The sequence below is a fragment of the Phoenix dactylifera genome, chromosome 7, assembly GCF_051530095.1.
Source record: "Phoenix dactylifera cultivar Ajwa chromosome 7, Ajwa_hap1_PhDact_Kaust_v1.1, whole genome shotgun sequence".
Taxonomy (NCBI): Eukaryota; Viridiplantae; Streptophyta; class Magnoliopsida; order Arecales; family Arecaceae; genus Phoenix; species Phoenix dactylifera.
In genome coordinates, this window is record NC_143196.1 from 26,535,845 (window position 1) to 26,680,023 (window position 144,179).

General features: G+C 42.9%; 3 protein-coding genes, 1 long non-coding RNA gene, 1 other non-coding gene and 1 pseudogene across 15 annotated transcripts; 4 read left to right on the plus strand and 2 right to left on the minus strand.

Moving 5' to 3' along the window:
- Positions 1-27,755: 27,755 nt before the first annotated feature.
- LOC149753198 (small nucleolar RNA R71) lies at positions 27,756-27,861 on the plus strand. The gene has a single exon (XR_016396073.1). It is a non-coding gene; the product is annotated as a small nucleolar RNA R71 (small nucleolar RNA).
- An 8,518-nt stretch (positions 27,862-36,379) lies between these two features.
- On the plus strand, positions 36,380-56,744 carry LOC113461179 (uncharacterized). Of its 4 annotated transcripts, none has more exons than XM_089924373.1 (2): positions 36,380-37,512; positions 56,630-56,744. In XM_089924373.1, exon 1 carries the CDS (start codon positions 36,637-36,639, stop codon positions 37,501-37,503), a length of 867 nt encoding a protein of 288 aa, XP_089780499.1. In that variant the 5' UTR covers positions 36,380-36,636; the 3' UTR covers positions 37,504-37,512; positions 56,630-56,744. The 4 variants fall into 4 exon arrangements, with proteins under 4 accessions (XP_089780499.1, XP_089780498.1, XP_089780497.1 ...); XM_089924372.1 differs by lacking the exon at positions 56,630-56,744 and adding an exon at positions 47,718-47,852; XM_089924371.1 differs by lacking the exon at positions 56,630-56,744 and adding an exon at positions 39,498-42,408.
- Positions 52,253-64,254, plus strand: LOC120111028 (uncharacterized). Its single transcript, XM_039127311.3, has 4 exons — positions 52,253-52,481; positions 52,563-52,993; positions 56,630-56,740; positions 63,784-64,254. The coding sequence occupies exons 1-4, from the start codon at positions 52,253-52,255 to the stop codon at positions 63,973-63,975; spliced, it is 963 nt and encodes a 320-aa protein (XP_038983239.2). The 3' UTR covers positions 63,976-64,254.
- A 5,778-nt stretch (positions 64,255-70,032) lies between these two features.
- On the minus strand, positions 70,033-73,698 carry LOC103696253 (F-box protein FBW2-like). 7 transcript variants are annotated; one of them, XM_008777805.6, is made up of 3 exons: positions 73,519-73,698; positions 72,062-72,406; positions 70,033-71,064 (listed from the first exon to the last, which is right to left on the minus strand). In XM_008777805.6, the coding sequence occupies exons 2-3, from the start codon at positions 72,367-72,369 to the stop codon at positions 70,401-70,403; spliced, it is 972 nt and encodes a 323-aa protein (XP_008776027.3). In that variant the 5' UTR covers positions 72,370-72,406; positions 73,519-73,698; the 3' UTR covers positions 70,033-70,400. The 7 variants fall into 7 exon arrangements, with proteins under 7 accessions (XP_008776027.3, XP_026656617.3, XP_008776024.3 ...); XM_026800816.4 differs by lacking the exon at positions 73,519-73,698 and adding an exon at positions 73,236-73,488; XM_008777802.6 differs by lacking the exon at positions 73,519-73,698 and adding an exon at positions 73,232-73,488.
- Positions 73,699-79,285: 5,587 nt separating this feature from the next.
- Positions 79,286-91,604, minus strand: LOC103696255 (uncharacterized; annotated as a pseudogene). Its single transcript, XR_015988432.2, has 2 exons — positions 90,784-91,604; positions 79,286-80,545 (listed from the first exon to the last, which is right to left on the minus strand). The product of XR_015988432.2 is annotated as an uncharacterized LOC103696255 (transcript).
- A 749-nt stretch (positions 91,605-92,353) lies between these two features.
- LOC149753199 (uncharacterized) lies at positions 92,354-109,356 on the plus strand. The gene is made up of 3 exons (XR_016395981.1): positions 92,354-94,799; positions 99,538-102,017; positions 106,756-109,356. It is a non-coding gene; the product is annotated as an uncharacterized LOC149753199 (long non-coding RNA).
- Positions 109,357-144,179: the final 34,823 nt, after the last annotated feature.

Below are 144,179 nucleotides of genomic sequence, written 5' to 3' on the forward strand. Positions count from 1 at the left end.
TGTCCTTGAACCATCTTGCTTAATGAAACTGTCTCTTTAGTTCAAGTGACTTGTGCTTGCTTATATTTAGGCAATCTTTTGAGTAGAGTGATTCAATATTCAATTATTGTCATGTCTTATGTTGAGTCGTGTAGTTAAGAAATATGTTATATGAATGTTTTGTATCTTGAAGAAACTAATAATTTTTCTTCAAAAAAAAAAAGACTTTGCTAATAATGCAGGATCTATGAGCAAGAAATGAGAAATTTCAACTTGAAGGATACCTCCATGTAAGGTACAACAAACATTCACATGCAAACAAGAGAGGGGACCTTCTTCAGCCAAAAGTTTACACATAAGAAATCTAGTAGGTATTTGACTTGAAGAATGCAGAATGAATCGGTAATTTTTTAGATACCTCTCTCATAAATTAGCTGAGAAAAATCAATAATTTAAATCTTATTGTGGCATAATTAAAGTCTTTAATTATTAATTTCTTGATATCATGTCTATATATGTATTGATTGACTTATGCTTTTAGAAATTGTTTCATGGTTTGCGCAAACTAAAATATATTTTTGCCTATGTCATAATCATGAAATACATAAGTTTATGCTTAAAATTTTGATTTAAAATAACTTGTGAGAAGCTATGAATCCTTGAGCATAATGAAAATGTTATTTGCATGATATACATCTATATGATACATTAGATTATTTCTTTATTATGCTCTTTCATGTAAATTACTTGAGAATAACAAAAAGAGAGAGAGATAAAGAAAGGAAAATAAACATTATTCAAGGAAAGTAAAAGCTAAGTAAAAGCAAAAACTCCAATCTTAAGGAAAAGCAAAACAAGCATAATATATTCGGCACATTTGTGAGACTTGTGTGAGCATTCTTTTGAAAGGGATAAAATCCGTAATTAATTACATTTAAACAGGAAAAGTTTGAAGTAAATTTTTTTTTAAAAAAAAATGAACGGTTTAACCTTTCTATATTGCTCATCATAGGAATGGTGCCGATGGGGAGGCTAGTGGTAGTACCCGGCACTATTTGATCCAACTATTCAGTGTAGGGCATATTAGGGACGGCACAAGAGGGAGACTAGTGGTAGTACCTCGTGCCCCTTCCAACCCTACCGGATAGAAAGCAAATAAAGTATAGAGCATAAGAAAGTAAAAACAAAAATAAAATCAAAATATTCATTGATTGGTTAAGGAAAGAAATTCAAAAAAAAAAGAGAAAATAGATGAAAGTACATAAGAAGAATCAAATGAAGCTTCAATCACTTGAAAACACACCTTAAGAATAAAATCAATGTAGAATTATATTTAAATAGAAAAATATTATTTGAAAAGAATTGATTTTAATCCATGACATGCTTGTTATGATTAGCATGTTTTGAATTATGTGCTTACAATATTCAGATAATAAAGATCTTCCTTAAATATAAGTTGTAATGCTCCATGCTTGGATAACTTGATTGAAATATGTTTTATCAACAACAAATTGATATTCATAACTTGAAATATGTTTTGACTTTGCACACAAGTCTTTGCTTCACCTTTGCCTCAAAATAACTTGTGTTCCAAAGCTTAATGAAAATTGTTTTCACTTGCATTTGAATTCATCTTGTGTTCTTCTGATCAAAAATTTTCTTCACTAAATCAGTTCCAATGCTTGAATATTTGAAATACTACATAAAGTTTTTTAAAGTAATATTGAAAAGAAATTTCAGATTTTATCATTCACGGTCATCTTTGAAATCTGAAAGTTAAATAGATTTACAAAAAGGAGAAGAGAAGGATAATTCTATTTAGGCAAAATGAATTGATCTTGATCTATCTTTCTACTTGCCTCACTTTGGTACATAATGTCCTAATACTTGTTAAAATGTTCTCCAATTTGTACCAAAACTCAATATTAAAAATAAAGATTCTGAATGTGCTCTGATGTGCTTGAAATATATATTTCAATCTTAATGACTTAAGATGAGCTACAATGTAGAAGATATATATATCTCAAATTATAAATTTTGAAAGCCTTCTTAAAAATTCTTATGAAATTCAGAATATGACCTAGTATAAAAGTTTAAACTCCATATAAAATGCCTATATCTTTGTATTTTTGTATTTTTCATGCTTCAAAGATTGCATCATGCTGGAGAATAATTTACTATGATTCTTAGATAAAAACTACAGCTTAAGAAAAATAAAATTAATTTTGATACCTTGGTTGTTTGCTCCGATACGCATCTAAAACATATCATTTTTTATCTTATAAGTATACTGAAATTGATCTAAATAATGTGTTTTTCAATGATCTTGATTGCGAACAAATGTTTCTAAACATATGATGTTATTTTGATATTAAAAAGATTTATCGTGCTTCATATATACATTGCTGAAAAACTATGACTAAGAAATTAATATTTTCATACATATTCAAAAAAAAATATAATTTGTTCTTGAAAGATTTAAAAGAGTGATTGCTATAAATTTTAAAAAATTCTGGATCACTCTACATTCTTGAAATTATAGAATTTCAGTTTTATTCATTAAAATCTGAAATTCATAAAAGAAAAGAGAGTTTGAAGGAAAATGCATCTTTTGAGGGGGAGCTTTAAATACTCAATCTCTTTATTGAAAATTATCTTTAAACTCTAAACTCTCAAATGGAGTGATTAATTAAGGAGGAGAAAGAAAATTTCAGAGGGAGAGATCATATCGAACCAAATAATGTAAATTCACAACTAAAGATGAGAGAAAGAATACTAAATGTAAAGTGGTATTAAACTTTATGCTTTATTGAATATCTTTTGAAAGTTGGATTTCCATCTATATTCATCGGTAAATCATTTGTTTCTGAAAATTAATTAAAAAGGACTCCATTTGTCTTAGTATCGAAAATTCATCTTGGAATCTACTTATGAGTTCTTATTGGGTTGCACTTTAGTGTTTCAATCCTGAACCAATTCATTTTAATTGATTTTGATGCTATGTCTTTAAAGGAGTAAAAGAAAGTCTTTAAAAGAGCTCTAAAGAACTTTCAAAGCTTTGGATTTTATATATGCTCTAAGATGTGTCATAAATTGCATGAAATTCATGTTTTGATATCTGTGCCCCAATTTTTTTTTTTGAAGTTATTAAGAATTAATGATTTAACATGATCTTATGTTTTTCGAGTATATAAGTTTTGATCTTTATCTACTCTTATATTATACTCCAAAAATTAATTAGATTGCTCTCATGTTGTTATATACTTAATATATTGGGAAAAAGATTTTAAATGAAAAAGCTTTCATATGTTATTAAAGATCTTTCAAAAAAAAAGAGAGAAAAAAAGAGGTTGGATTTTCATTCATGCTTTCTTTGAATATCATTCTTGATACTCCTTAAAATAACTTTAAAAAAAATTCCATCTACACTTAATTTTAAAACTATTTTTGAAATCTATATTTAAAGATTTCTTCTAGCTCGTATCTCAAATATCTCATTCTAAAAGCCAAACTTTTCATCCTTAATTTTGATGATATTTGTTACCCCCGAAATTATTTCATGTTTACTCTATTTGAAAGAGAGGTAAAAGAACTTTAAAAGAATGTTAAAATCATCAAATTTGTTGTGATCTCATCATAATTTTGAAACTATCTTAATTGGCTCTGATCTATACTCATTATCTGAGTATATGCTCATAATGCTTTATGTTTTGAATTGAATATAAATCAGCTTAGATTGAAATATGTTGATTATGTTAAAGCTGATTAATTCTAAAGCATTATCTTAAAATATGTTCTTGATGTGTCTCCTAGATTTTGTATTTATTTTGACTAGTGTTTACTCTCTATTATTGTTTGTATTTCTTCTCTAAAATATTGTACTTTTGGTTTGGATGAAATACGATGTTACTTCTCGAGTTATGATCTTTGTGATGTTTATTACAATGCTATCCCTTTTATTTATTCATTTATTCTTTTTGATGACAACAAAAAAGGGGAGAAAATATGAGAGATAAACTGTAAGCAAATTATATAAGAAAGATTGAATAGGGAAGAAAATATGAGAACAAAGGAGAAAATATGAGTATTAACCCTTAAACAAAGAGGCAAATATTATATACTTAAGGGGGAGACATATATAAGCTCTTTATTCATATTCATGATACACAAGTCATAATACATGAGGATTCATAATTCTTGATATATATGAAATCATGATATATAAGAAGGCATGAAACATGAGCATTTGGCACATAATCATAAGCTCTGATACATATCCATGTAATCTTACTTAAGTTCTAATACTTGATCAAAGAGATTTGTCTTGCCTCGATATATAACATGAAACTCTTGTTTTGGCACAAATTTTTAAAAATTTTGTTTTTAATGAAATACAAGAGTAAGGGAGAACAAGGCTAGAATTTGATTTGGCATCTATTTGGATAAGATTGGGGGAGCTTTTAGTTCATTGATACATTCTCTTAAATTGGGCTATTTTGAAACCTTAACACCAAAAGCATTTCTTAAATATTAAACCTTACTTCTCATATGAACATCAACTTGCCTATACTCAATATTTTGTAATCATCAAAAAGGGGAGGATTGAGGATCCTAATGTTATTTTGATATTCACAAAGCTTTTGAGGTCATATGTAGTACTAATGCTTTTAATTCAATTGATGTAGTACATAAATAGTTAAGAAAGAAAGAAACGATACATTCTTGATACGCTCTATATATGCAATTAAAACAACTCTCAAAAATTTATCTAAAAACAAATTATATTGGAAGAACTTGAGAAAAGAACAAATTTACAGTTTAATAAACCTTAGAGTCAAGTTCTCTTGATTGAAGCTCAATTCTAACATTTACATGCTTCATGAGCTTAAATATTAATGTGCCAAACATCCTAAGAAGAAAGAAATGATCTGCAATGTTGTTACTTCATGATTATATGTTTTAAGTGCAAATCTAACTTTGAAGTGCAGAATTTCAGTGCTAGAGTCGAACCTAGAAAGATTAGAGTCGACCCCAGAAAGTTTGGAACCAACCCCGGCACATTTAGCATACTTGGCACAGAAACACTGTAGCTGGGGTCGACCCGAGCACGACTGACAGCATAACGGCTAGTTGTGCAGAAGTACTTTTTGAACTTGCAACGGCTATAAACAGCTAGTTTCTTCAATCCAATGGCTAGAAAGGACTATCTGGAGGTTGGAGAAGTATTTAAGAGCCACCATTCATCGAGGAAAGGCATCTTGGTGGAATAAAAGAGTGCATTCAAGAGAAAAGCCAAGTTTAGAGAGATTCATCCTTTTGTTTCATCCCAAATCCAAAAGAAGTGTGTTGAGCAGAATTCAAGTGCCTTCAAGAGCTCAACTAATTCATGGAAGACTGAAGCAATCTCAGCAAAGAAGAGAAGAGAATCTACAAAGCGATAATTATTTTCTTATTTCTTCTTTTAGTGCATAATTGTCTATTTGCTCATTTAGGAGCTTTAAACTTTCTTTCTATTTTTTTTTGTAAGGTTGTTGGTGAGCCCGTAAAACCAACGTTGTAGGTTGTTGGTGAGCCCGTAAAACTAACGGTTAGGTTGTTGGTGAGCTCGCAAAACCAACATAGGTTATTGGTGATCACGGAAAACTAAATTGTAAAGGTTTTGGATTGTGAGCCTGAAAAACAATCCAACTGTAATCCGAGGGATTGCAGTGAATTCTCAAGGAGAGGCTTGGAGAGTGGACGTAGATGCTTGGGGTGCACTGAACCACTATACATTGTCTTGTTTGTGTTGTGCTTGTTCTTGTATTTATTCTTGCTTTATATTTGATTCTTGCTCTAGGATAAGTTCACACAAGTAACTTAAGAAAGCTTCCACCACTCTTAACAAGAAAACTTTTAAAGCACCAAAAATTTAGAAAAGCCCAATTCACCCCCTCTTGAGTTGTCACCTTGGGCAACACTTTTTCACTTTTTTCTTTTGTCAATGGCAGCTAGGGTTTTCTTGCAGATGGAGGAAGAAGGTGATGGAATGGTGGCTAATTTGGAGTGCAATTGGGTTCAATAGGGGTTGGCCAAATGAGGATGAGGCTTGACTCATATGTGAGGGGGTTGGGAATGCGTTGAGAATTACTTGGGACTCAAAGTGGGATTAGGCTAGGGGCATGATGAGTTGCTGGCGTAGATAAGGATAAGAAATTCTAATGGGACTAGGACTCTAAGGGAATGTGGGATATGGAATACAGCGTGAGAGAAAAAATACCTAAGATGGTATGAGAAAAAGGGAGGGTTCCTTCTCTTAGTTGGACTCCTAATTAAGGAAAGGATATAGCATGAGAAATAGATTGTGGCGTGAGGAATCGGAAGGGAATGCTAAAATGTGAGAGAGGGGTTGGCGTGAGAATGAAAAGGGATAACTAAAGAGGATGGGTGGAAGTATCTCACATCTACTCAAACTCTTCAACGATTAGCTTGAAGAAAAAGGAGTCTCACCTTCACCAACTTCTACCAAAGGTTTGGCATCTCACCAAGGAAAGGGGATGGAGTGTCGCGCTCCAAGGAGAAAGAGAATCACTCTCAATTATTCTAAACTCAAATCAATCGTATTCTGAATTTTATTTTTCAACCTTTCTTTTATATAGAGTAAGATGTTGAAAAAATAAGAACTCTTACAACCAAAATTTTGAGAAGTCCTTCTTTAACAAGGACTCCTACTTAACATAAACTCTTTTAAAATAAATCAAACACTCGACTAATTCAACCACAATTTAAATAAGACTTCTACTCAGCTAGACTCTTTATGGTGCATGAAAATAGAGTCCAAATCAGTTAGGACTCTTCCTAAACAGCACATGGACTCATCACACAAGACTCCAAAAAAATTAGGACTCCTTAGCTTGCTCACGCCCCATGAAAGGAAGCTTCATACATGCCTTAAGGAGTTTTTATATACACCCTTAATTCCATTCCTAATTTCAGACTTTTGAATGAGGCAACAACTAAACTACTAAACAAAACAATCAATGACTCTTTTTAACTTTAGACTAAAAATTCTGAACTCAATGTAACATTGGACACGCCCAATATTGAACCCAAACTCCTAAACTCAAGACTCCTAATCATCTAAGATTTCTCCAATACCACTAAGACTCAATTGAATTAGGCGTTGGAATACTAGAACCCAATATAATTAAGCGTTGAAAATTTTGGACCTAATGTATTCTAGTGCTAGAACTCTTGGACCTCGATGTATTTTGGGCACACCCAAGCAGGGACCCAAACTCCACGTATGTCCATGATGACTTGGGCTCAATGCTCCTACATCAAACTTGATTTTTGAAGGAGATATCCGAAAAGTTATAATATAGCACTAAGAAAATAGTATAATTGACTTTCAAATTTGACTTCAAATCAAATTAGATTTCTAAGTTATTACTAAGTGTTATTTTGTCAAATATACCTCCTCAAACTTTGTTAAGCTCCTTGTAGAAAGAGATTGCGGCAACTTTTTTTATTTTATATCTACATTAACAAGGATTTGGAGTAATTAGCACGACAATATTCTTGGGATCTAATCTTTGCCTTAATAAGTGACATTTTTTAAAATGTGGATGGATTCAATGGACTAAGCAATTCCCGGTTTCTTTTTAAAGTTCTATTTACACCAGAAGCTCCTAGATCAACTATGTACCTTATAATCTAAAATTTTTGTTTCTTAACTTCTTTTGAGTGCAGAATTTAAAAAGAAATCAAAACATGCTTCCCTTTTTTTAGCCTCTTACAACCAGGGTGCTGCCACTAAAATAAACAGAACTTAGTCCTTATAATCACTGCATTGTTTTGCAAAATACCTCACATTTGCTTTAGAATTGAAGCCATTCAAGATACAAATTTTGTCTCGAGTATCCAATTCACAAACGGTAAGCTATTGGATATCGACGGTGTTCACTTGTCTCAGCCCCATCACCATAGGTTTAGCTGTGATTTATTCATAAAACAACTCTTCAATATATTGTTACCTTTGTTGGCCTAAACATGTATTGCTCGAAAAATTCTACACCCTATTAAAATTTAGGTCAACAAATAAGTTCTAATATTCCATCATCTATTTTTCCATATGAGTAATTTTACCATGCGATAAATATTCTTTTATAAAAATATCCTTTTAAAAGCTCAAATTATGCATTCACCAAAAGAAAAAAGAAAAAGCTCAAATCATATAGGAGTTGATATTCGATAACGTTGGCATAGTGTGTAACTAATAACAATGAGACGGATATCTAAGCATTACATACATTGACAAGTAGAGCCAAACCACTTGCATGTAGAAAATGGATGTGTGCCTCCAAATACATTTAGCCAAGTTCGCATTTCAATCTAATTTGACTCACTACATATAGCTATCGGAAGGGAAAACTGGTCATAACTATTTATAATGCTTGTCTAAAAATATTACATTGGATTTAAAATTGAATCTTGCTGGGTGACCGATGCTATAAGTAGTATCATAAAATTGTAAGCCATTTTTTATTTTAAGAAATTAATTATCCGGTCTAAAGCCTAACCATGCTAATATTTAAAAATAAAGATGTTACAACAATGAGAGAAGTTGAGCAATTTGTTCAAGCCACACCCCTTGCTCCACTCTTGAATTAGAAATCAAACAAAAGAGATAAAATATATTCTATAGATTTTTTTTAGTAAGAAATGGATCATTTTTACTGTTATAAAATATGAAAAAGTAAATTGAAAACCATCGAAGATTCGGGATGGCTAAGAATGGATTTGGGGAGAAAGATGGTTGGTTGCTATGGATTCAATTGGAGAAGGGAAAGAGGGAAAGAGAGAGAGAGAGAGAGAGAGCCGCCCTCAATCAATATCAAAACTAAAAATTTATTATTTCAAAGTGCTTTTGTATAACTATAATCACTCAAGAGTGCCTATAGTACAAAATTCATATAATGGCATAGAACAACGCTCCTATTACTTAAAAAATATATATTCAAAATTCCTTATTTATATCAACTCTTATGCTATGAGGTTCATAAATTAGTGAATATATCTTATTTTTTACCTGATGAATTTAAACAAAACGTTGCTTAAAGAGACTAGAGAAGTGCTATTAAGGCAATAAAAAATTAAGCACTATAAATTGACGAGTAAAAAAAAAAAAAGAGAGAGAGACTATACCTCATTGATAGGTTTCAAGACCACCCCTCGTTTGAAATAATATTTTGCCAGACCTTTTCTTTGTTTTTTAGTGGAAAGGATGGGATAGCACCTGATCCTCAAGCTCTTTCATTGGACTCAATCTGCCAACATGAGGATCAAGGTCCGATCCCATCTTAACCATTAAAAAAAGCCAATACCATTAAGAGGTGTATGCTAGAGAAGGAGGGAGTAGGGAGAGAGGATGGATTGGGAAGAGAATTTATAAGATTCATGTGTGTAAATAGACTTGAAAGTTCACATACCAATAGCTAAGGAAATCTTCTAAAATATTCATGATATCTTTTGGTAAGCTATACATGGGATAATATCTTGGTAGAAGATTCACTAAATCTAGTGCATTGAAGTCTTAAGGATTTGATGCTCATGTGTGACCACATATACAACAAGCCTATGTGTTGAGAGGCTCACCATTCATTGGCATAGTCACAAGTTTGCCATTTGGGAGCATTTGACCAGTGTAAAGTTTAGCATTTGGAATGGATAGATAAAATAAATAATAAAATTAAAAGGTAGGGACTTTCATAAAATATTTTTTTGTTTATTTACTAAAAGTAAGCACATCAGTGGCAAACATAATAAATGATAGCACCAAACTGAAAATATTAGCAAAGATATATAGTGTCATTAATTGGTAATACATAAAAGTTTCTTAAATTAGTCATGAATAATTCACTAGTAAATCATAAAATTCATGTATAACTTGAGAATAGTTGAATGCCTCAGCATAATTTTCTTTGGTAGAATAATTCAGTGAATTATTCAATTTCAAGAATTTCCAATAATTAAAAAATATTTTAACTATTTAAAATAATAGCATACCTTGTCAATTATACTTAATGGCACTTTATGTGGTTGATGGCATTTGCCAAGTTTGCACATAGGCCTACACATATAAATAGTTGTGTACGGATGCAACATACAACAGAGTAAAATTCCAAAAATATACTAAAGAAATATCGAATATGACATATTATTGAAATAAGTTTAGTTAGCAATTGGTAGTAATATAATGCAAATTTTAGTGGGAATAGTATCTTGCACACGAAGCTGGTAGAATCAAGGAATACTAAATAATGACAGTCATACCACCAACTCAAGGTAGTGGTCACCATTGTTATATAAGAGAAGGCATCGATGGTTGCTGTTACGGGGGAACTAAGCCGCCATGCTCCACGTGACCGGCACGCGCGCCCATGAAGACTACGGCTGTCCTTTGATCCAGCAATCCGACCCCGAGTCGGACATCTTCGGCTCCACAGCCCGACCTCGAGTCGGCTGCCCTTCGATCCAGCAGTCCGGCCCCGAGTCGGACATCTTCGGCTTCGCAGCCCGACCCTGAGTCGGCTGCCCCTTAATCTAGCAATCCGACCCCAAGTCGGATATCCTCAGCAACGCAGCCCGACCCCGAGTCAGCTGCCCCCTGATCCAGCAATCCGACCCCGAGTCGGACATCTTCGGCTCCACAGCCCGACCTCGAGTCGGCTGCCCTTCGATCCAGCAGTCCGGCCTCGAGTCGGACATCTTCGGCTTCGCAGCCCGACCCTGAGTCGGCTGCCCCTTAATCTAGCAATCCGACCCCAAGTCGGATATCCTCAGCAACGCAGCCCGACCCCGAGTCAGCTGCCCCCTGATCCAGCACTCCGACCCCGAGTCGGAGATCTCTTGATAACGACAGGCTGCTTCCCAGAGGCACGCCGAGGCCTCCTGCTCCACTACTCCCTGCAACGGCTGTATCCGATGCTGTTCCACGATCTCCTGTATCAGCCGTACAAAGCGGAACTCCACTACGCCCTGTCATGGCCGTACCCAGCGCTGCTCCACGACGCCCTGTAACGGCCATGTCAGTGGCCACTCCATCGCGCCCCACGATGACAAACCCCCCTGAGAGACCCCCCAGCCAGATATATGCGGCTGGGGGGAGAAGGGGGGGTAAGCAATATCTTCCAGAGCACTCTCTTGCTTGCTATTATCATCTCTCCTCCTCCTCCAATCTCCTCTGACTTGATCGTCGGAGGGCCCCCACTATCCCAGTGGTGGTGCGAGGCTTGCTTGCAGGTTTTCCGGTGGAAGGTGGAGCACAATCAACATCGACCAAGGCAGCTCAGACGGAATCTCGTTCACACCGCTGTTCCAATCGTTCTCGGTTTGGACCACCAGCAACAGTTGGCGCTAGAGGAAGGGCCTCGGCCCTCCGCCTATCCAGCAAGGAGCCGACCCGGGCACAGGACCTCCCCGCTGGGGGGGCTGTGTTACGGGGGGTTCCCCGAATTTAGTCCCACATCGGCTAATCAGCGGGAAGGTCTGTGCCATATAATGGGGGGCTCAATCACCCTTCCCTTAGGAGGCGCCTTTTGTGGGGCAAAACCGTGAGGCGCCGTGAGGAGGGCTCCGGGTACGCTCGACCCCCAAATCGGACCCAAAGCGGACAATACCTTCTGAGGGACACTCTCTCTTCCCCTGCTCGGCTGGTGTGTGGGCTCTGCTGGTGACGGGGTGCAAATCCCGCATCAGATGGCGCTAGAAGGAGGGCGCCGAATCTTAGAGCGATCGTAATGGCACGGCGAGGTGGTCGTGGAGCTTCCAATGCCTCCGGTCGCGGGGCCTCTCGCGCCTCCGGCCGGGAGGCCGCTGCGTCTCCAACACATTCTCAGCAACACTCTACCGTTCCACCCCCGATTCATATGGTCGAAGCCGCTCAGTTCGACCAGTTAGCCCAGCAGGTCCGCACCCTCGCGGAGGCGGTGCAGAACCTGCAGGGTGTGATGTCTCGGGCGCCGCGGCGGGCCCAGGAGCCGCTGCTCCCTGAGCGCTCACCTGTCCTCCTTAACCCGCGCTCCTTCCTCTCCCATGGGGAGGAGCGCCGGCGCGAGGAAGATTCTCGAGCACGGTCCATTCTGCCGGGACCGTCCCATCGAAGCTGCGCGGGGTACAAGAGGCGGGCCCGGGCGCATTCCCAGACCCCCCAGTCCTCAAGGAACCCGCGCTCCAGTCGGTCCCCCTCTCGGTGCTTCTTGTCTCCCACCCATCGGTCGCGCTCCCTGGACCGGCGGGTGGACGATCTCCACCGACAACTCCAGGTCCTGAAGGGCCATTCTAAAGATCCCTTCGCCGACTTGGAGATCTCCTCCCAACCGGCGCTCGCCTCGAGGATCCTGCGGACCCCGAATCCGCCGGGGTTTAAAATGCCGGCGATCGAGCCCTATGACGGGGCGGCGGACCCGCGGGATCACGTCGAGAGTTTCAGGACCCTTATGCTCCTCCACGGAGCATCAGGTCCTCTCCTCTGCAAGGCTTTCCCGGCGACCCTCCGTGGCCCGGCAAGGGCGTGGTTCGCCGGCCTGGAGGCTAACTCGATCCAATCCTTTGATCAGTTTACCCGCCTCTTCATCACCCATTTCGCCGTCAGTAGCCGGCGGCGACTGGTCTCCGACTCCCTCTTTGATGTCCGGCAAAACGAGGGAGAAAGCTTGCGGGATTATCTTACCCGCTTCAACAAGGCTACGTTGGAAGTCCGGAACCTGAGCCAGGAGGTGGCTCTTTCAGCCCTGAAGCGTGGCTTCCGAAAGGGCAGACTCACCTTCTCCCTGGACAAACGCCTGCCGCGGAGCTTCCCGGAGCTGTTGTCCCGGGCGAACCAGTATGCGGACGCCGAGGAGGCGGCCGCCCACCGGAGCAAGGAGGCCGCCGAGATCCCTCCAAAGCTCGGGAAGAAAAGGCGAAAAGAGGCACGCCAGGGGAGGAGCCCGACGCCTCAACGTCGGCGCAGAAGCCCGTCGCCGGCGAGGAACCACGGCGCCCTACGCCCTCGTTCTCCGCCCCGACGTTTCAACCGGTACACTCCTCTCCTGACTCCCCGGGCCCAGATCCTCATGGAAATCAAGGGGCGAGAGGACCTCCCGGTTCCGAGACAGATGAAGAAGATCCCTGGGAGGAGGCCCTCTCGGGCGTACTGTGAGTACCACCGGGACCATGGCCACGACACCGAAGACTGCTTCCAGCTTCGGGACGAGATCGAGGCTCTCATCCGCCGAGGGCGTCTCGGTCGATACGTGAATGACCGACGTCCCCCCGCAGACTCGCGTCCGGCCGACCCGGCCCCTCCAGAGCCTCGGGAGCAGAATCGACCCGTCGCGGGCGTGATTCATACTATCACTGGGGGCTGCCCCCGGCCCGAGAGGAACGCGGGGGGCTCGACTGAAGCATCAAGGACAGCCGTCGCAAAGAGGCAGAGGGTCGGTAATGTAATCACTTTTTGTGATGAAGATGTAAAGGGGGTTCAGACCCCCCATGATGATGCCATGGTGATCTCCCTCACTATGGCGAACTATGATGTAAGGCGTGTTCTTGTGGATAGTGGAAGCTCAGCTGATATTTTGTTTTACGAGGCCTTCCAAAAGATGAGCTTGTCCCGACAAGTGTTGCACAAAACATCCACCCCCTCATAGGATTCACTGGAGACGCTATCTCGGCCGAAGGTGTCATTGAGCTGCCTGTGACTGCGGGCGTTGCACCCGCAGAAGCCACGGTGCGGCTCGGGTTCTTGGTCGTCCGTGTTCCCTCGGCCTACAACGCTATCCTCGGACGACCCGGACTGAACGCCCTTCGCGCGGTAGTCTCTACATACCATTTGCTAATGCGGTTCCCCACGGCGGCCGGGATTGGAGAGGTCCGAGGTGACCAACCGACCGCACGGCAATGTTTCCTAGCAACTCTCAAAGGGAAGAAGCCCGTGGAGGCCCTAAGCGTCGAGTCTCTTGACGCCAGAGACGAGGTGGCTTTGCGGCACGGGGAGCCGGCCGAGGGTGTGATCGAAGTTCCCCTTGAAGAGGGTCGCCCGGACCGTACGGTCCGGGTCGGTGCCAACCTCGACTCGGAAGCTCGGCTCAGGTTAGTGGAATTCCTCCGAGCCAATGCTGATGTATTTGCCTGGTCGGCGGCCGATGTACCTGGGATCGACCCGGAGGTCATTTCTCACGCCCTCAACGTCGACCCGACCCACCGACCAGTAAAGCAGAAGAAGAGACACTGTGCCCTGGATCGGATCCGAGTGGTCGACCAGGAGGTAGACAAGCTCTTGGAGGCAGGATTCATAAGGGAGGTCAGCTACCCCGAATGGCTGGCAAATGTCGTACTTGTCCGGAAGGCGAGCGGAAAGTGGAGGATGTGCGTCGACTACACCGACCTGAACAAGGCATGCCCCAAGGATAGCTTTCCGCTTCCGCGGATAGACCAACTGGTCGACGCGACTTCCGGATATCAGCTGCTGTCTTTCATGGACGCCTTCTCCGGCTACAACCAGGTAATGATGGCTCCACAGGACGAGGAGAAAACTGCCTTTATAACAGACCGGGGGCTGTACTGTTACAAGGTAATGCCCTTTGGTCTGAAGAATGCTGGCGCCACTTACCAGCGCCTCGTCAATAAAATCTTCAAGGAGCAGATTGGCCGGAACATGGAGGTGTACGTGGACGATATGCTGGTGAAGAGTCGCCATGCAGACCAGCACATTGCGGATCTGGAGGAGACTTTCGCCACCTTGCGGAAGTTTCGCGTGAAGCTGAACCCAGCGAAGTGCGCCTTTGGTGCTTCGGCCGGGAGGTTCCTCGGTTTCATTGTCAACCAGCGGGGGATCGAGGCCAACCCGGACAAAATCAAGGCCATCCAAGATATGTCCCCTCCGACCAAAGTGAAGGAGGTTCAGGAGCTCGCTGGAAGGGTCGCCGCGCTCGGACGATTTGTGGCAAAATCGGCCGAACGCTGCCAACCGTTCTTCAAGGTGTTGAAGCGCCCGAAAGACTTCCTTTGGACGGCCGAATGTCAAGTGGCATTCGACCAACTCAAGGAGTACTTGGCGTCTCCTCCCCTGCTGTCCAAGCCGCAAGAGGGGGAGATGCTCTACCTCTATCTGGCGGTCTCCCCAACCGCAGTCAGCGCAGTACTGGTTCGGGAAGAGGCAAAGCTCCAGAAGCCTGTGTACTACATCAGCCGGGTCCTACGGGATGCCGCGACGCGGTATACGAAGGCGGAAAAGATCGCCTTCGCGCTGCTCACCGCGGCCAGGAGGCTTCGCCCCTATTTCCAGGCTCATCCTGTCACCCTCTTGACCGATCAACCACTGCGGCAGATCCTCAGCAATCCTGAGAATGCGGGACGGCTGGTGAAGTGGGCAATAGAACTTGATGAGTTCGACATCCGCTACCAGCCCCGACCCGCCATCAAGGCCCAGGTGCTCGCGGACTTCCTCGCTGAGTGCACTGTGCAGGAGGCGGAACCTAGGCCGCCGGAAACACCCAGCCTCGACCTCCCAATCTGGACGCTTCACATTGATGGGTCGTCGAACCCCGAAGGTGGAGGGGCCGGGCTGGTCCTTACCAGTCCCGATGGAGTGATAGCCGAGTATGCCTTGAGGTTCGGATTTCCAGTGACCAACAACGAGGCGGAATACGAGGCCCTAGTCACAGGACTCAAACTCACCAAGGAGCTCGGCATCCGGCGTTTGAAGGTCTTCACCGACTCCCAGCTGGTGGTCGGGCAGGTCCGAGGGGAGTTCGAGGCTCGGAGCCCGACCATGCAGAGCTATGTCTGGAAGGTGCAAGCACTCATTCCCGACCTCGGCAGTGTTGACATTCAGCAGGTCCCAAGAAGCGAAAATGCCAGGGCCGACAGGCTGTCCCGCTTGGTGGGCGCAGACGCGCACAACTTATCGAGGGCGATCTACCTGGAGACCCTGGATGCCCCGAGCATCGGCGAGGCCGGAGCGGTGATGGCGATTGATCCAGAGCCATCTTGGATGGACCCGCTCGTCGCCTACCTCGCCGAAGGGATCCTCCCAGAGGACGAAGATCAAGCTCGGCGACTCGTCATGAAGTCCGCCCACTACGTACTCTATGAAGGGAGGCTGTATCGGACCTCGTTCACCGCCCCCCTCTTAAGGTGCCTCCGCCCCTCGGAAGCGGCCTACGCCCTCAGCGAGTCCACGAAGGCATCTGCGGATCGCACCTGGGGGCTAGGTCCTTGGCGCATAAGATCATGAGGCAAGGCTATTATTGGCCTACCTTGTTGGAGGACTCAAAGGATCATGTACGGAAATGCGACGCCTGCCAGCGCCACGCCAACATCCAGAGAGTCCCTTCTGTCCCCTTGACACCAATCACTGCACCCTGGCCCTTCGCCCAGTGGGGAATGGATATCCTCGGACCATTCCCCGTCGCTTCAGCTCAGCGGAAATTTTTGATTGTTGCAATCGACTACTTCACCAAGTGGGTGGAGGCAGAGCCGCTGGCCACTATCACGGAGGTGCAAGTCCGGAAGTTCGTGAAGAAGAACATCATTGTCCGATTTGGGGTACCTCGGGTCCTCATCTCGGATAATGGGCGACAGTTCGACAACAAGCATTTCCGTGACTTCTGCGAGGAGTTCGGGATCGAGCATCGGTTCACATCTGTGTCGCATTCCCAAACCAACGGCGAGGCCGAGGTCACAAATCGGACAATCCTCCAAGGAATCAAAGCGCGAATCGGTCGGACGGGGCAAGCTTGGGTCGAAGAACTCGAGAATGTCCTTTGGGCGTATCGGACCACGCATCGGACCCCTACCGGGGAGACGCCTTTCAGCCTAACCTATGGCACGGCAGCCGTTGTCCCCGTGGAGCTCGGACTCCCCTCACCTCGGGTGGCCGCGCACCGACCCGAGGCCAATTCGGAACAACTCCGAGGGAACCTGGATCTCTTGGAAGAAGCGAGGGAAATGGCGCAGGTTCGGATGGCGATGTATCAGCGGAGGGTGGCCCGATATTACAACTCCAAGGTCCGACCGAAGTTTTTCAGAATCGGAGATCTGGTGCTAAGGCGAGCTAAAGCATCTCGACCTGCGGAAGGTGGGAAACTAGCGCCAAATTGGGAAGGCCCATATAAGGTTCGCTGGGTAAACCGACCTGGCTCCTACCAGTTGGAGGCCCTAGATGGTCGAGAAATTCTAAGGAGCTGGAATTCCACTAACCTGCGGATGTATTACCAGTAGAACGACGATGCCAGAAAGACAGTTCAAAAATGTATAACACTTTGCATTTCAATAATTTCTGGTTACAACGGCGTGCTCGTGTGATTACAAGGAATTCCCAGAGGAGAATTAGGGTGTAAAGAAAGTAAAGAAGAGGTGGAGACTCCGAGGAGCTGAAGATCTGGGATCCCAAAACCTCCATCTGAAGCGGTTGCAATCCCGTCGGAAGTGGGTGCTTCCAACCGGAGGCGCCATCGGCGTCTCACGAAAGAGACGAAGAGCCGGCGCGGATGAAGAAGAAGTGGACGAAGGAGAAGTCCACACTGCCTCCAACCGAAGGCGCCATCCACGCCCCACGAAGAGGATGAGGAGCCGCCGCCGACGAAGCTCCCGCTGCCTCCAGAGGAACGCCACCTCCAAGGGATATTCCGGTCCTCCCCAGTGTTAGGGGAGAGAAGGAGTACAAGGGGGAAGAGCATATGGAGGCGCGGTCCCGGATCAGGCGTCTGGTGCAGAGCTCAATCGGGAGGCTGAACTTCAAGGAGGGGAGATGTGATCCCGGATGAAACGCCTAGAGCGGAGTTCCGCCGGGGAGACCCTCCTTGCTGATCCCAGATGAAACGGCTAGTTGGCTGAAGTCGCGAGGGGCGCGCCTCCCGTTCCTTCGGCAGGAGTCTCTCAGCCATGCGCCAGAGAGAAGGTCCACGATTCATGGCAACTTGAACAGCTCCGGCTTGGCAAACTCCATCGCACCTGCACCTGTATTTATAGCCAAACTGCAGCCCCCCGGTCGTTCCGATGCGGGTGGCTCCCATAAATGCGGACGCATTGAATCCGGAGCCGTTCTGGCTCTCGAGGCGTATCTTCCCGCGATTTCCTAAGCGTCATTCTCCTTAATCGCATTCTTTGTGCAGGACACTTCGGGTGGCACGTACCCCTGGGTCCACATATCTCCGCTCGCGCCCAGGCCGCATCCGCCTCGAAGAACGCGCGCATCGCGGCCGCTTAACTGACACTCCTCACAAGCAGCAACTGGCGATCCGATTTCCCAGGTAACGCATCAATTAGCGTTTAATGCCCTTCTGGTGTTCCCCAGGCAACGCTTGGAGAAGAGGAGAAACACGATCGCAGCTGGCCACGGAGAAACCCCGTCGGGCTGCAAGCGACAGGCGCATGGCCAACGAGCGGAATTTTCCGAGGCACGGCCCTCGGATGCCAGGCTAACCCGATGATCATCCCGGGAGCAGACTAGCCTGAAGCCCCGACCGGTCGCCTTGGCTTGCGCCAGCCTTGGCCGACCAACGAGCGGAATCTCCCGAGGCCCGGCCCTCGGATGCCAGGCTAACCCGATGATCATCCCGGGAGCAGACTAGCCTGAAGCCCCGACCGGTCGCCTTGGCTTGCGCCAGCCTTGGCCGACCAACGAGCGGAATCTCCCGAGGCCCGGCCCTCGGATGCCAGGCTAACCCGATGATCATCCCGGGAGCAGACTAGCCTGAAGCCCCGACCGGTCGCCTTGGCTTGCGCCAGCCTTGGCCGACCAACGAGCGGAATCTCCCGAGGCCCGGCCCTCGGATGCCAGGCTAACCCGATGATCATCCCGGGAGCAGACTAGCCTGAAGCCCCGACCGGTCGCCTTGGCTTGCGCCAGCCTTGGCCGACCAACGAGCGGAATCTCCCGAGGCCCGGCCCTCGGATGCCAGGCTAACCCGATGATCATCCCGGGAGCAGACTAGCCTGAAGCCCCGACCGGTCGCCTTGGCTTGCGCCAGCCTTGGCCGACTAACGAGCAGAATCTCCCGAGGCCCGGCCCTCGGATGCCAGGCTAACCCGATGATCATCCCGGGAGCAGACTAGCCTGAAGCCCCGACCGGTCGCCTTGGCTTGCGCCAGCCTTGGCCGACCAACGAGCGGAATCTCCCGAGGCCCGGCCCTCGGATGCCAGGCTAACCCGATGATCATCCCGGGAGCAGACTAGCCTGAAGCCCCGACCGGTCGCCTTGGCTTGCGCCAGCCTTGGCCGACCAACGAGCGGAATCTCCCGAGGCCCGGCCCTCGGATGCCAGGCTAACCCGATGACCATCCCGGGACCAGACTAGCCTGAAGCCCCGACCGGTCGCCTCGGCTTGCGCCAGCCTTGGCCGACCAACGAGCGGAATTTCCTGAGGCCTAACCCTCGGATGCCTGGTGATCGGTTATTTCAATTTTGAAAATAAACCACGCAATAGCACGTATCCCGTAGGATAGTGATTACGGGTGTCGGTCCACAGGGATTGGAGACAAGTTATTTTTCTTTTAAAAATAAATCAAAAAGAAGGATTTGCTAACTTGATTTAACTAAATTAATCTATGAGTACGAATTGAAATTTTATCAAAGTAAATAGATCTAGGGTTTGGAATCCACCACATAGCATTGCATCAAGGATTGTGTTCTTAGTTTTTATCTTTTGGAGAGGCATGCAATATTGGCTACAAGCCTTTTAAAATAAAAGCATAAAGAGTGTTAGGAAAATCCATCTTCTGTATAGAATGAAGTGTCTACCTAAGTATGCTAATCTAGGGTGCAGCACACCTCATCTTCCTAGGCATGGATTATCTTAGACTACTTTAGCAAACACGAATAGTAAATGGCATGCTCAAGGTTTAAACATCATAAGAGAAATATTTCATTGAAGATAAGAATTTAAACAGGCTCCAAAATAATTAAAAAAATAAGAACCACAATTGCCCTGATACATTGCTAGGGCTTCATCCAGCCCTAGACTAGACGTTTAGCCGAGCATGGCTTCCGGACGACCTCCCATCTTCAAATGAAATTGATCACCTCCCATTATTCCCAAAATATCACAACTATTCTCTTTCCCCCCTCTCTCTTCTCTCTCTTTTTTTATTTCTTTCTCTCGGCTGGTGGCTTCTTTTCTTCTTCACCGAAACAGAGTATCCTCTGTTTCTTCAAACCGAGCTCTCCTCTCTTGGACTCCACCCCCAACCGAGCTGCCCTCTCTCTTGCTGATGGCTCCCTTATATAGATCCCCAGCAAGCACGTGGATGGCTGGAATCACGGACTCGCCGGGAGGAGCGTGCGTTGCTACACCACGGAAGAGGGACGCTGATCACGGAAGGATGCCATTCACGGACGCGGTGCTGGGAGCTGAAGCGGAAGGTGGTTGATATCGAATCGCCTCTGCTCAAATTCTCCCCTGCATCAAGGAAAAGAAATCCAGAAAACTTTGAAGGAAATAAGAGCTCCCGGCTTTGGAATGAAGCGAATCTTTCCCTGTTTTTGCTGGCGATTGGCTGATTCGGTGGTGAAGGATCGACTCCCCGATTCTTGTTGTCGAGTGCTGGGGGAGAAAGAAATCGTTGATGGATTGCTTCGGACGAGAAGAAATCTTCTCTGATTCGGTAGACCGAGAGGGAGGCTGATACAGAAGGTGGGATGCTTGGCTGGAGATGCGGACGGATGGGGAGGAAACAGATCGATTTGCTTTGGTATGCTGGGAAGGAAAGAAATCATATCGGCTGGTTGATTGGGAAGAGGTCTCCCCTGTTTCAATGCTGGGAAGGAGAATGGAAAGAAAGGAATTTTCTTGCTCTGTTTTGACGTGAAATAGGCAGCTGTGAGGAGGCGGGGACGCGGGCCGATGCGGAAGGCCTGCTGGGCAGATCGCGGGATGAGATTCGGACGCTGGGAAGGAATGCAAGATCGGGTTGGATGATCTGCCGATTTTGGGAAGAAATATCCCCTGCTTCGGACGCTGGATTGGAGGGGAAAATCATTCTTTTTCCTTGCTCTGTTTTGCTGGGAAAGTAGACAGCCGTGGATTTGAAAGAGATCTCCCTGTTTCGCTTGGTTTGGAAGTGTGATGCAGAGATAGGAATTTCTGAACCGTTGGATTACTTGCGGAGCCACGGACAGTGGACAATGCTTGATCTCAATCTGGATGGGTGAAGTTGGATGCATGCATGGCAGCTGGGCATTGGGCTCAAACCCAATGTTATTGAACTGAGACGTGACGGCTGGTACGCTCGGAAGGTGGGGACATATGAATTATTTACTTCTTACCATATTTTAAATTTATTTCAAAGATTGTTCAATTTTATGGTAAAATAAGTAGTTATCCGTTTAAGAACATTGATAAGTGCTGGAAAAAGAATATTAAATTATAGATTAATCAGCACTTATCACACCCCCAAACCTATGTTTTGCTAGTCCTCGAGCAAAATGAAATTAAAGAAAAGCTCTAACTCACTTTCGCAGGCATCGCGATTGCATTTACCATATGCAACAAGGCTTTAAACCCCTAGGTTACCCTAGTGGACGAGTTATAGTCTCGTGAGGGTTTCCAGTGAAGATACCCACAAACTTCAATATCATTTATTGTTATGATTAATTTGTTGTTGTTGTTGTTTTTTTTTTTTTTTTTTCGATTGATGAAACTTCAAATTCCAAGTGCATACTAGCTAGAAAAAAAAAACTTTTTTTTTTTAAATTAAAATCTAATTTAATATACATAAATGATAAGAATTTCAAAGCACACACGGTTTTATTTACTAAGTCAGCCCAAATTCTAAATTAGTATGCAATCTAAGTTAAAGTCATTAAGTTTCCGTTTAGGGAGTTGTAAGACTTATTTATACTGGAGTGCTCGGTGAAATCTGGACCGTACACAAGCTAAGGGTTCGGATCTCCAAAATATTGTTAATACTAGTAGTTTCCAAGGATTGGTCGAAAAGACCTACTCACTGATTCAAAATCATCTTATCTGCAGGATTTCGAGAGTTGTGGATGTTTACTTTAGTACCTCACGGGCTTTATCTGTAATATTCCAGTTTACTCGAATTTTTACAACGACGGCTTTCACACTATTGTCTTTTCGGTCAATACAACATTTTTTTTTTCTTTTTTTTTCTTTTTTTTTAAAGAAAGATATATAAATTGTGCACTTTTACTCTTGTGGTGATTTCTCCGTGTAACGAGCAATCAGTCGACAACTCTCACACCAGTTGGCATAAGGTGTCGGGCATCAAGACTCCCCTACGGACTTATGCTCGGAGTCCTCATCACAAGCCCACTTGACCTTTGACAATAGGTAGCCCTTTTCGATGTTCCTGACTAAATCCATTTTTATTGATTTTTTTTTTTTTTGGATTAGATAAGTATGATTCATCAGGGGCCAAGGTTGCTACCATACTCTCAACATAATGTCGAGCCTAGACCTTAGAAGAGTCGGCCAGTGTGTAGTGAAATTCCAAAGTATTAATTAGCTTACAACTCCCTAAGAGAGACTTAATAAAAAGAACTTAAATTTGTATTACTTCCCACTAGTCATTGGGCTTTTAGATTTTATATACCGTGTGTGTTTATCATTCTCGCATAAATGTATATAAATTAGGTTTTTTTTTTTAACAAAAACTTTTTTTTTAATAACTTTTTTTTATTATTTTATAAAAAATGAAAATAAACACATTTTTTTAAAAAAATAATATTTTTATTTTTTTATTTTTTTCTTTTTAAAAAATGATTTTTTTTTAATTATTTATTTTTATTTATTTTTATTTTTTTTTGGATGAAAATCAAGATGAATACCCCCAAACCTAAACCTAACATTGTCCTCAATGTTAAGAAATAATCTAAGAGAATTGGGTTGCCTCCCAACAAGCGCTAAGTTTATTGTCTTCAGCCAGACATAGTGGGTCCTTAATTATTTTGATAAACAGGGTTCGTTAAATTAAGGGATTCGATCAATTGCCCGTCGGCAACACATTCTACATAAGGTTTTAACCTTTGACCATTGACTTTTAAAACATGTCCACCATTGAGGTGTTGGATCTCTACTGCACCATAAGGAGAAACCTTTTTCACTACGAATGGTCCATCCCACCTAGAGCGAAGTTTACCCGGGAAGAGTCGCAACTTGGAATTGAACAGCCAAACCTTTTGACCAGGTTCGAAGGACTTACGGTTAATATTTTTATCATGAAAAGCTTTAGTCCTTGCTTTATAAATTTTAGCATTTTCATAAGCCTCATTACGCAATTCTTCAAGTTCACTTAGTTGGAGTTTTCGGTGAGGACCAGCCACTGCCATGTCTAAGTTAAATTTTTTTATAGCCCAGAAAGCTCTATGTTCAAGTTCTACCGGTAAGTGACAAGCTTTACCAAAAACTAATCGGTAGGGGGACATGCCAATAGGAGTTTTGTAGGCGGTACGGTAAGCCCAGAGTGCATCATTTATCCTTTGAGACCAATCTTTCCTATCGGGACGTACCGTTTTCTCTAAGATGTGTTTTAACTCTCTATTGGACACCTCGACTTGTCCACTCGTTTGGGGATGGTATGGGGTAGCAACTTTGTGGGTGATGTTATATTTGCGAACCAAAGCCTCGAAAGATCGGTTGCAAAAATGAGATCCCCCATCACTGATAATGGCTCGGGGTGTACCAAAACGACAAAAGATGTTTTCATGTAAAAATTTAATCACAACCTTGTGGTCATTAGTTTTAGTGGCGATAGCTTCTACCCATTTTGAAACATAATCAACCCCTACCAGAATATATTCGAAACCAAAAGATGGTGGGAAAGGGCCCATGAAGTCAATACCCCAGACATCAAAGATTTCTACAATTAAAATAGGATTGAGAGGCATCATATCTCTACGAGAGATGGTACCCATCCGTTGGCACCGTTCACAAGTTTGGCAAAAGTTATGGGCATCTTTGAAAAGTGTGGGCCAATAAAATCCACTTTGTAAAACTTTTGCTGCAGTTTTTCTACCCCCAAAATGTCCCCCACAAGCTTGTGAATGGCAGAATGAAAGAATACTTTGAAATTCGCACTCGGGGACACATCGACGGATTACTTGATCGGGATAATACTTGAATAGATCGGGATCATCCCAATAATAGAACTTAACTTGTGAAAAGAATCGATCCTTGTCCTGCTTGGACCAGTGATCGGGAATTTGTCCTATGGCAAGATAGTTCACTATGTTGGCGAACCATGGTGTTTTTATTCTTTGTACCTCAAATAATTGTTCATCTGGAAAAGAATCGTGTAAGGGTGAGGTATTTTTACAAGAGGGCTCAAGAAGAATCCTAGATAAGTGGTCTGCTACGACATTTGCAGTTCCTTTCTTGTCACGAATTTCTAGGTCAAATTCTTGTAGTAAAAGAATCCATCGAATCAGACGGGGTTTGGTATCCTTCTTTGCAAGAAGGTGTCGAAGGGCAGCATGATCAGTGAATATGGTAACCTTGGATCCTAATAAGTAAGATCGAAACTTGTCTAGTGCGAATACTACCGCTAGCAATTCTTTCTCAGTGGTGGTGTAGTTTAATTGTGCATCTGAGAGTGCTTTACTAGCATAGTAAATGACATGAGGTACTTTATCTAGCCGTTGCCCTAAGACTGCCCCAATAGCATAGTCGGATGCATCACACATTAGTTCAAATGGAAGTGTCCAATTAGGGGGCCGTATGATAGGTGCAGTGGTCAATTTCGAGCGAAGATTTTCAAATGCCTCCTCGCATGTTTTATCAAAGACAAAGGGAGTGTCCTTGGCAAGAAGATTGCACAAGGGTTTGGAAATCTTACTGAAATCCTGAATAAAGCGACGGTAGAAACCAGCATGGCCAAGGAATGATCGGATTTGTTTCACAGTTTTGGGTGGAGGGAGATTGGAAATAAGATCGACTTTGGCTTTATCTACTTCAATGCCCCTCTTGGACACGACATGTCCTAAAACTATGCCTTCTTGAACCATAAAATGGCTCTTTTCCCAACTTAGTACTAGGTTGGTCTCCTTACATCTTTTCAAAACTAAGGTCAAATTGTCTAGACAATCATCAAAAGATAGGCCAAAAACTGAGAAATCATCAATGAACACTTCTAGAAAGTTTTCCACCATATCTGAAAAAATGGCCATCATGCATCGTTGAAAAGTTGCGGGTGCATTACATAGTCCAAAAGGCATCCTCCTATATGCAAATGTCCCAAATGGGCAAGTAAAGGTGGTCTTCTCTTGATCGTCCGGGTAGACAGGTACTTGGTTATATCCAGAATAACCATCTAAGAAGCAGTAGAAGCCTTGACCAGCCGACCGTTCCAAAATTTGATCTATGAAAGGTAGAGGGAAATGGTCCTTCCTAGTCATTGAATTAAGTTTTCTATAGTCAATGCACACGCGCCAACCCGTGGTTGTGCGTGTTTGTATCAATTCTCCTTCCGTATTTTCAATCACAGTGATACCTGATTTCTTGGGTACCACTTGTGTCGGACTCACCCACTTACTATCAGAAATTGGATAAATGATTCCGGCATCTAATAACTTCACCACTTCTTTCTTGACTACCTCCTTCATGTTAGGATTGAGTCTTCTTTGCATTTCTCGGGTTGGCTTTGCATCATCTTCGAGATGAATTCGATGCATGCAAACAGAGGGGTCAACCCCTTTCAAATCGGCTACAGACCATCCTATGGCATGTTTATTCTCTTCTAGCACCCTCAAAAGTTTACCCTCCTGTTCAGTAGATAAGTTGGCTGCGATGATTACAGGGAGGCTATCTTCTGGTCCTAGAAAGGCATACTTAAGATTTGTTGGAAGTGGCTTTAACTCAAGTTTAGGTGGTGAATCAATGGAAGGACAAAGTGGCGCGCTAGCAATGGGAGGAAGAGGTTCAGGTCGGCTCTTCCAAGGAAGGGAACTCACAGGAGATTGATTGTCAAGTAAGATGTTAACTTCTTCTATGGCCTTGTCTATATCAAAGTTGTCAATGTCAAAATGGGCCAGACATGCCTCTAAGGGGTCATTGGCAAAGATATAGGGAAGGGCTTCCTCTACAAGATCATCCATTTCGTCAATTAGGCAACACTCGTCTTCCCTCACATGTTGGTCAGCGGCATGAAACACATTCAATTTAATTTTCATGTTCCCAAATGATATATCCATTGCCCCAGTTCTACAGTTGATGCATGCATTGGCTGTCGCTAAAAAGGGACGACCAAGAATCACAGGGATTTATTTTTTTAGGTTGGGCACATGTTCCATGTCAAGGACGATAAAATCTACTGGAAAATAGAATTTATCTACCTTGACAAGAACATCTTCAATCATCCCCCGTGGTATCTTCACAGATCGATCAGCCAATTGTAAGGACACCGAGGTAGGTTTTAATTCACCTAACCCAAATTTCTCATAGACTGAATAGGGTAGAAGATTCACACTTGCTCCTAGATCTAAGAGTGCTCGGTCAATTGAGTTATCTCCTATGACACAGGAAATAGTAGGAGCGCCAGGATCTTTGAATTTTGGAGGGGTGTTGTATTGGAGAATGGAACTTACCTGTTCAGTAAGTAAGACCTTTTTAGGCACATGTGTCCTAGATTTTCGCTTTTGGGTGCAAAGGTCTTTGAGAAATTTGGCATAGGAGGGAACTTGTTTGATGGCATCAAGGAGTGGGAGGTTGATTTTAACTTGTTTGAAGACCTCCATCATCTCTTCTAGTGAAGTTCCCTTCTTGTTAAAGGGAGAGGGTGCATTAAGTGCTTCAGGAAATGGAGCCTTTGGAATGTGGGTTGTGGCAGATGGTGGACTAGCTGAAGAAGGTTTTGGGTTTTCATGTGAAACATTCCTCTCCTCTTCTTCATCTTCCTTATTGTTACTCTCCCCAACCTTATTATCTATTATACGTCCACTCCTTAGGGTAGTCAAAGCATTCGCTTGCTCATGATTTAGGCGAGTTTCTTGAGCCACATATTGTCCCCTTGGATTACTCATTGGTTGACTTGGAAGCTTACCTTCCTCTCGTTTATTTAATGCATTGGCTAGTTGACCCATTTGGGATTCTAGATTAGCAATTGATTGTGTGTGAGAGTGCAATAATTGTGTATTTGCCTCCAAACCTTGAAGGGCAGTCAACACCTTCTCCTCAAAGGCTGTATTTCTTTGGGTTGGAGGGGGAGGGTATTGAAATTGAGTTGAGGGACGGTAGAGATGAAAATTCTGAGGGTTTTGAAAATTTTGGGAGAAGGGTTGGGAGGTATTAGAAGCTTGCTGCCTCCAAGAAAAATTTGGATGATTCCGCCATCCCGGATTATATGTATTGGAAAATGGATCATTACCCGGTCTGGGCTGTGTTTGGGCAGCATTGATGTGTTCTTGCACGAGTTCGGGATATTGGGGTGCTGAGGGGCACTCATGAATAGGATGCGATGGGCTAGAACAGATAGCACACACTTGTGCATGGGAAGAGCTAACGACATGTCCTCCTATCATTAGTTGGTCAATCTTATGGGACAATGCATCTACCTTGCTAGACAGGTCCATAGAATGACTTATTTCACAAATGGCCCCTTTTCTTTGAAAATTCGGGGGTGCTTGACGAGAACATGAAGCATGGTGGAGGGAGTTTTCATTAAGATTTTCAAATAATTGCCATGCTTCATGCTCATTTCGAAGCATGAAAGTCCCCCCGCATGCAGCATCAATCATATGACGGTTTTGTTCAGTCAATCCATCATAGAAGCATTGCACTAGCTGCCACTTAGGTATTTGATGATGTGGGCATTTACGGATTAGGTCCCTAAATCTCTCCCAAGTTTCATGAAATTCTTCTCCCTCAGTTTGGGAGAAGCTTGTAATGGCACGTCTAAACTGGTTCGTTCTTCCTATGGGAAAGTATTTTTTAAGGAATTCTTGTTGCATTTGATCCCAAGAACGAATTGAGTTAGCTTCTAAAGAATTCAGCCATTGTTTGGCTCTATCTTTAAGGGAGAAGGGGAATAATCTAAGTTTTAATGCATCATCAGTGAAATTTTGAATCTTGACAGTGGTGCAAATCTCAAGGAATTCATCTAGGTGTTTATATGGGTCTTCATTGGTGAGCCCATAAAAAGTTGGAAGCATTTGGATCACACTAGACTTTATTTCATACTGTACTGCTGCTACTTCAGGTAATCGAATGCAAGATGGGGAAGTGTAAATAGTGGGAGTAAAGTACTCCCTCAGGAGTTTGGGTTGTTCTTCAGCCATCTTAAGAGGTGGGGATGATCCTAATGTTTTGATCTTAGCTCGAATGTTCCTAAGGGTTCGTTCTATTTCAGGGTCAAAAGGTAATAGGTTTTGTACTCTAGAACGACTACCGTGCATACACTAGTACTCGATCAATCAAGCATGCAATAAAAGAGAAAAGCATACCAATCCTAGTCTTTATCCTAAAATCACTAGACAGCTCCTAATTGGTTTGAAGAGGGCACCTAAGCCTCCAATCCGGTCTAATGAACCGAGTTGACCAGGTAAGCTCCCAGGTAAGTGGAGGGGTCACGATGCGTTCGCAAAGGTCCCACTTAAAACCCACTTGCCTCGAACAGATGAACTGTCTCCCTTATAGGGACAAAGCTTGCCTAGACATCAACTAAGCCACAGAGCGAAATTGGTGCAACCTTCGGTGATCTTCGTCCTATTGAGCTCGAATGTCCCTAGGGGCCAACGTCTAATTGATTTTAATTAACGATGACACTATGTGAGATTGAGTTCACCTAAGTTGGGCAAGAGTCCGGTGATGAAATCCGGCTCTTATCTTGTTGGGGTGATTGCCCTTACTATGTGCAAATTGATTTGTGTATGTGTATCAAGCATGCATTCACAATTTTGCTATAATTAAAATCAAACAATCACCACAAAATTTCAAACCAATAATTAATTTAAATAAGAAAAGTTTAGAGGTTACCAAAGGGAATTTCCCCAGCAATTTATTTTTTTTTTTTTTTTTTGCAAACCTCTACAGCATTTCTTTTCCGGCAGTTCTCCTTTTGATCATCCCAGATTTTTTTCCTCGATTCCTGATCAAATAATATATAAAAAAATAAATAAAAATTAGTAAGGGAGAAAAAGAAGATAAGAAAAGTAACAATAATAGAAAAAAAAAAATTTAAGAAATTTTTTTTTTAATTTTTAAATAATTTTTTTTTTAATAAGAAAAATAACTATGCTAGCAATCCCCGGCAACGGCGCCAAAAATTGATCGGTTATTTCAATTTTGAAAATAAACCACGCAATAGCACGTATCCCGTAGGATAGTGATTACGGGTGTCGGTCCACAGGGATTGGAGACAAGTTATTTTTCTTTTAAAAATAAATCAAAAAGAAGGATTTGCTAACTTGATTTAACTAAATTAATCTATGAGTACGAATTGAAATTTTATCAAAGTAAATAGATCTAGGGTTTGGAATCCACCACATAGCATTGCATCAAGGATTGTGTTCTTAGTTTTTATCTTTTGGAGAGGCATGCAATATTGGCTACAAGCCTTTTAAAATAAAAGCATAAAGAGTGTTAGGAAAATCCATCTTCGGTATAGAATGAAGTGTCTACCTAAGTATGCTAATCTAGGGTGCAGCACACCTCATCTTCCTAGGCATGGATTATCTTAGACTACTTTAGCAAACACGAATAGTAAATGGCATGCTCAAGGTTTAAACATCATAAGAGAAATATTTCATTGAAGATAAGAATTTAAACAGGCTCCAAAATAATTAAAAAAATAAGAACCACAATTGCCCTGATACATTGCTAGGGCTTCATCCAGCCCTAGACTAGACGTTTAGCCGAGCATGGCTTCCGGACGACCTCCCATCTTCAAATGAAATTGATCACCTCCCATTATTCCCAAAATATCACAACTATTCTCTTTCCCCCCTCTCTCTTCTCTCTTTTTTTTTATTTCTTTCTCTCGGCTGGTGGCTTCTTTTCTTCTTCACCGAAACAGAGTATCCTCTGTTTCTTCAAACCGAGCTCTCCTCTCTTGGACTCCACCCCCAACCGAGCTGCCCTCTCTCTTGCTGATGGCTCCCTTATATAGATCCCCAGCAAGCACGTGGATGGCTGGAATCACGGACTCGCCGGGAGGAGCGTGCGTTGCTACACCACGGAAGAGGGACGCTGATCACGGAAGGATGCCATTCACGGACGCGGTGCTGGGAGCTGAAGCGGAAGGTGGTTGATATCGAATCGCCTCTGCTCAAATTCTCCCCTGCATCAAGGAAAAGAAATCCAGAAAACTTTGAAGGAAATAAGAGCTCCCGGCTTTGGAATGAAGCGAATCTTTCCCTGTTTTTGCTGGCGATTGGCTGATTCGGTGGTGAAGGATCGACTCCCCGATTCTTGTTGTCGAGTGCTGGGGGAGAAAGAAATCGTTGATGGATTGCTTCGGATGAGAAGAAATCTTCTCTGATTCGGTAGACCGAGAGGGAGGCTGATACAGAAGGTGGGATGCTTGGCTGGAGATGCGGACGGATGGGGAGGAAACAGATCGATTTGCTTTGGTATGCTGGGAAGGAAAGAAATCATATCGGCTAGTTGATTGGAAAGAGGTCTCCCCTGTTTCAATGCTGGGAAGGAGAATGGAAAGAAAGGAATTTTCTTGCTCTGTTTTGCTGGGAAAGTAGACAGCCGTGGATTTGAAAGAGATCTCCCTGTTTCGCTTGGTTTGGAAGTGTGATGCAGAGATAGGAATTTCTGAACCGTTGGATTACTTGCGGAGCCACGGACAGTGGACAATGCTTGATCTCAATCTGGATGGGTGAAGTTGGATGCATGCATGGCAGCTGGGCATTGGGCTCAAACCCAATGTTATTGAACTGAGACGTGACGGCTGGTACGCTCGGAAGGTGGGGACATATGAATTATTTACTTCTTACCATATTTTAAATTTATTTCAAAGATTGTTCAATTTTATGGTAAAATAAGTAGTTATCCGTTTAAGAACATTGATAAGTGCTGGAAAAAGAATATTAAATTATAGATTAATCAGCACTTATCACCTGGCTTAGCGCCGGAAGAATTTCCTGAGGCCTAACCCTCGGATGCCTGGCTTAGTGCCGGAAGAATTTCCTGAGGCCTAACCCTCGGATGCCTGGCTTAGTGCCGGAAGAATTTCCTGAGGCCTAACCCTCGGATGCCTGGCCTAGTGCCGGAAGAATTTCCTGAGGCCTAACCCTCGGATGCCTGGCCTAGTGCCGGAAGAATTTCCTGAGGCCTAACCCTCGGATGCCTGGCCTAGTGCCGGAAGAATTTCCTGAGGCCTAACCCTCGGATGCCTGGCTTAGTGCCGGAAGAATTTCCTGAGGCCTAACCCTCGGATGCCTGGCTTAGCGCCGGAAGAATTTCCTGAGGCCTAACCCTCGGATGCCTGGCTTAGTGCCGGAAGAATTTCCTGAGGCCTAACCCTCGGATGCCTGGCTTAGCGCCGGAAGAATTTCCTGAGGCCTAACCCTCGGATGCCTGGCCTAGTGCCGGAAGAATTTCCTGAGGCCTAACCCTCGGATGCTTGGCTTAGCGCCGGAAGAATTTCCTGAGGCCTAACCCTCGGATGCCTGGCTTAGGGCCGGAAGAACTTCGAGAGTCAGGAGTCGGCAAGACGCTGCCAAGAGTTAAAAAGAAAGAAAAAAAAGAGGAGGACGAAAGCGAGATGAAGAAACATTCGACTTGTATTAATTTTCATTGTTTCAGGGCCAGGGCCCATACAATTTGGCAAAACGCCGACATACAAAAAAAAGAGGACAACGAAAGGTACAAGAGGTCAGCTTGGAGGAACCCCCGGGTCGGGAGCGTCAGGCTCGTCCGCAGGGGGTAGGGAGGCGGTAGGAGAATCAGCAGGCGATGGCGCCGGAGAGGAGTCGAGAAGGGAAATTCCACTCAGGTCAACTTCGGGGTACTTAGCCGACACCCTTGCCAGGCCCTCCTCGAAGCCTAAGATGAAGGATTCGGACCCCGCGTCCGACGCGTCACGGACGAACTCGTCAGATTGACGATAGGCCCGTACCGCCTCCGACATATCACGGGTGAACTCGGCGGACTGACGATAAGCCTGTACCGCCTGGCGCCCGATCTCCGCTCTCTTCTCGGCCAGCGCCGCCTCTGCTCGCTCCGTAATCTGAGCCTTAGCCTCCAAGACCTTCGCCACAATCCGGTCTTCAGCCTCGGAGGAGACCCTCAGCAGATTAGCCTGAGCCTCCTTATGCTTCGCCTCGGCAGCAGTGCGAGCGGCCTCAGCTTCCTCCAGGCGCGAACGGAGCTCTTGGTCATTCGCGCGGGACCTCTCCAAGGCTGACTCCAATTCGCCCAGTTTGGCTTCAAGAGACCGGGTTCGGTTGCGGGCGCTGTCGGCAGACCGCTGAGCCTTCTCCCACCTCTCTCGATAGTCCGCGACCTTCCGGGACTGCTTTTCAGCTCGTTCCTCCGCCTTCTTAACCCTGCTTTCGAGGCCCGAGGCGACTTTGAGTTCCTCCCGAGCTTCCAACAGTTGCTTCTCGAGGGCGGCGAAGCCGAGTGCCCGCTCTTCGGCCTCCCGGAGCCTCGCCTCGAGGTCCCCGGTCGTCCTGCCCGCCACAGCCTGGCCTCCCTCTTCCACTGCTTTCAGTCGGTCCTCGGCCTTCGCCAGAAGCCCCGCCTGTTCCTTGTAGCACTCCTCTAGACGGATCATGTACTGGGCGAGCTAAGAGATAGGAAAAGTGAGGGCGTCAGGCGGAGAACAACAGAGCTAATAAATGGTGAAAAGCGGCCAGAAGAACACTCACCGACATGAGACAGACACAGCTGGCAGCCCCGACGTCAGAGACCCCCAACTCCCGGACCCGCCGACGGTCCTTCTCCAGCAGCACTGTTTCGATGAGATTTCGGGCGCCATCGGTAGTGAAGGCCGACCCCGATTTCTCCCCGGAGCCGGATGGTGGTTCTGCAGCCTTACCCTTATCCATCGCCTGGGGAAGAGTCCTGCTGACTGTGGTCGGGGCGGGGGTCACTCCAGGAATTGATAGGGCCCCGCTCGGCCGAGGCCTCGGCGCGTCCCTCCTCGAATCATCAGGAGCCGGCTGAGTCGAAGGCCGGGCCGGGGACCGATCACGTCCGACCCGTCCGTCTTGAGCGGGCTCGGATGATACCTCCGGAATAGCGGCAGTCTCACCACCGGAGGGCTGATACAGCGTCAGCTGCCGGTCCGTGCCCACGGCGTCTCCCTGATCGGTGGGCCCGGACTCGTCGGTCGGCGTCGGAGGCACCTCCTTGCGGGACTTCTTCGCCAGCGGGGCCCCGCTCGGAGGAGCTCGTTTCCTCCTCCGGACCGCTTCCAGTAGGGACGACCTACCAACAGCCGGTCCCTTGTCCGACCGCATGACGTCGTCAATCTCTGCAACAAGAACGAGATGGTCGAGGGCTGAGAAACCGAAGGAAAGAACGAGACGAAAGAGGAGAAAAGAGTCAAAAAAGAAATGGTGGCGGGCTCACGGTCGGTGGGGACCGAGCTCAGACCGACATTCACCAAGGTATCCTCGGAAATAAGGCGGGCCACCGGGGGGAGCTGGCCCTCGGCAACCAACCCCTTCAAGGCGGCCAAGCCATCGGATTCCTCCCTCGACAGTCTCGATAGGCCGATCGGGGACTTCATCGGCGTCTCCCAGGTCGCCCTGATTTCCCAAGAGGGATCTACATCGATGAAGAAGAAACGCTCCTTCCAGCCGTGAATGGAGGAAGGAGCCTCTTTGACGAGGCCGCACCCTCGCCGCGCCGCAAAGCACCACCACCCTTTGTCCTGGGGGTGGCCACTCAGGCTGTAGAACTCCCAAAAAACATTCAGAGTGGCGGGAATCTCGTGCATGCGGAAGAGAACCTGGAAGACCGTCAGGGCACGCCACGAGTTCGGCACCAGCTGCGTCGGCGCAACTCTTAAACCTCGGAGTACCTGCACGACTAAGTCCGAAGGGGGAAAGCGGAACCCGGCCTGGAGAATGCCCTCATTGATGGCGATCTTCCCTGGAGGAGGATGGGACATCCTCTCCTCAGGCCCCGGGAGCGTAACGTTGCAGGCCTCGGGAAGGTGGTACCGAGCCACGAGTTTGTCTAAGTCTTCAGCGACCAGCTCCGACTTAATGTGGTCTGCCCTCACTTCGCCCATTCCTAATGGCCAATAAACCTACGGTCAGGACGGGGACAAGAAGGGGGGAAAGACCGGGACAACTGGGGTACACTAGTACAAAAGGAGAAAGTATGGAGAGCCCTAAGTAGAAAAATGGGATAACTCACCGGAAGAGAAGGAAGAACGGCCCCGAGAGCGTCAGAGGAGAAGCAAGCGAACAGTCCGACGGCAACAACGGCAGCGCAAAGGGGAAACTCGAAAATGTCTGTAAAGAGGAAGACGGACGGGGGAGGGCCCCCGGTTAAATAGGCGGAAAGGCGGGTGATGCCTCGATGACGCCAGAGGACGCCTGGCCGCCGAAGGGTCGCTCGCGCCCCAAAGGAGAGTCGACACCATTAAGGAAGGATATCCGCCGAAATCCTCAGACTGCCAGATCAGCAACAACCGCCATACGCCATAAAGAAGGCGGGGAGCTCGAAGCACGCGCGCCTCTCCGAGGGATGGCGGCAATCTCGAAGCATCACTCCCTTCACCCGTTCCCCTTCTGGTTCCAGGCTCGGAAGTGGGGGGCTACTGTTACGGGGGAACTAAGCCGCCATGCTCCACGTGACCGGCACGCGCGCCCATGAAGACTACGGCTGTCCTTTGATCCAGCAATCCGACCCCGAGTCGGACATCTTCGGCCCCACAGCCCGACCTCGAGTCGGCTGCCCTTCGATCCAGCAGTCCGGCCCCGAGTCGGACATCTTCGGCTTCGCAGCCCGACCCTGAGTCGGCTGCCCCTTAATCTAGCAATCCGACCCCAAGTCGGATATCCTCAGCAACGCAGCCCGACCCCGAGTCAGCTGCCCCCTGATCCAGCAATCCGACCCCGAGTCGGACATCTTCGGCTCCACAGCCCGACCTCGAGTCGGCTGCCCTTCGATCCAGCAGTCCGGCCCCGAGTCGGACATCTTCGGCTTCGCAGCCCGACCCTGAGTCGGCTGCCCCTTAATCTAGCAATTCGACCCCAAGTCGGATATCCTCAGCAACGCAGCCCGACCCCGAGTCAGCTGCCCCCTGATCCAGCACTCCGACCCCGAGTCGGAGATCTCTTGATAACGACAGGCTGCTTCCCAGAGGCACGCCGAGGCCTCCTGCTCCACTACTCCCTGCAACGGCTGTATCCGATGCTGTTCCACGATCTCCTGTATCAGCCGTACAAAGCGGAACTCCACTACGCCCTGTCATGGCCGTACCCAGCGCTGCTCCACGACGCCCTGTAACGGCCATGTCAGTGGCCACTCCATCGCGCCCCACGATGACAAACCCCCCTGAGAGACCCCCCAGCCAGATATATGCGGTTGGGGGGAGAAGGGGGGGTAAGCAATATCTTCCAGAGCACTCTCTTGCTTGCTATTATCATCTCTCCTCCTCCTCCAATCTCCTCTGACTTGATCGTCGGAGGGCCCCCACTACCCCAGTGGTGGTGCGAGGCTTGCTTGCAGGTTTCCCGGTGGAAGGTGGAGCACAATCAACATCGGCCAAGGCAGCTCAGACGGAATCTCGTTCACACCGCTGTGCCAATCGTTCTCGGTTTGGACCACCAGCAACAGTTGCCATCCCACATTTTATTAGATATCCACTTGATGCGTTTCTCTCATTCCTTTTTCTTAACAAGAAATATATTCTTAAAATATATTTACAGTGGAGTACCTTAAAAAAAATTGGAGTACATAGATCTTGATTTTTTTTTTTTTTTGGCATACCTACATCTTACTACATATGGTTGTGAATACATTCGAAATAGTCACAGTATAAGATGCGCTCTAGTGCCAATGACATTTGCTCCAATGCTTCTATATGACGGCTTCAAAGTAATGTGTTGCAAAGAAAGCAATTCAGTCTGCCGTATTATTTGTTTTCTAAAATATATGTGTGACACTGAAGAAAGTAATATATGTTTTCTAAAATATATGTATGACCACTGACTGACTAGAGAGTGCAAGTCCGCACATCTGCAATAAATATTCATATTTTCTCTCACGTGCGAGCAACCCGCCGTTCATCCCCCGTTGGCGAGTGGAGCCAAGCTGTTCTTCTGCATCCCACTCCTCGATCAAGTTCCAGGCTTTTACTTTCATCAATCATGACCGTTAATCCGGTAGATTATTTGCCCTCGTGGTCCTCCGTATCCCAAATGCCACCGTAACATCACCACGTGTCCCCCACCGTTGGGCCCCATATCTCTGCCCGCGTTGACACCCGAATCCCCCGTTGACCTCCCGGTCCCATCTCCACGTGACTGCGGTGACTACAACGCCTCTCCTGGTTCCACGTAGCCCCTTCCTTCCGGTACAAAATTTTAGAGCCAAGGAGAAAGAAAAAAAAAACTAAAAAACCGACCCGGCCCCGACCCAACTCCACCCCATCCTAATCCCACCACCGCCACCACCACACCCACCACCACTCCCCATTCTCCCCCTTCGCCCAAACCCTAAACCTAGCGGCGTTCGCCTCTCGATCGCTCAACTTTGAACCATGACCGGCAGTGGAGTAGTGGAGCGCCACACCCGCCCGCCGGCACTGGCAGCGGCGGCGGCGGCGGCGAGGAAGCCCGCTCCCGGCCAGCCCTGGTCCCACTTGGAGACGGTCCACCTCATGGAGGCCTACGAGGAGAAGTGGTACTCCCTCAAGCGTGGACAGCTCAAGGCCCATCAGTGGGAGGAGGTCGCCGCCGCCCTCGCCGCCCGATGCGGCTTCGACGGCCTCTCCAAGAACGGCACCCAGTGCCGCCACAAGATCGAGAAGCTCCGCAAGCGCTACCGCGCCGAGCGCCTCCGCCCCAACCCCTCCGCCTGGCCCTACTTCGACCGCATGGACCGCATGGAGCGCGGTCCCCTCCCGATCTCCGTCCGTCCCCCGGTCTCGCCCGCCGCCGCCTCCGCCGCCGCCGCCGCAGTTGGCGAGCCCTCCAGCGAGGAGGACGAGGACGAGGAAGATGAGGAGGAGGAGCGGATGGCGAGCAACACCAGGAGCATCAACGGCATCCTCCGGGAGGGAAACTGGGGGTTTTCTAGGGTTTCGAGGAATCCCAGGTCCAGAAAAAGGCGAGCTTTCGAGGAGGAGGAGGAGGAGGACGACGACGACGAAGAAGAGGAGGAGGAGGGGATGGGAGGGCGAGGGGAGGCGCTGTCGCAGCTGGCGGTGGTGGTGAGAATGTTTGGAGAAGAGCTGGTGAGGATGGAGAAGAGGAGGATGGAGGTGCTGAGGCAGGTGAAGAGGGATTGGATGGAGATGGAGGCGAAAAGGGCCGAGATGGTTATGGAATCGCAGCAGTGCCTCGTGGACACCATCGCCAATGCTTTCTCTTCTCTAAAGAAGGCCAAGAAGTCCCAGGATTCGTGAGAATGCCAGGTCCTGCACTCCCCCACCCCACACCCTTTTGTCCTTTTGAGATTTTTTCCCCTAATAAACAAATTTTGGGTGGAGATAGATTATTTAGCCATTTCCTTACTTTTTTATGCTAAATTATGCCTTTTTTGTTTTTTGATGCCCATGCATCGATGAGGACTGTAGGAATTGAATAATCTTATGGTTTTATAGTTGGCAATGGATATTATTCTGTTACTGAGGACAGGGGAAGTTGGGTCTTTCTTAGAGAGCACGTTACCTGTTCATGAAAGGGCAAGAGAGAGAATCATAGTGAGAATAAGCGTAAATAGATATATTCTTGCTGGGCTAAATTCTATCAGATGGACCCCATACCCATAGAATGTTATAGATCATAATTGGTTTTCAATTATTTTGTTGATGAGCCTTCTTTTTGTTCCTGTCTTAATTTTATATATCACATATCTAATATCAAATTGATATTTAAACAAGTTTGCATTATATGTTACTTATAAAATACTTTCCATGCTCCAGGCATCCAACCAGGCAACTTTCATCCAAAAGATTAAAATCTGGTCCTTTCCCTTTCAAGATCAAGTAGACGGGGATGCTACTTGAAGATAAAAAAGGGAAATAAAAAGAAAACATAAAAAGAATTTGAGATAGTCAAAAGGATAGATGCCTTACTTTCTGGGTGCCATATGGTTAAACATACCATAAGAGTTATGTTCTGTCATTCTGTTGCCATTTCAGCAATGCTGTCTCTTATACTAAGTCATTAAACATATGACTACCCTTGCAAATTAGTTGTCAGACTTTGATAAACATGACCATTATTATTAAACAGAAGCTCTTCTCCTCATGGGCAGTAATCAGATGTTGAATATTCTAATCATTTAAGTCTGATCTTCCCTGATACAGTAAATCTTTCATCTGCAACCAAAACAATTTAACATTTCCCTGTAAGGATAAAGATTTCCCGCTGAAGCACTCTCTAGATTTGATTAACAAGGCTGGTGCACATCCAGTGAAATATTTCTCAGTTCGCAGTATAACAGAATGATGTATTCATTTACTTCTAATTAGGTGGTTGGTGAATGAAATCATAGTATACCAAGCTTTAAATTGTATCAACTTATACATCTTACTTGAGCATCCTTTTGCAATTAAATTATAAACTATTGGCAAACCGAAAGCAAATGTTTTTGGTTCATAAATCTACTTAAAATAGAATTTCTCTTGCTTTATTATAATGTTACATTTCGATCTAGTTCGTGTGAGTCTGAAACATATTCTTGTAGTTTTTGGGGATTTCAGTTCTTATTAGATTTACTTGAGTGACATATTGAAGGATAATTTTACTTTGCCTTGATCAATCTTTGAAATAGCTACCAAGTCTTTAGGAATTGCAAACTCAAAAATAAATCATTCAATAGATGGTTATCAGGAGGCCGCAGGATGTGCACTTTGTGGTTCTTCCTGTGATTTGACATTCTTCACTCAATGCGGTTTGTCATAGTTGAAAATTTGAAATCAGAGTTCCCACCTTTTTCTTACCCACAGAATTAGCCCTGTTTAAGCCAAGGATGTAGGCCAAATTCATAGGAAATTCTGCTTGATCCTTGTGTGGAGCCAACCAGAGTAGTTCTTTATGATGGGAAATGACTATTTTGGGTGGTGATGTTGCTGCAGTTAATTACAACAAACTTAAGATGCAGGCAAGTTATGTCAGTTGTCAGATGAGAAACTTGTGATTAGGTATTCTCTAAAAGAGGGAATTATGGCCTACTAACTATGGAGTAGAGGAACAATTATTACAAGTTTCTAAATAACTCAATTAGCCCTAGTTGTCGTTCGACAGAAAGAGACTGCAATCACAGGACATTCCAGTTTGATGGTTTTCTGATTTAATTCTACTTCTACGATCTTTTATTATCTTTTATATTCTGCATATTCCATCAGAGTGATATTAGAGTGGATTTGACTACTATTATGTTAAGATTCTACAGGAAAGGAAGGCAAAATATTCACTTCTGCTCCATCGACGGTGGTGTCAGGGAAAACATGTCAGCTATTATAAGAGAGGAATCTGAAACATTTTCGAATCACTATCAAGGTGAATTGAAAAACTTAGTCTGGCTAATATAATCTAGCTCTGCCTCCACATCTCAGTGCTCTTTGTGATGAATCCAGCAAATTGTTATCCTATCTGAAATCCATGAAATTTCATCCTAGAGAGCAACAATATTATAGTAGGAAATATAATTTGGTTGAATATTTGAGATTTCAATGGTCAGCTTAAGTCATAGAACTTCTTGAGTTCAGAGGTTATTGGAGTACATGGAGGTTCCAAAAGAAAGGGAATTCGAACTGTTTCTGTAAACCTAAGGTCTCTGTTTTTGCATGGTGGGAAGTACTACAGCTGCAACAGTTTCGTACCCAGCCCACGGGAAAGCCTCTTCTTTCTGGTCTACATCAAGTGCATGCTGAGTCCAGGCATATCATCGTAGGACCATGCAAAGACATCCTTGTATTCTTTCAAAAAGTCAACAGGCTTGTTCGTTCTTCGAGAGTCAAAGTGGTTCCTACCCTAACCTCTCTTCGATGAAAGGCCAATAAGTCAACGACCCAACTCGCAAACTACGTTCGGCTAGAGGGAATGGCGACCCTTTTCTTCCAGCTGAGCTTCTATGCATGCTAGTGCTGCGCTTGAAGCTTTATCGGAACCAAAATCAACTTCGGCTATAGGATGGGGACGAGGGGGACGAGGCCATAGGCCGAGCTCATTTATCGAATTTGTCTGCGAAACTTCTTTCGATCAGGAAGACTGATTAAGGAGGCTAATTATACTATCATTACTCTAATCCCCAAGACTGAGACTGCTGATAGGAAATTCCATGGTGGATCAGGACGAGAATGAATCCGGGAATCCAGGATATATTCATCCTGGAGCTTCTGCTCTCCTCAGTGGAGGGGTTTTTATAGAGAAAGAGGTGAGTCGAGGAGTTCAATGATGTTGAAATGTCGTAAAGATAAATTTCTATTTGGTGAGTATGACACAGTCCTTTCTATAACTGGTGTATCAATGTCGTACTAATATCAAAAATAATGTTTCATTTCTTCTGATATTCTCCAGTATCAAATTGGTTAAAAGTTGAAACAAAATTTGAAATCGAATATGAAATGTTTAATGAGTTGAACTATGGAGGAATCTTTTGAATTTCATTTGCTGTTGTTTTTGACTAATTATCTTTGATATTCTACCAGAAAAAGAAAAATATCTTTGATATAGGAGAAATTATTGATGATAAAGCATGAATCAGTTTTCTATTGAATTAATATCAAAAGTTCTTGGGAGATCCTAATGAATCTTTGGATGTATGTGAGTATTAAATAGAGAAAAATTTTGGAATGCTGAGCCTGAGGGAGAAGATATCTAATTATAAGCATATGGGTGCATGCTAACTTTCAAGGCTGAACTTTGAAGTATTTGAATGTTAAGAACAAACTATTAAGATTAAAAATTTAATGTGGAGATGGACAATTTAGCATCACCGTTAACTATATAAACATTAATTGTCAAGGTACATGATATATTATAACCAAGAAAGTAAGTGCAGCAGCATCTAATGTTTCAAACATTTATTGTCAAGGTACATGATTCAAGTATAAAACATTTTGGAATGCAAATTGTATCATGAGAAGGTACCAATTGAGGATTGAACAATGGTGGATTAAAGCTCAGGTCTATTGGATGAATTAAGGTATATGTAGCATTATTTTGGTTAGTGTTGAGTAAAATCCTGCTAGGATCAAATTAGAGGAGTTTTAGAAACTGATTTTTTTTTTATTGTCTTTGATTTTTTAATTCAATAATAAAACTTCTTTGGTTGATTGGATTTAGTATCTACTTTAAGGAAGGACCCTTGTGATTATCTTTTGGGATTATATCAGTTGGCTGTACAGGGGATAAAATCTTAGTTGAATGAGTATTCTCTGGAAAACATATGTGAAAATCATGACCAAATATTGACGGGCTGTCTGAATCTCTTCAGTCAACTATTGGGAGTTCTTAATGGACCCATTAAGTTGGTCCCATAGCCCTATGAGTTGTTCGTTTTGGATGGGGTAATAGATATATACATAACCAGCTGTTGTTTTATTTGATGCATTGTTTTGCTGAATTACTATCAGATTTTTGTATTTCTGCTTGCGTTTTCTTCTACCTTTTTAACCCAAAGAATGTTGGTTATTAGAGGAAAATTGGAAAGTTTCCTTAGAACATGGAAGGTACTGGACAAATGGCTTGTCAAAAACATTGACTGGTATTATTGTTGAAGTGTCAAACAGTGGCTACTTGAAGTTCTTTGCTAGTTTAGACAACTTTTTGGTCAGTATTGTGAAAGTATATTGAAGTATTTATTAGTTATATGTGAATACCTTTTATCCTTGATTATCATAAAACTTGTATAAAGAAATTTGTGTACTTAACATGCTTTAAGCTGGCTAACGAAGTTTTGTAGGCAAACTCCTCGGTGGATTCTTGTCCAAAGTTAAGGAGATAATGGCAATTTGAGCTTTAATTTGGACCAAGTCAGTTGGTCTGTGGACAATCACTTACATCGTTTGTTTATTACTTTTCCAATCACACTTTATTAGCCCTTTAAACTATCATCTTATTGGTAATGACTTCTATATGTTTTTTATTTCTTTCTCTTTTTATTTATTTTCAAAGTCAAAATTCTTCACTAGTTGAGTAAGCGGAAAATGTATTATGAAAATTGGGTGATATAAAATCTTGACTATTACGAATATTGCTCTACTAGTGAAGTTGTTGTTTACTTTTGTGTTGCTTAAAAAGGGGTTTATGTTGTAAAGATGTTGTCAATGGAATATAAGGAGCAGTTAAATGTGGAAGAAGATCGGTTGTAATGGCTGGATAACATTTAGGAAGATCCTTACTCCTTAAAAAATGCTCCTATATAATTAATATAAGCATAATATATGTGTAATTATGTACTATAAAGCTTTTTATAGCATAATATTTAAAAATATTATAGCTTAGCAAAACGGTCTTAAATGATGACTCCTATTACCAAAGAACTGTTAAGAATTATATCCGAACTCAAAAGGACATGGAACTTTTAGATGCTTCATCCTCCTTATTATATTGTCCTGCTTGCGTTGTCTTGGTTGTTGTTTGCAAAGTTTTTAATCTCAATACTGGGTCTACTACTAGTAGCTTATTGGAGGGGGTTGTTTGGTAGAGTACATCCTTGTACCGACACATGATATTAAGCCTCCATATTCTATTGGTATATTATGATATCGGTACGACACACCCAGTACTAGCTAATATGAGCAGAAAAGATTGATTGCTTGCATCTAGGAATGGCAATCAGGTCGGGCTAGGTTGGATATAGGTCAGATCGAATGCAGATCAAGTTAAAAATCTGTTAACCCGAACCTGATCTATTTATTAAACCGATCAAGAAATCCAATCCGAACTTGACCTTTTTATTAAACAGGTACCGACTTGACTCACATTACTTGTTTAATAAATAGGTTGAATTAGATTAAATAGTTTAAATGGGTTAAGCGAGTCTTAAATGGTTTAAACAGGTCTTAAACAAGTTAAACAGATTGGCTCATGACCAGACTCGGCTATTAAATGGGTTAAATAGATCAGAGGTCTGAACCTAAACCCAACCTGTTTAATAAAAGGATCTAGGTGGGTCGATCTATGTATAGAGCAAACTTGTTTATACCAAACCTAAACCTGTTTAAAATGGATTGATTGCGGGTCGATTGGCTGGTCGGGTCATAAATTGCTACCCCTACTTGTTTTGGTGATGTGACTTAACTTTTATATATGTCTTCTTCTAGAGTCATTTGGGAAGGTCTCTCACCCTAGATGCAAGGACAAATAGACCTTTTCCAACTCTAATTGGTTTGCATTATTGATATAAAATGGTTTGAGGTAAAAGGGAAGCATTTCAACTTTTATATTTTCTATTTCCCAATCTGCATTTTGAAGTGAACATGCATAGTATAATTCTTCCTACGTTTTTACATTCATAGGCACTACTTTAACATCCTCCTTGATACTCATTAGTCAATGAGTTTCCCATTTGGGATGGCTTCCCTTGTTTGCTCTTTGGCCAAAGACTATTCGTGCTGCGTGGTTGGGGGGGCCTTGCTAGGTCCATGACATTTGGAAAATTGCAATGGTTTTGCCAACCGTTGGAGGTTTGCTAGTGATCGCTTGACAACTTGTGAATCATCATCTCTTCTGGGGAAGGATTCTGCCACATTTAGGCCTTTGTTTCCATCTCTCAAACTCACCTAAAAGCATCTTTTTTCACACCAAACTCCCTGCTAATGATAAATAATTACGTGATAAGTCATCACCAATAGGTCTAGTCTTAAGAGAAAGGCAGTTAATATTTCTAGTTTGGGGCTAATTTAGATTTGACCAAGATTAAACTTGTAACATAACAAAACAGCCTAAACAAGCTTATGTAGGAACTCTTTGTTGTTTGTTCCACTCATATGTCATTGGTACTAAGCTCTTGGCTTGAGTAGCTCGCGTCATTCTCCAGTAGGGTGGCTGAGCCAAAACCCTATATAAGTTGCAGTTCATCAAGCACTGAGGCATTGCATCCCCAAGGCTTTTTGTGTCTGGAATGCCACTCATTCTAGGAAGATTTTCATGCTTGGTCAATAAAGATTTGGTTCTTTTGTAAGTTATTTTGCTTGCTTGTAGTTTCTCTTTGTAAATCATTTCTCCTTCTACAATTCGAGCTTGGTTGATTTTTTTCTCTATAGCCATCCATCTCTTTCTCCTATAAGATTTGGCTCTCCTATAGGATTTCCTCTTGATTGCCTATTTTAGTTTCTCTTGGTCAACAACTTCCTTGGATGGTATCTTGGTATCTAGCTGGATTGGCAATTCTGTAGGCTTGGCTATCTTTTTTCTCCATAGCCTGTCCATTGATGAGAAGTCTCACGTCTTTGATGCATGAATGACAACACAAACCCTGTTATATTTGGGTGCTCCAACTTGTGTCAGCCTCAAAGAATCTCTTGGCTTTAGATCCTTCAAGGCTCAAGATTCTGTCCTTTAATACCACATAGGAAGGTTTGACAATTTGATCCAAAGAGGTTGTATATCAAAGGACCCCTTCTTTCATTAGAAGTCCTTTATTTTTTGAGAAAAATATTAGAATTGACCATCACATAACTGAGGTCTATCCATCAGCACTTAGTCCTATTTGCTTCAGTCTTGATTGAAATATAAAAGCAGTGATTTTTTTTACTGCACATTTCCTGATATCCCCATTACATTTTCAACAAAAATTTAATTAGAAACATCCAAACGAGACAAACCTCTATTTCTCTTTGCTTTTTAAGAAGCATTGTCCAAGATAATTAAATTATTAATATATAATTTCTTAAAGTTGCTTTTTTAAGAAACATTTCTCTTGGTGTTGCCGTTGTTTTGGTTTCTTTGTCAGCTTGCTAAGCCTTAAGAGGGACCACTGCTCCAGGTAGAGGTGTAACTTTAGTGCTTATATTGCTACTTTCTGTTTTTCTAACTGATTTGGTGATTGCATCCATGGCTTGGATGCTGATGATCTACATGAGGCCCTCTTGATCACCACTTGTGGAGGCACTTGCAGTATCTCTCACCTAAAGATGTAGGAGGGGATAGGGCATTGTATGTTGACTTTAATCAGAGCATGGATGATGTATATGATTGCAAATATTCAAAGAACAAAAAGGTGCCCAAGAGACCCTGAGATCTTCATATACTTGACTTGCAAGAGGTGCTTTGGGAGGTCAAGGTATGAAGGTTGGAATTAGTATTGGAATTAGTATTTTTGAAAGATGCAAGTTATAGAAATTTCTTATTTCCTATGGATAAATATTACGTATTATAACAGTTCTGGAAAAATATCTTAAAAAAAGTGGCGAATATATATTCATTACTGGATTTCTATTTGATTTGGGAAAGCAATACTATAAGTTAACAATAATCGATTTAAGATGGGGTGGAAGTGTAGTGACTTAGTGAGATTTCGAAGCAGCTGGATCCCCTGTGAAGAAGGTAGAAGCACTAAGTATAGTAAAGGAGGACTAGTGATGTATAAATGTAGATGCTACACTGGAAGGGATCCATTTGGACTTGAGGACTCGCTGTAGGAATTTATCAACATGAAAATAATTTGGAGTTTAGGAAATTTAAATACCAGTAACATGTGGATAAATACTATTATGCAAGACAAAAATTGGTTTCACAATATGCTATACTATTGGTGGGGTAGTCTATTTGTCTTCATGAGTTAGCAGGTTAGTAAATCCATTGGTGGATCCTTGCAAGAAAAACAGGGTAACCACTCTATTTAAAGCAATCCGATCATGTACGATGACCAGGCTGCCACTTTGTGCTAATGTTGTGATACTTATGATGATTTTCTTCAATTATCAAAATGCATGGTCCATGTTTTGGGCACCGCACATGAATTGTAGGGAAAAAAGCTCTAAATACCATTATAGAACACCACAAAAACTGCAATATCACATCAAATAACTGAGGATTAGGGTTATTAATGGCTAGTAGGGACTTCCTGATGGTCAGTGTAAGGGATTGGAAGATCAGAAGTAAGATATACTGCTTTATATGGACTCTAGTGTTTTCCTCAAAGAATCTGAGTCAGGTAAATACTCATTAAATTCTTCGTTACAACTTTTAAAGATCAATGGAGAATTGACCATTCTAGCAAGAAGTTTGATCCAACAATGCCACTGGAATAGATTTCTATTGTTTTCAGAGCTAGGATATCGATGTAGGGAAAGGAAAAACTTTGCAGAATGTCATAATTCTTGTATTCTTGTATTCATATGCTATATTGGAGTTTGGTTCAGGATTATGCATATTGGAACTACTTGACAAATAATATATTTTACTCTATTATAAATCTAAAATCCCTGAATTATAATTTAGCTAAAAATTAATTTCATCAATGCTAAATAGGTCTAGAGGGGCCTTTCCTATGATTGTTGATTTCATGTATGGTAGGTTGGAGAGATCTCAAGGCAAATTCTGGCTGCATTGTTCACCATGACCAATAAATCTTTAGAGGCATCCTTGTAAAAGTTGGGAAGCAAATCTTCAATACCTTCATATAACTACAGCCCAGCATTTTTAGCTGGATTGTGATGACTTGTTGGATTCCGCCGAACCTCCGTGGCCCTCCACAGGCGTCTGCGGCCACTTCTTCCCTCTCCCTCCCCCGCTTGCTCTCTTTTTCTCTGCGTCTTCTCTAGCTTCGGCTGGTTTCTCTCGGTATGGCTCCGATACCGAGCCGGACCAATCACCGACCGGTACGGCATCCGGTACCGGTTCGGCACTCCTTGGTTACAATACTCTCTGGACTTCTAAAGAACAATGGAATGTCTTTCTTGTGTAGGAAACATACATCACATGGTTATGTTCTCATGTCTATATATTATTTGGCTGTTATTCCATCTGTAATAGAGAAAACTAGTAATTTTGATTGTCAAGGAGAACGTAGGAATTACATGGAGATATATGTAATTCTAGGTTATGTAGTAGTTGCTTGTTAGTAAAACTACAGATATTATGCTGTGTCATTGGGCATTAAGCAAAACCTCAATAATACTCGCTACTAATTTGATTGCTTGTGTTATTTGGATTTGATTGTTGTAGTGGTAGTAAATTAGAGGGAGTGCACATAAACAATATAGCTGGCAAATACAAGGGTGTTGAGGTGGATGTGGAGCAAAATTAAGAGGGATTAAGCTAGAAAACATTGCATGAGATGGCTTACTTGCCGCCCTACTGGAAGAAAGACATGTAATGAGATCATTTTCCTTGCTTGGCAATGGCAGAAAACTGCAGCAAATACTCTTTTTTTCTTTTTGAACTTTTGGGAGGGCAGGTTTTGTTTGGGGTGTTCACTAAGTTTATAAATATGTATCTGCGAGGGGTTATTACATATTTCTGGACCTTGCGATAGCTATTTATGCCTTTGCAAGCTGATATGTCTCTGGGTCTGGCTGTATGAAAATGTGTTGGTGGATGCAGCGGACATCGATGCATAGCTGTTACTCTTTGCATGTTGAGTGCTGAGTTGATAATCTCAAAGCTGAATGCATGAAAATATTTCGAGCTCTGGAGTTTATATTTGAGGACCTAAATGCAGGTTAAAATGTTTATTGGTGTGGCTGACATCGATACATAGCTGTTACTCTCTGCATATTACGCACTGAGTTGATAATATTGGAGCTGAATTTATGAACAGATTTCATGCTCGGTTGTTAATTGTTCACTACCGTGGGTGTACCTAGGCAGTTTGTACATCTGCTCTGTGGAGAATTCCGTCTATAAGGTTAGCGAGTTTACAAAGGCGATTAACTGAGTCATCTTTGCTACAGATTGCAGCATCACAAAAGAATAATTTAGTGCATGAGGCTCTCATCATTTTAGGACCTAAAAAAGATCAGATGCATGCATCTTTACAACTTCTTTTTTTTTTTTTTTTTGCAGAGAAGTGATTTTCATATTTGAAAATCATAATTTCGGGCATCACAAAAAAAGCAACTTGATTGTTGTGCCAAAAAGCTCAACCCCAATCATTTATCAATGAAAGATTGCTCTAATCCTGACCAAGGGGGGACAGGCCAGACGGCTTTGGCATGGTAGGATTTTTTTCTGTTGCATCTGCAGCGAAATGTATTGGATTTTGAGTGATGAAATTGTTTTTGTATTTCCTGATCCACTAGTTATCCCTGTTGAGGCACCGGCAACCGATGCAGGCAATGGGGCCCAACGCTGGAGTGTTTTCAGAATACCATGAGAAGCCACATAGAAAAGAGAGATGTTTGCCCCATTCTTTCGGATTAGGATTGTCTGGAAACCAGGGAGTGTACGCGATTTTATTTGGATATCTGAGGAGCGATGGTGGGATGGCAGGTGGCGTTGGGTGGCTAGAGAGAAGAGGCCTCTCTCTCTCTCTCTCTCTCTCTCTCTCTCTCTCTCTCTCTCTCTCTCTCTCCACTTAAGCTATCCTTTTTTTTTTCCCCCACATTTTTTTTCATATATAGCATATATTCATGTCACTTCCTCTCTTCTTTTTATAGTTTGAGATGACAAGGTGAGAGGTATTTTGGTCCGCGAATAGTGGAAATGGCCAGCCATGTGTATACGAAAAAGCTTCGGATGGGTTCTACCATAAGTAGGGCTGCAAATGGGTCAGATCGATCCATGATCCGACCCGACCCGTATAAGACCTGATCCGACTCGAATTTTAGGATTCACGGGGTTGGTTCGGATCCTAAATTTGGATCCGTTCTATTTTTTGGATCGGGTTGGATCCGGCAGGAGGGCTTTGTTTGTGCAATGTTGCTCGCAAGACCCTCTCTTCTGGCGAACCTGCGATCGCCGTCTCTAACTGAATGCTCAACTGAGGTCGTGTACAACAACCTTAACCGCACAAGCCTGGGCTGGGCCTACCCCCGTCCCTAGAGGAGCCGTATGAGGCGGAAGCTCCACGTACGATTTTGAAGCCGAGCCTTGCTCTCCGGACAAAAGAAGAGGTGGCTCATGCCGGTGAAAGAAAAGAAGAAAACAAAGAAAACAACACTAAACTCAACTAATAAGATTCAAACTGTTTTCAAAAAACGACCTTAACCGCAAGGTCGGGTTTGAGTTGATAATTCGGGAGGAGCATGCGGACCGCTTGCTTCGCATACTTTTTTGCATCAAAAACCTCAGGTTCGGCGGGGTAAATACATTAAAAAGGGACAAATTTTAACGGACGGTGCGGCTATAGTTGGTGGGAAATATCCAATCTCAATTCGGACCCAATCCGCCCCATTTTTTTTGCTACTATTATATAATAGAACTTTGAATATAAAAATACATAGATCCGGATCCGACTCGGATCCGACCCAATCCGAATGATCCGTCGGATCAAAATTTGTAGGCATGGATCCGATCCGATCTGATTCGATTTTCAACCGAGTCGGGTCTGGGTTCAAAATTAGGATCCGAACAAGAAACTAGGTCGGATCGGAGTCACTCCGAATCCGACCTATTTGCAGCCCTAGTCACAAGTGAATACACAATGGTTGTTTTGCTCGCAAAATACGTTTATAAAAGTATTTTGGACACCTGACAGAGGTTCCCTCACCTTTTGACTCCACTTTTAATATATACAAAAATACTTTATCTTTCTCCACTCCATCTAATTCCATTTTTAATCTATTTACGGAATATTTTGTCTGTATACAGGTTTCCAACTTTTCTCACTCTATGTTTTATACATTCATAATTTTTGTTCTTTTCTTCTTCTTTTTTTCTTTAGCAAAAGTCGGTCCATCTCCTTTAGATTCACACCTCATTAGAAAGGGCATGTATATTGGATATGTTAAATGCTAGTTATAATAATTATACAAACTTGAGCTAGAGTAATATCAACTCCACAAGTATCATTAAGCAAATCCTTGAGTCTCAACTCCATGTTAATCTATCAGCTATTTTTATTAACCCTTTTCTTGTGTGTGTTCAGATACATTGATTTTTCTTCCTTTTCTTTGTTGCCTAAGGAGTCGCTCCATCATTTTTTACTTTACACTCCATTAGAAGGGCACATGTATTGGATATGTTAAGTACTAGTTACAATGATTAAATTAACTAAGAGAGCACGCTCTCATGCAAAGATAAAGTTGCTTCATATGGCTTGATTGTCACGAATGCGAGACATGGAAACAATATCTTTATATGCAGGGATAACACAGTGTATATCTGATCCTTGTAGGAGCTTTGTGTATTAGGATATCCTTTTTAATAATTACATTAGCTAGAGTTATAGTATTTCAACTTCTAAACTACTATAAAGCAAACTCTTGGGTCCCAACTCCATATTCAATCACCAACTACTTTATGAACTCTTTTCTTTAATAAATGCACATCTCTTGATTTGTTTCTAAGATAAATATTACATCAGAAAAATAAAAGAAGTGCATATAGTCAAAGTGAGAGTGTAATTATTTGCTATCTATTTATAATCATATATAATATGGGAAGGCTTTTGTGTTTGATTATCTAACGCTAGCATAAACTTTTTGTATACAGTCGTAGATTGGAATCCACTTAATATGAGTTTGTAATTATTCCCTATCCATTTGTTATTGTACGTTGTATAAAAAGTGTTATGCTTCGTGGTCTATGCAAAATTTTTGCTCGCATTTGTAGGTTAAGTCTAAATTTTGCCTTTCATTTTTTTCCACCTTTTTTTTTCATTCATTCCTAGCTCCCCTTATTCTTGTCATTATTAAATTTACTGTCTTAGTGATTTTTTTTTTACCATCTACGATATAAAGAAACAAGAAAGCACATTCACCAAAAGTAGAGAATTTTTAAATAATAAATAAATTTGTGTCATAGCCATTCATGCTTCAATGCGGTGCACATATCTGCCCTATACTAGCTCATTTTATAAGGAAAATGCCTTACTTACCACACCACAAATGCAGTAGTAGTATGCATAGTAACCTTGAATTTGGAGTTCTTGTGATGACATAATCTTTCAATAAAAAGCATCTTAGGTTTGCAATATAGTTTTGCAGCACATAGTCTAGTGTCTAAGTTTATTTTAGCGAACCAAGAAGTTGGCTTAGCTCAAGGTACTGATCTTACCTCGGTTCAGTATCCTTCTCTTCTTTTTGTTCCTTGTTAGCCCCATCTTATTGAGGTCAAAACAAGCTTTAATGGTTCACTCCATGATGGTTAAGCAGTGACTCGTTACATTCTTAAGAATGTAATGGAAGAGCCCCATACAAGAAGCTTTCTCACTATTCGTCAGAAACCAATTTGCCAAATGAGAACTACAAACAACATGGAAGGGATAGTTCACTGCAGTAACAATCTACAATGCCGAGTACATTAGGTTAGAAAGAGACACCATGATCGCTACTTTTGGGATGTTTAGTTTGCCGGTTTCGGTCCCTTTCAACTCTCTTTCTTCCTTTATAGCCGTTCACATAATTTGTGTAGAGAAGCAGCCTGCAAATTAGTTGGATTCAGGGATAGGTCTCTCCGAATGGATCTGAAATTATTAGATTTTGCATATTGTAATGGCTCTATTGGAAAGTAAAAAAAAATCTTCAATAAGCAATTTTATTTCTTATATTTCATACCAACGTTTAATTAGATAACATATAAGGCTCCTGTGATTGCGAGACATAGCGAGGCTCGTATGTATGCAGCATTATCAGAAGCTATTTTTATGTTTTAAAATTATGATATCCAGTATGGACCAACCTTGCTATTACACCGCGAGTCATCTTTTATTTAAAAGATTATTTTATATTTATTTTTAGAAAATATGATCAAAATTAATGAGATCACAACCGTCCATCCAATTAGTCTGACTATTAATTAACCGAACGGCACCACCGGACCCATCGCTGGGTAAGAAGCCAACGGTAGTCATCCTTCGTTGTTACCTACTTTGCTTGCCCGCTCGCGTTCGCGCAGCATCGCATCATGCCTTGGTCCCTCTCCCCGTCCTCGTGACCTCCGTCTCCGACTCCCCTCCCATTCCCAACTTCCAAAACCCTAGCCCCAGCTTCCATCGAAACTGGGCCTCGACCCTATGCCCACCCCTTCTGCCAATTTCCGCGATACATAGAACCGGAATCCACCCCCAGCGCCTCGGAATTCCGAGGAGAACCGATGTCAGTCGCCACTGCTGCTGCCTCTGCTCAAAATATATCAACAATTCCACGTCCTGATCGGTTTTACCCGCCGCCCACTCGGAGTTATCTTGTAAAAATCCGTCCTTTCTCCAATTCTTCCCCTTCTCCAGGTCTTTTCTCGCAGGCGAGGCGGTTCGTGTTCGTCCAGATGAGAGCCGTCCCCTGCCGGAAGGTGTCTCGGTGGAAAATTGGTTCCTTGTTATCAGGTAAGAGGAAAACCCTGGCTTAATTATTTTTCATGAAGGAAAAGTAGAGAAAAAAAAGGGTCAAAAAATCGATCTTTTTAGGTGAGAGTGTTGATGAGAGACCACGGAGAGATGTGCCGGATCAGCTGAGCTTGGATGAGCTCCTTCCAGTTGCTGAAGTGCTCTGCATTGTTCCGCCTGCCATCTATTCGATCGGTTGTCTTGTTGCTTCGGCGCTCCCAGGAGCGGCCAAGCCATTCCAGGTCTTATCGGGGAACAGGTTTTTTGTGTGCCAGTATTTTCTCTTAGTCGGTGCTGTGGTGATTGGAAATGTGGTTCGTTGGAGGCAGTGGCGGCGGATGTATAGGGTGAATGAGAATGGGGTGAATGTTGATTTAGTACGAAGGGTTGAGAAGGTGGAGCAGGACCTGCAGAGCTCAGTGAAGATAGTTCGAGTGCTGTCGAGGCAGCTTGAGAAGCTCGGGATTAGGTTCAGAGTCATGAGGAAGGCCTTGAAGGAACCGATTAATGAAGTAATTTTTGTTTTCTCTGTCTACTGAATCATATGTAGATATATTTAGTCTTCTAACTTTGTATCCCATAGCTCTTGCAAGTTGTGTTACAAATTTTCCATTTATTTAGTACCCAAAAATACTGCAGCTGGTTCTGTTTGCCACTTTTGATATAGCAAGAACGCTTCACCTGACAGTTATTGGGTTAATGAATTCTTTATACTCTATTAGTTCTGTTGATTATGTATATGCTTATTACAAAGAATTTCTTCTTAATTCTTGTTGAGCATTTAACCTCATCCTTCTCTCGTCATCTAACAAGATATCATCTACAAACCGCATATGCCATGGTACCTACTGTGTTATCAGTGGTGAGTTCATCAGTGACAGGTGTAGATTGATTGGGCTCAAAGCTGATCCCTGATGCAGGTCCATGGTGATTGGAAATTCAATTTTCACAGTTGTCTGTTATAAGTCCTCATAACTCCATTATGCATTTTTTAGTTATTTAAACCAATATTTTTTTTTTTTTGTCTCGTTTGACCCCATAATGGTAGCTTACCATATAGATTGGGTTTGTACTTACCCCCTCTGTCGATACATGGTATGCTGCTAGAGGCGAGACAACAATTGTACTATGTGTGTATAGTATCATATCGAGCCTCTGTATTGTACTCGTACCTTATCGGATTGGTACAGTATGCCTAGCATCGGGTGGTAAGATCAGTATAGAAAAAATGATTCAATTTATTTTTCAAGTAATATATTTTCTTCATGCCTAGGAAAATCACTATTGTCAACAAGGTTCGCCATTTCGGTATCCGACCCCGTACCGGTGCCACACTAGCACAGTGTCGGTACGGTACGGTATGGTATAGAGTTTTGTTTGGCATACCAAATGTCAGTACGCTATCCGTTTCGGGTACCGGTACCGAATTGATACGGTAAGGTACGTTCCGTACCGTCCGGTTCATGCTGGTACAACATACCATGATTGTTAGTATTCTATATTTTGGCTTCTTCAGGTTGATTAAATTTTATAACTATGTATATATTTTACCAATTTACCTAAATATTTATTATTTGCCTAACAAATAAAATAGCATTCATCGATAACAATTCAGAAATAAAGGAAACCAATTCTTTGAAATGATGAAATAATTGTCATTATTATCTAACATCTGTTCCATCAGCCTTTTCCATACCTTTATAGTGTCACAAATAAATTTAACTTCACAATGGATGGTGCAATTTTGCATGGCCATTTTATTCTTATGATGGTATCATAATTCTTCTATTTCACTCATTTGGTATCCTCTTTGCTCCAATGATCTAGTTGATAGTTTCATTAACCATATGGACTTAGTTTCTCTTGGTTTTTCATGCCTAAATGTCCACTCCAATTAATTAATCAATTTTGGCTCCTCCAATGCTTGGGTATAGTGTTTTATACTTACTTTTGCAAGGATGTATGTAATGTACCAATTTGGTTTGCCATCTATCCTTGTCTCTTCTAGGCAAGGTTTGAATAACTGACCATATTGTCCCATGCCATTGCCGTACTGCCACATGCTAGTAAACACCATGAGTAGATATGGGGGTCGTACCATGACACATACTGTGCCAATATGTAACCTACATACCCTTATATTGCAATATTTCTAACCTTCTGATTACCTTGGTCCAGTCATGAGGGTTTGCTAGTTGTTTTAGGAGACTTTAAAGACAAAGATGACTTAAGAACTAGGGCACTAGATAATATTTCTTATGATTCTTATTAAGTCATCAATAATGTTAAGATATTCTTTTGAACAATTTTATAAAAAGAAAGATCACATGGGAAATGTTTATGTGGACAAGTCTTGGTCTTTGTAATTAATAAATTTCAAGTCAATAGAGGTAATAAAACTTTGTCGACATTCCTAATTGGATATTGGATCCTGCAAAAATGATAAGGGCATCATTCTCAATAGTGGTATAATATTTAAATTAAAATGCACTATAAAATAGATTTGAGATTATGGCATCCTCTGCTTTGCTGCATCAAGTTTTCCGCTTTTTGCTTCTTTTAATTTCAAAAGTTCATCTCTGCTAGCTATTACCACCAAGTCATAATTCTGTAGGTGTCTGTAAATATCTGTTATCCATCAGAGCTCCTTGTGTACAAGTCAATACTTGTTATAAGTTATGCTTGCAATCTTTTGACCACCATCTTTGATCAGTGTTTTTGTTTTTACCTAATTAGAACATCAACATATGTGGACAACTGCTGAATGCACTAATTCTTGGTTTCCCTGGATAAATCTTGGCAGGAATTAAATCTTACAAGTTTTCTAATCTACATTTTAATTCTTCTTTTTGTGCTGATTAATTGGAGATTTGTACTTGAGGAAGAAGATTGGAGGTTGCTTTCTCTTCATTCCAGTAGATTTTCATTGTTTGATTTTTTGGAATATTGTTTGTTTTAGTAGTGGTGCATGTGGATTTAAGGAGGCCATGGCCTTCGTAAGGCATTATGTACAATCTATTGGTTATGATGGGCATATTTGTGATATAGAAGATTTATGCCTATTGAATATCCTTGCATACCTTGGTATGGCAAAATGCTCTATTACTTTAGGCTGTGATGGCAAAATGCTAGGGGCATGGAAGACCAATGCTGCTTTAGGAGAAAAAAGAAACTAAGCTACTACTGTAATTAGATAATGACCTCATTCAAGTTTGGTTTCTTCAAATTTTATTCATCGTCTATTTTAAGAGGGCAACAATCTGTATGTAGTTACAAATTATTGAGTTAAAATTGACCACTATGGTGTCTTGTTAGCAATACCTAATTGGATCAGCAATGTAAAGGTGGAAGCATATGAAATTTTGTAGAGTGGGAGTGAGCTTCTATAGAGGGAACAACATCTGGGTAGAGTGTTTTGCATCTGAAAAATCTGATAAGTAGATGCTTTTTTTTTTGTCAATCAAGAATGAAAAGAAAACAGTGAAGTCATTAGACACTTCTTTTGCTTTTACCTCATGTACAAAGAACCCATAATACTTGAGGTACATCATCATTGTCATTTTGGCCTTTTCCCATTTAATATGGAATTTGTTGTGGAGCAAAACTCCAACTTAAGAAGGCTTTATGGAAGAATTGAGCAAAGTTTCTACTAGCAATTAACCTGATGTCAATTCTCTAGAAATTGATGCTGAGTTCCTAGCAAATCCAACTTTAGGCAAGAGAGGGGTCCTCCATGAACCTTATTTGACTGATTACTGGGTAAGGAGATCTACCTTAATGATCATATTTTAAGCTTGTGCAACCAAGGGGCAACCCTTCAACATTCTGCTGCAGAATCTGGATTCAAGCGGAAGATAATAAATTTTGATATCGGGAGCTACATTCATCTCTAAGGCACAGATGAAACCTGAACTTCAATAAATTAAAGCCTTTAACTTCACCATACTATCTTCTACAATTTCTAATATCATTTGGCATCACTATTGTTTCATAACAAAATATTTTTCAGAAGCATAAACAAGGTAGCAAGTGGTCATTGAAGGAATGTCATGGATCCTGCATTCTTGCTGTAAATGTTAGACTTCTGTAAAACTAAATGTAATATGATTTATGTATTCTCACAGTTGGAGTATGATTGATGAATGCAGAATGCCACTTTGGCACAGAAGAACTCTGAGGCTACTCGAGCACTAGCAGTGCAAGAAGCTGTTCTTGAAAGGGAGCTTGGTGAAATCCAGAAGGTCTTGTTGGCAATGCAGGTAAGTCTTCCCTGAGCACACACACCTTTCTTCCTGGTATCTTTATCTCCATAGTATTTTATACAATCTCAAGTAGTATCATTGCATCCTGCCAACTTATGTTCTTTTCATACATTTACATATTTTAAATATTATGACACTGTTTTTTCACTTATTCTTATATTTGGTGGATGTATAGTCTCTCCTTTATTTTGAAAACTTATCAAATAATAATCTGTGAGAAGAAAACCTAGTGTTGGTGTGGATCTATATTAAATTTTCAACAAAAGGGTAATGTGCTTCCAATTGCAAATTCTTCCTACTCATGATATCCTGTTAATGATTGTTGCCTGCTTTTAGTATCATGTAGGAAATACTGGTGGGGCTGCCACAGGATTATGCTGACATAATACAGGTTGTTTGTGATTTTGTGTTTTAGGAGTAACTTAAAATAAACCTATAAGAAAGACAATATTATCAACATAAATGATACTACATAAGGGTTGTATTTGCTTGACTGGCTACTTTATACATAAATGCTTACAAGAATGTGTGCTAGCTGCTTTCAATGGTGTCTTCTGCATGCTGTACAGAGTTTCTTATAGTCAGTCTTAGATTTAGCAGTTAACATGTTAAATCTGCATACCATTTTTCCTTATAATATAACAAGGTTTTAAGAAAAAAATAATTAAATAACTTGCAACTAGCAATTTGTTAACACAACTGAACATGCTTTATCCTGTTTAGGTTTCTCAATGGAGCAAGAGTTTTGCATTATACTTGATTCTTTGAACCTGGGTTCTGCTTGGGGTGGCATACCACTTCCGATACTCATCCACAGGCTTCTTAGGATGTTTCCAAATTTTGATTTTTTTGAGAGACCAGTTTCCCCATATCTGCAACCAAATCCACTCCTGCATCTGGTCTCATTTTCAGCAACTAAGACTAGGCTAAAGAAAGAAAGAGATCCATTTATAAATTCAAAGCTAGGAGAATTTATATGGTAAAAGTCGACCAAGGGAAACATGACAAAATTGTAAACTACGGAATCATTTTTGGCTAATTTGCAAAGATGGCACTGTTGGCCTTTTTTAGGAGACAATAATATGCATCCTGCTTGATAGGTGCACTCTAATTGTACATATGTTTTTTTACGATACTATGAGTAGGGGTGCAAATGGGTCGGATCAGGCCAGGTCATGAGTGACCCCGACCCAACCTGGTTTCTTGTTTAAGTCCTAATTGTGGATCCAAATCGGACCTAATAGAAGATTCTATCGGGTCGGTACGGCTCGAGTCCACCGCTACAATTTTTGACCCAATAAGTCATTCGGGTCAGGTCGCATCTGGTTTGGGTCCGAATCAGGTGCGGTTCGGGTCAACCCATCCATGGCTTCAAAATTTGTGTTTGCACTCCTGCGGGCTGCAGCCCACGGGCCCAAATAAGTTCATAGATTCGGATTGGGTCGGGTTGTAAGATTGAAAAGCTAAAATTATCCAAATTTCAAATAGATCGAGTCAGGTCTAGTTGAGTCTGAATTCAGTAAACTCAGACCTGACCCAAAAAATGGATCGGGTCCAATTTTAGGACTCAACCCGACCCCAGGGGTCCTCCAAAATAGGTCAAGTCGGGTTTAAGCGGGTCAGGTCGGGTCGGGTCACGGCTCAACCCGACCCATTTGCAGCCTTAACTACGAGGTATGAAGGAGAGTGGATTTTGTTCAAAATGTTGTTTGGTTATAAGGTGAGGCACTTAATTTGATGTCCCTTCGCAGCAACTCCTGCATCTGCTCTCACATTCAGCAACTAAGATCTGATTTTCACAGGATAAATAAATAAAAAGATCCTTTTATAAATTCAAAGCTAGGAGAATTTATATGGTAAAAATCTACCAAGGGAAATATGTCAACATTGTAAACTGTGGAATCATTTTTGGCTTATTTGTTGAGACAGCACGATTAACCTTTCTTAGGAGACGACAATGTGCATCCTGCTTGATAGGTGCACTCTAATTGTACAGATGTCTTTTTTAAGATACTAAGTGGTATGAAGCAGAGTGGATTTATTGCAAAGAAAGTTTAGTTATAAGGTGAGACTTAATTTGATGTCCCTTTACAGCATCTGTGAATGTCCATGTTAGTATATCTATAGCACAGGAGATATTTGTTTACATATTCATTGCGCTTATTTGTTGACCTATTGTCAACATTACCACAGGGGTAATTGTATGTGTTTACTCAATCATAGAAGACAATAAAGATATCTATACTCAGGCACTTCATCCTTTTTCATATGTTTTTTTGTATGTTTTGTAACAGTGGTCCCATCCAGTTGGTTCTTATGTACATTCCCTGTATGTGAAGAAGCTATTAAGAATTGATTCAATGCAGTATATATACAAGATGATAAATCACTAGTCATTATTGCTAACCTTTACCATTTCTTCTTTTTTAAATGCCACCAAGTTGCCCAAGTATGTGTCATCTACAGTCCTATAAGTAGGTTTGTCTTGCTTAGATCATAATTCTAGGAAGATATATTATCAGAAATCTTAAGAAAAAACAAAGAGGTTATTAATAGTTTTTCTGATTTCCAAAAAAATTTGTGTGTAGTCCTGCCTTTCGCCACTCTTTGTTATGTTCTCTTGGACAACTTGGTTTAAACTAAGTTGAACTGCATTGATTTGTGTTATATGTAACAAGATAGAGAACACGAATACCTTACCTAAAAAGCAAGACTCGCTTTTGACTTTCGCTGCTTGACAACGCTAAAATGCCAACAAGGTCTTAAAATAATATATGTATTATGGTTATCATTGAATGATCAAAGTCATCATTTAATTTCTACAGGCAATTTACCATTTAGCATATGGACAAAGCACAAGTGGTTTATTGGTGTAGAGTGAAAAACATCAAGAGCAATGAATTATCATGAAGACTTCTGTCAGATATGTTGAGTAATACAGAACAACTATTTGGCACCTTGGCATGGCTATGATGGTGAATTTTTTGCTGCCCTCTGTAGATCTCTTCTAGTGAGTGACTATATGAATAAAATTTAAAAAGACAATGCACGCTCTTTTTCTTTCTTTTAGTTTCTGGATAAAGGGTAATTAAACAAATACACACACACACACACACACACACACACACACACACATATATATATATAATATTGAGTAGTCCCACCTTTCTTTTACAACAACAATCAGATTTACTCCTTTCTCTGACATGGCCTCAACGGGGATACCACAGAGAAGACAGTCAGACTCAAAATCAAGCTAATGGCATCTCTGTTAAATGGTTAAAGTGACTGTTCTCCAGAGAAAGAGTTTCATTCTTTAAACAGAATTTTTACTATAGTATGTGGAATTTGCTATAATTAAATGTCATTAAGGACTAAACCATCAAAGTAGCCAAAAAATTAAAATAAATTTCAACATTTTATTTATACTGAAGAGACAATGAAGAAACTTGTATGGCCTTCCATTTGTGTAAAATTGTTTTGATATAATTTTTTTCATGGGTTTGCACCTTTCATAATCTTGGAAAAACCTTGCTTGTTTGAGTTATGGAGAAGATAGACACCAAACAACACTAGTTTTATTCCATTGACTAGGTGTTATGACTTGTTTAAGATGGTGTAAATTGAGTTGATGATGCAGAGAACTATGCTAGAATTTTAGGTAGAATTCCTCCCACATAGGTTGGAAGGTGGGAAAGTAAAGCAAGCATCAGTATTTGGTCTTGATTAGGATTAGGCAACTGACATGTAATGACATTGGCTTTTTTGTCTTTTTTCTTTGTTTCCCTTTTAACTTGTTTGAGATGCACCTGCCATTAGCTAGAGAGGTTTGTTGTATGATATGGAGGTTGGACGGCATCCACATGCTTAACTGTCACATGGCTCACTTGAGTGAGCTCTGTTGTAAAACCCACTCTTTTAGTTTTGTACCGCTGCATGGATAGGATCTCTAACTAAATATTCCATTGAAACCCAACTTCTCCCTCCCCTAGCCTTCCGGAATTCTATCCTTTGCTTGGCTGTGTTTTGATCCTTCATCTTCTTGACTACCTTGTCCTCCTGCTGTTACATTTGACTTCATTCCGGCTTCTTTCAAATTAAGGATATTGAAACATTGTATCTCTTCTGACAACCAACTTAGGGTGTCAAAGTACCCCAAGCCATTTCCTTTCATTGCATTGTTGAACACTCGAAGTGAACATGTTTTGATTCTGGTCTATTTGTTACTTTGGACATGTATGCAGGCAGGACTTAAATATACAAAAACAGTTTGGCTGCTGAGAGTCTGACATGAACCAAGATACTTATAACAGGTATTATCATTTGCCTTCCAAGGCTTTTGCTTGGAAGAAATAATCTATTTTTTTCAGTGCAGAATACCAGAGTGCCTCAATGTTAAGAGTCCAATGATAATATATACATTTTCCTTTCTAGTTTTCTATCCTTTGAACCACCTGATATACTAGTTTGGTTGTTCCTGTGTTGCGGTATTCATTTAGGTGCTCTAGTTATCCAGTTAGGAACAAGAAATTTGAAGCTACTTTCTTATCAAACATTCAGTTCAAGGTTAGTTGAAGTCCTCAGTCATGGTCCACTTTGCACTGAAGCACAATAAGCTGTTACTAAGGGTGGCAATTTATGACTTCACCTGTCAACACAACCCAAGATAAGTGGGTTTGGGTTTGGCATAAATAGGTCCAGGTCCTAAACAGGTTGACACTGCTTAACCCATTTGTTAAATGGGTTGGGTTTAAGTTTAGAGTCCTAACCTGTAGAGCCTGTTCTGACCCAGTTAAACCAGATCAGGTTGACGCAATTACATTCTGACTCATTGGAGACTTGTTTGACCTATTTAACTTATTTGAAACCCATTTAACTTGCTTGACCCGATCCAAAATATTTATTAAATGGGTTATGTGGGTTGATTCAGGTTACTTATGCCATAAACAGGTTGGGTTCGATTTTGGATTTCTGACTCATTTAATAAATGGGTTGGGTTCTTGTTGATAGGTTTTCCCTAATACCTATATCTCAAACTGACTCAACCTGACTTGAACCCAACTCGTTGCCACCTTTACTTGTTATCATATGCCCAATTACCCATGAGATGTTGCAAGGGTACAACAAGCATTGCTTGTCTCCCTCTACTTTGGCATACCTTTCTGCTAGCTGAGTGATTTTATTGATGCTTTTACATGGATTGAGCTATTCTAGGTTGACCTTATTGGTGAATATTTTGTTATGCTAATATATTTTTATCTCATGTGCAGCTAGGTTAGTAGCTCCTTAGTAGAACCTCTGTTGATTGCATCATTTAGGGCAGCCCGTTCCCTTGTGGGAAAATATTCCTTAATATGTGATATGAGGAGGTGAGATAGAATAATGCAATTATTTTCTTATTTTTGTGTAACAATGCAATAGATGGGTTATAAGCCAACTGGGACATCTCACCAAAGAGGACAAGAATGCCTATAAACCTTTATTTCAAGTGTAATATTACTACCTTGAGCTACACTTGCTTCCAATTAGAAACCGACATTCCAAAGGTAGAGGACAAAAGAATTTTTCTTGGGGAATGTAAACATCCAACTGTACCGACTTGAACATAGCCCTGTGGTCAGTACCATTTTCTCTTTGGTGGAGATCCAAGGTTCAAATCCTGGGGGTGGCACAAATGCACAAGGAGTCATAGAGGGCGCAAGTGTGGTGCCAACTGTTTGAGAATCACATAGAAAGGCAGGTGTGGCATGGCTTTCTGCCAATGTTCCAAAATTTTCACTCTCATTTGTAGCTTACAATCATCTCTTCAGCCTAATGGCCTTGTAAATCCCTCATATCCCCCCTCTCACCACAACACACACACACCTGTACGCACTCTCACATACACACAAAAGGCAAAAAAACAAATCTTGTATTATGTAAGAGAAGAATGAAGAAATGTATGTAATAGAATGATGAAGAGATGATTCAATAAATAGACTGAGGTAAATTATAGCTAGGTGGATGAAATGGAGAGATGTTCTTGGGCAATATTTGGTTGAAACATCCCTTTAAGATTTTAAAGAGAATTTTAAGAGACAATAGTCAAATCTCATGCTTGTATGTTATGTAATGGTGGGTGATAAAGAGGGTCCAATAACATAAATAAGTATGACAAAGAGAAGGATGCTGAGATATCTGTGGTAAAATTGGGAAGACTAAAATGAGGAATGATCAGAGAAGAGAAAATACATAAATATTTGCTAACTGAGAACAAAGTGTTGGACAGCCAAGTAAATTGTTATGGATGTGTGCAATAAACTTATGGCACATCTGTGTTAAATAATGAATTTATGGAGCTTCATGAACGTAAATGCAATGAATGCGTGGAGGTCATGTTTGAGTTTAAAGGCCAGGAAAGAGAAAATCTAAGATAGCATAGAATTCATGGGAGCATTTCAAAAAGTTTGAGATGAAGACGTAGCTTTAATTGGACAGAACAGTGGAGGAGGATTCATTTTGCTAACTCTATATAATTTCAACAAGGCTTGATAGTTGTGGTTATAGTTGGCAATAAAATCTGTCATTAACGACAGGTTGCCTAAATACTTATAACATAATAAAATCATTTTCAAGATTCTAGTTCTTTATCTCTACTATTTTATTACATTTGGAATACACCACTGGAAAAAATGTCGGACCATACCTCCTCTATTAGATCCAACTTGTGCTACTTGGCACAATCTTTTATATATTGATAAACATTATTATAAACATCACATGACACATCATGTTTGCAACTATCAATTAAAATGAACTTTTGAGGGTCTATGTCACATCACTATCTTAGTGTGCAGTTTATGAAGTTGTTTCTTTGGCTTAATTCAATTCTTGCATTTCAACATATGATAGGTAAAGTTATTGTAATTTACACTAGAATCTTAAAACTTTAGCTTGAATACCTCTCAATCTTCTATGCTTGAAGTTAATTCTTCTATACGCTGATGAGGTGCTATGTTTTTACGTTCTTAACATTTTTCCTTTTTGAGCACTTTCTGTAGGAACAACAACAAAAGCAACTTGAGTTAATCCTTGCAATTGGGAAAGCTGGGAGAGCATTAGATAGCAAGCGGGACTCTTTGTCAGAGCAAGGTAGCATTGGAACAAGTAGTTCAGCTCTAGAGAAGGAAGAAGCAAAAGAGCTGGAAATACAGTCAGGAAGACATGCTGGAGGAGACAATGTCGAAGCCTAGTTAAACTCACCTGCACTTTTCCTTCTCTAAAGACCTCGACAAGCCATTTTTGTTTGATGTAACATTGAAAGCAGTGTAATGATGGAGGTGTTATAAAGAAATAAGGATGTAAACACTGTTCCAGTTTGATCTAAATTGAAAGAATATTTTGGAAAAGAAAATGCCACTGAGCATTGGATGCTCTAAAGCTGGAATAAGCATCTTGAACAATGTACAACATTCACTCTAGATTAATTTGTGCCACTTCTGAGCTCGAATGAGCATCCATGGAAGAAGACATCTGAATTACTGATGTGGATGCATCCGTGACAAGCATTGTTGCCGGTCTTGTATCTATTTGACCAATTTATTTTGGGTAAATCTCACTTGGTGAGAAACTGAGAGCCGGTTGGTGATTCTTCAGGGATAAGCGTGGGAGCTGTTTGTCCTACATGGCAAATTCTTGACTTTTGAATGAGCTGTCATTGTTCCTCATGACATAAAGCTTTTGGATAAGCCATTGCATGCAGTAAAACTGATGGGCAATTTGAGTAATTTTTGGACAACCTACGGACAGTCTTTTCCGCACTATTCAGACATTGTCTGTTCATCATGGCTCATGAGACTTGCGCCACTCTAGATTTTAATGAGGGTCAGATATGTACAGTCTTACAGCTATTTTCATAGATGTTGTTTCCCTGTTTTGTGGTAAATAACCAATGTGGAACGGACTATATGCCTGCATAGATTTTCGCATGCTTCTCCGTTTTAAGCCCCAGCATTTTTACTAATTTAAGGGTTCAAATTTGACATTGATCATAAAAACCACAATTAGCTTGTGGTCATCTTTAATAGGCCCGTCCTATAGTTTCCTATAGTCTATATCAGTTATGGCTAGGCTTATTTTGATACTATTTTTAAGAATTTAGGATCTTAATAAATGACTAGCCAAAAGATATTATTTGAATTTTTTTATCTTGTATATGTATATTAGATCTATCTAGTGCATGATTGGTGTGAAGCTCAATATACACCCTCAATCGCTGATTAATATTCAACATGTTTTTGATCTCCAAGTGGGGCAACTTTGAGGCATGCCTTTGGAACATGGAGTATGCCTCCTGTAATTCTGGATGACGAAACCTTTCAGTTGAAAACTGTAAATATAAAACTGAGAGCAAGTGCTAGTTGATATTGAATGGAAATAGGCAAACCAGAAGCATGAAATGCTTGCCATTATTAAGAGGCAATTAATCTTTGTCAAGAAATAAAGACACAGGCATAAGGCATATTGCAGACTAGAAGGCACAGGGCATTTCTCATTTAACAAGCCAAGCATCCTGAGAACCCCAAAGGACAAGTTGGGTTGGCCAGTTTGTAGGCCAACCATGGACTTCCAAATCCAATTGAAATGCCCACCCCCCTCATTAAATCATGGTCCGGGTCAATGAGTGCACCCAAAGGTATATGTTGCTACCTGCTCGATTTGACAATTAAGCAGGGTTAATAAACCGATTAAAAACTTGATGGATCGCTCGTAGATAACTCATTTTTTTCCATCTTGAATAATAAAGTTAACGTGGAATTGGTTTACATTACCATTACCTCTCAAAAACTTTCTAGGCTCATGGTTTTTTCCATCTTTGATCTCGTCAAATGGGCCATTTTACTATGGACTTCCAAGCGGTGAAAAAAGCTAATGAATCCATCATCTTCGTTCGGATTAATTGTTTCGATGCAAAGGAAATTCCTACAGACAAGTTTTTGAGAAACAAATTTGCACGGACAAGTTATCGGAGATTTTTTTTTTTCCTTTTTGCTTCTACGATGAAAAACCTAGAAATGTTTGAGCCTATTTTTCAATAGTATAGACAGTTGAAACTATTGATCCCTATAATAACAGAAAAATAGCAGCAAATATTTTTCCAATCTAACTCCAGACAGATTTAAGTGTCATTGTGTAGATATTGTTATAATGTAAACTAGGATGGAAGAAAGCAAGTTTAAAATTAGGTGACTTTATCAATAAACTCGATATACCTAGTAGCACCACTACCATTATAATAGAGTAATACTCAAATGATTCTTTTTTATGTACAAAAGTATTGGCCATCGATAAATTATATATTATGGGTATTATAAACTCGTTACATGTAAAGCCATCTTAATTTTTTAGATGGATGATGATGAAAAGCTGTATTACTTTCAAACCATGATTTTAAACGAAAGAGAAGCATTAGTGGATGCGAGGTGCAAGTGTTTGGCGGGGCCCATCTGGTGGGGCCGGACGCGAGCAATCCCTTCACACCACGCAGGAGAGAGAGAGAGAGAGAGAGTAGGGAGGCCCACGTGGATCTCCGACCATCTTACCCTTCCGTCTCGTGGACCCAAAGATTCTCCCACAGCCTTGTAGGCCCCACACCGAGCTTCAGCCAAAATGATCGATGCCCCTTCCGTTTGTCCTCATTTATTTATTGTTGCCTGCCCGCCGAATGAATCAACATGTTGATGAACAGTTCCTTCATTGAGAGCTCCCTTGATTTTTTTTTTTTATTGTTATTATTTCTAAACAAGGAGCTAACCTTATACTTCATCTAGAATTCACCCCATAAATTAGCATGGAGTAAAAAAACAAAGTAAAAGTTCATACTCGGTTTAACCCATTCTGCTGAAAAGCAAGCCGACTTTGAGCACTTGTTTAAGCTTGATCATCCCCCGTCATGTGACAAGCCGAGCGCTAATATGATGTGGTGAATATTTGCCTAACTCGATCTCGAGATGGACTGAAGTTCATAACCTCGGAATGGTCCGAAACACCTCACCTCAGCACTGACCTTTCGCCCCTATGAAATGGAAAGGAAGCACCATATATCCTATTGAAGAGCATAATTGCCCGGTTAGCATAGTTATTTCTGCATGTGCGATGCTAGAATATAGTTATTGCATGACGAGCCATTATCATATATTTATTGCATGCCCTGACAATCTTGGTAACGAACATCGGTCCTATCCCTTTATATTAGGAAAATCAGAGGATCCTTAGAAAAATCATTATCTTGATTCAATTCTCTCTCTAGAAATTTTTTTTCCCACTCTTCTATCATTTTTCTAGAATTAGACCGACTTGAACGTCGGAGGATCCTTCTTTAGAAAATCTCCAATAAAAGAATTTTGTTTCAAGGTGAATCTGCATCCTAAAGGCACAACCGACCACTTTACTAGCATCTCTACCGATAATCAGTAGTACAAGGTATTTCACTCTAGATCATCGCTGATCTTAATCTTACCTCGAGGCTCAACCAATCTCGAATTCTAGCAGCAACATTTTTTTTTTCTTCGAGAAATATTGAGCTTAGGTAATTTAGTAAGAGGGAACAATTGATGGAAAAGGATGTAAAAGTTGTTTAACAAATGCATAGAGTCAATAGTTGTTAAAATATAATCTTGACAGCATATTTGAGATCGTACAAATATTCTTTATTCATGTAAAAGAAAATAAGAATTGGTATCATTCATATACGGATGGTGGTCTCCATACTTTGATGGTTGGGATGCCATAAAATGGTTTTCATGATGAATTGTCTTTCATATCAATAGCCAACTGCTTATCCCAACGTAAAGAAGTTCATGTAATTCCTTGCAGGATGTTGTTGAATATAGAAAACGAGAAATAATCTACAAGATAATCCAAACCTTTGAAGAACAAAAAAAAAAATCCTCCCTTACAAATAGGTAGCCCATTAAAATAAAACAAGGGCATCTATTATCTATTAGCATGTCCTAGTCATTAATAAATATGATATCAAATAGTAAAAAGGCTAATGCTAAGGTAAATGCAACCAGGGAAGACACAGCGGCGAGCCCCACCAGAGGTAGAAATTTCAAGGTAAATGAGTGCGATTTCCTAAGGCTTGTCTCCAAGCGCTGTTTGCTGGTGAAGCATCGCCCGTACTGAGTACATCCACTGCCTCAAAAACCCCACCCACCCATTCACTGAAACAGCGTTGTTCCACATCATGTGGCCTCTGTTTTGTTGTTAGAAGACTAAAAGTGGATCGATCTGGTGCTGTTTCATGAAGCCTTTTTCGTGATGATATCGAAGCTGCAGGCATGTCACTCCTAGGCTTGGCCTGGCCCCAGGCCCAGCTCCACATGTGCTACAATTCATTCATGCATTTACTTTTACACTGATTCCATATAAATTGGCACTGAGTTTCTAGCCAGAGGTAATTGGAGGTTACCCTCTGGACATGACTTTTTACCTCTTCACCCCATGCCACCAGGAGAGAAAGAAAGCCAGCCAAGTGGAGCAACTAATTCTTATTAGTAGCCATGCTTGAACCAATTGCCTTCTTGGAAGGAAGGTTAAAAAAAATAATGATAATAATGAGTCGAAAGCTACGAAGTTATTAGCACGGACAGAGAGGATGCAGGGAATGGTTAAAAGAAGACTCAGTCGTGCAGAGTTCCTCAGTGCCGGCCAGGGCCCCGGTTTGGAGCCCCGTGATTCAATTGACCCGCCTCAAATCACACCAATCCATGAAAAAAATCACAGCAATCATTTCATGCCAGCAAAAGAGACTTTTTCTGCGACTAATTGGACCCATATGTTTTGAAAAAATTAATGCAGAGCAAATAAATATCACATCTAGCATTCAAAACATCAAATAAACCCATATGTTATCAGAATAGTCCTTCATAAATAGCGAATGATTAAAAAAAAACAATTATTTTTGAGACAGATTCAGATTTATTTTATATTTAGTATAGTTGAAATGTTACTGAAATCTAGGTAGTGGCTGGAATTTTGGAAGTGAAATAGTGATGGGCAAGAGTTAAGAGAAAAAAATATAAATACAAATATAAAAAAAAAAATTAATACATGTCAGGTAGCCAATTCTCTTTACATTCTTATATTTATGTGTATATATTTGAGTTATCAAATTTTCGAGTTCAAATACAGCTACATCTAAGTTTGGTCTGATAAAAATTGGATCTAATATATAGAATCCGACTTAATTCAATAACATTAACAAAAATTTAATTTGGACCCAAGCTGAAATAATCTATTTGGGTTATCGAGTTTTCGGGTATCATTTAGACCCCTACATCTAATCATGTATAAACTTTCTAATGCCGGATAAAAAAGCAATAAGAGAGCGAATAAAAGTAAAAACAGGAACTAAAATAACGGTAAAATGTTACTGAATTCATCACCAAAATATATTAAATATAAATCCCTAATTCATATTAATTAGTCCACATATATTTTTTTCCATTTCACCAGCCTAAGATGATATAGACAGTACAAACATGGCTTACCTCAAGAAGCATAGTTCCAGCAAATCAGTGAAACCACCCAAAAACCTTCCAATGTACAACCTGGAAAGTTAAATTAAATCCAAACATTTCAAAAGACAAGTAAGAGTTTTACACAGTTGTTGGAGACCAGTGGAGCCAACCAAATCCTACAACCAAAGACATATGTTTAAATTAAGCAATTATTTGAGTGTAAGTTCTTGACATATAGCTGCACGGCTCTTTCGCACTTTTCTTGCACGACACCAATTCCGAAAAAAAAAATCTTAGAATCTGCTAGTCTTTTGCCTCTCTCTCAGGAAAACAGCATAAGCCCTAACAGTTCACTCCTAGTCCTGAGACCAGAGGGACAAGGCCAGAATGGTACCAGAACCGACACTCTTCCCTCCCATTTAGGTAACTCCTCGTGGCCATGACCCACAGATACTGTCCCGTTTGTCAGAAACCTTGCCACAGAGAACATAACAATCAATTCATACAAAACAGCTCCCTCTCCATGGCATCAGTTGGAACAATGGAGTGAAAGAAAGCGACCATAGAACTCGATAAGAATACTTTTGAATCAATTATCTACCCTGCAGAGACTTTTAAAAAAAAGAAAGAAAAGAACGAATCAAACAGCATCCCAATTAAGATTCAGATACCTGAGAAAGCGCTATCAAAGCACTGACATTGGTGTTTTTCTAGTTTGATAAACCCCCATCCCAAAAGATCAAGCCCCTGCACAAGGCAGTGCATTCATACGAAGCACATGGCGAGTATCAACAACCCGACTGCATTCGATTCATCACTGGATGATAATCAAACTGTTTTAATAAATGATTGCCAGTCTGCCTCACCCTATTAGATCAGAAATAGCTTCTCATATACAGGTGCTTTCGCAATATTCATCGAACAAATACAACTAATTATCCACTAGAGATTTCCTTGGCGATGAACAAAGAGGTCCGGGCACTTCGATTTGCTTCATGTAACAAGTTTACACCCAAATGCATCCCTTCCAACATTCCAAAGCAAAGATACAATAGGATTTATAGTAGATTATAGCGGTTCTAAAAACCACCAGCAGAATAGTAATAGTAGCAGCAGCACGAGTAGGTAGCCCATTAAAAGCAAACAGACAGTACTCATGGAGATGGAGGCCAATCAAACCCAGCAAATTCAAAATTTAGCCCACCACCATAGAACCTGACTTCCAACCCCTCCAGCCCTTGCTCATCATCCCAAACATTATCATCATCGCTCTCCCCCTCATAGACGTCGATGCCATCCTCCATGAAATCCCATGAGTACAGAGAGGAATCTGAGTAATCCGAGGGGGTATCATCATCCCAGAATCTCTTGTCGTAGCAGTCCACGATATGAGGTCCCAACACCTTCAAACTAGAATGCCTCTCCTTCAGGATCTTGTCGTCAAGCTTCACATCCCAACAGCCCCTCACGTCCAGGTACTCGAGATCCTCGCACCGTGAGAGAATCTCGAGGACCCCGCATGTTGTGAGGAGGTGGTAGGCCATCTCGAGGTGGCGGAGCTTGGGCATTGTACGAGCTATGGCCTGGGCCTCATCATCTTGGCAGACCTTGTCTGCCACCTCCAGTGGGTGCATTCTCCGACGGAGCCCAACAAGGGACTTGCAGTGCTTGCCAAAGGCCTCAAGGGCACGAGCACCAATCTTTTTACAGTAGCTCACATCCAAGAAAGTGATGTTTGACAGTTTCGGTGCAACATGTTCAACAATGGAGTCGCTTATTTCACTCCTCGGCAGCTCTAAGGTCTGAAGGGAAACAGCACTTGCAAAACCCAAAAAGAATAGAAAGATATAAGAGAGATTCAAAACAAATTACCATCAAAAACAATATCCAGTATCAGGCACTTTTGGAAGATGTTCGCCTAATCCCTTTCTTAAATTTTAAAGCTGGTTTAGAGGTTGGCTCTTTCTTCAGCATTAAGGTCTGAAATAGACCAGGAATTGCAGAGCCTACCTCAGGAATTAGATATGCAAAACCCATATGCACATAATTGAAAGCTACAACTAGTAACTTTAACCGAAAAGCTCCAAGATACGATACCAAATCTTTGCTCTCAAGTGGTTCGCATGATCATTAACTGAGTTTCCTATAACCAAAAACAAAGGGGATCTGAGACAACCTACTGCTCCGATTGCAGGTGGTGTGCAATCGCTTGGACAACTAAAATAGATAAATTGGAGAAGCAAGAAGTGATGCTGAGACTTGACAAACACATTGGATGAAAGGGATATAATGGATTAGAACTCAAAAAATCATCCACCATTCTAAGTTTCAAACTATTTAGGGAACCTGTCCGTGGGGATCTATTTATTAAGAATGAGAAGCTGCAGCTCTTATTATTATAAACATTCATTTGACTAATCTTATGATGAAATAATGCCAATATTGTGAAATCCAAAAACAAAAAATATTTTGTACTCCACTGTGTGAACCTACGGACTGTTTTGTCTAACATCCCGCACATTGTCAACCTAGAAATATCTTCTAGTAACTGTTCTGAGTTGCTAACCAAAGATATGACGCCTACAAATAAAAGGAAATTTTTTCCAAAATTGAGATTATCACTGATACATTAGTAGAGTAACAAGAGAAGTTAAAATTTTGATAAGATGGGTTTGCTTGACTTGCCATAATGTGATTCCTAAGTTGCGGTTAAGCAATTCAGATGCTTTGTTCAGCCAATAACATCAAGGTGTAGAAACAAGAAAAGTTGATTTTTTTTTTATTTTTTTTTTAACAAAGAGGAGTTAATACTTACTGGTCTGCAATGAAGGAAAAGATGGAGTCACTGGGGAGTCCAGAGACGCAAAGCCGTCGGAAGGAGCCACAGCTCCGGGCGATGAGCAACTGAAGCATTCGATCCAAATGCTCCGGCTTGCATCGCTGGCTCCATTCCTCAATGTCTATCTCTTGCCAGCAGTAAGGCCCGGAGACCGCCCGGCGCCAAGCCTTGCAGACCCTGGGGACAACAGTGAGGATCTCCTGAAGCGAAAGGTTACGAAAGATTAAGCCCAGAGCATCAGGAATCAGCTCCTCCCACCCCCTGAATTCACTGCATTCCCCCATCTTCTCCACGGAGGAAAAGAAGAGCCACCCTACAACCCTGTCCAAAGACCCAGATCAAAAAGAGAAATAAAATCAAGAATTAGAACAAAGAAATGATTCAAAATGATAAAAAAAAAAATGTAGCTAATTTAGATTCCAATCTACAAGACTTAAGACTATCTTGGAATCCAGAGAGACGGGGAGAAATAAATAAAAAGAAACCAAGAAAACCAAGAAATTTAAGTCGAATGGCAAACCCTATTTGTTCAATGGATGGGGTGCCAGATCAACAAGTAGCACCCAAGGTGTCGAAATCGAGACACAAAAAATCGATAGTAGGCACGATCTAAGGGGCAAATTCGTTCAATTTTGCTTGGAAATCGGGAAAGGAAATAATCTTCAGTGAGAAAGACGAGAAAAATCCCCCCCCCCCCAAATTGCCTGTTTTAAGCAATGGATGGACCAGGGGACCAAAATCCAATCGAGATAACCTATCTGAAACCTAAAAAGATCAAGAGATCAAGAAAAGACGAGCCTCGCAACAAAGAAAAGCCATCACATCGACAAATGAAAACGACTGGGGAAAAAAGGGGGGCGTGGAATTACCATGCAAAAAACGAAGCAAGAAATCAAGCAAAAATAGAATAAAAAGGAGGAAAAGGTTCAGATCTTTTAGTCCTCAATCGTTGGTTACCCATAAGATAAGGCGGAGGGGGCGAAGAGATCAAAACCCAGAAGCAAGAACGGGCAAACCCACAAGTGGGGCTCGAAGCAGCGAGGACGAGCAAAAAAGATTGCGTCTTTCAGTCAATTTGCCCCCGATTCGGCTGAAGAAAAGCAAGAAAGAAGGCAAAAAGTGGAAGAAAGATCAAGAAATCCAGACCCACAGGGGAGCATCACTTCCGGCACAAGTGAAGGATCCTCCCTTAAATCCCAACCACTAAAAAACCATCAACTTTACCCAAAGCAATGGCCGAAAACTCTGCCAAATCTTATTTGAGCCACTGTCCGTGACCCAAACGACAAAAAAAAGGGAAAAAGAAAAGAAAAAAATGCGCTCTTGAGCCTTTTCTTTATTCTGCTTAGCAGAAAAATAACAACTGTAAGGTTAAGAATAAAAAGGAAATAAACGATGGAGGAGAAAAGCAGAAGGAATATATGAAGAGATACCCCGCAAAAGTAGAGCAAGAGCTCCAATTCCGACCCTTCGTTTCGTCTGCAGCAGAGAGAGAAGGGAGGGGTTGGGGGGCGCACCAAACTTCGCAGAAAACAATGGGAAGAACTGCGGCAAAAGCTACAGGGAACGGGGAAAAGTATTAAAAAAAAAAAAAAGGAATTAGATTTTTTTTTTTTATGAGGTGGTGTTGATCATAAGTATAACTTTATATTATTATTTTTTTATTAGTATATTAAATAAAATTAAAAAATAAAAAATACAAAGTGTCCAAATAAATTTTCTCACACCAGCCTATGGCGCCGATATTTTATTAATTAATAAAATAATTTTTAATAAAAAAATATAATAATAATAAGGGTGGAAAGCCATTGTTTTTGTTATTTTATATTTTTTTTTGTTCTTTGAATTGTTTGAAGTGACAACGTGGGGCCCGGATAGGACTGTGGGGTGGAAAGGGTGGATTTTTCTACAGCTAGCACTTGCACTTGCAATGCACGTGAGTTGATTAGGAGGTTAATTTGTCTAGATAATAGGTACTCCAGGAAAACCAAGTATCATTCATAGCTCTAGGGTTTTGATTTGTCTTTATTTGTCCTAATGTACCATATGTACTCTTGAATAAAAGTAATGCATAATGGTGTTACTATTAGCAAAGGGTGATGAAATACTGAAGTAGTGAAATCGAACATAGGACATAGAGATACACCTGAAGATTTCTTGTTAGGATAGTAGAGGTAGATCAGTGAACAGGGAGCAGGAAGTGAATCGAGCTAGGATAGCATGCACCAATGAGTTTGGTTTTTATATAGTAAGGACACTTGGCTAGGCCGAGGCTCAGATAGAATGGATCCGCATAATAAATCATGAATGGCAAATAAGATGGTAGCTTTGCTTTTTGATTATATAATAACGTTGGAATTATATTTTTAGCAATATCGAAAATTTGAACATTGAACCTTCTAAGAGCAAGTTTTTAGAATGAGGTATCGGCTAACCATACTAACAACTACTAGTATAACTTATAAATCATAAATTATGATCGAATAGATGTGGTAATTTTCTACCGCACCTTTTATTTGCATGGGCCAACTAGATGCATGTGAGACCTAAGAAAATTTGTCATTTTGTATTTAGTGCTTTTTATCCAAGAGAAATTGCTAACCCTATGTTTATGTATCTTTTGTGAAGACATTACCTTTCTAGCACAACTAGACCCTACTAGCCGGATAAATCTAGTTGAGCCATATCCATTGGCCCCGTGTCAAATTTTATTTTCAATACAAAATATAAATGATGATGCTATTATTGCATAACAGATACAAGCCATTGCAAGTTTACAACTCACAAGTAGATTAATTATAGATAAATTTGTAATTTTAAAGCTAATTAAGATTCGGACTTATAATGTTACAACAGTTTTTTTTCTGGAAAAACAAAGTTATAGGAGGGTATTACATGTTAGTTTCACAGGCTGTTATCCAGCATAGCAGCATAGTCAAAGCTGTGGTTGATGAACAACCTATAAAACTTCGACATGTTTATTTGAAAAAGAAATAATTAATGTTTGAACGTAAGACATGGTTTCAAGTGTTACCACCCCCTAATAGCAAAGCTCTTCATCTTCCATATTTTTATTTATTAATGGATCAATGACAGTTAGTTTTATCCTAATCGAACCCACCAGCCTTATATGTATCTAGGTCCAAATATTTAGAGATGCCCTATCCGAGACTTGAACTCATAATCTCTATTTGCTAGCAGTAGTGTAACTATTGGGATAAGCCTCAATTCATTAATATATCCTCAAATTAGATATCGAAGAACAAAATAATTCTAGAAAAATATCATTTGGACCAGTTCTATAGCTTTTGTTATCGTAAAGTCATTATAACAAGATAATGTTTAACAAATGACTGTAATTTTTTTCCGGAATGACAAATAACGATGGTTATTTCAACATCCATTACAATGATGCAATAGGGACCTCATCTTATCGGTCATTTGGGTCATTAATTAATATTTCAAGCACGTTAAGCTTATGTAACAGTATTTGAAATGTAGAAACTATAAGGTTGGTTGGGAGTATTAATTGGGTTGGTGTGCAATCTACCTTGGAGAATTTAGTGCATCTGAACAAAACGAGCATGGCTTGCGTCAGCCCCTACTACTCGTAGTAGTTCAGATGCAACCTCGATTTGGAATGTCTTGCTCATAAATTCTGCAGGACTTATTTTTAATTTTTAGTTACATATTCTTCCAAGCTTTATCTTGAGTTTTCTCCTTCCCTTAAGGGTACAGTCCATCTAAAAATTATATCTTATACTACATGCACCATAGCGGCCATGCACTATACCAATCATCTCATTTTTTTGCTCTAGATAAATTATCGAGACGAGCGTATGATAAAAAAAAAAGCCAAAAAACATAATTAGGATGGTGCATAGCCACATGATGCATGCAGGAATTTTTCATAGAACACTAGTTAATTTGACCAGGACTATAAGATTGAGGCTAAAATTATAAACTTTTAGGTGACTTTTACTTTACAAATAGTATACATGAGACTGCATGAATCGGTGGTCGCTGTAAAAAGTTTGGGCATAAGGACCCACATAAGCATTGAAGCTATGCGCTCTTTTTTATGCCTATGGTGCAACCACTCACAATTTAATGAATATTACAAAAAATATTTAAGAAAAATTAAGGTGGTAACTTTAAGTGGAGGTACTTAAAATTAAACCAGTCATCTGGCAGCTTTGATTGGTTAAGAGAAAATTTTAAATCGTGCTGTAACTTTTAGAGTGAGCGATGCGCATATACCATATTCATGTTCATTTCAAATCATTCAATTGAATGATGTGTATAGGATGACATATCTACTATGATTGAGCACTTAAGGAAAAAATAAATTAGTAAAACTTTTATACATATTTTTTGGGAAAGAAGATCAACTTGGGTTGTAGGATGGAAATTACTGGCTCAAATCTAATCCATTTCTTTTCAATTTGAGTTAGGTCAATGCCAAGATTAATAGGTCAGTTGGGTAAAGGATAACCAAGACATGACAAATAATATGTACTATTAAGTTATCTAATTATATCTTAAACATGTGAACTGGGGCTTTTTGAGTGGTCGCACTGCTCTACCTAACAACCACATGTTTTTGGTTATACTCCCCAATGGTGCGCTCTCCAAAATTTAGAGGGTGGGTCTCCCACCCTCTCTCTTTCTCCCATAAAATATTAAACATGTTATGCTAGAATATTATTTCAAGGAAATTATGTGAAGAAATAATGATTAAGTAATACATAGAAATTGCCAAAAAAGCATTCTGCACAAGTTGGTTAAGAACTACATATAAATTATTATTAACAATACAAATTGATGATGAATTATATAAAAGTTATCAACAAAATTTTGAGGGAATCATGAAGCAAGGTATTAGGTTCAAGTTGTTTTAGGTTATGATCATATCATTTAGCAATGCATAACCCAACCAATATTTGAAAAAGCCTTTTTCATTTTTAAATCAAAAGTCTAATTCAAGGACTCTTTTGGTTTGCAAGACGAGAAAGGAGAAGTACATGCGAAATTGGAGAAATGCATCTAGTTAGAGTTTTAAAAGAGAGATAAAAAAGTAACTTTTCTATAAAAAATAAGATTCCACAATTTATTGAAAGAAAAAACATATATAGGACATAGAAAAATCCAATTTCTACTAGCTAGGAATTAAGATATTTTTTTAAAAAAATGTCCTTAGGCTTTTAGATAAAATGTGATAAGATCTTTTTCTTTATTAAAGACAGCAGATATTTTAGACAATTAAATGCTCAACCAAATATAAATTACACTCGAATGTGCTACTTTTTCATAGTTAATCAAACATTCAAAAATCACTTTTCCATCCATCCATCATATACTCAAGCATCAATTTTTCAATATATATATATATATATGTATGTATGTATGTATATATATATGTATGTATGTATATATATATATATGTATGTATGTATGTATGTATATATATATATATATATATATATATATATATATATATATATATATATATATATGTATGTATGTATGTATATATATGTATGTATGTATGTATGTATGTATGTATGTATGTATGTATGTATGTATGTATATGTATACATATATCTATATATGTATATAGATATATGTATGTATGTATATAGATATATATATATATATATATATATATATATATATATATATATATATATATATCTATGTATGTATGTATATAGATATATATATATATATATATATATATATATATATATATATATATATATATATCTATGTATGTATGTATATAGATATATATATATATATATATATATATATATATATATGTATGTATGTATATATATATATATATATATATGTATGTATGTATATATATATATATATATATATATATATGTATGTATATATATATATATATATATATATATATATATATGTATGTATGTATTACGAACCAAATGAGTTCCAAATGATTTCAATTTATATTGGAACATATAAATTTCAGAAGAATGCGACGCAGCCTACCCAAGCTTCTTAGGGCATGGGAAGAATGGGCATACCACTAGAATAAGTCACGTTAAGAGAATAAATAGTTCGAATCTCTTATGATCAGCTATCATATACTGACCATAATAACAATGTTCTTCAAATGACTGAAAATTCTTAAACTTTTGTAATGTTTTCCTTGTTCGGATGGTTATACAAAAATATCATCACATAAAAAATAGACTGAGAATCTTTTCTGTATTTAATTGATTTCACAACTCATGCACAAACTATTTACGACTTGTTGAGATACTTCTATGGATTTCTATCTTCTCTTTTATGCTTGCTCTTTCTTTGATCGATTGACTTTGCAAATCCTAGTAGTTGTATTTGTTGCTATCAGTTTTTGTCAGTCACTTTTGTTTTAAACAAAACATAAAAACATATTAACGATTTTTAGTTCTTTTTATTTTCCTTAACTTAATTACTTACCGTTTTCAAATTTATAAGTTTTTTTTATGAGAATTCAAAGTTTTTGCCCCCGACCAAATCGTTCAATTAATTTTTCGCTTGTTTATCATTTCCAGTCACATGAATTTGTCCATCCAGAAGAATGTCGCAAGACATTTAATATTTCTTTCAGAAAAACGTAAAACATTTCATCTTTTTTTTTTTTGGTACAAAAACAAAACATTTCATCTTTGCCAAATGAAGAGGAATGCGATGGTAACTCAGGAAATCACTCAATAAATACACTCAGCAGTCTTCTGCCATTCATATTGCTTCATTACTTGGCACAGTTCACGATGCAAATACCCAAGGGAGGAATGAGAATATAGCCCACCAACTGAGTGATTTTTTGAGTAAGAAATTGAGTTACCAAAGCAGTCTTCCCAAATGAATTGTTGATTTGTTGCTATGAACTAAGCCATTACCGGACGTGCAAGCTGACTAAACTAGCCAGAAAAGAGGCATTCAAATTTACATCAAAGATTCAGTTAAAAAACCAAAGAACTCCCCAACTAAACTGCAGCATCTTTTTTGATTGAAAAATTTATTTATTTATTTATTGAACTCCTAAAGTGCAGCATTGCAGTAGCTAATCTTAATTTGTTGAGGATACACTGATTACTGATAAATTTACTGTTTTTTAGGCAAGGAATGTCAATAAAGCTTAGAAACCTCTGGAGACTCATTATTAAGATGGACTCTTAGCCGTTGGCATTAATGAAAGATACATTATGCTCATATTAAAAGACAACGACAGTTTGCATTGGTCCAACCTGATGACACCAAGATACATTGGAACCATACCAACAAAAAAAAAAGAGTGTGAGAGATAGAAGATAGATAGATAGAGATAGAGAGAGAGAGAGAGAGAGAGAGAGAGCTACCACTGAGAGAGAGCTATCACCAAACCTCCACGCTAAATGCATCGTTCTCAGCATGAGATGAATACTGAAGCACCTATCTTAGCCAGCTGCGATTCATCTCAGGTGCCTCCCTAAGTCAAAAATCTCATTGAAGACCTCTAGTTTCACATGGAGTAATAGCACCCATCTCTGATGGTAGTCTAGGTCATAATTAACTTGAAAAAATATATGGCTTCAGGCTTCAGCTGAGGGCATCACTCTCAGCCATCAACGTGCCGAAGTAATGGCATGGAGCAAAAGCACGGTAGTAACCAGTAATCACCTCGGTCTACCAACTCTCTGTCACTATTGAGATAAATGTGAAAGAATGGTGAAGTGGGCCTCCTCCCCTTCTTTATTATCTTTTTACCTTCCCAACGCTAGCTGGTGGAGCAGATTCAGCCTGCATTCACTTTGACATGCCAACCTGAGAGAGACCTTTTAATTCAGCCATGGGTTTTTTGACCGCCTGAAACACTGCGACATTTTTGACGAATGGGATGCTTGCAATATACAAACTAGTACTAGAGAAGAGAATAAATGCGCTGACCTACCAACCAACATGCCACATTGTAAGGTCATCCCATCAGGATTGCTACTGCCATAATTCACCAGTGCTTGGATCCCTACCTGAAACACAACGAAGATCTAATTCAGAATCTCTAAACAGAATCGAAGATCACCAAATGGAGAACGCGACACAAGTTCAGAAACTTCCGAATGGCCTCAAGAATCAAATCACAAACTTCTCTGATGCGTGAATGTTTATATTATTCGTGGCTCACCAAGGCACAGCAATGTTCTTGGAATATAAAAAGCCCCTTCCATGTAAGTCCAACCATCACTTTCAAAACAAGACAAACAGACCTGTGAACTGTGTTGTTAATCATATGCAGACCAAAATTTTGCCCGTCACCGCATATACTTTGTACAAAGTCATTCATGTATTTCTGATGGAAACCCTCGGAACCATGCACAGAAAGGAACAACAAGCTGCATTCCGTTTGCTGATGGTATTCGTACATGCAGCAGTTCAGATCCGTGTTTCCACCTCAAACAAAGGTCCCTGGAGAATAATTTTGCGTGCAAATAAAACAGTAAAGGATAAGACCAAAGCTGCAGTAACCAAGATTCTTCTTCTGGAGGGGGAAAAAATCTTTGAAGTTATTAAGTTAAAAGGATCGCCAGCAAAGTATTCATGCCCAACTCCGATGCTTCAGAGACACCCAGTTGTATAAAAGCATAGCACCACCACACAAAATCAATTTTCGTACATATATAGGAAACACATGGATAACCTGGTGAGCGAGCATTCAGAACCCGACTTCACGTAATATAACTAACGAAGATGACATCACTCCCTGTATTGTAGGCAGTGATATATAATGAGTTAGGGAAAAGTTATTAATATAAAGCTAAACAAAAAAAACTAAATTTCTATGCAGTACAGGAAGTACAATCCAGGTAGACGGGTCACAACAGAAACCACAGAAGAATACGTGGCTGTTCAATTTGCATCTGTAATGTTTCTATCATCAATATATTAACTTCTTATACTACCAAAAATAGGATCCAACTCTCTATGTATATTGAGAGAGAGAGAGAGATGCTATTGTGTGCTTAGGTGGACTAGGAAATTGGTCCATTCATATTCAAAACCATTGATAAACCATTCAAATTCAAAATCCAAACTATCGAACATGATCTGCATTATAAAAAAACCATAGAAACCAAAGTTCATGCGGTTTGGTGGTTTCTTACCTAATCTAGTAGGTGTAAAAATGGATGGTTTTAATAGCATTGCTTCTCTGGAAACCATCTATCTTCGTCATAACCAAACTTAACCAAGCCCGAGGAGACTACTTGAGACCATATATCGCCTTTTTTTTTCATCTGCAAACTTTCCCTTCCTCCCCCTGAGCTTGAAAACATGGTGGAGGACTCATATAAACCTATTCACGGAGGTCTCCATGAAGAAAGACCTTTTTGACATCGGGCTGATACAGTGGCCAAGATCTGTTAGCTGCAACCGACAGAATAACTTGTATGTAATTGAATTTAGTTTGGCCACAGGAGTAAAGGTCTCGAGATAATCGATGCCATAGGTTTGTTTGAAACCTTTCGCCACAATACGAGCCCTCTTGATAGAGCCATCAGCTTTGTGTTTCAAGGTATATACTATGTTTGCTGGCACCTAACCATCAAATTTCGGTGAATTTAAATCTACCATGTTTTAAGAAGCATAGATCACGATCCATAAAGTGAATTTTCAATTTATATGCCCTATCATGTATTTTACTTCACTAGTGCAATTGAGATTGTTCGTTTTAGTACCAACTTGATGCATAGGTTAAAGACAACCAAAATATATGAATTTATGTTTCTAAGCTTTTTTATAGCATACATCATGTTCAATTATTTAAATCTTGAATTTGGATGACCTATTGTTGATTTTTAAGGTGGGCAGACCGATTTCTTGGTCCACCCGAGCACACGGTAGCATCTCTCTACAAACACACACGCACACATGTTATATAATGTTCTAAAACTGCATAAAGATGAGAAAATTCTCAGAATATTAATTAGTTATAAAATCATGTTTTGTGATCATCCATTACAGAAAAAATGGCAGGAAAGGCGGTTATTCTTTTTCTTGCCTTAATTGGGATGGGATAAAAATATTTAAAATATGAGAAGATGTTGGCATAATTTATTGGAGAATTGGAGTGAGGGACAACCATCAAAACGCATGCAATTTTTATTTAGCACACCATCTCAATGTAGCATTAAACCAGCATACATATGGAGAAATTGTCGGTCATTAATTTGCATGTTTCTTCAATTTGCTTGTGATGTCTCTTATACAAGCAACAAAAACTCTTCGTTTGATATAATCCTAAGTACACAACAAGTATGTCTAGGGATGTTGATACACACAAGATTAATAACTAAATCATGTAAAGCAAACCACCTGATGCTTGAGATTCAGTTTTAGTAGATAAGATCTACTAGAAAATCGAGGATGGGTTATATTTTCTTTATCTAGAAAGGGTAGTAAAGTAATATGATTTCCTAATTTTCATAATCGATACAATGGTTCTCTCCTCTGTCCAGCAACTTACCAGATCTTTCAAAAATGACACTTCTTTACCAATTAATATCACACGATCCGACCTTTAGTGTAATAGTAGAAGGCTGACATTTGTCATGGTTTGGTTAGTGGCCATCCTAGATAGAAGATATTCTATCCTAGGTGGAAAAGAAAATGATTAAAAGTCTTTGGATAATCTGGCAGGATTGGACTGAATTTCCTGCAGGATTCGTGGATTGAGCAGTCCATTTGAGCATGGCCCGTATCAACTCAACACCTAGTCCAAATCCTATGGGGAGAAAAAAAAAGACCTCCATGGATCTTTGTTTCCTGCAGACCAGCTGACCCACAGGTTGGGATTTTGACTAGAACTTCGATGGGCTCTTAGAAGATGCAGGTTGGGCATGCCAACAGGCCTGATTCTTGCAGGAATAAACAAACAAGCGCCAAGTTATCTCAAGAATGGCGGACCAAATTTGGAGGGGAAGCTCAAGAGCTCGTACAAATAGAACAGTATATGGTATCAATGCAAGCAGGAACTTTTATGCATTGCATCTAGGTGTAGGACTACGTGATGCTAAAGGAGATCCTTAAATAGGTACCAACCTACCCATTGTGGATTTTAGGTGAAGAAGACGGTGAAATTTAATATCAAATTTAAGTAATTCATTATGGTGATCCTAGGGGTCAAAAAAAATATTATTTTATCACTAACATAGGGGTGAAAATATGGAACCAGCATCTAAGGGTATGTGTCAGTATTGAGACTTGCAACTATTGCAGCTAGGAACTAATAATAACAACAAAACTATGGAGATTCAATGAGCATTGGATTTAGTGCATGCTGCAGTTTCAAGTAGGCACTAAAAATGTCGTCAAAGTTTTGCAATGATAAAAGGTATTAACAGCAAAATTATGTTGCAAATTTCTATCTTAAGGTTCATAATCTTAGCGTGACACCTATCTTTTTCTTTGGATAATTGATGACACTTTACTATCAGTCTTCAGGGAATTTTGGACTAGTTTAATCAAGGATAAGCAATGCATAAAGCTTATCAAGTTTGTAAAGATTTATGTGCTGAAATCTTATGTTTTCGAAACATGACAAAAGAAGTGTTCTATCATGTTTGACAGTTCTGGGCGTCATTTTGATTAACGGACAACCAAGGTCGAAGCACATATATGAGTAGCATCCATGACAGTAGTGGTGGAAAATTCTAGTGAGATTTGATTTGTGATGAAAAGGCACAGAATTTAATGGATCAAGTTCAACCAAGAAAAATGGATAGAGCATACGGCTTCATTATGATTAAAGTTATAGTTGAAGTTAAATGAATCCATAGGATAACATCTGCAACAATTGGGCAATGTGATTGAGCATGTTGGACAGTCCACGGGTTTGGTTTCAGCAAGGGGTCATGTAGGGACAAAGTTCTACTCAACAGTAATTCACTAAAATCAACTTTTTTTACCAAATAAAACAGATTGCTGAAACAATTAAATAACTACTATATCAACCCCATTCCAGTTTGCCTCAAGCAAATCCAATTTCACCAAATAAATATGGTATCACATAGTAAATTTTAGCTGAAGCATACAAAACAAACATCTGATTATGAATTTTACTGATCATTACTTGACTAGTTTGCTAGTTGTCATCGACAGAAATTATCATATTCCTAGTTGCTTGAGTTCTTTCATCTTTTTTTCCCAATCAAGTTGTTACTTCAACACAATTCCTGCTGCATTTTAATGCAGAATATTGATTATCAACTAGAAATATACATAACAGTCCTAAAGTGTAGTGATTAGACATACGTTGAGGATATATCTTACACATACTCCATATTCATATATCATGTCTTTATAAAATTTCTTAGTGACTTTTGAAAATTATGATGCAACCCAGAAACAAAGAAACAGTGAAAACTTTCCGGGTGTAAATATGAACACCAACTGTTTTCAAAAAGTTAAACTCTAGTGTTGGTTTAGAAATGTTTCTTGTATCTGGAGTGCAAGTTTCATGTTTGTGATCCAAGATCAAGATTTAATCAACACAAAGGTTTCACAAGATCTGCTTGAATGTTTTCAACCAACAGAAATATACTGGTTTACTGAGACTGGATGAGATCAAAGTGGAATTATGGAGCCGAAAAATATAATTGCTCATCAAGTGAAGTGAGGAATTCTTTTGACCAGAGGTCTATAATGGTCAGAATATTAAATGTCATTGCAGCAAAGATAATCAAACAGTGAACCATGATGAGGTGCTTTGTTGTGTGCGAAGTAATAGATTAGAGAAGGGCCAGTCTTCTGAGCATATGTGCTTGGCTCAAGACTCAGTCTCCTAATGGAGCTTTTCAAATAGATGCAGGATTAAGTAAAGTAGAGGCCAAGCTACACATAACCTATGGGTAAACAAGCTTAGATAAAATTTTCCATGAGCCAGCATTCAATTATATAATCCATCACAATGAAACTCCTTTTAGTGAAAGTGTTCCCCAAGAAATATCTGACCTGTGCTCTTATTCCCACATCTGATACTTCAACGATTATTTACAAAACTGCCATCCCATTTGTTTTCTTTAGATAACCAATGTATAGATGCTCTCATCAAACATGTATGCCATTGTACCACATTTCCTTACATTATTTCAATTTAATAAGAATCTTGTTACAATAGAAAAAATTATTTATAAAATCTTAAATGTTCATGAGGAAACATGGATGTGGAGCAAGGAAAGAAAAGGCAGGTCATTTCCTTAGGAGAAAACAAGTTAATCAGAAGAAAAAATATATGAACCAGGCTTGCCCCAGTGGTCATAGCCCTCTGCTTAGCAACCAGTGGATCTTGGTTTAAATCTTGGGTGCTGCATCTTCAAGTACCGGGACCTAGGTCATTATAGTGCAGCTGGGTCTATCTCCCTTTTTCTCAAAAAAATCATAGGAAACAATAAAAGTAATAACATTCTTAAATAACTCCAAAACACTCAATAACAAGACATAAGAGATAGCTTGAGATGGTCAGAAAGAATTTGAGACTTAAAGAGCAAGACATTGGGTGTGGTGAATAAGTATCAGAGGTTAATGTCAGGAATACATTTTTTCTTCCATATTCAAGTCAAAATAAGATGAAAACAACATATGCAACAAAAGCAAACAAGCTAATTAGCCAACAATTGCAGGTGATGAAAGTTCCACCTCAAAACAAGGTGGACCAAATAAGAAAAACAAAAAAACAAAGATTACCTAAGCCAAGGTGGCCCAAGGAAAAGCAAAGAAGATGGGAATAGAAAGGAATCACTAAGGAAGAGATTGCTATGATTAAAGAGGCTTCTTTCATATTAATCTACTTGATAAAGGTGCTGTAGGCAGCATGGCATTCATGGAAGCTTTTGCTAGTGGGAAGTATTTGGCTAGACAGCTCAAAGTGGATTGGTCGCAAATGATCTAACAGCCAAATGGAGGTTGGAATGGGAATTCAAGCGCATAGCAAAAGAATGATAATTTCCATTTCTTTATTTTTCTCATCCAAGTTTCATTAGAGGACAATATCAAGGTCTGGATGGGGTTTCTTAGATTTTGATGGGTTACATCCTTGCCTTAGTGCAAATCCTCATTCTTGGGCTATCTTTTGAAAATTGGAATGTAAAAATGGTCCTCTGCATCACTACAATAACTGAACTGCCTATAGTTAGACATTTGCGAGGAGATCATCATAAAGGAAGATAAAAGAAAGGTGCGTTTGCTAGAACCCTCGTCCAAGTCAAGGTGCAAAAAACCTTCATCCCAAAAATAACCACAGTCACTAAGGGGCTTCTAGAAGCATATGCATAAGCATATCCCTCCATTGTTTGTGTGCGGCTGCATCAAACATCAGCTTTCATGCTGCGCTAAGGAGGCTATCATTCCTCCTAACAATGCCACTCAAACCATTAACTCCATTAGGGCATTGTCAACAACATGACAACTGCCTAGTCCATGGCCCAATATTAGTCCAGAAAGTAATTCGAGAGACGACAAAAATCAAAGTAACTGCCCCAAGGTTTTAGACATCAATGGAATGGAGAGGCATCCCATCATCCTAAGTGTCAAGATGGGGCATCATCCCACATGTTGGGACAAGACGGTCCGGACATGGACCATCCAGCAGTATGCAAAGCATCTACCATCCGAAGTGTCAATATGTAAAGCATCCCGCTCCATGGAAAAACGGGACAGCAACATCCAGCAGCATTTAAAACCTTGACTACCCCACGCCACCACAATTGGCTTTGGCAAGATTGTCATAGCTTTATGGATTGTTGATGCAATCAGAGTTTTAGACTTTAGAGTTTTTGGAACTTTATTTTATTTTCAGATTATTGCGTTGTTTTTTTCAGTTTTTCTTCAGTGGCTATTTTCCCTTTTGGTGGGTTAATATATTGTAGGGTACTACCCATAAGTACTATTGATGCTACAGTACCATGTGCAGTAATCAAGTCTGTTTTGGAGGTATTTTAGTCATTTAGTCTCTAGAACTTTTATCATATCTAGGAATCATTAGGTCTAAGAATAGTGGTTGATTGGTATTATTATTTGTGGGGTTTTAGTTGTTGGTTATTCCATTAAACATTTCTTATTTAGGAGTCCTAGCTATATAGGGAAAGATAACCAGCTGACATCTTTTTAGAAGAGTTATGCATTATGCTGGGAAAAAAAGATTCCATGGATTTTATTTTGCGATTAAAAGTGACCGCAGGCCTTCTTTTTTCTCCACTATCTTCTTATTATATTCTTCTTCCTACTACTCTTTTCTACCCATTAGAACCCCATTTCCATATGTTAATTACTGCTGTTAAACATCAGATATATGACTGATAATCAGATCTGTAATGAAAACTTCGGCCTTTACATACCATCAAAAAAAAAAAAAAAACATCAATCTGTCTGCAGAATTCAGATCTGAACCTATTCTATGCTAATAATTTCGTGCAATCCCTAATTTCATTTGGGCATGACAACAATTTGGTATGAAAGCCCTCAATCCAGCAGGTGGTTGTGGTTTATGCAGTTGGTAAGTAGACAAGTTCACCAACCAATATGAGGCATGCCTCAAGGTGATAGAGAAGATGCTACAAGATCATGATTTCAGGTTCAGTCGACTAGAAAAAAAGAAAGCTATATGACTGCATGGAGATAATTACTTATATTGTGGATTCAATCAAGAGGAAGAAGAGACACACAAACCCAGACAAACAATTTATATTAGCAACTCCTAATGTTTTAGCCCTGATCCACTTTGTGGGATTGTATCAACAAAATCAAATTCTTAAAAAGAATCAGGACAAAAACGAAGAGGACATAAAGATGAAGATCAAAGGTATAGAAATCTCCCTATCAAAGATCTCATTGTTCGGAAATATGATATGCAACTGAAGAAACTAACTCTAGAAGTAACGTGACAAGCCATTTTTCGAGCAGCTAAAAGATTCAGATGTTGAACTGAATGTTGACATCCGTTCGGTAAATATTGCTCATTGAATGCTGTAATGATCCTTTTCCATAGTAGCATTCAAGATACTGCGCAAAACAATGTTCAACAACTAATTCAAATCATACAGAATATGAACACTGACTTATCAAGATGACTGGGAACATGATTTCAAGGACCAAGATTGGACTTCAGCAGCAACTTATGACGATTTGGTGATGGACATGATGCATAGACTTTGTATAAAAGATCAGGTGGGCATGAACATGCATAAGCAGAAGCTATTGATTAGATCAAAGTTTTGAAGCTTCAAATTGCTGGAATTTTATTTTACTTTCAGTTTGTTCGATTTTTCAATTTAGTCACTATTTTCTGTTTCAGCGGCCAATACCTGATTCCATTTCAGTGGTATTTTGATCTTATTTAATCTCTAGAACTTTTATCATATCTAGGAGTCTTAATAAGTTAAGTTTACCCCTTAACTTGTATTGACTCAACAACACCCAAGTTATGCTTCACCAAATGGTTCACCATACCCTTAAATGATGGACTTTACTTAAATTTTATGCATTTGGGCCTGACCCACCCAGCCTAATTAGCCCACCAGCCTTGTCTTACTCGATTATATGCCAACCCATCTTCGCACCACCCAACATCAGTTTAAAATATAATTACATAATAATTTCTAATAATGCTCGCTTTGCGAAGGTTTTGAGAGAAACTTGCCCTCTCTCTCTCTCTGTCTCTCTCTCTCCCTCCTGACCACCACCCGCTTATTCCCATCTCCCACCAATCCTCTTCCTAGCCCCCTTCTTCTCTACATCGGATCTCCTTTTCTACATCGGATCTCCTTTTCTAGCCCCCTTCCTATAAACACCTCATCCCCATTGTGCCACACCTAGATTTGTATAACCCCCTAGGTCCCACCAACCTCACCACCATAATTTACAAAACCTATCCACAATAACCCTCTATACATCTCCCCTCCCGCCTACCACTAACACAAACTCCCTCCTTCTAACCCTTCTCTCTCCATACCTCCCCCTCCTTTCTCTCTCACCATGGCATAACAGCAATAGATGAAGTATGGTTTAATTGGGTCATGCCAGCTTGCCTAGGACAGAGGTTTACTCTCCAGGTTGAGCCTGGATAAGCTGGATGTCTAGCCTCGTGCCAATAGTCTGGGACCAGAAATTGAGCTTTGGCACAAACCAGCTCAGTTGATGGACACGTATATATTTATTATATATATTATATAACTATCAAGCATCCTCAATACAAGCGGTCTTCCTCCAACCAAATAATTGATCTTAGTATCATTCTTTTTCCAATTTTGCAAATTGCTTGCTTCTTATCATGTTACATATTATTTTCCATATTTTCCTTCTAGGTTACCAATTTTTAGGCAACTTTCCTTGCACACCGAGCAAACACAAAGGCACTTGCATTACCATTTGTTAACTCATCATCCTACACCAAACATTAGGAACTCAACTTTGATGAATTTAATCTTCTATGCCCGGACATTCATAGAGGTTTACAACAAATGATTTCTTCTACATGAGAACGAACTTCGATCCTTTTTCATTTATTTTATTTTCATAAGACCCTTGTCACAATATTCAGCTAGCATTTCCTCTATAAGTGGCTTTTATCAATCAAACATCTCTTACCAACAACAATTGCATAAAATTTTTTGGATTATCTAATTGTGACTTTGCTCACCTCTTTCTAACATAGACGAAGGAATTTACAAGTAAACCTCATTATGCACAGTAATTTTGTTAATTGACTACTAAGCGTATACTAGCACCAAACTTCTTGCCACCAACTCATGATTTGGCATGATCAATGTCCTTATTTCACAATTCCCTAATTCAAAGCCTCCCAATCTAAGATTCATTATTACGCCACTTCTCTTTAGCACTTTTATGGTTACAATTTTTTGTTGAGTAACTAATCCATATAGATTATTTGCTAATCTACAAAATGAACTGTCATCAGCATCATACAAGCATAGCTTCCATTGACTGATTGCCTTCAAGCATCAAAAGTACTTCCAAGGGCATACATTCTTAAGCATCCTCTTGATTCTTCTTCAAACAAAGCACCATAGCCACCTTTTCTTAAAATCACCCTTGGGCTTTGCCCCTACATTTCCAAGCAACCAGAACAAAGCAACAAACATTTTTATGATAATTAAGTTATCATGGCAGACTGTTTGTATGATCAACCTTAAGTTGACTAAAGATTTCCGGAAAAAAAAAAACAAACAAAAAGGTGTCTAGTATTTAGTACATCATCCATTATGTATATGGTTCCACATTCATTCGACCATATAACGAGCACTTCTTGTCTCCTGCATGTCCTTCCACTCGTAGTATCTATTTTAATTTATTACAAAACACATCAGAGATTATCTAGCCCACATGCTATTTGAATAAGTTACTAATATTTGCAAGCTCAAGAACTCATCACTGCCAACATATTGTTAAGGACTCCAATCAAACCCCTTCTTATTAAGATATTAACATCCTTCCATATTCATATGATGATGTAGAGGAAAATACAAACCCCAAGAAACAAAATTCTAGAATGAATATTAACAAGCCCAAGTCCACATTATATCATAATCACAAAGAAAAGCCTAACTTCATCCAACGGATTGCAGCGATTTAATGTGTCAGAGAAGATGAAGCACACATTTAATCAAATGCCACAGGGAAGATGGAGGTCTTACCATTTGATAAGTGATCCGAAGAGAAAATGCTGCATGATCGGCACCTTCTCAAGCACCTCAGCTTTATACATCTTCAGCATCCCGCTGTTCACCTTGCTCCATCTTGGCACCGCACTTATATCATCAAGCATAGGGGAGTGCTCTGCGAAAACCCCCTTCTTCACCTTCTTCACAAAGGCAACACAGGCCAAATACATATATTCATGAGAGAAGTTATCAGGAATGTCCTGGTTGTGAATCGACTTGGGCTTCATATACTTGTGATCAATGAGCTGAGCAGAGCCAAAGATGAAGGGGAGGAAGTGGTAATCATCGAGGCCCCAGACGCCGTGAGATCCGGCGGGCTCGAGACAGTATGTGGTCTGGAGCTTGCGCACGAGTTCAAGATAGGCGACGAAGACCCGGGTGACGAGGGCAGGGTAGTCCTCCTCCCGAATGAGGCCGAGGCGTGTGAGGCAGTAGAGGAAGGCGGCGAAGTTGGTCTCGTGGCCGGTGCCATAGTCGATGTGGGAGGCGTTGCCGAAGGAGTCAAGGAGGTAGGGGAGGAGCTCGTCGGCGGCGGGGCTAAGCTCGTCCGAAGATAGGAGGGGGAGGAGAGCGCGGGCCTCGGCGGAGAGACGGGCGTGCCAGGACCGGTAGGCGGGGTTGCCGTAGCGGGCGGGGTGGGGGAGTGGGGGGATCTCGTCAATCCAGGAGGTTAGCGTTTGGAGGAGGGAGACGAGGGACGTGAGGGTTTGGGAGAGGGGGGGGCCAGGGTCGGAGAGCTTGCGGCCACGAACGGAATGGGGGAGGGCGGCGACGAAGCCAAAACTCGTTCCTTTCGTTTATCCAATGCCTTATGTGCGCCTTCGATTAAGAAGAATTTGATCTCTATTCATCACTTTACAAAAGCGAATAATGTCTTACTCGAATTTCATCCTCGCTATTTTCTTGTGGAGGATCGGAAAGCGGAGGAGATGTTACTACAAGGTAAATGCAAAAATGGTGTCCATTCGCTGCCAGTTTCGTCGGGTGCTCCTTCAGCCAATGCTACCATGCTTGTTGGAGAACGAGTCTCGTTAGAAGGCTGGCACAGGCGGGTTGGACATCCCTCAACTTCTATCACCTCAAAAATAATAATCAACGCCAACTCTCTTTCCATTGCCAAATCAAATAAACATCACCTATTGTATTGTCTTTCTTGACAATTGTAATTAGAGCCACCGATTGCCTTTCACTGTGTTGCTGGAAATTGAACCCGGGAGCGGCTGTCGGCTGAGAGGGTGGAGCTCCGGCGAGAGTCGACGAGTGGTATTCCGTCGGCGGGCCGCGTCCTCCGTAGAGCCTGCGAAAAAGCCGATGGCCGGAATTGATAAGTGCTAAATAATACATAAATTATCCTCTTTTTCATAGCACTTATCATTATTTTAATTCACATATTTTATAAATTTAACCAAAAAAATGTGTTACCTTCATCATTACATTTTAATAAATTATTAAAGGTAATTCGAGTTTTACTTATTTATTTACTGATTGAGTCTAATGTGTGCAGGTCCAGTCAAATTCATTTAAAATGATCTCTAAACTCAAGTCGTATGCACCCCGTGAATCAGACCCTCTCAGATTTCCGATTCAGCCCAACTCATCTGTTCCTTTCACATCCAATCGAGTTCAACCTTTTATGTTTTAAACTTCACTCCCACAACTCCCACATTATGTTATTTGAGTTCTTATCACATCCGCAATTAGTCATTCAAAGTTTTCCTAAAAGTTCCACGTGTCTTCAGCCATTCCCAATCTCCCCTGTTCCTTCCCTCCCATGTCCAAAGAGCAGATTCCTTCTTCCGGATTTCTCCGTGTCAACATGCCAACGTCCCATGCTCATCCCGAGTTTTTTTTCCTCACATCCCGTTCGGACCAACTTCATGGATAAGTCTCTGCTTCAGAACCAAACCGAATAAACTTCAACCACCCACGGATAACTCCCAAAGCTTTCCCTCACGCTCGTTTCCATCTTCCTCCACGTCATACAAAACCGCCTCCACCCTCCTGGCATTTCGGTAGAGAACCCCAGCTCATCTTCCCTCCTCTTCGCCCGTGGGATAAACTCAAATCCTAGCATTCGCGTTTCATCCGCATAAGCCCCAGCATCCTCATCTTTTCCCAGCCGAACGATTCTTCCCAACCAAAGGAAATCAAACATTCAAACCCAGCCGAACCCAATCTCCTTCCTCAGCGCCTGGAACAAGTCCCAGCATCTTTTACAGAATCCAAACCTCCACGAACAGAGCACCATGTCGCGTTCCAACGTCTCCCCATCGTATCTTCATCACATGCTTATCTCCCACGGATAAGTGCCCACGTCTTCGGCAGTCCAAAGATATCCTCCCAGCCTAGCATTCTTATCTTCTCCGGATTCTTCTCACTTGCGATGGCTTCCCTCCCAGTCGGATGAGCATCCCATCTTTCTTCCGCTAGATCCCGGTCCAAGCGCCTCCTCCTCATCTCCTCCATGTCCGTCCCAGCTCACCATGTTCGTGATCTATCTTCATCCCGTATCCAAACAAAATCCCTTGCTCCCAGCTGCTTCATCCTCCCCTTCGTCCACGTCAAAACGAATCCTATGGATCATCTCCCCTATTCCCAACCGAATCGAGTTCATCCTCCCGTGATCCACTCATCTCCCAGCTTCATCTGTTCCGAATCAAGCCAAAAGCTTCTCCCCACTCCAAGGATCAGCAGCTCAACGTCCTCCGGATCACCATCTAAGCTCTCATCCGAGATCCAGCTCCAACTTCTCCCGCGTCCCGATCTCCCGCGGCCAACAAATCTCAGCTCCATCCAGCCGCTTCCATCCTTATCCTACATTCAAGCTTATCCTCTGCACTCGAAACAGGGGAGGAGAGAGGGCTGGGAGGCTATAAAAGGAGGAGAGCTTTCTTCTTTGGCGGCATCGCTTCTCGGAGGCTGAGATCCCATAGAGTGCATGAGTGAGAGAGTAGTTTGGCTATTTTGGGAATAACTTCCCACATATAAAATAATAAGAATGAAGTGCTGAGGGAGGAAAAAGGAAGCCGACCGTGATACAAATGGGAGCCCGCTGCTGTACCACTGCTGCTGTCGCCCACGACTCCATGGAAGGCTGATCTTCTCTCTAGGGCCGGATGCAGCCCTAACAAAAGGATAAGGGATTTGTATTTATTTTTTTATTTCTATTTTTGGGGTTGTATGAACTTATTATTTTTTAATGGATATCTTCTTTTAACTCATATTTAATTCTGTGATTTTAAGTATGACATTTATACAACTGTTCTTCATAATCACTAAGTAAATATAAGATAGTCCATGCTTAGGGAAGATGCAGTGTCCTGCCACATTAGTTTAGGGTAGACATTTCATGCCAACTGAAGATGAATTATTTCCAAATTACTTTTATGAATTTCTATTTAAATGCTTATTAGGCTTGTAGCTAATTTGCATGATAATCCAAGAATGAATTAAAATACAAATAACCCTTGTTTCGATGTTAGTGGTGAATTCCTTGCCCTAGGTTCCCTCAAACTGATATCATTTTAATTGCATTTTTTATTAAATTTCTTAGTTTAATTTTCTTCACAAACTCTTCCTTTTAAATATTTTTATTTTTAAGAAAACAACTGTACCCCAATCCCTGTGGATTGATACCCGTAATCACTATCCTACCAGATACGTGCTATTGCGTGGTCTTTAAAGTTGACTATCAATTTTTGGCGCCGTTGCCGGAGATTGCTAGCATAGTTATTTTTTTTTTAATAAAAAAAATAATAAAAAACTTTTTTTAAAAAATATATACATATATATCTAAAATAAAATAAAAATATTTTCTATTTTTGTTACTTTACTTATCCCTTTTTTTTCTCTTACTAATTTTTGATTTTTCTTTTGGTATTATTCGATCAGGAATCAAAGAGGAAAATTGGGACGATCAAAAAGGGAACTACTGGAAAAGGAATGCTGTAGAGGTTTGCTTTAAAAAAAATGCTGGAAAATTTTCTTTGGTAACATCTGAACCTTTCTTATTTAAATTGATTCTCAATTAGCCTGAAATTTTGTGGTGATTGTTTGATTTTAATTTCAGCAAAAGTGTGAATGCATGCTTGATACACATACATCAATTAATCCGCACATAGTAAGGGCAATCACCTCAACAAGATAAGAACTGGATTTCATCACCAGATTCTTGCCCAAATTAGGTGAATCAATTCTTACATAGCCATCACGTTAATTAAAATCAATTAGACGTTGGCCCCTAGGGACATTCGAGCTCAATAGAACGAAAATCACAGAAAATTGCACCAATTTCGCTCTGTGGCTCAGTTGATGTCTAGGCAAGCTTTGTCCCTTTAAGGGAGACAGTTCATCTGTTCGAGGCAAGTAGTTTTTAAGTGGGACCTTTGCGAACGCATCATGACCCCCCCACTTACTTGGGAGCTTACCTGGTTAACTCAGTCATTAGACCGAATTGGAGGCTTAGGTGCCCTCTTCAAATCAGTTAGGAGCTGTCTAGTGATTTTAGGGCAAACATAAGGAATTGATGTGTTTTTCTTTTAATGCGTGCTTGATCGCACTTGAATGATTAGAAAAGTATTAGTGTATGCTAGGGTGTCGTTCCAGATCTCCTGAATTAGTACCTTTTGATTCTAAAATAGAGCGTTCTATTAGGGCCTTTCGAGCTGAAATCCGCACCTATAGAACCATAGGATCTACACCATTTGTCAAGATGGCTGAAGAACAACCCAAACTATTCAAGGAGTACTTTACTCCTTCCATTTATACCTCTCCATCTTGTATCCGACTACCTGATACCACTGCTGCTGTACAATTTGAAATTAAGTCTAGTGTCATCCAAATGTTTTCCTCTTTGCATGGACTTAACAATGAAGACCCATACAAACATTTAGATGAGTTCCTTGAGATCTACACCACTGTCAAAATTCAGAACTTCACTGATGATGCTCTGAAACTTAGGTTGTTCCCTTCTCCCTTAAGGATAGAGCTAAGCATTGGCTCCATTCATTGGAAGCTAATTCCATTCTTTCATGGGCCCAAATGCAACATGAATTTCTAAAAAAATATTTTTCCATAAGAAGAACAAACCAATTTAGGCGTGCTATCACAAGCTTCTCTCAATCTGACGGGGAAGAATTTCATGAAACCTGGGAGAAATTTAGAGATTTACTTCGAAAATGCCCCCATCATGAAATACCCAAGTGGCAATTAGTACAATGCTTTTATGACGGATTGTCCGAACGAAACCGTCAGATGTTGATGCTTCTTGTGGGGGTACTTTCATGCTTAAAAGTGAACATGAGGCATGGCAATTATTTGAAAATCTTAATGAAAATTCCCTCCACCATGCTCCCTCTGCTCGTCAAGCACCCCCGAGTTCTCAAAGAAAAGGAACCATATATGAAGTTAGCCAGTCCATAGGTCTATCTGACAAAGTAGATGCACTATCCCGCAAGTTAGACCAACTAATGTCTAGGGAACAGCTTCCAAACTTTTCCCAAGCACAAGTTTATGTTCTTTGTTCTAGCCCGTCTCACCATATTCATGAATGCCCTTCGGCAGCTCAATTTTTGGAATTTGTGCAAGAACAAGTTAATACTGCCCAAGCACAGTCCAGACCGGATAATAACATATTTTCTAATACATATAACCCGAGATGGCGTAACCATCCAAATTTCTCTTGGAAGCAGCAGACTTCCAATACTTCCCAGCCTTATCCCCAAAACTTTCAACCATTCCAGAATATTAATCCCTACCGTCCTTCGACTAAATTTCAACACACTCCTCCTCCACCCTATAGAAACACAGCCTTTAAGGAGAAAGTGTCGACCTCCCTTCAAGGTTTGGAAACCATTACACAATTGGTGCACTCTCACACGCAATCTATCGCCAAGCTAGAATCCCAAATGAGGCAACTAGCTAATGCACTGAACAAGCGAGAGGAAGGAAAGCTTCCAAGCCAACCAGTAAGTAATCCTAGGGGACAATACATGGCTCAAGAAAATCAACTAAATACAATTCATCATGAACAAGCCAATGCTTTGACTACCCTAAGGAGTGGAAGTATAGTAGACAATAGGATTGGGGAGGATAACAATAAGAAAGGTGAAGAAGAGGATAGAAATGTGTCAAAAGAAAATCTAAAACCTTCTTCTTCTTCTTCCGCTAGTCCATCGTCTGCCAAAACTCACATTTCAAAAGTTCCATTTCCTGAAGCACTTAATGCACCCACTCCCTTTGGCGAGAAAGAAACTTCACTAGAGGAGATGATGGAAGTTTTCAAACAAGTCAAAATCAACCTCCTGCTTCTTGATGCTATTAGACAAGTTCCCTCCTATGCCAAATTTTTCAAAGACCTTTGTACCCAAAAGCGGATACATGTGCCTAAAAAGGTCTTCCTAACTGAGCAAGTGAGTTCTATTCTCCAACACAACACCCCACCGAAGTTCAAAGATCCTGGTGCTCCCACCATCTCCTATGTCTTAGGAAATAATTTCATTGATCGAGCACTCTTAGATCTAGGGGCAAGTGTCAACCTTTTACCTTAGTTTATGAAAAACTTGGGTTAGGTGAGTTAAAACCAACCTCGGTATCTCTTCAACTGGCTGACCGATTTGTAAAAACACCACGTGGGATAATTGAAGATGTTCTTGTCAAGGTAGACAAATTCTATTTTCCAGTAGATTTTATCGTCCTTGATATGGAACATGAGCCTAATCCTAAGAAACAAATCCCCGTGATCCCTGGGCGCCCCTTTTTAGCTACAGCCAATGCGTGTATAAATTGTAGAACTGGGGTGATGAATATATCCTTTGGGAATATGAAGGTCAAGTTAAATATATTTCGTGCCTCTGATCAACCCGCAAAGGAAGTTGAGTGCTTCCTAATAGATAAAATGGACGATCTTAACCTTCCCTATATTTTGACATATGACCTCTGAAAACATGCTTGGCCCATTTTAACTCTGCTATAGACAAGGCCATAGAAGCAGTCAACTCCTTGCCCGACAATCAGTCTCCCACAAATTTTCTTTCTTGAAGAACTCGACATGAACCCGGTATGATTTGATAAGGATGCGTTGCGTCTGGCTGAAGACGTTAAACTTAGCACTTGTTGGGAGGCAACCCAATTTTCGTAGATCATTTTTGCATTTTTTTTCTTATTGCATTTTTTCAATTTCTTAGCAGGAGTCCTCATATTACTGATGCAGCTAAGGTAACATGCTTCTATACTCCATATGCATCATATTTTCATCCTAAATAGAAAATATATAAAAAATAAAAATCATAATATAATATCTCAAAAAAAAACACATTGAGGACAATGTTTGTCTAGGTTGGGGGGTATAGGATTCGACTTTTTGAAGAAAGTTTTCGTATTTTTAAAAAAGTTTAGCTCAAAAAAAAAAAACCTAATTTCTATGCTTTAGTGCTGAAATGATAAACACACAAAGTATATAAAATCTAAAAAGTCCAATGACTAGTCAGGAGTAAGGCAATTTGAGTTCTTTTTATTAAAAATTCTTTTAGCGAGTTGTAAGATAATTTTTTACTTTAGAATTTCACAACACACATGGCCTGCACTTCTAAGGGTTAGGTTCAACATTATGTTGTTAAGTCTGGTAGCAACCTTGAGTTCTGATGAATCATACCTATCTAATTCACTATTATCCTATATTTATTTTTTTTAAAAAAAAGAGAGAAGTGAATTCAGTCAGATACATCGAAAAGGGCTACCTATTGTGAAAGGTCAGCGGGCTTGTGATGATGAACCCGAGCATAGGTCCGTAGGGGAGTCTTGATGCCCAACACCTTATGCCATCTGGTGTGGGAGTTGTTGACTGAATGCTCACTACACGGATGAATCATTACAGGAGTAAAAGTGTATAATTTATTTATAAATACAAAATAAATAAATAAAAAAAAAGCGAAAGAGAAAATAATATTGACCTTGAGAAAGACGATAGTGTGAAAGCCATCGTTGTAAAAATTCGAGTAAACTAGAATATTACAGATAAAGCCCATGAGGTATTAAAGTAAACATCCACAACTTCCGAAATCCTGCAAGATAAGGATAATTTTGAATCAGTGAATAGGTCTTATCTGACCCATTCTTGGAAACTACTAGCTTTAGCAATATTTTGGAAAATCTAAAGCCTTAGCTTGTGTATGGCCCAAATATCATCAAGCACCCAAGTATAAATAAACCTTACAACTCTCTAACAGAAGCTTAATAACCTCAACTGGAATTGCATCTAGACTTAGGATTTGGGATGACTTAGTAATTAAAACTTTGTGTGCTTTTGAAGTTATTGGCACTTATGCATTCGAAATTAGATTTTGTGAAATAATAAAATAAACTCTTTGGGTAGAGACAGCAGTTTGTGGGTATCTGAGCCGAAAACCCTCACGAGACAAAATTCGTCCACTAGAGCCACCTAGGGGTTTAAAGCCTTATTGCATACGGTAAATGCAATCGCGATTCCTGCGAAAGTGAGTTAGTTTTTATTCTGCTCGAGGACTAGCAAAATGTAGGTTTGGGGGTGTGATAAGTGCTAAATAATACATAAATTATCCTCTTTTTCATAGCACTTATCATTATTTTAATTCACATATTTTATAAATTTAGCCAAAAAAATGTGTTACCTTCATCATTACATTTTAATAAATTATTAAAGGTAATTCGAGTTTTACTTATTTATTTACTAATTGAGTTTAATGTGTGCAGGTCCAGTCAAATTCATTTAAAATGATCTCTAAACTCAAGTCGTACGCACCCCGTGAATTAGACCCTCTCAGATTTCCGATTCAGCCCAACTCATCTGTTCCTTTCACATCCAATCGAGTTCAACCTTTTATGTTTTAAACTTCACTCCCACAACTCCCACGTTATGTTATTTGAGTTCTTATCACATTCGCAATTAGTCATTCAAAGTTTTCCTAAAAGTTCCACGTGTCTTCAGCCATTCCCAATCTCCCCTGTTCCTTCCCTCTCATGTCCAAAGAGCAGATTCCTTCTTCCGGATTTCTCCGTGTCAACATGCCAACGTCCCATGCTCATCCCGAGTTTTTTTTCCTCACATCCCGTTCGGACCAACTTCATGGATAAGTCTCTGCTTCAGAACCAAACCGAATAAACTTCAACCACCCACGGATAACTCCCAAAGCTTTCCCTCACGCTCGTTTCCATCTTCCTCCACGTCAAACAAAACCGCCTCCACCCTCCTGGCATTTCGGTAGAGAACCCCAGCTCATCTTCCCTCCTCTTCGCCCGTGGGATAAACTCAAATCCCAGCGCGTTTCATCCGCATAAGCCCCAACATCCTCATCTTTTCCCAGCCGAACGATTCTTCCCAACCAAAGGAAATCAAACATTCAAACCCAGCCGAACCCAATCTCCTTCCTCAGCGCCTGGAACAAGTCCCAGCATCTTTTACAGAATCCAAACCTCCACGAACAGAGCACCATGTCGCGTTCCAACGTCTCCCCATCGTATCTTCATCACATGCTTATCTCCCACGGATAAGTGCCCACGTCTTCGGCAGTCCAAAGATATCCTCCCAGCCTAGCATTCTTATCTTCTCCGGATTCTTCTCACTTGCAATGGCTTCCCTCCCAACCGGATGAGCATCCCATCTTTCTTCCGCTAGATCCCGGTCCAAGCGCCTCCTCCTCATCTCCTCCATGTCCGTCCCAGCTCACCATGTTCGTGATCTATCTTCATCCCGTATCCAAACAAAATCCCTTGCTCCCAGCTGCTTCATCCTCCCCTTCGTCCACGTCAAAACGAATCCTATGGATCATCTCCCCTATTCCCAACCGAATCGAGTTCATCCTCCCGTGATCCACTCATCTCCCAGCTTCATCTGTTCCGAATCAAGCCAAAAGCTTCTCCCCACTCCAAGGATCAGCAGCTCAACGTCCTCCGGATCACCATCTAAGCTCTCATCCGAGATCCAGCTCCAACTTCTCCCGCGTCCCGATCTCCCGCGGCCAACAAATCTCAGCTCCATCCAGCCGCTTTCATCCTTTCCTACATTCAAGCTTATCCTCTGCACTCGAAACAGGGGAGGAGAGAGGGCTGGGAGGCTATAAAAGGAGGAGAGCTTTCTTCTTTGGCGGCATCGCTTCTCGGAGGCTGAGATCCCATAGAGTGCATGAGTGAGAGAGTAGTTTGGCTATTTTGGGAATAACTTCCCACATATAAAATAATAAGAATGAAGTGCTGAGGGAGGAAAAAGGAAGCCGACCGTGATACAAATGGGAGCCCGCTGCTGTACCACTGCTGCTGTCGCCCACGACTCCATGGAAGGCTGATCTTCTCTCTAGGGCCGGATGCAGCCCTAACAAAAGGATAAGGGATTTGTATTTATTTTTTTATTTCTATTTTTGGGGTTGTATGAACTTATTATTTTTTAATGGATATCTTCTTTTAACTCATATTTAATTCTGTGATTTTAAGTATGACATTTATACAACTGTTCTTCATAATCACTAAGTAAATATAAGATAGTCCATGCTTAGGGAAGATGCAGTGTCCTGCCACATTAGTTTAGGGTAGACATTTCATGCCAACTGAAGATGAATTATTTCCAAATTACTTTTATGAATTTCTATTTAAATGCTTATTAGGCTTGTAGCTAATTTGCATGATAATCCAAGAATGAATTAAAATACAAATAACCCTTGTTTCGATGTTAGTGGTGAATTCCTTGCCCTAGGTTCCCTCAAACTGATATCATTTTAATTGCATTTTTTATTAAATTTCTTAGTTTAATTTTCTTCACAAACTCTTCCTTTTAAATATTTTTATTTTTAAGAAAACAACTGTACCCCAATCCCTGTGGATTGATACCCGTAATCACTATCCTACCAGATACGTGCTATTGCGTGGTCTTTAAAGTTGACTATCAATTTTTGGCGCCGTTGCCGGAGATTGCTAGCATAGTTATTTTTTTTTTAATAAAAAAAATAATAAAAAACTTTTTTTAAAAAATATATACATATATATCTAAAATAAAATAAAAATATTTTCTATTTTTGTTACTTTACTTATCCCTTTTTTTTCTCTTACTAATTTTTGATTTTTCTTTTGGTATTATTCGATCAGGAATCAAAGAGGAAAATTGGGACGATCAAAAAGGGAACTACTGGAAAAGGAATGCTGTAGAGGTTTGCTTTAAAAAAAATGCTGGAAAATTTTCTTTGGTAACATCTGAACCTTTCTTATTTAAATTGATTCTCAATTAGCCTGAAATTTTGTGGTGATTGTTTGATTTTAATTTCAGCAAAAGTGTGAATGCATGCTTGATACACATACATCAATTAATCCGCACATAGTAAGGGCAATCACCTCAACAAGATAAGAACTGGATTTCATCACCAGATTCTTGCCCAAATTAGGTGAATCAATTCTTACATAGCCATCACGTTAATTAAAATCAATTAGACGTTGGCCCCTAGGGACATTCGAGCTCAATAGAACGAAAATCACAGAAAATTGCACCAATTTCGCTCTGTGGCTCAGTTGATGTCTAGGCAAGCTTTGTCCCTTTAAGGGAGACAGTTCATCTGTTCGAGGCAAGTAGTTTTTAAGTGGGACCTTTGCGAACGCATCATGACCCCCCCACTTACTTGGGAGCTTACCTGGTTAACTCAGTCATTAGACCGAATTGGAGGCTTAGGTGCCCTCTTCAAATCAGTTAGGAGCTGTCTAGTGATTTTAGGGCAAACATAAGGAATTGATGTGTTTTTCTTTTAATGCGTGCTTGATCGCACTTGAATGATTAGAAAAGTATTAGTGTATGCTAGGGTGTCGTTCCAGATCTCCTGAATTAGTACCTTTTGATTCTAAAATAGAGCGTTCTATTAGGGCCTTTCGAGCTGAAATCCGCACCTATAGAACCATAGGATCTACACCATTTGTCAAGATGGCTGAAGAACAACCCAAACTATTCAAGGAGTACTTTACTCCTTCCATTTATACCTCTCCATCTTGTATCCGACTACCTGATACCACTGCTGCTGTACAATTTGAAATTAAGTCTAGTGTCATCCAAATGTTTTCCTCTTTGCATGGACTTAACAATGAAGACCCATACAAACATTTAGATGAGTTCCTTGAGATCTACACCACTGTCAAAATTCAGAACTTCACTGATGATGCTCTGAAACTTAGGTTGTTCCCTTCTCCCTTAAGGATAGAGCTAAGCATTGGCTCCATTCATTGGAAGCTAATTCCATTCTTTCATGGGCCCAAATGCAACATGAATTTCTAAAAAAATATTTTTCCATAAGAAGAACAAACCAATTTAGGCGTGCTATCACAAGCTTCTCTCAATCTGACGGGGAAGAATTTCATGAAACCTGGGAGAAATTTAGAGATTTACTTCGAAAATGCCCCCATCATGAAATACCCAAGTGGCAATTAGTACAATGCTTTTATGACGGATTGTCCGAACGAAACCGTCAGATGTTGATGCTTCTTGTGGGGGTACTTTCATGCTTAAAAGTGAACATGAGGCATGGCAATTATTTGAAAATCTTAATGAAAATTCCCTCCACCATGCTCCCTCTGCTCGTCAAGCACCCCCGAGTTCTCAAAGAAAAGGAACCATATATGAAGTTAGCCAGTCCATAGGTCTATCTGACAAAGTAGATGCACTATCCCGCAAGTTAGACCAACTAATGTCTAGGGAACAGCTTCCAAACTTTTCCCAAGCACAAGTTTATGTTCTTTGTTCTAGCCCGTCTCACCATATTCATGAATGCCCTTCGGCAGCTCAATTTTTGGAATTTGTGCAAGAACAAGTTAATACTGCCCAAGCACAGTCCAGACCGGGTAATAACATATTTTCTAATACATATAACCCGAGATGGCGTAACCATCCAAATTTCTCTTGGAAGCAGCAGACTTCCAATACTTCCCAGCCTTATCCCCAAAACTTTCAACCATTCCAGAATATTAATCCCTACCGTCCTTCGACTAAATTTCAACACACTCCTCCTCCACCCTATAGAAACACAGCCTTTAAGGAGAAAGTGTCGACCTCCCTTCAAGGTTTGGAAACCATTACACAATTGGTGCACTCTCACACGCAATCTATCGCCAAGCTAGAATCCCAAATGAGGCAACTAGCTAATGCACTGAACAAGCGAGAGGAAGGAAAGCTTCCAAGCCAACCAGTAAGTAATCCTAGGGGACAATACATGGCTCAAGAAAATCAACTAAATACAATTCATCATGAACAAGCCAATGCTTTGACTACCCTAAGGAGTGGAAGTATAGTAGACAATAGGATTGGGGAGGATAACAATAAGAAAGGTGAAGAAGAGGATAGAAATGTGTCAAAAGAAAATCTAAAACCTTCTTCTTCTTCTTCCGCTAGTCCATCGTCTGCCAAAACTCACATTTCAAAAGTTCCATTTCCTGAAGCACTTAATGCACCCACTCCCTTTGGCGAGAAAGAAACTTCACTAGAGGAGATGATGGAAGTTTTCAAACAAGTCAAAATCAACCTCCTGCTTCTTGATGCTATTAGACAAGTTCCCTCCTATGCCAAATTTTTCAAAGACCTTTGTACCCAAAAGCGGATACATGTGCCTAAAAAGGTCTTCCTAACTGAGCAAGTGAGTTCTATTCTCCAACACAACACCCCACCGAAGTTCAAAGATCCTGGTGCTCCCACCATCTCCTATGTCTTAGGAAATAATTTCATTGATCGAGCACTCTTAGATCTAGGGGCAAGTGTCAACCTTTTACCTTAGTTTATGAAAAACTTGGGTTAGGTGAGTTAAAACCAACCTCGGTATCTCTTCAACTGGCTGACCGATTTGTAAAAACACCACGTGGGATAATTGAAGATGTTCTTGTCAAGGTAGACAAATTCTATTTTCCAGTAGATTTTATCGTCCTTGATATGGAACATGAGCCTAATCCTAAGAAACAAATCCCCGTGATCCCTGGGCGCCCCTTTTTAGCTACAGCCAATGCGTGTATAAATTGTAGAACTGGGGTGATGAATATATCCTTTGGGAATATGAAGGTCAAGTTAAATATATTTCGTGCCTCTGATCAACCCGCAAAGGAAGTTGAGTGCTTCCTAATAGATAAAATGGACGATCTTAACCTTCCCTATATTTTGACATATGACCTCTGAAAACATGCTTGGCCCATTTTAACTCTGCTATAGACAAGGCCATAGAAGCAGTCAACTCCTTGCCCGACAATCAGTCTCCCACAAATTTTCTTTCTTGAAGAACTCGACATGAACCCGGTATGATTTGATAAGGATGCGTTGCGTCTGGCTGAAGACGTTAAACTTAGCACTTGTTGGGAGGCAACCCAATTTTCGTAGATCATTTTTGCATTTTTTTTCTTATTGCATTTTTTCAATTTCTTAGCAGGAGTCCTCATATTACTGATGCAGCTAAGGTAACATGCTTCTATACTCCATATGCATCATATTTTCATCCTAAATAGAAAATATATAAAAAATAAAAATCATAATATAATATCTCAAAAAAAAACACATTGAGGACAATGTTTGTCTAGGTTGGGGGGTATAGGATTCGACTTTTTGAAGAAAGTTTTCGTATTTTTAAAAAAGTTTAGCTCAAAAAAAAAAAACCTAATTTCTATGCTTTAGTGCTGAAATGATAAACACACAAAGTATATAAAATCTAAAAAGTCCAATGACTAGTCAGGAGTAAGACAATTTGAGTTCTTTTTATTAAAAATTCTTTTAGCGAGTTGTAAGATAATTTTTTACTTTAGAATTTCACAACACACATGGCCTGCACTTCTAAGGGTTAGGTTCAACATTATGTTGTTAAGTCTGGTAGCAACCTTGAGTTCTGATGAATCATACCTATCTAATTCACTATTATCCTATATTTATTTTTTTTAAAAAAAAGAGAGAAGTGAATTCAGTCAGATACATCGAAAAGGGCTACCTATTGTGAAAGGTCAGCGGGCTTGTGATGATGAACCCGAGCATAGGTCCGTAGGGGAGTCTTGATGCCCAACACCTTATGCCATCTGGTGTGGGAGTTGTTGACTGAATGCTCACTACACGGATGAATCATTACAGGAGTAAAAGTGTATAATTTATTTATAAATACAAAATAAATAAATAAAAAAAAAGCGAAAGAGAAAATAATATTGACCTTGAGAAAGACGATAGTGTGAAAGCCATCGTTGTAAAAATTCGAGTAAACTAGAATATTACAGATAAAGCCCATGAGGTATTAAAGTAAACATCCACAACTTCCGAAATCCTGCAAGATAAGGATAATTTTGAATCAGTGAATAGGTCTTATCTGACCCATTCTTGGAAACTACTAGCTTTAGCAATATTTTGGAAAATCTAAAGCCTTAGCTTGTGTATGGCCCAAATATCATCAAGCACCCAAGTATAAATAAACCTTACAACTCTCTAACAGAAGCTTAATAACCTCAACTGGAATTGCATCTAGACTTAGGATTTGGGATGACTTAGTAATTAAAACTTTGTGTGCTTTTGAAGTTATTGGCACTTATGCATTCGAAATTAGATTTTGTGAAATAATAAAATAAACTCTTTGGGTAGAGACAGCAGTTTGTGGGTATCTGAGCCGAAAACCCTCACGAGACAAAATTCGTCCACTAGAGCCACCTAGGGGTTTAAAGCCTTATTGCATACGGTAAATGCAATCGCGATTCCTGCGAAAGTGAGTTAGTTTTTATTCTGCTCGAGGACTAGCAAAATGTAGGTTTGGGGGTGTGATAAGTGCTAAATAATACATAAATTATCCTCTTTTTCATAGCACTTATCATTATTTTAATTCACATATTTTATAAATTTAGCCAAAAAAATGTGTTACCTTCATCATTACATTTTAATAAATTATTAAAGGTAATTCGAGTTTTACTTATTTATTTACTAATTGAGTTTAATGTGTGCAGGTCCAGTCAAATTCATTTAAAATGATCTCTAAACTCAAGTCGTACGCACCCCGTGAATTAGACCCTCTCAGATTTCCGATTCAGCCCAACTCATCTGTTCCTTTCACATCCAATCGAGTTCAACCTTTTATGTTTTAAACTTCACTCCCACAACTCCCACGTTATGTTATTTGAGTTCTTATCACATTCGCAATTAGTCATTCAAAGTTTTCCTAAAAGTTCCACGTGTCTTCAGCCATTCCCAATCTCCCCTGTTCCTTCCCTCTCATGTCCAAAGAGCAGATTCCTTCTTCCGGATTTCTCCGTGTCAACATGCCAACGTCCCATGCTCATCCCGAGTTTTTTTTCCTCACATCCCGTTCGGACCAACTTCATGGATAAGTCTCTGCTTCAGAACCAAACCGAATAAACTTCAACCACCCACGGATAACTCCCAAAGCTTTCCCTCACGCTCGTTTCCATCTTCCTCCACGTCAAACAAAACCGCCTCCACCCTCCTGGCATTTCGGTAGAGAACCCCAGCTCATCTTCCCTCCTCTTCGCCCGTGGGATAAACTCAAATCCCAGCGCGTTTCATCCGCATAAGCCCCAACATCCTCATCTTTTCCCAGCCGAACGATTCTTCCCAACCAAAGGAAATCAAACATTCAAACCCAGCCGAACCCAATCTCCTTCCTCAGCGCCTGGAACAAGTCCCAGCATCTTTTACAGAATCCAAACCTCCACGAACAGAGCACCATGTCGCGTTCCAACGTCTCCCCATCGTATCTTCATCACATGCTTATCTCCCACGGATAAGTGCCCACGTCTTCGGCAGTCCAAAGATATCCTCCCAGCCTAGCATTCTTATCTTCTCCGGATTCTTCTCACTTGCAATGGCTTCCCTCCCAACCGGATGAGCATCCCATCTTTCTTCCGCTAGATCCCGGTCCAAGCGCCTCCTCCTCATCTCCTCCATGTCCGTCCCAGCTCACCATGTTCGTGATCTATCTTCATCCCGTATCCAAACAAAATCCCTTGCTCCCAGCTGCTTCATCCTCCCCTTCGTCCACGTCAAAACGAATCCTATGGATCATCTCCCCTATTCCCAACCGAATCGAGTTCATCCTCCCGTGATCCACTCATCTCCCAGCTTCATCTGTTCCGAATCAAGCCAAAAGCTTCTCCCCACTCCAAGGATCAGCAGCTCAACGTCCTCCGGATCACCATCTAAGCTCTCATCCGAGATCCAGCTCCAACTTCTCCCGCGTCCCGATCTCCCGCGGCCAACAAATCTCAGCTCCATCCAGCCGCTTTCATCCTTTCCTACATTCAAGCTTATCCTCTGCACTCGAAACAGGGGAGGAGAGAGGGCTGGGAGGCTATAAAAGGAGGAGAGCTTTCTTCCTTGGCGGCATCGCTTCTCAGAGGCTGAGATCCCACAGAGTGCATAAGTGAGAGAGTAGTTTGGCTATTTTGGGAATAACTTCCCACATATAAAAAAAAATAAGAATGAAGTGCTGAGGGAGCAAGAAGGAAGCCGACCGTGATACAAATGGGAGCCCGCTGCTGTGCCACTGCTGCTGTCGCCCACGACTCCATGAAAGGCCGATCTCCTCTCTAGGGCCGGATGCAGCCCTAACAAAAGGATAAGGGATTTGTATTTATTTTTTTATTTCTATTCTTGGGGTTGTATGAACTTATTATTTTTTAATGGATATCTTCTTTTAACTCATATTTAATTTCTGTGATTTTAAGTATGACGTTTATACAATTGTTCTTCATGATCACTAAGTAAATATAAGATAGTCCATGCTTAGGGAAGATGCAGTATCCTGCCATATTAGTTTAGGGTAGACATTTCATGCCAACTGAAGATGGATTATTTCCAAATTACTTTTGTGCATTTTTATTTAAATGCTTAGGCTTGTAGCCAATTTGCATGTTAATCCAAGAACGAATTAAAATACAAATAACCCTTGTTCCGATGTTAGTGGTGAATTCTTTGCCCTAGGTTCCCTCAAACTGATATCATTTTAATTACATTTTTTTTTAAATTCCTTAGTTTAATTTTTTTCACAAACTCTTCCTTTAATATTTTTATTTTTAAGAAAACAACTGTACCCCAATCCCTGTGGATCGATACCCGTAATCACTATCCAACCAGATACGTGCTATTGCGTGGTCTTTAAAGTTGACTATCAGGGGTTTCCGGCACCGGCCCTCCGATGCCTAAGTCAGAGAGGCAAAAAGTATAAGAAGAAATATATGTCCAGAGTTTCAGCATCCAGCCCCCTCTAAGGTGGGAGAGTTACTCTTTTATAGAGGGGTACTGGGTTATTTGTGATATGACGGGGCGGAGTTACCGTATGATTGGGCATGTCGTATGAATTAATGCATGATCGTGTAAATTAATGCCTTGCCGTAGGAGATCAGGCCAGGGCCAAGGAGTTGTCATGGCTGATCAGACGCAGCCGAGCAGATTTGTCGTGGAGGGCTTGAGATCTGTAGATAACAGAAGCCATGCGTATTAATTGTTGAGTAAGCCGGAGGTTTGCAGAGACCATGTGCATTAATTATTGAGTAAGCCGGAGGTCTGCAGAGACCATGCACATTAATTGTTGAGTAAGTCGGAGGTCTGCAGAGACCATGCGCATTAATTGTTGAGTAAGCCGGAGGTCTGCAGAGACCTTGCGCATTAATTGTTAGCGACAGTGGCAGAGGATGGTCTCTGATCGAGCTGCAGAAGAATGTGACCGCGGCGGGTGGATGGTGAGGTCGGGCTTCCGAGGTCGAGAGCTCCCAGGTCGGGCGCCTAGTCGGGCGCCAGGTCGGGTATTTTGAGGTCGAGCGCCTGGTCGGGCGTTTTGAGGTCGAGCGCCTGGTCGGGCGTCCCAGGTAGGGCGCTTCCGAGGTTGGGTGCTTCTAATCACGTGCTGGCGATGTGCTCACGCGCTTTGGGGGGACTCATATTTCCTCCAACACTACCCCCGGACTTTCGAGTTCGAGCTCCTCGTGAGCTCGGACGTGGGAAGTAGTTGCTTTTATTGCAGTGGTGGGGGCCAGGAAGACTTAAATTATTTCAGCGCTCCGCGTGCTTCGGGGCGCTTTTAATAAGAGGAGAGGGGGTGACGCCCTTTCATCCTTCGAGATCGCCACGTGTAGGGGCTCATGATGGGGCTCCAAGATCCGACAGGACACCGCCTCGATTTCATATTTGAGGCACCAGCCCGGAATAAATGCGCTGCTTCGGCTTTCAGGGCCGACACGTGGCGCAATCTGGACGGAAGGCGGGATCCAACCCTACCGATCTGAGCCGTCAGGAGGGTCTATATAAACCCCTCAATCTGGCCCTAGAAAGGTCTCGCTTGGCTGCTTCTCTCTCTTCCGCCGTTTCTATTCTCCTGTTCTCCTTTCTCAGTCGTAACAGAGCCTCCCCAGTGGTGCCCCAGGGCGATTTCCGGCGATCCCCCTCGTAGGTCACCTCCCCACATTAGTTAAGGGGTTTTCTTTCTTCTTCTTTTGTTTTTCTTCGTCTTTTGCTTTCCCCTTCTTTTTTTCCTCCTTCTAAAATGGATTCTGGTCCAAATGAGGTCGGGTCCAGTCTGTCAGGGGAGGAACTGGAGCTGGTCCATACCCGATTCTTTTTTCGGCCTGGGTTTCATCTCGAACCTGCGGGGCCAGAGGACAGGGTGACACGACCACCTCCAGGTCAGATCGGAGTGCATGTCGAGACACTCTGGGCCGGCCTGCGGTTCCCCCTCCACGAGTTCGTGAACGACTTGCTGGTGGAGTACCGACTCGTCCTAGCACAGCTCGCTCCGAACTCGTGGAGGACCATTATCAGACTTTTGTCCCTTTACCTTGCGCATGGGATCCCGACTTTGGTGAGCGTCTTCCGCCGGTGTTTCTTGTTGAAGACGAACCTAGCAGACGGAGAGTGGCTACACTTCGCCTTTTGGGGCGGTATGTCACTTTTTCGAGGTGCCCCTTCCTCTATCCATGAGTGAAAGGGGAAATTTTTCTTTCTTGCGTCCGAGATGTCGTGGGAATTCGACCCGAGGTGGGGGCATCCCCGGCTGAAGGCCCTCAACAGGCTCTCCGAGATCATGGTGGATGAGCAGACGGTTCTCGATGCTCTGCGGGGTCTCGGAAAGGACATCAGCCTGACCGATCTCCTAAGAGAGGAGGCCTTGGTGAACGTCGGCCTGAGCTCGGCGCGCCCCGAGGGTAAGAGCGGTCGTATTGCTTTGTTTTCCATCTTATTTATTTCTTTCTTTCCTTACTTAGAGTTTTTCTTCTTTTCTTTGTTTCAGATATTCCCCACATGCCGACGAGCAACACATCTCTCTTCTCCTGGCTGAAGAGGAGGGCAGCCAAGGCCGGCAGAGCTTTTCCCGATCCCCGAAAGAGGGCCAGGCCGGCTGCTACTTCCACCCCAGCCGAGGTGAGGGGCTCTAGGGCCGGAGCGTCGGGCTCTGCTCGGGAGAGGGCCCCAGCCACCGAGCGTACGAGCTTGGGTTCCGAGGGGGCATCGGACTCGGCGCCTTCAACATGTCCCGTCCCCATCTCTTAACGAGCAGGCCGGCCAGTTGTCCGTCTGCGGTGCTCGGGGCTCGAGCCGAGCAGGGGCCCCGGGGTCCCGAGCGCGTCCCGCCCCGTCGTCACGAGCTCGGGCGGGCCGAGTTCTTCGGGGCCCAGAGGACGCTCTAGGAGGGAGTCGGCCGACCCAGAGTCCCCGATCCGTGAGGGCAGCTCGACCTTCTGGGACGGCGATGTCGCGCGCGCAGTGTTCCGCCGCGCGATGCTCCCGGCCGACCGGGCCAAGTTCAGAGCTCTTGGGCTCGAGGAAGTTGTCGACCATACGTACCGCAATGCTGTTCGGATAAGCTGCCTTCTTATTTTGTCCTTAGTCATCGGTATTCACTTTATTTTTACTTATCGTTGTTTTTTCTGCAGCATATTCACGAAATCGATACTTTGATATTCATTGCCTCGGAATGCCAGAACGAGTCTCGGCGATTCCACAGACAACTGGAGTCGTCCGAGAAGAGGCTTGCCGAATTGGAGACCGCATTGGCGGAAGCCATTGCGTGAAGGGAGGCCACCGAGGCCAGGCGGCGAGCGATCATCAATGAGCTCTAAGAGGAGAGGGCCGCAAACGCTTTGGCGAGATCAGAGCTGCGCGCCTCCGAGGCGCGCCTTGCTGAGGCTCGCTCCGAAGCCGCCGGCCACAAGTACGAGGGCGGAGTTCTCCGCCTGAAGGTCGAGCAGCTTGAGGCCCGAGAGAAGAGGGCACTCGAGCAAGCCGAAAATGCCGTGGAGCTCTTCAAGGAGTCGAAAGAGTTCCACAACTTGCTGGAGGAGGAGACCGTGGACGGGTTTCTCCGGGGCTTCGAAAATTTTCGGAGGCAGATGGCGCGATACTGCCCCCAGCTCGACCTTTCGGGGATCCGGCCAAGATCGGGGTTCGGTGAGGAGAGCGAGTTCGATCTGCCCTCGACACTTGAGGACGAGGGAGAGGCCGCCGAGATCGAGGTCGAGGGGGAAGCCGCCTAGACTGAGGTCAGAGGACAGGTCGCCGAGACCGAGGCCGCCGAGGCCAATCGATCGGCTCAAGTGGCTCCCGCGAGGGAGGTTACCGGGGGAGTTTCCGAGACTACTGGCGGAGCTTCATCTGAGCCCACCGCGGAAGGTTCCGAGTTGAGTCCCGCCGAGGACCCCCAAGTGATCGTTGTGGACGATCTCGGTACCGATGAAGCCGCTGCCTCCTGAGACTTGTTTATCTTTTTTTGTCTTTTTTTTTGTTCTTCTTTTGTTGTAAGCGAGGTTGGCCTCCAAACTTGTTGTATGGCCGATCCTTAATTTTGTACTTCAGCCTTCGGGCTTTTATTAATGAAAGAACTTCCTTTGTAAATTCATGTTTACCTTTCTCTTCTTTGCGTAATGGGTAAGCCTTTACTTTAATCGTTCGAGTTGAATCCTTTTCGGCGAATTCCTCTAAGTGTTCAAGCTCGGCTAAGCTCATAGACTTAGGCTCGGATCATGTTTGCTAAGTTATTAAGCTTAAGTCCGATAAGGATGGCATTTAGGCACCGGGCTCAGACCTTAAGAAAATTCACTAAGTCTTTGAGCTCGGCCAGGTTTGTAGACTTAAGTTCCGCAGACTTGAGTTCCAACCATGTTCGCTAAGCCAAATTCTCTTCAGCGAATTTCTCTAAGTCTTTGGACTCGGCTAAGTTCGTAGACTTGGATTCCGTAGATTTAGGTTTCGACCGCGTTTGCTAGGGAAGGCTCCAAGCTCAGACTTTAGGAAAATTTACCAAGTCTTCGAGCTTGGATTTGAATCTCGCCAGGCCCTTGAGCCTGGCTCCCGAATTTCTAAGGCACTGAGCTCGGGCCTCGGACCCCGAAGGGGTTTTGTTAGGCCTTTAGATTCATCTTCCAGGATATTTGGCCAAGTTTTCGAGCTCGACTTTCCGGACGTAGGCTTACAAAAAGTTTTGGGGTCGGTCTCCGAGGAGATCGTGGACCAAAATTGAGTTGCCGTTGGGGCCTTCACGGCTGTTGGCCTCGGGCTTGGTCGAGGTACCAACAAGCAGAATCAAAACCTATGGTGAGTGCCTCGGCACTTCCGAGCTCGACCAGAGTACCAAGGGTCGAGGTCGTCGCTGCAGACTGGCGTCGACTTTTTGATGTTTGGGCTCGACCGAGCCCTCATTCAGAGGGCTCTGTATGGACTAAAATGGAGATCACAAATGAGGAGAGCGTGCACAGGGTCGATGGGACCTAAGCCTATGGTTGACTCAGAGGAGCATCCCGATCTTGGTCGGGATTTTGTCAAATGTCCAGCAATACAAACTGTTGCTGGTGGTCCAAACCGTGAACGATTGGCACTGCGGTGTGAACGGGGTTCCGTCTGAGTTGTCTTGGTTGGTGTTGGCTGCGCTCCACCTTCCGCCAAGAAACCTGCAAACAAGCCTTGCACCACCACCAGGGTGGTGATGGCCCTCCGACGGTCAAGTCAGAGGAGATTGGAGGAGGAGGAGTGGTGATAATCGTAAGTAAGAGAGTGCTCTGGGAGATATTGCTCACCTCCCCCCTTTCTCCCCCCAGCCGCATATATACCTGGCTGGGGGGTCTCTCAGGGGGGTTCGTTATCGTGGGGCACGATGGTGTGGCCACTGACATGGCCGTTACAGGGCGTCGTGGAGCAGCACCGGGTACGGCCACGTCAGGGCATAGTGGGGCTCCGCTTTGTACGGCTGATGCAGGAGATCGTGGAGCAGCATCGGATACAGCCGTTGCAGGGAGTAGTGGAGCAGGAGGCCGCGGCGTGCCTCTGGGGAATAGCCTGTCGTTATCAAGAGATCTCCGACTCGGGGTCGGAGCGCTGGATCAAGGGGCAGCTGACTCGGGGTCGGGCTGCGGAGCCGAGGATATCCGACTCGGGGTCGGATTGCTGGATCAAAGGGCAGCCGACTCGGGGTCGGGCTGCGGAGCCGAGGATATCCGACTCGGGGTCGGATTGCTGGATCAAAGGGCAGCCGACTCGGGGTCGGGCTGCGGAGCCGAGGATATCCGCCTCGGGGTCGGATTGCTGGATCAAAGGGCAGCCGTAGTCTTCCTGGGCGCGCGTGCCGGTCACGTGGGGCATGGCGGCTTATTTCCCCCGTAACAGTAGCCCCCCACTTCCGAGCCTGGAACCAGAAGGGGAACAGGTGAAGGGAGTGATGTTTCGGGATTGCCGCCGTTCCTCGGAGAGGCGCGCGCGCTTCGAGCTCCCCGCCCTTTTTATGGCGTATGGCGGTTATTGCTGACCTGGCAGTCTGAGGATTTCGGCGGACATCCTTCCTTAATGGTGTCGATTCGCCTTTGGGGCGCGAGCGACCCTTCGGCAGCCAGGCGTCCTCTAGCGTCATTGAGGCGTCACTTGCCTTTCCGCCTATTTAATCGGGGGCCTTTCCCCGTCCGTCTTCTTCTTTACAGATATTTTCAAGTTTCCCCTTTGCGCTGCTGTTGCTGCCGTCGGACTGTTCGCTCGTTTCTCCTTTGGCGCTCTCGGAGCCGTTCTTACCTCTTTTCCGGTGAGTTTTCTCCATTCTTCTGCTTAGGGCTCTCCATACTTTCCCCTCTTATACTAGTGTACTCCAGTCGCTCCGGTCTTTCCCCCCTTCCTGTCCCCGTCCTGACCGTAGGTTTATTGGCCATTAGGAATGGGCGAAGTGAGAGCAGACCAAATTAAGTCGGAGCTGGTCGCCACAGACTTAGACAGACTTGTGGCTCGGTACCACCTTCCCGAGGCCTGCAACGCCACGCTCCCGGGGCCTGAGGAGAGGATGTCCCATCCTCCTCCAGGGAAGATCGCCATCAATGAGGGCATTCTCCAGGCCGGGTTCCGCTTCCCCCCTTCGGATTTGGTCATGCAGGTGCTACGGGGTTTAAGAGTGGCACCGACGCAACTGGTGCCGAACTCGTGGCGGGCCCTGACGGTCTTCCAGGTTCTCTGCCGTATGCACGAGATCCCCGCCACCCTGAATGTTTTTTGGGAGTTCTACAGCCTGAGCGGCCACCCCCAGGACAAAGGGTGGTGGTGCTTCGCAGCGCGGCGAGGATGCGGCCTTGTCAAGGAGGCTCCTACCTCCATTCACAAATGGAAGGAGCGCTTCTTTTTTGTTGATGCAGATCCCTCTTGGGAAATCAGGGCGACCTGGGAGACCCCGATGAAGTCTCCGATCGGCCTATCGAGACTGTCAAGGGAGGAGTCCGATGGCTTGGCCGCCTTGAAGGGGTTGGTTGCCGAGGGCCAGCTCCCCCCGGTGGCCCGCCTTATTTCCGAGGATACTTTGGTGAATGTCGGTCTGAGCTCGGTCCCCACCGACCGTGAGTCCGCCACCGATTCTTTCTTGACTTTTTCCTTCTTTCGTCCCGTTCTTTCCTTTGGTTTCTCCGTCTCCGACTATCCCGTCCTTTTTGCAGAGATCGACGACGTCATGCGGTCGGTGAAGACAAAGGCTGTTGGTAGGGCGTCCCTGCTGGAAGCAGCCCAGAGGAGGAAACGAGCTCTTCCGAGCGGGGCCCCACCGGCGAAGAGGTCCCGTAAGGAGGTGCCTCCGACGCCGACCGACGAGTCCGGGCCCACCGATCAGGGAGACGTCGTGGGCACGGACCGGCAGCTGACGCTGTATCAGCCCTCCGGTGGTAAGATTGCCGCTACTCCGGAGGTATCATCCGAGCCTGCCCGAGACGGACGGGTCGGACGTGATCGGTCCCCGACCCGGCCTCCGACTCGGTCGGCTCCTGATGACTCGAGGAGGGACGCGCCGAGGCCCCGACCGAGCGAGACCCTATCAATTCCTGGGGTGACCCCCGCCCCGAGCGCGATCGGCCGGACTCTTCCCCAGGCGATGGATAGGGGTAAGGCTGCAGAACCACCGTCCAGCTCTGGGGAGAAATCGGGGTCTGCCTTCACTACCGATGGCGCCCGAAATCTCATCGAAACAGTGCTGCTGGAGAAGGACCGTCGGCGGGTCCGGGAGTTGGAGGTCTCTGACGTTGGGGCTGCCAGCTGTGTCTGTCTCATGTCGGTGAGTGTTCTTCTGGCCGCTTTTCACCATTTATTGGCTCTGTTGTTCTCCGCCTGACTCCCTTATTTTTCCTATTTCTTAGCTCGCCCAGTACATGATCCGTCTGGAGGAGTGCTACAAGGAACAGGCGGGACTTCTGGCGAAGGCCGAGGACCGGCTGAAAGCAGTGGAAAAGGAAGGCCAGGCTGTGGCAGGCAGGACGACCGGGGACTTCGAGGCGAGGCTCCGGGAGGCCGAAGAGCGGGCACTCGGCTTTGCTGCCCTCGAGAAGCAACTGTTGGAGGCTCAGGAGCAGCTCAAGGTTGCCTCGGGTCTCGAGGGCGAGGTCAAGAAGGCGGATGAGCGGGCCGAGAAGCAGTCCCGGAAGGCTGCCGACTACCGGGAGAGGTGGGAGAAGGCCCAGCGGTCAGCCGACGACGCCCGCAACCGAATCCGGTCTCTTGAAGCTAAGCTGGGCGAATTGGAGCCGGCCTTGGAGAAGTTCCGTGCGAGCGATCAGGAGCTTCATTCGCGCCTGACGGAGGCTGAGGCTGCTCGCATTGCTGCCGAAGCGAAGCACAAGGAGGCTCGGGCTGAGCTGCTGAGGGTCTCCACCGAGGCGGAAAGCCGGATTGTGGCGAAGGTCTTGGAGGCGAAAGCCCAGATTATGGAGCGGGCAGAGGCGGCGCTGGCCGAGAGGAGTGCGGAAATCGGGCGTCAGGCGGTAGAGGCTTATCGCCAGTCCGCCGAGTTCGCTCATGATATGTCGGAGGCAGTACAGACCTATCGTCAGTCCGACGAGTTTGTCCGTGACGCGTCGGACGCGGGGGCCGAAGCCTTTATCTTAGGCTTCGAGGAGGGCCTGGCAAGGGTGTCGGCTAAGTACCCCGAAGTTGACCTGAGCGAGATTTCCCTTCTCGACTCCTCTCCGGCGCCATTGCCTGCTGGTTCTCCTGCTGCTTCCCTACCTCCTGCGGACGAGCCCGACGTTCCCGACCCGGGAGTTCCTCCAAGCTGACCTCTTGTACCTTTCGTTGTCTTCTCTTTTTTTTTTTGTATACCGGGGTTTTGCCAAATTGTATGGGCCTCGGCCTTGAAACAATGAAAATTAATGCTAGTTGAATGTTTCTTCATCTCGCCTTCGTCCTTCTTTTTCTTTTAACTCTCGGTAGCGTCTTGCTGACTCCTGGCTCCCGAAATTCTTCCGGCGCTAGGCCAGGCATCCAAGGGTTAGGCCTCAGGAAACTCTTCCGGCGCTAAGCCAGGCATCCGAGGGTTGGGCCTCGGGAAATTCTTCCGGCGCTAAGCCAGGCATCCGAGGGTTAGGCCTCAGGAAACTCTTCCGGCGCTAAGCCAGGCATCCGAGGGTTAGGCCTCAGGAAATTCTTCCGGCGCTAAGCCAGGCATCCGAGGGTTAGGCCTCAGGAAATTCTTCCGGCGCCAAACCAGGCATCCGAGGGTTAGGCCTCAGGGAATTCTTCCGGCGCTAAGCCAGGCATCCGAGGGTTAGGCCTCAGGAAACTCTTCCGGCGCTAAGCCAGGCATCCGAGGGTTAGGCCTCAGGAAATTCTTCCGGCGCTAAGCCAGGCATCCGAGGGTTAGGCCTCAGGAAATTCTTCCGGCGCCAAGCCAGGCATCCGAGGGTTAGGCCTCAGGAAATTCTTCCGGCGCTAAGCCAGGCATCCGAGGGTTAGGCCTCAGGAAATTCCACTCGTTGGTCGACCAAGGCTGGCGCATGCCGAGGCAACTGGTCGGGGCTTCAGGCTAGTCTGCTCCCGGGATGGTCATCAGGTTAGCCTGGCATCCGAGGGCCGAGCCTCGGGACCTTCCACTCGTTGGTCGGCCAAGGCTGGCGCAAGCCGAGGCGACCGGTCGGGGCTTCCGGCTAGTCTGCTCCCGGGATGATCATCGGGCTAGCCAGGCATCCGAGGGCCGTCAAGCCTCAGGAAATTCCGCTCGTTGGTCGGCCAAGGCTGGCGCAAGCCGAGGCGACCGGTCGGGACTTCAGGCTAGTCTGCTCCCGGGATGATCGTCGGGTTAGCCTGGCATCCGAGGGTTGTCAAGCCTCAGGAAATTCCGCTCGTTGGTCGGCCAAGGCTGGCGCAAGCCGAGGCGACCGGTCGGGGCTTCAGGCTAGTCTGCTCCCGGGATGATCGTCGGGTTAGCCTGGCATCCGACGGCCGAGCCTCGGGAAATTCCGCTCGTTGGTCGGCCAAGGCTGGCGCAAGCCGAGGCGACCGGTCGGGGCTTCAGGCTAGTCTGCTCCCGGGATGATCGTCGGGTTAGCCTGGCATCCGAGGGCCGAGCCTCGGGAAATTCCGCTCGTTGGTCGGCCAAGGCTGGCGCAAGCCGAGGCGACCGGTCGGGGCTTCAGGCTAGTCTGCTCCCGGGATGATCATCGGGTTAGCCTGGCATCCGAGGGCCGAGCCTCGGAAAATTCCACTCGTTGGTCGGCCAAGGCTGGCGCAAGCCGAGGCGACCGGTCGGGGCTTCCGGCTAGTCTGCTCCCGGGATGATCATCGGGCTAGCCAGGCATCCGAGGGCCGAGCCTCAGGACATTCCGCTCGTTGGTCGGCCAAGGCTGGCGCAAGCCGAGGCGACCGGTCGGGGCTTCCGGCTAGTCTGCTCCCGGGATGATCATCGGGCTAGCCAGGCATCCGAGGGCCGAGCCCCGGGAAATTCCACTCGTTGGTCGGCCAAGGCTGGCGCAAGCCGAGGCGACCGGTCGGGGCTTCCGGCTAGTCTGCTCCCGGGATGATCATCGGGCTAGCCAGGCATCCGAGGGCCGAGCCTCGGGAAATTCCGCTCGCTGGTCGTGCGCTTGTCGCTCGCTGCCCGACGGGGTTTCTCCGTGGCCAGCCGCGATCATGTTTCTCCTTTTCTCAAGCGTTGCCTGGGGGAACACGAGAAGGGCATTAAACGCTAATTAATGCGTTACCTGGGAAATCGGATCACCAGCTGCTGCTTGCGAGGAGTGTTAGTTGAGCGGCCGCGATACGCGGGTTCTTCGAGGAGGATACGGCCTGGGCGTGAGCGGAGATATGTGGACCTAGGGGTACATGACACCCGGATTGTCCTGCACAAAGAATGCGGTTTAAGGAGAATGACGCTTAGGAAATCGCGGGGAGATACGCCTCGGGAGCCGGAACGGCTCCGGTTTCAATGCGCCTGCATTTATTGGAGCCACCCGCATCGGAACGACCAGGGGGCCGCAGTTTGGCTATAAATACAGGTGCAGGTACGATGGAGTTTGCTAAGCCGGAGCTGTTCAGGTTGCCATGGATCGCGGACCTCCTCCTTGGCATATGACTGAGAGATTCCTGTTGAAGGAAAGGGGAGACGCTTCCCTTGCGACTTCAGCCGACTAGCCGTTTCATCTGGGATCAACAAGGAGGGTCTTTCCGGCGGAGCTCCGCTCTAGGCGTTTCATCCGGGATCACATCTCCCCTCCTTGAAGTTCAGCCTCCCGATCGAGCTCTGCACCAGACGCTCAGTCCGGGACCGCGCCTCCATATGCTCTTCCCCCTCGTATTCCTTCTCTTTCCTACCACTGGGGAGGATGGGAATATCCTTTGGAGGCGGCGTTCCCCTGGGGGCAGCGGGAGCTTCTTCTGCGGCGGCTCCTCGTCTTTTTGGTGAGGTGCTGGATGGCGCCTCCGGTTAGAAGCACCCACTTCCGGTGGGATTGCAGCTGCTTTGGATTGAGGGTTTGGGATCCTCGGTCCTCAGCTCCACAGATTCTCCACCTCTTCTTTGCTTTCTTTACTCCCTAATTCCCCTCTGGGAATTCCTTGTAATCACACGAGCACGCCATTGTAACCAGAAATTATTGAAATGAAAAGTGTTGCACCTTTTCAAATTGTCTTTCTGGCCTTGTTGTTCTACTGGTAATACATCCGCAGGTTAGCGGAATTCCAGCCCCTTGGAATTTCTCGACCATCTAGGGCTTCCAACTGGTAGGAGCCAGGTCGGTTTACCCAACGAACTTTATACGGGCCTTCCCAATTCGGCGCTAGCTTCCCACCTTCCGTAGGTTGAGATGCCTTAGCTCGCCTCAGCACCAGATCTCCAATTCTGAAAAGCTTCGGTCGGACTTTGGAGTTGTAATATCGGGCCACCCTCCGCTGATACATTGCCATCCGAACCTGCGCCATTTCCCTTGCTTCTTCCAAAAGATCCAGGTTCCCTCGGAGTTGCTCCGAGTTGGCCTCGGGTCGGTGTGCGGCTACCCGAGGTGAGGGAAGTCCGAGCTCTACGGGGACAACGGCTTCCGTGCCATAGGTTAGGCTGAAAGGCGTCTCCCCGGTAGGAGTCCGATGCGTGGTCCGATACGCCCAAAGGACATTCTCGAGTTCCTCGACCCAAGCTTGCCCCGTCCGTCCGATCCGCGCTTTGATACCTTGGAGGATTGTCCGATTTGTGACCTCGGCCTCGCCGTTGGTTTGTGGATGCGACACGGACGTGAACCGATGTTCGATCCCGAACTCCTCGCAGAAGTCTCGGAAATGCTTGTTATCAAACTGTCGACCGTTATCCGAGATGAGGACCCGAGGTACCCCAAATCGGACAATGATGTTCTTCTTTACGAACTTCCGGACTTGCGCCTCCGTGATGGTGGCCAGTGGCTCTGCCTCCACCCACTTGGTGAAGTAGTCGATGGCGACAATCAAAAATTTCCGCTGGGCCGAAGCGATGGGGAATGGTCCGAGGATATCCATTCCCCACTGTGCAAAGGGCCATGGGGCGGTGATTGGCGCCAAGGGAACAGAGGGGACTCTCTGGATGTTGGCGTGGCGCTGGCAGGCGTCGCATTTCCGTACGTGATCCTTTGAGTCTTCCAATAAGGTCGGCCAATAGTAGCCTTGCCTCATGATCTTATGTGCCAGGGACCTAGCCCCCAGGTGCGATCCGCAGATGCCTTCGTGGACTTCGCTGAGGGCGTAAGCCGCCTCCGAAGGGCGGAGGCACCTTAAGAGGGGGGCGGTGAACGAGGTCCGATACAGCCTTCCTTCGTAGAGTACGTAGTGGGTGGACTTCATAACAAGTCGCCGAGCTTGATCTTCATCTTCGGGGAGGATCCCTTCGGCGAGGTAAGCTACAAGCGGGTCCATCCAAGATGGTTCCGGATCAATTGCCATTACCGCTTCAGCCTCGCCGATGCTCGGGGCATCTAGGGTCTCCAGGTATATCGCCCTTGACAAGTTGTGTGCCTCAGCGCCCACCAAGCGGGACAACCTGTCGGCCCTAGCATTTTCGCTCCTTGGGACCTGCTGAATGTCAATACTGCCGAGGTCGGGAATGAGTGCTTGCACCTTCCGGACGTAGCTCTGCATGGTCGGGCTCCGTGCCTCGAACTCCCCTCGAACCTGCCCGACCACCAGCTGGGAGTCGGTGAAGACCTTCAGACGCCGGATGCCGAGCTCCTTGGCGAGTTTGAGTCCCGTGACTAGGGCCTCGTACTCCGCCTCATTGTTGGTCACTGGAAATCCGAACCTCAAGGCATACTCGGCTATCACTCCATCGGGATTGGTAAGGACCAGCCCAGCCCCTCCACCTTCAGGGTTCGACGACCCGTCAATGTGGAGCGTCCAGATCGGGAGATCGAGGCTGGGTGTTTCCGGCGGCCTAGGTTCCGTCTCCTGCACAGTGCACTCAGCGAGAAAGTCCGCGAGCACCTGGGCCTTGATGGCGGGCCGGGGCTGGTAGCGGATGTCGAACTCACCAAGTTCTACTGCCCACTTCACCAGCCGTCCCGCATTCTCAGGATTGCTGAGGATCTGCCGCAGTGGTTGATCGGTCAAAAGGGTGACAGAATGAGCCTGGAAATAGGGGCGAAGCCTCCTGGTCGCAGTCAGCAGCGCGAAGGCGATCTTTTCAGCCTTCGTGTACCGCGTCTCGGCATCCCGGAGGACTCGGCTGGTGTAGTACACGGGCTTCTGAAGTTTTGCCTCTTCCCGAACCAGTACTGCGCTGACTGCGGTTGGGGAGACCGCCAGGTAAAGGTAGAGCATCTCCCCCTCTTGCGGCTTGGACAGCAGGGGAGGAGACGCCATGTACTCCTTGAGCTGGTCGAACGCCACTTGACATTCAGCCGTCCAGAGGAAGTCTTTCGGGCGCTTCAACACCTTGAAGAACGGTTGGCAGCGTTCGGCCGATTTTGCCACAAATCGTCCGAGCGCGGCGACCCTCCCAGCGAGCTCCTGAACCTCCTTCACTTTGGTCGGAGGGGACATATCTTGGATGGCCTTGATTTTGTCCGGGTTGGCCTCGATCCCCCGCTGGTTGACAATGAAGCCGAGGAACCTCCCGGCCGAAGCACCAAAGGCGCACTTCGCTGGGTTTAGCTTCATACGAAACTTCCGCAAGGTGGCGAAGGTCTCCTCCAGATCCGCAATGTGCTGATCCACATGGCGGCTCTTTACCAGCATATCGTCCACGTACACCTCCATGTTCCGGCCGATCTGCTCCTTGAAGATTTTATTGACGAGGCGCTGGTAAGTAGCGCCAGCGTTCTTCAGACCGAAAGGCATTACCTTGTAACAGTACAGCCCCCTGTCTGTTATGAAGGCCGTTTTCTCCTCGTCCTGTGGAGCCATCATTATTTGGTTGTAGCCGGAGAAGGCGTCCATGAAAGACAGCAGCTGATATCCGGAAGTCGCGTCGACCAGTTGGTCTATTCGCGGAAGCGGAAAGCTATCCTTGGGGCACGCCTTGTTCAGGTCGGTGTAGTCGACGCACATCCTCCACTTTCCGCTCGCCTTCCGGACAAGTACGACGTTTGCCAGCCACTCGAGGTAGCTCACTTCCCTTATGAAACCTGCCTCCAAGAGTTTGTCTACCTCCTGGTCGACCACCCGAATCCGATCCGGGGCACAGTGTCTCTTCTTTTGCTTTACTGGTCGGTGGGTCGGGTCGACGTTGAGGGCGTGAGAAATGACCTCCGGGTCGATCCCAGGTACATCGGCCGCCGACCAGGCAAACACATCAGCATTGGCTCGGAGGAATTCCACTAACCGGAGCCGAGCTTCCAAGTCGAGGTTGGCACCGACCCGGACCGTGCGGTCCGGGCGGCCTTCTTCGAGGGGAACTTCAATTACGCCCTCGGCCGGCTCCCCGTGCCGCAAGGCCACTTCGTCTCTGGCGTCAAGGGACTCGACGCTCAGGGCCTCCATGGGCTTCTTCCCTTTGAGAGTTGCTAGGAAACACTGCCGTGCGGTTGGTTGGTCACCTCGGACCTCTCCAATCCCGGCCGCCGTGGGGAACCGCATGAGCAAATGGTAGGTAGAAACCACCGCGCGAAGGGCGTTCAGTCCGGGTCGTCCGAGGATAGCGTTGTAGGCCGAGGGGACACGGACGACCAAGAACCCGAGTCGCACCGTGGCTTCTGCGGGTGCAACGCCCGCAGTCACAGGCAGCTCAATGACACCTTCGGCCGAGATAGCGTCTCCAGTGAATCCTATGAGGGGGGTGGATGTTTTGTGCAACAATTGTCGGGACAAGCTCATCTTTTGGAAGGCCTCGTAATACAAAATATCAGCTGAGCTTCCACTATCCACAAGAACACGCCTTACATCATAGTTCGCCATAGTGAGAGAGATCACCATGGCGTCATCGTGGGGAGTCTGAACCCCCTTTACATCTTCATCACAAAAAGTGATTACATTTCCGACCCGCTGCCTCTTCGCGACGGCCACTCCTGATGCTTCCGCCGAGCCCCCTGCGTTCCTCACGGGCCGAGAGCAGCCCCCAGTGATGGTGTGGATCACTCCCGCAACGGGTCGATTCTGCTCCCGAGGCTCCTGAGGGGCCGGGTCGGCCGGACGCGGGTCTGCCGGGGGACGTCGGTCGTTTACATATCGACCGAGACGCCCTCGGCGAATGAGAGCCTCGATCTCGTCCCGAAGCTGGAAGCAGTCTTCGGTATCGTGGCCGTGGTCTCGGTGGTACTCACAGTACGCCCGAGAAGGCCTCCTCCCAGGGATCTTCTTCATCTGCCTCGGGACCGGGAGGTCCTCCCGCCCCTTGACCTCCATGAGGATCTGGGCCCGGGGGGCCAGGAGTGGGGTGTACCGGTTGAAACGTCGGTGCGGAGAACGAGGGCGTGTGGCGCCGTGGTTCCTTGCTGGTGACGGGCTTCTGCGCCGGCGTTGAGGCGTCGGGCTCCTCCTCTGGGGTGCCTCTTTTCGCCTTTTCTTCCCGGGCTTTAGAGGGGCCTCGGCGGCCTCCTTGTTCCGGTGGGATGCTGCCTCCTCGACGTCTGCATACTGGTTTGCCCGAGATAACAGCTCCGGGAAGCTCCGCGGCAAGCGTTTGTCCAGGGAGAAGGTGAGTCTGCCCTTCCGGAAGCCACGCTTCAGGGCTGAGAGAGCCACTTCCTGGCTCAGGTTCCGGACCTCCAGTGTAGCCTTGTTGAAGCGGGTGAGATAATCCCGCAGGCTTTCTCCCTCGTTTTGCCGGACATCAAAGAGGGAGTCGGAGACCAGTCGCCGCCTGCTACTGACGGCGAAATGGCTGATGAAGAAGCGGGTGAACTGGTCGAAGGACTGGATGGAGTTAGCCTCCAGGCCGGCGAACCATGCCCTTGCCGGGCCACGGAGGGTCGCCGGGAAGGCCTTGCAGAGGAGCGGATCCGATGCTCCATGGAGGAGCATAAGAGTCCTGAAACTCTCCACGTGGTCCCGCGGGTCCGCCGCCCCGTCGTAGGGTTCGATCGCCGGCATTTTGAACCCCGGCGGGTTCGGGGTCCGCAGGATCCTCGAGGCAAGCGCCGGCTGGGAGGAGATCTTCAAGTCAGCGAAGGGATCTTTGGAGTGGCCCTTCAGGACCTGGAGTTGTCTGTGGAGATCGTCCACCCGCCGGTCCAGGGAGCGCGACCGGTGGGTGGGGGACAAGGAGCGGCGCGAGGGGGACCGACTGGAGTGCGGGCCCCTCGAGGACTGGGGTGTCTGAGAACGCGCCCGGGTCCGCCTCTCGTACCCCGCACAGCTCCGATGAGAAGGTCCTGGCAGAATGGACCGCACTCGAGAATCCTCCTCGCGCCGGCGCTCCTCTCCATGGGAGAGGAAGGAGCGCGGGTTGTGAGGAAGAGGCGAGTGCTCGGGGGGCAGCGGCTCCTGAGCCCGTTGCGGCACCCGAGAGATCACACCCTGTAGATTCTGCACTGCCTCCGCGAGGGTGCGAACCTGCTGGGCTAGCTGGTCGAACTGAGCAGCTTCGACCGTCTGAATGGGAGAAGGGGCGGTGGAGTGCTGCTGAGAGTGCGTTGGGGACGCAGCAGCCTCTCGGCCGGAGGCGCGAGAGGCTCCGCGACCGGAAGCATTGGAAGCTCCACGACCACCTCGCCGTGCCATTACGATCGTTCTAAGATTCGGTCCCTCCCTCTAGCGCCAACTGTTGCTGGTGGTCCAAACCGTGAACGATTGACACTGCGGTGTGAACGGGGTTCCGTCTGAGTTGTCTTGGTTGGTGTTGGCTGCGCTCCACCTTCCGCCAAGAAACCTGCAAACAAGCCTTGCACCACCACCAGGGTGGTGATGGCCCTCCGACGGTCAAGTCAGAGGAGATTGGAGGAGGAGGAGTGGTGATAATCGTAAGTAAGAGAGTGCTCTGGGAGATATTGCTCACCTCCCCCCTTTCTCCCCCCAGCCGCATATATACCTGGCTGGGGGGTCTCTCAGGGGGGTTCGTTATCGTGGGGCACGATGGTGTGGCCACTGACATGGCCGTTACAGGGCGTCGTGGAGCAGCACCGGGTACGGCCACGTCAGGGCATAGTGGGGCTCCGCTTTGTACGGCTGATGCAGGAGATCGTGGAGCAGCATCGGATACAGCCGTTGCAGGGAGTAGTGGAGCAGGAGGCCGCGGCGTGCCTCTGGGGAATAGCCTGTCGTTATCAAGAGATCTCCGACTCGGGGTCGGAGCGCTGGATCAAGGGGCAGCTGACTCGGGGTCGGGCTGCGGAGCCGAGGATATCCGACTCGGGGTCGGATTGCTGGATCAAAGGGCAGCCGACTCGGGGTCGGGCTGCGGAGCCGAGGATATCCGACTCGGGGTCGGATTGCTGGATCAAAGGGCAGCCGACTCGGGGTCGGGCTGCGGAGCCGAGGATATCCGCCTCGGGGTCGGATTGCTGGATCAAAGGGCAGCCGTAGTCTTCCTGGGCGCGCGTGCCGGTCACGTGGGGCATGGCGGCTTATTTCCCCCGTAACACAAACAAATAAATGTAACGATGTAGGTGCTGGGTGGAATGTACCTCCTGCACCGTTGGAGCCAAGCGCTTCGCTCTGCGATCAGCTCTTAGGGGCGCTCTTTGGCCCATAGTCCGCTTCAGGGACACCGGCACATTGGGAGACGGTTGTTGTCGCAAGTGTTGTTCCGTTGTCGTCGTTAAGCGCCACGGAGGGCCGCAAACCGGTTAAGTACCCTATGGCAGATAAGCGCCTCGATCTCATCTCGGAGCTGAAAACAATCCTCCGTGTCGTGGCCGTGGTCCCAGTGGAAGAGACGGTACTTTCTAGGGTTGCGTGGGGCTCGTACATCCCGCATCGGGGGCGGGGGTCGGAAGAAGTCCCGACCTTCTATCTCCATTAGGATCTCGGCCCGGGGCGCGTTGATGGGTGTGTAGTTCTCATACCTCCTCGAGTGCATTCGAGACCGCGGTGGGGATCTCGGTCAAGGCGGGGACCTTGGTCGAAGCCGTCCCTGCTGTTGAGGCGGGCTCCTCAGCCGAGGCAGGTTCCTATCTCGGCGGGGAGATAGGCTTCTCGGGCGGCCGCGCTCTTCGCGATGCTTCTTTTGCTTCTTCGAGGCCTGCTCGGTCGCGCCCCGCCTGGAGGCGAAAGCCTCCTCAGCCTTCGCATACTTCCGAGCTCGGGCTAGCATTTCGGTGAAGTCGGCGGAAAAGCTCTTCTCGATGGAGAAGAGGAATCTGTAGGAGCGAGCCCCAGTCTTTAGTGCCGACATGGCAATTGACTGGTCGAGCTCGCGGACCTCTCAGGTTGCAGCGGTAAAGCGGTCGAGGTATTCTCTAAGGGATTTCCCTTCCTTCTGCTTGACGTCCAGGAGGGAATCCGATGTTCACCGCTGGTGACGACTGGCAGCAAAGTTGGTGGCGAACTGCCTGTCGAGCTGCTTAAAAGAGGATACCAAACTCGGCTTCAATCTAGAGAACCAAAGCCGAGCGGCTCCCCGAAGGGTAGCTGGGAAGGCCTTTCAGAGCACAGCTTTCGAGGACCCTTGCAATGCCATGAGGGCTCGGTAACTTTTCAAATGATCGAGGAGGTCGGTAGTTCCATTGTAGGGCTCCACTTGAGGCATTTTGAACCTCGGTGGGACTGGCTCGTCTTCGATCTGGCAGGAAAAGGGGAACTTGATGGTAAACTCAAAGTCACCCTCGCGCCTTGCCTTCCTGTTATGAAGCGCTTCAATCTGGCGCTCCAGATTCTCGACCTTCCTGTCGAGCTCCCCAGCCTGGGGGATTGTCACAATAGTCTGCTCTGGCTCGTGGCGGTTCGTAGTTGACTCAGCTTCTGAAGGCTGCGGCCTTCGGTCTATGCTCCTCCCCGACATTTCTCTCTGGGGAGACGTCCGGGCTGAGCCTTGGTGACAGCATCATTCTTCATTATTAGCCCTTGAGGAGCCATGGAGACTTTGGCCCTGGGGAACCGGCCCGTTTGGAGGATGCACTGGCTGAACCTGGGCCTGCGGAGGCGGCACAGGTGAGGCTCCCTCACGTTGCAGGCCTTGGACGGCTGTGGCCAAGGCTTGAACCTGCTGCACCAAGACATTGAACTGTTCCGGCTAGACTTGGGAAACTGAAGCAGCCGGAGACGGTGAGTTCTGGACAGAGTGTCCAGGACTTGGTGAGGACGTCGGGAGGCATTAGAGGCTCCTTTACTTCTCAACTTCATGGCCACAACTCGGGCCCTTCCTCTAGCACCAACTGTTGCTGGAAATTGGACCCAGGGGCGGCCGTCGGCTGAGAGGGTGGAGCTCCGGCGAGAGTCGGCGAGTGGTGTTCCGTCGGCGGGCGGCGTCCTCCATGGGGCCTGCGAAAAAGCCGGTGGCCAGGGTTTCCGGCGCCGGCCCTCCGATGCCTAAGTCAGAGGGGGCAAAAGTATAGAGAGAAATATATGTCTAGAGTTTCAGCATCCAGCCCTCTCTAAGGTGGGAGAGTTTCCCTTTTATAGAGGGTACTGGGTTATTTGTGATATAACGGGGCGGAGTTACTGTATGATTGGGCATGTCGTATGAATTAATGCACGATCGTGTGAATTAATGCCTTGCCGTAGGAGACCAGGCTAGGGCCAAGGAGTTGTCATGGCTGATCAGACGCAGCCGAGCAGATTTGTCGTGGAGGGTTTGAGATCCGTAGATAACAGAAGCCATGCATATTAATTGTTGAGTAAGCCGGAGGTCTGCAGAGACCATGTGCATTAATTGTTGAGTAAGCCGGAGGTCTGCAGTGACCATGCGCATTAATTGTTGAGTAAGCCGGAGGTCTGCAGAGACCATGCGCATTAATTGTTAGCGGCGGTGGCAGGGGATGGTCTCTGGTCAAGCTGTAGAAGGATGTGACTGCGGCGGGTGGATGGTGAGGTCGGGCTTCCGAGGTCGAGAGCTCCCAGATCGGGTGTTTTGAGGTCGAGCACCTGGACGAGCGTTTTGAGGTCGGGCGCCTGGTCGAGCGTCCGAGGTAGGGCGCTTCCAAGGTTAGATGCTTCTGATCACGTGCTGGCGATGTACTCACGTGCTTTGGGGGGACTCGTATTTCCCCCAACACACTGCAACCTCTCTTACAAGCATTCAACCTTTAGAATATCTATATGCTGATGTCTGGGGACCAACATGTATGATTGCTTTTGATGGCTTCCATTTTTACGTTGTTTTTTATGGATCACTTTACCAAGTACATTTGGTTTCTTTTCTATACAACGTAAATCTAATGTGTATCGCATTTTCACACAACTCAAACCTCTTCTTGAAAAACAATTCACCACTCCTATTAAAAACCTATACACTGACAATGGCAAGTTTCTCAAACTCCAACCCTATTTGACAAAATGTGGCATCTCCTTTCTCACCACTACACCACACGCACCCCAACAAAATGAGGAGCTGAGTGTTGTTATCGCCATATTGTTGAAACTGGTCTCATCCTTTTGCATCAAGCCTCTATGCCCTTCACATATTGGTCTTATGCTTTCCAAACTGCCAAGTACCTCATAAATCGGATGCCCAAACCTATTTTGTTTGAAAAATCTCCTTTTGAGTGCTTGTTGAAGAGAAAACCCAGCTATCAAAAATTGCAAGTGTTCGGCTGTCAATACTTTCCTTAGCTCAAACCTTACAATTCTCATAAGCTTCAACCCAAGTCCATGGCATGCATCTTCATTGGCTACATCACCTCCCAAAGTGCTTATAAATGCCTTGATCCCACTTTCAATCGTACATATATCTCACGTCATGTGCGATTTGTTGAGAATGTTTTTTTTCCTATATGACTCCACCCAAGACACCACAACCTACCTTAGCATCGCCTCAATCACTTTCCAGGCTTCACCGATTCCTTCTCCTCCTCTTGTGTCCAATCTTCCTAACGGTTTCAATGCAGGTGACTGCGGTGAGGGATGCTCGATGTCTCTGGTGTCACGGTCTGGTCCATCTTCATGTTCACGGGGTAGCCCGAGCCCCCCGACCTCCTCTTCCCCTACAAATGAGCCCTCTCTGCAAGTATCTCCCCCTGATTAGCCACCCCCAGCAAGACCTCACCGAATGGTAACTCGCTCCATGAGCCAAATTTTTAAACCAAAATAGTTATACCTAGTTACCAAGCATCCGATGCCATCATCCATAGAACCTTCAAGTCTCTCTCAAGCACTGCAAGATCCCAATTAGCACCAGGCGATGTCTGAAGAGTTTAATGCTCTACTCCGACATGGGACTTGGGAGTAGTTTTTTAATGATGGTGAGCAAAATTTGGTGGGTTGCAAATGGGTGTTTTGGATCAAAAGAAAACCCGATAACTCTAATGATAGGTATAAGGCTAGGTTGGTTGTCAAAGGATACAACCAACATACTGACATCGATTACTCTAAGACATTTAGGCCAGTAATTAAGCCCATGATAGTTTAGACTATCCCTTCTCTTGCTATCGTGCACGGCTGGCCGTTACATCAATTGGACGTAAACAATGTATTCCTTCATGGGACATTATACGAAGTTGTCTATATGGTTCAACCACCAGGGTTTATTGACCCCAATATTTACAAACAAGATCAACGACGAGTCTATTTCTTTGTATATGTTGATGATCTTATCATTACAGGGATCAATTATGTGCTTCTTGCACATGTTACACAAAATCTTTGCAACAAGTTTTCTCTTAAAGATCTGGGCTCGTTGCATTATTTTCTCAGGGTCGAGGTGCTTCCCGTCAAGCAAGGTGTTTTTTATCTCAACATCACTACATTAGAAATCTCTTAAAGAAGACTCAAATTGAGGGTGCTAAGATTGTTCAGACCCCATTAGCTACCAAGCCACACTTGCATCTGAATGATGGTGCTCCATGTGTGGATCCCACTAAATTTCGACGAGTGATTGGTGGCTTACAGTATCTTGCTTTGACAAAGCCAGACATTGCCTTTGTAGTCAATCGCCTCGCCCAATTCATGCACAACCCCTCCCAACTTCACTGGGATGCCATAAAGCATTTATTACGCTATCTTAAGTATACTGTTCTGTTGGAATTTGTGTAAAGTGTATTTTTGGAAGCATCTCTTAATAGCTATCTCTTCATGTTCTATTTGGCCCAAAGAATGTCCAGTTTCTCTGCAATATTAAGGAGTTAAAGGCGGAAGTCATCGACACTGGTAAAAGGGTAAAAGACTTATATGTTTTATCAGCTTCTAACTCATATGTTGCTAAAATGAATGCAAATGATGGTGCCTCAATATGGCATGCTAGACTTGGCCATATTAATATGGACAAGTTAAAAATTATGGTAAAAAGAAATCTGGTAAATGGGCTTCCTAATTTTACTACATTTTCTGATGTTGAAGTATGTGAGGGTTGTCAGTATGGCAAGGCACATCGTCGTCCCTTTGATAGATCTCTTTCAAGATTCACGGCTCCTTTGGAGTTTATTCATAGTGATTTGATGGGTCCTACCCAAACTCCTTCTTACTCTGGTTCTCGTTATATGTTACTTTTTGTTGATGATTTTACAAGATTCGCCTGGGTATATTTTGTCAAGGAGAAGTCGGAAGTATTTTTTAAATTTTTCAGGAGTTCAAATAGACAGTGGAAGGAGTACTACAAAAGAAGATAAAGAAGCTGCGGACAGACAATGGAGGAGAGTTTACTTCAAATGATTTCTTTTCATTTTGCCGCAAGCATGGCATAAAAAGGGAGCTCTCTTGTGCAGATACTCCACAGCAAAATGGTGTCACAGAACGGAAGATTCGCCATCTTATAGAAACATGCAAGAGTTGGCTTTATGCAAAAGACTTGCCGAAGGCATTATGGGCAGAAGGAATGGCGTGTGCAGCCTATGTCATTAATCGGATTCCTTTGAGTCCGAATAACATGAAGTCTCCTTATGAACTTTTGTTTGGAGAGAAGCCTACTGTTCAACATCTCAAGGTTTTTGGATGTCCCTGTTATGTTCATGTTTCATCTTCTCAGAGGAGCAAGCTTAATGCTAAGGCCAAGAAGTGTATCTTCATTGGCTATGATGAGAGGAAGAAGGGGTGGAAGTGTATGAATCCAGAAACACAGAGGTATGTGGTTTCTAGAGATATTGTATTTGATGAAATTTCTTCTTACTTCTCTCCAGAAGATGTTGTCTTCGAAGATGTTGATACTGGGTGCACAAAAGCTTCAAATCCTATCACTGAAGTTCCATTATCACCTAGTGCTCCTATGGCTTCTTCCTCTACTGATTCTACATCTTCACAAGTGGTGGAGCAAAGTGACAGGGAGAGCTGTTCTGAGCAATCCAGTGCTGAAGAAGTGCAACAAGTTGATGGTGCACCAACTTTAAGGAGGTCCATAAGAAAAATTGTGAAACCTGCTCGTTATCGAGATGGGGACTTTGTAAATATTACTTCTTGTTTCTTTTTAGAACCTCTTGATGATCATGAGCCTGTTTTGTTTAAAGAAGCTAAAGGTGTCAAAGTATGGGAAGATGCTATGGATGAGGAGATAAAGGCTCTTGTGAAGAATGAGACATGGGATCTTGTACCAAAGCCCAAGGAAGTTGATCCTGTCACTTGCAAGTGGATCTACAAAATCAAGCACAAAACAGATGGGAGTATAGACCGTTATAAGGCAAGGCTTGTTGCTCGGGGGTTCTCTCAGAAGTATGGTAAAGATTATGAAGAAACTTTCAGCCCTGTAGCAAATATGACTTCAGTTCGTATGGTGTTAGCCTTAGCCGCAAGTCTTGGATGGAAGCTTTGGCAATTAGATGTAAAAAATGCTTTCCTATATGGGGAAATCGACAAAGAAATCTACATGGAGCAACCACCAGGGTACATTTCCGCCACTCATCCTAATTATATGTGCAAGCTTAAGAAGGCCCTTTATGGGTTGAAACAAGCTCCCAGAGCATGGTATGGAAAAATTGCCCTATACTTGCAGTTTTGTGGTTATTTTTCTTCTGATGCAGATGTTAGTCTATTTGTCAAAAAACAAGACAACTTGCATTTTGTTGTGCTTTTGTATGTGGATGATATGATCATCACAGGAAATGATGAAAAGGAGGCTGCAAAGCTTCGTGAAGGAATGCAGATGGGGCCTCAGATTTTGAAGGAGATAGATAGGAAGGAAGTACTACTAAGGATACTCGAGTGCTTCCGAACAGAAAATGTCTGCGGATCTCTCTGTTCGTTTTGAAATGAAGGACTTGGGAGAATTAAGCCATTTTCTTGGTTTAGAGGTAAAGAAGGTAAAGGATGGGATCTTTGTTTCCCAGGAGGCTTATGCATCAAAGCTTGTCAAAAAATTTGGTGTGCATCAAGGCAAGTGGTGTTCTACTCCTTTGGATCAGAATGTCAAATTAAGGCGAACTGATGGCAAAACTCTTCCTGATCCCTATTCCTTTAGAACTTTTGTTGGAAGTCTTATCTACCTAACTATTACAAGACCTGATATTGCTTTTTCTATCGGTCTTATTAGTTGATATATGCAAGAACCAAAGAAGCCACATTTGGATGCAGCAAAGCGAATCCTCAAGTATGTGAATTCTACTCTTGATATGGGTTTGTTTTATAAAAAGGGTATTGATCTTTGCTTGAATGGTTATTCAGATGCTGACTTGGGTGGCGACTTGGATGATCGGAGGTCTACTTCTGGTTATGTGTTTTCTTTTGGTTCATCTTGTATTTCTTGGTGTAGTAAGAAACAAGATTCTGTTTTCCTTTCTACTACTGAGGCAGAATACAAGGCTTCTTCACTTGCCGCTCAGGAATGTGTTTGGTTGAGGCGGCTAATTGGAGATGTTCATTCTCCTGTTCAAGGTCCATCTATTATTCATGGCGACAACCAGAGTGCCCTCAAGTTAGCTACAAATCCGATTTGTCATGCCAGGACTAAGCATATAGAGATCGAGCATCATTTCATTCGTGAAAAGGTGCTTGATGGTTCCATTAATGTCATGGAGGTGAGAAGCAAGGACAATGCTGCTGACATTTTCACAAAATCTCTCTCCAAAGGCCAATTTGAGTATCTTCGAGCTAAACTTGGTCTCTTTTCCAGAAATACACTTTAAGGGGGAGTGTTGGAATTTGTGTAAAGTGTATTTTTGGAAGCATCTCTTAATAGCTATCTCTTCATGTTCCATGCATTCATGGGGAAGGCCAACAGTTTATGTCTCTTAGTTTTCTATGTTGGATTTAATATGTCTCTTAGTTTTCTATGTTGCATTTAATATGTCTCTTAGTTTTCTATGTTGTAATTAATGCATGGGTTGGATTGTGTTCCATCCATGGCTATATATATGTGGTTGTCATGTAATCCTTTGAAGATAACCAGAAAAACACAAGTTTAGTTATCTCCACTATACACCTTGGTTGTTCTTCTACTGGTTGGCGTTCTTGGGCTATTGGTGTTTGTTCACATGTTCATCATGGCATTCTTCTCCACTGCTCTTCACCTCTAAAGCTTCAGGCATACTCAGATGCCGACTGGGCTAGAGACAAGTTTGATCAAACTTCTACTTCGGCCTACATTCTATCTCTTGGGGCTAATCCTATTTCTTGAAGTACTCAGAAACAATGGGCAGCAACTCGCTCTTCAACTAAAACAGAATATAAAGCACTTGCTTCAGCTACCTCTAAGATCCTTTGGGTAAAGTCTCTTCTACATGAGCTCGGGGTCCCAATTCCTAAGGTGCCCATGCTCTACTATGACAATATTGGAGCAACTCATCTAACTCTCAATGTCATGCTTCATTCACGCATGAAGCACATTGCCATTGATCTTCATTTTGTCCGAGGTATTGTCAACAGGGGCCTCTTGAATGTCTCGCATGTTCACACGAAGAATTAGCTTGCTAACTTATTAACTAAGCCTCTCTCACATCAGCGGTTTCAACAATTGAGGAACAAGATTAGCGTTGCTGATGGATCGCCTATCTTGTGGGGGCATAATAAGGATACATCTCATGACAACGATAATCATGTATATCAATAAATGAGATTTACCAAATCAGCTTAATAAGGATACAACCCATGACAACGACAATCATGCACATCAATAAATGAGGCACCGTTTGGAAGAGCTTTTGGAGGGCCAAAAAGCACTTTATGGCCCTCCCAAAGTACTTTTGGATGAAATGGGGTGTTTGATAAAAATTTCGAATAGTTGTTTTAGCTTTTCCAAAAAGCTAAAAAGGCTGGAAGAATCTCCATTTTGGAATTTTTTCAAAAAAACTATTTTGAGCTTTGTAGAAAAATTATTTTTTTGACCAAAATATGAATAATAAAATATAATAATTACATATTTTGTCTCTTTATAAACCTAAAAATCTGCTGAAGCCCTAACAAAGATCTCTAGTCATGGATCAGACTCCCTTCCGTTTAAGAAAAGGTATTCTTGTTTTCTATTTTTTTATATTACATTATATCATAATACATTAATATGTTATATTAAATAATTTAATATTATGCTATATTATGAAAAATTAATTTATGCTAGTAATTATAATATTTTATACCTTTATTATTGTATTATAGTATAAATATAATATTATATTACATTATATCATAATACATTAATATGTTATGTTAAATAATTTAATATTATGTTATATTATGAAAAATTAATGTACGCTAATAATTATAATATTTTGTATCTTTATTATTGTATTATACTATAAATATAATATTATATTATATTATATCATAATACATTGATATGTTATGTTAAATAATTTAATATTATATTAAATTATTATGCTATAGTATACAATGTTATATTACTATATTTAATAATATTATATTGCATTGCAGTAATATTATACCATATCATATATTTATGTATTAATATATATTATATTTTATTATGCTCTGTTGTATAATACTATGCAATATCTTTTATGGCAATTTTGTCTTATAAAAGTACTTTCTCAGTTTGTTTACCAAATACATGTTAAAGTACTACAGCACTTTAGAAATGTAGTTACCAAACAGCAAACAACTTTTTTATAAAAGCTCTACTTCCAATAACTTTATTTTCAAAAGCTCTACTGCCAACAGCTCCCCCAAATGGAGCCTGAGATTTACCAAGTTAGCTTAATAAGGATATAGCTCATGACAACGACAATCATTCACATCAATAAATGAGATTCACCAAATCAGTTTGTTGCTATATTTATCTATGTGTTTACTATTATACAACTCAGTTAGCTTGATCTTAGGACATAATTGTAGCAATACCTGTGTATATATTTCTATGTGAGTAATAGTAATAGAAGTTCATAATTCTCTTTATCCATCACCATCAATAGGAGTCAACTAAAATATGCAGAAAAACAGGAAAGAAAATGTTTAAAAGTGACTACAAAAATTCCTGATTTCTTGAGGATGAAAAAGAAACCATCTATCATGTCTCATCATTAGCCACCATTGCTGCTGTACCTAAGAAAGAAAGAAAGTGTGTGAGGATCCGTGCGGACGTGTGTTTAGTCCTACATCGATATTTATTGGAGAGATCTTGAGTACTTATACGGGACTAAGTAACCCCCAAAAAAAATACGTTCTAGCTAACTTTTTTTTAGATAAGATTCTAGGTTGTTATAAATAGTATCGGAGCAAACACGGTCTATAGCCTATATGGACTAAGGAACACTGCAGCACGGATTTATGGGAGCTGACCACAAGCAATGGATTTGGACCTGACAAAGACGTCAGGGCTTAAACGGAGGAAGTATGTGTGGATCTGTACAGGCATGTGTTTAGTTCCACATCGGTTATTCATCGGAGAGATCTTGAATACTTATACAGGACTAAAAAAATCCAAAAAATACCTTTTGGCTAACATTTTTGAGTGAGGTCTTGGTTTGTTACAAAGTGAATAATAACCAATTCACAACAATTTTCAGACATAGACAACCTCATTATGCATCCTCCAAACTGATTTTTTACTATTATATTCCATCATTTAGTAATGGGTTTTATATTGGAACCACATGTTAGATAATAAATTCTAGTGAAGATGTTATTTTACATAACTTTACATTTCAATATGCATCAATTTGGGATTTATACTTGAGTTTAGGAGTATGCTTTTCACTCCTAAGCACAAAAAGATCTAAATTAAAGGACCAACATGGCATAAAAATGTCTATAAAGGTCCATTACCTTTAGAAAATGGAATAAGGTGGTTGTTGGCCTCCACTTGTGTTTGAAAATGAGAAACCTCTTATGAAGATATTCATGTCTGGCATTGCTGAACGAACAGCAGTAGGCTATAAGAATTCATCACTCAATCAATAAAAAAGCCTACAAATTTAATTTGTTTTGAGAGGGATTCTGAAAACAAAATAAGGAAAGAATGTTAAAGAGTCAAATGTGAAAAATGTCAATCTTCGAAACGTTGAGAAACCACTATTTTCAGTGAAGGATGCTAAAACCACTTCATGACATGAGCTGGTCATTTGATTACTATTTTATACCACAAACATATTTTTACAGAGACATCACCTTTGCATGATGAAGAAATGAAGTTGCCATCATACTTGTTGGCAAAGTATTGCTTTTCATTTTTCCTAATTCAATAAAATATAATTTTATTTTGACAAATATATTCAATAAAATATCATGTTCTTTTCTTAGACATCTTAACATTTTATTTTGTTTGCGCAATTCTACCAAATTTAATGAAAATACATGAGCATTGTCAATTGTCATATAAGTTACACTCAAGCATCTCAAAAAGCAGAAAAGAATGTCTTGATTTGGTGATCTTATGCACCCCAATTATCAGTTGACACAATTTTTAGTTATAAGTAATTATCTTGTGCATAACATATTTGACATCTTTCTGAATACCTTCCTCTCTAAGTTAGCATTCCATATGTGGCTCAAATCTAAAAAGCAGTTGTATAATATGACATATATATGTCATGATGAATATTCTGTGTGAAAAAATAATGGATCTCTTAGGGAGGAATGTTAAGTAGGAGGTTTCTAGCATATGTATTCTCTGAGCATCATCCATATATATATATATATATATATATATATATATATATATATATATATATATATATATATATATATATATATATATATATATATATATATATATATATATATATATATATATATATATATATATTTATATTTCCATGATTTGCTTGAAAATAATGTGTTAGAAAAGAAAATTAAAAAAATGGTCGTTGGTTTTGAAATGGTGGTCCTTTGATTTTTATGCTCTAACTTTTGAGCTGTAAGATTATTTATCATGATCCATGATATGGGTTTAAATTAATAGGTTTGCTGCCTATGGGTTATGAATTATTAGTCTCCTAAATGACATGTTCTAATTAATTTTCTATGCTTGAATTGTCTTGTTTTGGTGCTTCCTGTTGGGTACATCTATATGGTTGCTTATTTTAGGGGCCCTAGAATTGCTGCTTGTTATTGGGTACATCTCCATGCTCCATGTTCACTCCCACCATCATAAGTTCATTAGTAAGTCGATCCGAGTGACCACCACTAGCTCCATGCCCTTGCATGGATGAATATGATAATTTGTAGAAATCATTGCCATCATGAATTACCTAATGCAACCTGAATTATATCTTTTGAGTTAGGATTTCTTCTCTCATTCATGAGTATTTGTTGTTCAATTGTAGCTCAGTTATTGTTGAGATTAAAGTCTCAAGGAACTGCCGAACTGATCTTCGGCTGATGGTTAACCGATTTTCCCATTGTTGGTTAATACAGTTCATCACAGTTAGTTGGTTATCAGTTCTGTTAAACCGTTGTAACAAATCGTCTTATATATACAGTAACTGTAGTCATGTATATTTTATTCAATTTACTGCAAGGAAGGAGAAGCTAGCGTCTTCTGTTCTCCTCTGTTTTCAGACTTCTTCTTGTCTGATATTCTTTACATGGTATCAGAGCGTGGAAATTTTCCACCATGGCTGCTTCTGCAAACAGTGGTGCTAGCTCAGTTCCCTCACCTGTTCAAAGCATAGCAGAAGACCCAATGAGTCCGTACTTCTTGCATCATGGAGACAACACAGGTTTGCAGCTTGTTTCTTTGATCTTGAATGAGGATAACTATTCGACCTGGAGCAGATCGATGGTTATGGCTTTAAGCGTCAAGAACAAAGAAGGCTTCATAGATGGAAGCATCCCTCAACCTCCACTCAATGATCCATATCACGCTGTCTGGAGAAGATGCAATATGATAGTGTCCGCATGGATCTTGAATTCCATACCGAAGGAAATGAGCACCAGTGTCATCTATATGGAAACAGCTCAAGAAATCTGGCTTGATCTGAAGGAAAGATTCAGCCAGAGCAATGGTCCAAGAATCTATCAGCTGCAGAAGGCGATCTCATCTCTTTCTCAGAACCATGGCAGCGTGATCTCATATTTCACCCGGTTGAAAGGGCTCTGGGAAGAATTGGCCAATCTCAGACCTCGGCAGCCAAGCGAGTATCTTTCTGAAGAACAGGTCATTCAATTCTTGATGGGATTGGATGATTCTTATTCAAATGTTCGTGGACAGATCCTGCTAATGGATCCCTTACCACCCGTCAACAAGGTATTTGCACTTGTTCTCCAAGAAGAGAGACAACGTGAGGTAACTGCTGCTATGACCCAGAATCTTGAAGCCTCTGCTTTCGTTAGTAAATCTGGTGGTGATTCAGCTTACAATTCATCTCAACTTCCTTACTCTGATTTAAAATCCATCCAAAGGAATCAGATTCGCAGAAAAGAAAGACCCATATGTGGTCACTGCGGAAAACCGGGTCATACAAAAGAAAAATGCTATAGGCTTCATGGATTTCCACCCGGCTTCAAGTTCACAAAAGGAAAAGGAGGAATATCTTCTGTGGCAAACCAGATATCATACACCCCAATACCAGAACACCTGCCTGACCTTTCCAAGGTGACGATTAGCCAGGAGCAGTGTCACAAAATTCTTTCCATTTTACAGCCTCAACTGCAATCCCATGATCCAAGCACTACTGTGCAAAAATTATCACAACCATCAGTAAATCAAGTCGGGAATTTACAGATCAAATCTGCAGCTGCTGGTTTCTCAGGTAATTCTACTTGTTCGATGAGCACCTTAGCTCGAAATCCAACAAGTATTCCTTGGATCATTGATACCGGTGCCACGAACCATATGGTGTGTTCAACTTCCTTCTTTTCTACTATCGAATCTCAAATAAATGCAACTGTTAGACTTCCTACTGGTAAGAGAGTACCTGTGACTCACATAGGATCAGTCAGGATTTCCAGATTTCTCACCTTGAAGGATGTTCTTTGTGTTCCAAGCTTCTCTTTCAATCTCATTTCAGCCAGCAAACTGACAGAAAAGCATCAATGTTGCCTGATTTTCTTGTCAAAATTCTGCTTTATACAGGGCTTGTTGAGTTGGACGACGATTGGAATGGGGAAACTTGAAGATGGGCTCTACCACCTTCAAGTAGATAACAGTCATGCAGAGATCTCTTCTTCCGCTGGTACAGCATCAAAATCCTTACCTGTTGCCAACACCTCCATGTATTCCCCATTGTATTCCTCTGCAAATTTGGTTGATAGTTCTCATGTTTTTGATCTATGGCATCGTCGGCTGGGACACCTATCCTTTCCTCGTCTTACCATGCTGAATAAATCTGTACCTGAAGTACATGTTGGCATGAATAATCATTGTGTTGTTTGCCCCCTTGCTAAACAACAAAGACCAAGTTTTCCACACACAGGCCATGTTTCAAATGTTGCTTTTGAGTTAATTCATTGCGACATATGGGGACCTTTTTCTACACCCTCACTTGACGGTTCCAAATACTTCCTCACCATTGTGGATGATTTCAGTCGAGCTACTTGGGTCTATCTTATGCAGTCCAAGTCTCAAACCCAAAACATCATTCAATCCTTTTGCACTCTAGTTGAAGTACAGTTTTCTGCCAAAGTCAAGGTCATCAGGTCAGACAATGGACAAGAATTTAACATGATAACCTTTTATGCCACAAAAGGAATCATTCATCAACTTAGTTGTGTTGAAACCCCACAACAAAATGGTGTAGTTGAAAGGAAGCATAAGCACATTCTTAATGTTGCTAGAGCATTGAGATTTCAAGCTAATTTACCATTACAATTTTGGGGTGATTGCATCCTCACTGCTGTTTACCTCATAAACAGAATTCCCACACCAAAACTCTTCAACCGATCTCCATATGAAGTGTTGTTTTCTTCAAAACCATCTTACACACATTTGAGAGTGTTTGGTTGCTTGTGTTATGTCTCTACTCTACGTAGACATCGATCAAAATTTGATCCTCGAGCCAAACAATGTATATTCATTGGGTATCCTCATGGCATGAAGGCGTATAAGGTTTATGATATTCAGACAAAAACAGTGCTCATTTCCAGGGATGTTGTATTTCATGAGTTTGTGTTTCCCTTTCAACATAGCCTCATTCCTTCAACACTGAATCCCTCATCTCCTGATACTATATTTTGTCCACATTTCAATACATCAAATGCCTATATGCCTGCAGCTCTTCCACAATGCACCACACAGAACTTTAGTCTTCCTATTTCAGCACCCGGTACACCTACTGGCACACCCACTGGCACGCCCAATAGCACATTCCAAACCACCTCTTCTCCTTCAAATTCCTCTTCACATTGTCCTACCATTACAATGCCCACAACTCAACCATCAATTCCACCTTATGCTTTGCCCTCTAACCAAATACCTAGACAGTCATCTAGACTTCATCCTTCATTAGACCAATCTATCTTCCATTCTCCAAATCAGCAGGTCAGAAAATCTACTAGACTGAAGAATCCTCCTACCTATCTCAAGGATTATCATTGCAACTTAGCGTCGTCTACTCATCATTCTCACTCATTTACTCAGCAACAATTGCTCACTGCACAATCAAGAACGGCTCATGATATTTCAGACTTCCTGAGTTATGCAAGGCTTTCTTCACCACATCGAATTTTTGCCTTGTCCATTTCTTCTTCAACTGAACCAAAGGATTATGCTGAAGCTTCTATGTCTCCCGAGTGGCGTGAAGCCATGGATGCTGAAATAAAGGCACTTCTTGCCAACAATACTTGGACCATCATTGAATTACCAGCAGGAAAAGCACCAGTTGATTGTAAATGGGTTTACAAATGTAAATTTAAAGCTGATGGCACTGAAGAACGGAAGAAGGCACGATTAGTTGCCAAAGGATACACACAACAAGCTGGCATTGACTATCATGACACATTTTCCCCGGTTGCAAAGTTAGTCACTGTGAAAACTCTTCTAGCTGTTGCGGCAGTCAAGAATTGGTATTTGTTCCAACTTGATGTTAACAATGCCTTTCTACATGGTGATTTGAAAGAGGAGGTCTACATGAATCTGCCTCCTGGTTATGAGCAGCAGGGGGAGAAAGGAAAGCGCATGGTTTGTCGATTGAATAAATCCATATACGGATTAAAACAAGCCTCACGCCAATGGTTTGCAAAATTATCATCATTCATTACTTCCCATGGTTTTGTTCAGTCCAAGGCTGATTATTCTTTGTTTACAATGAGAAATGGCTGCTCATATACTGCTATACTTGTGTATGTGGATGACATAATAATCGGAGGTAATGATCTTGTTTACATAAATCATCTTAAGCAGGTTCTTGATGCACAGTTTAAACTCAAAGATTTGGGGACCTTAAAATTCTTCCTTGGACTCGAGATTGCTAGAAGCTCACATGGCATATCTATCTGTCAGCGAAAATATGCATTAGAAGTTCTTGAAGATGCAGGATACCTTGGTTCAAAGCCAGCCAGATATCCAATGATACAAAACTTGAAATTAAGCCGATTCGAGGGAGAACCGATTGAAGATCCTGCTGTTTATAGAAGATTGGTAGGACGATTGTTGTACCTCACCATAACAAGACCGGATTTGAATTATTCTGTGCAAGTGTTGAGCCAATTCCTAGATTCACCCAAACAGCCACATTTAGAAGCTGCTTATCATGTACTAAGATATTTAAAAGCCACACCAGGACAGGGGTTATTCTTCCCATCGACATCTGAATTTCATTTGAAGGCTTTTTGTGATGCAGACTGGGCAGCTTGCTCGGATACGCGAAGATCTGTCACAGGCTTCTGTGTCTTTCTTGGTGAATCACTCATCTCGTGGAAGTCAAAGAAACAACGCACAGTTTCAAGGTCCTCAGCCGAAGCAGAGTATCGCTCCATGGCATCCACCTGCTGCGAAATTACATGGTTATTGAATCTTCTAAAGGATCTGGATGTGAAACATACAAGGCCAGCATTACTGTTTTGTGACAATCAAGCAGCAATTCATATAGCAGCTAATCCAGTGTTTCATGAGAGGACGAAACACATTGAGATCGACTGCCATATTGTAAGAGAGAAGATTCAATCAGGAACAATTCAAACCTTTCATATATCCAGCACAAATCAACTTGCTGATCTACTTACGAAGCCGCTTGGAGCTGCTAGATTCCATAACCTGGTTCGCAAGATGGGCATTCATGATTTATATGCTCCATCTTGAGGGGGAGTGTTGAGATTAAAGTCTCAAGGAACTGCCGAACTGATCTTCGGCTGATGGTTAACCGATTTTCCCATTGTTGGTTAATACAGTTCATCACAGTTAGTTGGTTATCAGTTCTGTTAAACCGTTGTAACAAATCGTCTTATATATACAGTAACTGTAGTCATGTATATTTTATTCAATTTACTGCAAGGAAGGAGAAGCTAGCGTCTTCTGTTCTCCTCTGTTTTCAGACTTCTTCTTGTCTGATATTCTTTACAGTTATGGGTGAGTGGCCATGTAGAGGCAACAATCATCTTCATTCACATCTCCAAATTGAATACATGCTAAGATAGTGAGGGTCGAGTGGCTCTTCTGCGAAGAGGCTGCAAGACATGTCCCTAGATTCATGAAACTATCTGCAGAGGACTTCTCCGAGGGAGGTTAGTAGATCTTAGCCAGCAGCGGCTGCTAGAACTATCACATAAGATTTTCCTCTCAACCCCTAGACCTTCGCCATGCAAGAATGCATGGCCAAATAGACACCTTAGGGAAGTTGCTTGAAGAGATTATTCTTGTATGCTATAATCTTTTTGAGGACAACCAAAAGAGAAACTCTTTCACGCA

What these genes read in the sequence shown, in the direction of transcription:
- LOC103696253 (XM_008777802.6), bottom strand. An exon ending in TTTTCCTTCATTGCAGACCA is followed by an intron (nt 71,065 to 72,061) that starts GTAAGTATTAAC and finishes GGGTTTTGCAAG; the next exon opens with TGCTGTTTCCCTTCAGACCT.
- LOC120111028 (XM_039127311.3), top strand. Translation starts at nt 52,253, where the DNA reads ATGTCAGTCGCCACTGCTGCTGCCTCTGCTCAAAATATATCAACAATT. An exon ending in AATTGGTTCCTTGTTATCAG is followed by an intron (nt 52,482 to 52,562) that starts GTAAGAGGAAAA and finishes CGATCTTTTTAG; the next exon opens with GTGAGAGTGTTGATGAGAGA. An exon ending in AGGTCTTGTTGGCAATGCAG is followed by an intron (nt 56,741 to 63,783) that starts GTAAGTCTTCCC and finishes CACTTTCTGTAG; the next exon opens with GAACAACAACAAAAGCAACT.
- LOC113461179 (XM_089924373.1), top strand. Translation starts at nt 36,637, where the DNA reads ATGACCGGCAGTGGAGTAGTGGAGCGCCACACCCGCCCGCCGGCACTG.